This window comes from Nicotiana tabacum, chromosome 23 (assembly GCF_000715075.1).
Source record: "Nicotiana tabacum cultivar K326 chromosome 23, ASM71507v2, whole genome shotgun sequence".
Lineage (NCBI taxonomy): Eukaryota > Viridiplantae > Streptophyta > Magnoliopsida > Solanales > Solanaceae > Nicotiana > Nicotiana tabacum.
Window position 1 is genome coordinate 110,634,538 of NC_134102.1, and position 144,179 is coordinate 110,778,716.

General features: G+C 37.2%; 6 protein-coding genes across 11 annotated transcripts; 3 read left to right on the forward strand and 3 right to left on the reverse strand.

Moving 5' to 3' along the window:
• The first annotated feature begins 403 nt into the window (after positions 1-403).
• On the forward strand, positions 404-12,782 carry LOC107812430 (ubiquitin-like domain-containing protein CIP73). Of its 2 annotated transcripts, XM_016637527.2 has the most exons (16): positions 404-680; positions 1,314-1,457; positions 1,809-1,926; positions 2,039-2,110; positions 2,573-2,691; positions 2,789-2,854; positions 7,208-7,351; positions 7,506-7,575; positions 7,672-7,847; positions 8,850-9,014; positions 9,127-9,198; positions 9,283-9,415; positions 9,543-9,950; positions 10,626-10,963; positions 11,145-11,225; positions 12,188-12,782. In XM_016637527.2, the coding sequence occupies exons 2-16, from the start codon at positions 1,329-1,331 to the stop codon at positions 12,194-12,196; spliced, it is 2,100 nt and encodes a 699-aa protein (XP_016493013.2). In that variant the 5' UTR covers positions 404-680; positions 1,314-1,328; the 3' UTR covers positions 12,197-12,782. The 2 variants fall into 2 exon arrangements, with proteins under 2 accessions (XP_016493013.2, XP_016493014.2); XM_016637528.2 differs by lacking the exons at positions 10,626-10,963; positions 11,145-11,225; positions 12,188-12,782 and adding an exon at positions 10,065-10,274 and having other exon boundaries at positions 410-680.
• A 1,042-nt stretch (positions 12,783-13,824) lies between these two features.
• LOC107812432 (small ribosomal subunit protein uS17) lies at positions 13,825-16,194 on the forward strand. Its single transcript, XM_016637532.2, has 6 exons — positions 13,825-13,970; positions 14,074-14,114; positions 14,213-14,313; positions 15,528-15,672; positions 15,751-15,840; positions 15,919-16,194. Exons 1-6 carry the CDS (start codon positions 13,959-13,961, stop codon positions 16,007-16,009), a joined length of 480 nt encoding a protein of 159 aa, XP_016493018.1. The 5' UTR covers positions 13,825-13,958; the 3' UTR covers positions 16,010-16,194.
• A 20,159-nt stretch (positions 16,195-36,353) lies between these two features.
• On the forward strand, positions 36,354-47,824 carry LOC107812426 (uncharacterized). Of its 3 annotated transcripts, none has more exons than XM_075246960.1 (14): positions 36,354-36,703; positions 38,049-38,664; positions 38,747-38,835; positions 38,993-39,091; positions 40,036-40,549; positions 40,625-41,674; positions 41,762-41,882; positions 44,343-46,165; positions 46,236-46,279; positions 46,358-46,537; positions 46,702-46,815; positions 46,897-47,079; positions 47,301-47,345; positions 47,491-47,824. In XM_075246960.1, exons 1-14 carry the CDS (start codon positions 36,611-36,613, stop codon positions 47,623-47,625), a joined length of 5,106 nt encoding a protein of 1,701 aa, XP_075103061.1. In that variant the 5' UTR covers positions 36,354-36,610; the 3' UTR covers positions 47,626-47,824. The 3 variants fall into 3 exon arrangements, with proteins under 3 accessions (XP_075103061.1, XP_075103062.1, XP_016493009.2); XM_075246961.1 differs by having other exon boundaries at positions 36,355-36,703; positions 40,628-41,674; XM_016637523.2 differs by lacking the exon at positions 47,301-47,345 and having other exon boundaries at positions 36,355-36,703.
• Positions 47,825-48,405: 581 nt separating this feature from the next.
• On the reverse strand, positions 48,406-53,621 carry LOC107812428 (hydroxyproline O-arabinosyltransferase 1-like). The gene is made up of 8 exons (XM_016637526.2): positions 52,966-53,621; positions 51,459-51,526; positions 51,163-51,364; positions 50,968-51,065; positions 50,818-50,887; positions 49,705-49,776; positions 49,515-49,628; positions 48,406-48,811 (listed from the first exon to the last, which is right to left on the reverse strand). Exons 1-8 carry the CDS (start codon positions 53,368-53,370, stop codon positions 48,752-48,754), a joined length of 1,089 nt encoding a protein of 362 aa, XP_016493012.1. The 5' UTR covers positions 53,371-53,621; the 3' UTR covers positions 48,406-48,751.
• A 1,307-nt stretch (positions 53,622-54,928) lies between these two features.
• LOC107812431 (uncharacterized) lies at positions 54,929-63,250 on the reverse strand. Its single transcript, XM_075246198.1, has 19 exons — positions 63,063-63,250; positions 62,730-62,961; positions 61,997-62,153; positions 61,599-61,735; positions 61,349-61,482; positions 61,128-61,223; positions 60,429-60,522; positions 59,314-59,425; positions 59,003-59,196; positions 58,618-58,721; positions 58,490-58,545; positions 57,815-57,904; positions 57,619-57,718; positions 57,365-57,469; positions 57,214-57,286; positions 56,017-56,180; positions 55,723-55,780; positions 55,491-55,597; positions 54,929-55,369 (listed from the first exon to the last, which is right to left on the reverse strand). Exons 1-18 carry the CDS (start codon positions 63,063-63,065, stop codon positions 55,512-55,514), a joined length of 1,995 nt encoding a protein of 664 aa, XP_075102299.1. The 5' UTR covers positions 63,066-63,250; the 3' UTR covers positions 54,929-55,369; positions 55,491-55,511.
• Positions 63,251-123,997: 60,747 nt separating this feature from the next.
• LOC107787501 (homeobox protein knotted-1-like 3) lies at positions 123,998-130,824 on the reverse strand. 3 transcript variants are annotated; one of them, XM_016609096.2, is made up of 7 exons: positions 130,565-130,709; positions 129,311-130,055; positions 126,775-126,895; positions 125,471-125,658; positions 125,236-125,367; positions 124,680-124,816; positions 124,147-124,592 (listed from the first exon to the last, which is right to left on the reverse strand). In XM_016609096.2, the coding sequence occupies exons 2-7, from the start codon at positions 129,995-129,997 to the stop codon at positions 124,589-124,591; spliced, it is 1,269 nt and encodes a 422-aa protein (XP_016464582.2). In that variant the 5' UTR covers positions 129,998-130,055; positions 130,565-130,709; the 3' UTR covers positions 124,147-124,588.
• Positions 130,825-144,179: the final 13,355 nt, after the last annotated feature.

The window sequence follows — 144,179 nt, forward strand, 5'->3', positions numbered from 1 at the left end:
GTTCTAGCTAATATAGAAGAAAATCTATGAGTGGATCAGTATATAGATAGATATAGATATACATGTAGATATATAGATACGAGTGGTCTCCATGATTTGATATAATGAGTTTACATGTTGGCTATTAGTAAATAGACATGTAGTAATATTGAATTCAATAATAGAGGTGTATGATTTACTAAAGCAATACGATATAATATGTTCAAACAAGTCTGATCACAAATTAAATTTATTAATAAATTTTTAATATTGATCGTGTATCGCGGGTACGACTATTAGTTATATTAAAAATAAAAAGTGACAAATTATAATATTTAAAGGACAAAACAAGCATTTAAGAAATTCAATCGAGATATGAGGAGATAATGTTGGATTGTTCAAATTGAAATCTGGGGTTTGATTTATGTGAAAAACAAAGTTGGAGCGGAAGCATGATTTTTATTTTACCCTCTTATAATTTAAAAAGAAAACTTTTTTTTAAAGAAAGGCAAAGGAAGCGCATCGGACGGCTCTAATCGCTCAATCAGATCTGATATTAACAGGCACTGACTATTTATTATATCTAAGAGAGAGAGAGAGAGAGAGAGAGAGAGAGCGCCACATAAGCTTGACATAACTCTCTGCTGATTGCTCACAGTAGAATCATCTTCGTGACCACTTTCGATCGAGCTATCCGTCAGGTTCTATCTCCGATTATTCTTTGTGAAAGTCGTTTTATTTTATGATCGTTTTGGTTTGTTCACTTTAATTTAGGGTTTTTGATGATTGATTCTGATTGATCAAACCAGAAAAAATTATGGAGATTTAGTTCTATTTAGCTGTGAAAGGTTGGAATTATGACTGTTATGTTTGCTATGCCTTGGGGTTTTAGGCTGGTGATAACAGCTGCAACGATTGAACACCGAGTTTTTTCTATCTGTATTTGATTTTTTAAATCTTTTAGGTACTCTTGTGTGTGTGTCTCTCTCTGTGTCTGTGTCTGTGTGTGTGGTGAGGTGGTAATAGCAGTTGTCAAGACTGAACTTTTACTATTCTGGGTTTGAGATTTTTTTGTTTAGGCACTCTTCTGTGGGCGCCTGTGTTTTGTGGTGAGGTGGTAATAGCAGTTGTCAAGACATGAAGTTGTCAAGACTGAATATTTACTGTTTAGGGTCTGAGAATTTAGGGTTGTTTAGGCATTTGGGTTATGATGGCTTTTGTTAGACGTAATTAACTTGTTGGATGAAAGTTGGGTTATCTCTTGAGCAACGTGAGAAGTTCTTATTTTTCTTTTTTCTTTTTTTATCATCTGAATGTTACTTTCTTTGTTTCAGGGGGCAATAAGTGAGATGGGTAACAACGGTGCTGAAGACATGAAAATTTGTGGGTTTGATGATGCTATATCTCCTGAGACCACTGTTGAAATAAAGATAAAGACATTGGACTCGCAGACATATACATTACGAGTGGATAAATGTGTAAACATCTTTTGCCTTTTGTATTCTGTGCCTTAAGGAAGAAGGCTCTTTTACCTGTCAAAGGGGAGAAACAGGGAAAGAAACAAATACGGAAGGGCTATCCTTCCATTAGTAATTTGTTTATATAGTTCGTTAGGAAATAGAACCTTTTAAGCAAGCATTTCCAGTGCATATGAGCTTGTAATATCTATGAGAACTCCAGTTCCATTTTCATGTCTGATTTGAAGCAGAATCACGTGTACACTAATCATTCTATTAAGTTGACATTGGTAACTCTTTTCTCTCTTTCAAACATGCTTCAATACTCATGATAATGCTTTTTCTCTTTTTTCTTTTTTGCTTTGAATGCAGGTTCCAGTTCCAGCACTGAAGGAACAAATTGCCACAGTTACTGGTGTCTTGTCAGAACAACAACGGCTCATATGCCGGGGGAAAGTGTTGAAGGATGATCAGCTCCTTTCAGCTTACCGTATCCTTCTTGTTATTGATTCTTCTTCAAGGGTACCACTACTTGTATCCAATCCTAGGATTCCGGGACTTCAATTTAGATACTTGAATTCCTTCATTGATTTACATAATAGATGTAGAAGATGGACACACTTTGCATTTGGTTGTGAGGCAACCTTCATCAGAAAGCACCCCTGATCCTCAAGGTTTGTTATGGTTTGAGCCGTACTGTGTTTCATTTGGAAGTAGACACGAAGTGCTAGAGCAAGTCGAACTTCCCTTGTTGTTTAGGTTATGCTCTTGTGATCTCACTTTGTTGTTATAATGTTTAATTGTTGGATATTTGGAAACTCAGTATTATTGAGGAAAGTAATCGCAGATAAAACAAATCAAAGACATTTCGACTAAACTAGTTGTTTGCAACCTAGGTGGTTGAGTTGACCAAAAAACAGCCGTGGTGGTTGAAAAAAGGGTAGAAGAAACAATACACACATTGATGAATGCTTTATATAGATCCTATCATGTTTGCGAGTTCTTTCTAGTCTTCAAAATTTATGGAAACTTGTAGGAACTGCTAGAAGAAAAAAATAAAAAATTTGATGGATGTTTTATGTAGATCCGGCCATGTTTATGTGTTTCATAACCTTCAAGATTTATGAAAACTGTAGGGACTGCTTCTGCATCAAGTTCTGGGCATATTCAAGGAAACCGAGTGGGTCCTGGTGTAGTTGTTGGAACGTACAACTTATCCGAACATGGAGATGGAACTTTTCCTGACCTGAATCGGGTAGGCATGCTTCTTATTTTTTCCTTGTGACAGTGTATGTAGACCATTTGCCTTATGTTTCAGGAAACAAATTAATTTCTACTTTCATATTTATAAGATTATCTCAGCTGTGCTTGGGTCGTTTGGAGTTGCAAGCGTTGGCAACGAGGGGATTGATCTCAATGTAAGTTTCATCAGGCCTCACTTTTGATCCTATGCTGATTTTTGAAATTTCCCCTGTTCTGTGGAGGACTGCTGGAGGTGGTTCAATAACTTTCACATTTATTTCATGTTTACTAATTTTCTTTGTCAAAGGTTGACGAATTGCATGTGGACCCACTCATCTCTTCTTGGGTGTGTGGTTTATTAAGATGCCAGGCACACCCACTTTGTGCTCTTTTTGAGGGTTTTTTGACTTAAAAATTGTTAAAAGTAATTTATCCAAAATTTGACATAAATATATTTGCCATTGCTATGAATTGTATTACTCAGGCTTTCCCGTTTTACATGAGGTAGTTTTGTCGTGAAGAACCTTCTAAAGATAAGTATAACTTGCATATTATGCTAGTGAGAGTAAAAATATATTAAAGTGAAAGAAATTTGTGTGGTAAGGGAGACATCATATATTAAAGTTGAATTACTCATAAATGAACCAGAATTTTCAGAGGAAGTAAGTTTTGTATTAAACAACACCAAAAACCAAAAAAAGGAAAAAAAAATCATCTCAAACATTTTAGGACATCCCAAATTGAGAAAATGTGTCATATAAAATTTGATGGAGGGAGGTGATGTATTGAAATTTTCAGTTCATCTTGATGAACAGAGAAGTTGGTATTGGTAAATGGAAATGTTAATCAGTGAAGGTGATTCGCATGACAATAAAAGGAAAATACCACATGTTGGAGCAATTAATGAGCATGCTGCAGTACTATTATACTTGGAGATTAGGTCAATACTTGACGACGCCTTTATGCTCTTGTGATATTTAAGTTGTAGTTATGTGGAATGTTTGTACTTTAATGGACAATTATAGATTTTTTTTAAAGAAAGTTCATTTTCACATCAAATACATTTGTACTCTCCATGTATATTATACATGTAATAGAATCACCTCTATTAACAATAAATTCTTCTTGCTTAAGCGCAGGAGGAAGGACCTTCCTTCCCTCTAGTTTCAAATCCATAGAGCAATTCTATAATTTACCCTTCATTGAAGAAAAAACCCTTTAATGAAAGAAATCGAATGTGACTGTTATAGTTTGAGTTTTCTTTTATTTCAAGTGCTAACTAACACGATTGATTTCTATGATTTACAACACTAATTGTGGTAATCTTGGAATGCCATATAACATTAATATCAGATCGTTAAAACTTTAATAACCATAAGAAGGGAAGTTAGTTATTCACTTTTCTTTAAAAAATGTGGTGTGCAATGTAATCTTGTAAACTGGAATGGAAGTGTGAATGATTTCTGTTGATGGAATGGGAGGTTAGTGGTTTACGCTGGTGTAGTCCTGTGCATGGATTGTGGTATTCAAAAACGGCATATGATATCCATGTTTTTTATGTTTGTTCCAAACTTTGGGAACTTCTTGGAAATTGACATTTTCCCTCAAAAGCCTTGCTCAACACAAACTAAGAACCCATCATATTTCCAAGGAGATCCTGCATTTTAACCCCACTTTACCTTTCATGTGCTCTAAAAGGCTGCACTCATTTTTCTTCTGAACAAGCCCCATTTCTAAATTTTGAAGACATACATGCATTTTGTTTCAGAAGGCATGATTTTCCAAAAGGTGCCAATTTAGCCCGTGAAAATATAACTCGCAAAAGTTTTCCAAACTTGGGAGGGTTGAGTCGGGTATATATTCGTTGACAGGTCAATTCAGGCATAACCCAAACAGGTCCATCTACAAGTTTGGGTCAATTTGAACTACCTATAGCGCAAATTGACCCGTGACAAAACTTGTCAAATAAAGCAGAAATAATTTAAGGTTTGGTTTGTAGGTGGAAAAAACTTTTTTTTTTTTTGAATTTGGCGTGTTAATTAAGAGTATATATTGCATTTGTTTTCAGTTGGGCGGGTTTGGTTATAACCCATTATTTAGCCATATTTACCACCTATTCTTTTTTCACGTAAGTTGTGTGTGTGTTTTGTGTTATTTATTACTAAATCAAAGAAGATAACATAATGAAAGATATATACAGCATTTTTAAGGAGAATGTTTTTTAATTAAAAAGGACAAATAATGAACACACGGAAGTAATAATTTTTTTTAAATTGGTAGTAACTTTTTGAAAAATCTGATTCAAGAACAGTACATGCATCTTTTGTGCATATGGCTCTACAAGAAAATTGACCTTCCTTTCTTCCTATTGGAGAAAGAGAAAAATAGAATGTATCAAACTCAGATGGGTAAATGGTCAAATTGTCATTCATTTTTTTCGGAGTTAAATTGCAGCTACAAAGCTCCCCCCCCCCCCCCCAAAACCAACGGAACAAAATGAAGATAGAGGTTGCATTTGATATGGATCTATAGATCATTCTTCCAATTTTATCTTGATATATGTGACATACCCTCGACATACCATCTATTCCATTTATTTGCTATGTCTGTTTGCTCTGACAGTTTGAATTACTCCTATGTCTTATAGTTTGAATTACTAGATCTTTTATTTCCAATCTGAATCTCGGTATCTAGTGAAAGAATCAAATCATTGAAGGAAAAGCGAGAGATATAGGCATATTCAAAAAATCTCGGAGTAATCTTTCTTTAACATTCCGAAGAAGTAATTGAGTAAACCATTGACATTAGTTCAAGGGGCGGCAAAAAGGAAGAGTAAACCTCACACCTTTTTACGCATGATCCTTGATATGAAATAAGTCGATGAAGATAAATTCATTTTCAAAAATTTGAAAGTGATAAATGTGCAATATGCCTAGTATCTCATTATACAACCACTATGTTTTCCTTTCTTTCTCATACAACGTGCGTATACATACAAAGTTTGAAGGAGGAGGCTTGGACCGGCAGGAGGATTTATTCAATTACATAGTTTGGGCTCATAATGAAATTGGTTCTCGAGTGTATCTTATCAATCTTTTTTGGCCAGAAGCTCTTGAATTATTGTTCTATTTCTATAAGAAGATTCATTTAATTATTGTAGGAATGCATAAAAAAAGATGGCAGTTCTCGAAAACTGCAAAAAGGAGATTTACTTTGTTTGTAATGTCACCGTTCGAGGAAATAATGTTCTTTAACTAATTGAAAAAGTCAAATAATAAATACAGGGAAGTAATGAAGTATTAAAATTAATTTTAACTATTTGACAAATATGGTGGTTTCCGAAAACTTAGAAAGTAGATATTATGCATTTCTGATGTCACCATTCAAGGAAATAATGAAAGTTTTATTACTTTATATAGTCAAATAATGAATACAAGGAAATAATAAAGTTAAAAATATTAATTGTAAGCACAATTGTACCCTACATCTTTATTAAAAAAATATTTTAACCCTACTTGGAACGCACTTACGAAGAGTAAATAAAGTTCACCGATACTTTGTGTTGGGGTTTCTGCTTGAATAGTAGAATAGATAAGTAAATTTACCTGCCCATCTTGACCAAGTAAACATAGGCCATGTTATGACCCAACCCGTTTACTGACTAAACCTATTCAATCTGTCCAAATTTAGCACAAGTTTGACACAGCTAGTTTAGTACATTTCCGGGCCTCGAGGAATATATCAAGTTACCTAAATGGATAGCTTGGCAAAACAAAGTTTATTGGCTGAGGCTGAGATTTAGTTTTATGAAAAGCCATTGCTTCATTGCTTGAAGCGATGCAAAGCGAAGGGGTTATTGTTTCATGGGTGAAACCATGCGCTTTAGAGAAGTTTGCGCTTAAAAAAATGGTGCACAAAGTGATCCCAATGAGAATTGATTGCTTCTTTGAATCTTAACTTTGAGGAGTGGATTAATATTAGCAATTATATATCGGATGCTGAAATTAGGTAGTTTAATTGTAATTTTCAAAAACGTTGGTAGCAATTTGACTTTAATTGTACTGAATTTATAGATGTTTGGTATTTTTTTAATTTCCCATAAATTGTGGACTTCACTTTAAAGAAGGTGTGATTGACTTCTCGCTTTTTGCTTCAAGCTTCATGGACCTTGTCGTTTTTCTTTTTCCGGCCTTATGCCTTTAAAAACACAGTGCTGACTGCTGAGTGATATTAGTGACTGCATATGACATGTCTGGTTCTCTAGGAACTTCAACTTATTGTAGTAGCTCTGTTTACTATTTACAGTTAGGTGCTGTTTCAATATGTTCTTTATTTAGGGCTTTCTAGTGTTAACTTGCACCTGCATACACATGCACGCTCATTTCATTGTGGGCTTTCTAGTGTTAACTTGCACCTGCATACACATGCACGCTCATTTCATTGTGGTTTGGGAGGGGGAGGGGGAGTTGATTGCAGGACTTGATTAGTTGTTTTGTAACTTGTGGACATCCATGCTGTATCATCTGTAGGGTCTTGGTGCAGCTAGTATGGGAAATATGAGAAATTCTGACCAACTGCAGACTGAACAAGCTAGTACAACCAATCAATCTGGTTCCGGTATTGGCGCTTCTGCACGTGCAACAGGTTTCCCAGTGGAAGCTCTGCAACCACCGGTAACTTTTCCATCAAATGTTTTCAGGCATCTCTTTGTCTGATGTACAAAGCAACATGTTCTCCATCTCCAGTATCATTTCAGTGGTAGAACATTGTTGTCACTTATTCCAGCTTTTCTCCTTTACGGCTCATTTATCTGTGTTTTTCTTGCAGGTTATTCCCGATTCTCTGACAACTTTAACACAGTATTTGACTAATTTGACTGAAGAGTTCAGAGCAAATGGTAAAAGTCCCTTTGTCTTCTTTGCCACTGACAGCCCTCCTTGGAGAGGGATGAGAGGTAAAAATTGTTCTCATATGTGAAGTCTACTGTTGTCAGCAAGGAGACAAAGTGAGATTGCATTAACTGTTGGGATCTGTGGAGCTGATAGACCAGATTCTAATGCACCCTCACATACCACTAGACAGAGAGGCCTTCCAACGCCTGCATCCTTGGGAGAGGTGATGCTCTCGATGCAACAATTACTCACTGAGCAAGCTGCAGAGTGCTTGTTGGTATGTGCTTTAACTTTTAGCAAATTCTGTTTAAGCCTTCCATTATTTTAAAAAAAGTTTCTGGTTGATTTGTTCTGCTTATTATCCTCTTGAAACTAATCCGCAGTTCGAGGATAGACTTCTTGAAACCAGTTGAGGGAGAGTTACTTTCCTATTATACAGGAGAGTGATAAGTAATGAAGCTTCCTATATCTGGAGCTACTTAACATAACTAGCTTTTTGGGAATGATGATAATGAGCTAGCAGTAAGTGATTGAAGAAGTAGCGTTGTAGAAACCTTGGAGCCAAATGCATTCTACTAGTTTTGCGTGAATCACATGAATTCAAAATTAACTTTATTGTTACTAAACTTTGATAGGACTCAAAGTTTATGGTTGTTTTATGATTACCTATTTAGTTTCTTTAAGAGTACTAATATTCTGCTTACTTCTAAAAAGAAGTTATTGAAAAAAAAAAGATTTATCCATCAAACCAAAAAAGAAAACTGAAAAAGAGAAGTTCTGGATTTTGCTGTCTCTTAAGGGACTACCATCAAGGTTCTGTTTGGCCAATGCTTGTCTTTTCTTTTCTGACACTGTAGCTTTCTCATTCAACTGAAGCAAAATGAAGTATAATATTGTTTTTCCTCCTTTTTACAACTTTCAAAGTCTTATAAAAAAGAACGTAAAATTGGTATTTTGGTTAGTCATATTATGTGGAAGTACCAATTACTGTTAATCTCTTCTTTTATACCCATCAAGCTTCAACTTACGACAATTATTTTACCATGATTTGAATGATCTGTAGAGTTAGATATCTGAATTTGTAACAGAACTGCTCTTATATCATAACTGCGCTTAATGACAATTCTATATGGGTTTGGTCTTCCCGGGATGCTAAGGAAAAGGAATATATTAGTATGTCTATACAGTTGTAGCTGGAGGTACTATTCAGCATGAAGCAGAACGTTGTTCCATGTGACAATTAATTTTCTGGTATTTCCTGCTCTGCACTTGACTGCAGCAATTTTCGAGGCTGCTAGAGAATCAAGCAAATATCACAGAACCAACACAAAGATTGAGAATTCAATCGCATGCTTTAAGAACTGGAGATCTATTCCAAAAATTAGGTGCTTTGCTGCTTGAGCTTGGTCGGACAACAATGACATTGCGAATGGGTCAAACAGCGGTAGGTTTAAATTCAATTTGGATGAGGGTAGTATTAATATTATATCCTAGATTTGCTTGTCTTTATGCTGGCAAGAATGTAAATCGTGCTGACAAAGGAACAATGAACTTAGGATGATGCTGTGGTGAATGCTGGACCTGCTGTTTTTGTGTCTACTGCTGGCCCTAATCCTATTATGGTTCAGGTGTTTTACTTGTCTGAGATATACGTTATTTATCGAAGCCCATTGATGTGGATGCTCAAGTTCATTATGTTTGATGATGTGCAGCCACTACCTTTCCAGCCGGGTGCAAATTTTGGTGCCATTCCTGTTGGAACTGTACAAAATGACAGTGGACTTTCTGGACCATCTATTGGTTCTGGTTTTACTCCTAGGAATATTGACATCAGAATACGAACAGGTTTTTTCTCATTCTTGTTTGCATTGATGGCACCCTTTAGGATGGACGTGAACCTTTTTAGAGTCGCTAGATCCACATCTTGTTCATGCGTATCTTCTACTTGTTACTCACTCACTTGTACCGTTAGGTTCATTTACGCCTTCAACTCTTAATCGAAGAGAGCCTGCTGGTTCACAGCGTCCAGTTCAAGCTACTCCTGCAGCTTCTAATGGTGGAAATCCTGATCAAGAGACCAATGGAGGCACTGGAAGCTCTGCTGCCATGGAGTCTGGAGTGCGGGTGGTTCCTATCAGGACAGTCGTTACTACAGTTCCAGCTTCTGTTGGGCATTCAGCTTCTGATTCATCTCGAGGTTCCATGGGATTATTTTATCCAGTTTTAGCAAGAGTTCAACATATCAGCTCCAGGAATACTAATAATTCTGCAGCTGCTCAAGAATCTGCCGTAAATAATTCACATGGAGTTGAGGCTGAACAACCGCCTAATCCTGATAATGCTGGGGAACGGCAAACTAGTGGATTTGCTGGTGCTGAAGGTAATTAACTAACCATGCAATAATGTCTTTTTCCTCTCAGCAGGAATTTGGCCCTTTAAGATTTTTTCTGTCAGGTTTCTAAACATTAGGCTGAAAATGGTTGAGTCGTTACAGGGTTTATGGAGTACTATTTGAGTGATCTCTTACTATTTGACAGCACATTACATCCACCATTTTTTTTATGATAAAGTGGCGGTAAGTATGTCCAGTAAAGAAGTAGATCTTTTATCTTTGTTGCTTTCCACTGTCACTGGCATTTGATTTGAGTACATGTCCTGTCTCTTCCACTATATCTCAAATCAAATTTCATAAAACCTGTATCGATGAGTAGTTATGCTTGCATCAATATTGTTCTTAGCTGCTATACACTCCCATTTAAGTTGTCAGGCAGATGATCTTTTATGTATGGAAGGTTGATTCTGGTCAGGGTGTTAGTTTGTTTCTGTAGTTTATGAATAGAGGAAGGCATAAATGCCATGTGGGTATTATGGCTTTTGGTTTTCTGATTGCTTGGTCTGGTATAATTTCTGAGGTTGCTGTTGATATGTTTTGAGTATTCATATTCATGCAAAAAAAACCAAAACACACACGCACGCACACACACAAAAACAGACTCATTTTTGTTCTTTCTAAAAAAAAAACAGACTCATTTTTGTTTGGGATAACGGGTTTCAGGTAATTTTGGCTCACTTAGTGAACTATCAAGCAGTGAAGAGTTCTCCACACAGTTCCAAAGTAGAATTGACCAAATTTATAGGTCATTTTTCACTGGAGAAAATCTACATCCTGAGAATGTCAGTGGGGGTAACAATTCTGCCACTGGAGGTAGTGTGGCTGCTGAAGACATTGGTAATTCTCAGGCTACGGCCATGGTAGCAGGCGAGGAAGGAGTTATTTTGTCAAATATACTTCGTCATATCATGCCGATTATCTCTGAATCTGTAGGAACTGATAATTCATCTAGTGATAGACCAAATCTTGATGAGGATAGAAGTGACCATGATTCAATGCAGGTATTTTCAGCCCCTAGACATCTTGTTTAGTAGACTAATTTGTGGTCATAGTAGGTTTGAAAGAGACAGAACAGCTTAATTTTTTGAGAAAGAAGACTCGATAGATTCTTGAAGGCCATCACTTGTGAAACAGAAATACTTACCAGAACTCTCTATCTAAAAATGTTTTGCCTTGTCTCAGGGTCAAGAAAACACGGAGCAAGCAAGTTCTTCAGATAGGTGCCACAATCCTTCATTGCCACCAAGTTCAAAGCGTCAAAAGGTAAGTGCCCTTTTCTCCATATCGTATACTTCGAATAACTGCCAAAGAGAAAGTTAAGCTGCAAAGCTATGCCGCACACCTCCTGCTGGGCAGATAATATACAAAAAAGGAAAAAGTAGAGGGATGAAGGGTTGGGGCAGGATAGAGTGAGAGTAGGAGCAGATATGGTATGTTGTGATTGAGAGGATTTTTATTTTTTAGGTTCAAAATTATAAGGCTGATTGCTGATATCAATGTCACATGAACTACCTAAGTATACAACGTTGGTGACCCAAAACTTTGCTAAAGGTTAAAGTCATTTGCCTGATTGTCTTTTGGGGAATGGGAAGGTACTAATATGCCGACTCTTCTTCACTAGAAGTCAAGAAGAATGAAATGTGTTTTTTTGGTCGAATCTGTATATTAGAAAATTTGGTTTCAGAATAAATTGACAGGTTCTGGACACAAGCTTAATGCGTGTAATTTTATGAGCCTGTTTGAAATAGAGCTGAAAGTAGTATCAGGTTTCTTTCTATTTGACCAACAAGTGTTAGTTTAAGATATTTCTAACTAGATTAACTGTTCTTTTGGATTGCAAAACCTTCTGGATGTAATCCAACTTTGGCTCTACATTAATGTGTACGTAGTAATGATGGGTGATGAGATGGTGATTTATCGCCAAGGCAAGTGAAGTTGCTCTAGAGCAAAGTGGGATAGGACACTCCCTGATTGGAGGGGTTTTTTTAGAAGGGGGTGGGGGGTTGATTAATGGTTAACTTAGTAGATCTGAATATTTTTATTATACAAGTGTTTTTTGGCTTGGTCATTCCATGAATACTTGTTGGGGTTACAGTGAACAACATGAACAAAATCTTTTGTTGGTTTGAAATGTGTTGTAACTCCTTTAGTGTTACAGGCTCACTAGTTATTTCACATTGCATGTTCACCTGTCCAGAAAATAATGTTACTGATTTATGATGCAGCGGGAATGATTTCAAGGTCCCAAGTTCATGCAACGTTTCCAGCCATGATAATGCGTTGCAGCCTTCTTTTTGATGTTTCGATCTGTATAACGAGATCTGAGCGCTGCTTTGGCAGCACAGCTGTAGTAGTGAACACTTTCCAGATTCTATAGTATTGCCTTGTTGGTCCTCCATTTAAGTTCTGCATTTTTGGCTCTTCATTCTGGATATCAAGGAAGTGTATAATCATATAGCAAGTCAGAAGGTCCTTGCATGGACAACTAAGTTATCGTTCTCATTTTTAAAGCTCTATTATGATATTCTTCAAACAAATGTAGAAGAGGTTGAAGAAGGGGCAATGATCCTGAATTTGTGAGGCAACGGAGAGTTGGGGTGAGGGTGGGTGGGCGGGCGGGCGCTATTGGCAGCTGTGATGATCACCTTTACCCCAGTTATTTATATACAACAATATTTAAACAAAAACTCATGCTTGTGACGAAGATGGAGATTTTTTCTAGTATATCTTTTGTTTCTACTCTATAATTTGTTCAATGAGGCTTACGTTTGTCATGCGAAATTAAATGTATGTTCGTTTGATGTTTTCCTAAACAGAAAATCGAAGCTCTTATTATTTCTTTTTTCCTTTTGGATCTATTTTCTGTATCTTATATGGGATTTATTAGGTATTTCTGTTTTTTCACGTAGTATAGAACTGAGAGTGTTGCATGAAGTCATGAACGATTAATGAGAGTTGAGAGGTGAGACGTATGTAAAATTCATAGAAAGAGACTATTAGAAGCTTTAAGATTATAGGCGACAAGGCAAATTCAGTATTACTAAAGGAGCTAATCATGTTCTGATAATACTTTAAATGAGTTATCTAGATAAGGAAAAGAAAGAAAGAGGACATTGTAAATTTCTTATTTGGTCAGATTGGAGCGATGTTACGATTTTAGACTACTCCATTTATTACGGGAATTTTTAGATCTAAAGTTATTAATAAGCTATTCTTATTTCTCCAATGCTGGACTGCTTTATTTGTTTTCATTAGTTAATTTTTCTATCCCCATCCATTTATTGTCTATTCTGCCCCAGTAGAACCAGACATTGACCCTATTGAGGATTTCCGTCGAGTTTTAAACCCAGAAAGATTGTTGGACTTGAAAAAAAAAAAAAAAAAGAATCGGTGGCTTTGAATTTAAAAACAATTTGGCGTTATTATTTTAAAATTTTAAATTGGAAAACAATTAAATGCGTATGTTTTTTGCTCCTTTTCGGACACTTAACTCCCGTTTAGCCATAGATTTTGGCTTCATTTTTTCAATTGTTTTTTCAAAAAACGTTGCTTGTATATGAAAGATGATCATGTTTTGGAAAAAAAACTTCAAAAATTTTTAAATGCCTTATTCCACTCACAAAATTTCAACTTTTCTTCAAATAAAATGCATGTACAAATACAACTTCAATTTTTAAAAATTATTTTTCAATTAAATTTATGTCCAAACGCTAACTTAATAAAAAATTTAAAAACAAAAGAAGCGTGTTTTTGATGATTAAAAAAAAGGATAGAGCGGGTTTGGGCCAGGCTATATATTAAGTTGGGCTAGGCCTGTCAATAAACAGGCCTAAATCAATATCACGGGCTAAGTGAATGTCATGGCTAGGGTATCAGTAGTATAAACTATAAAGTCTTCAGTAGCTCACAATTCAATTCAATCTCCGCCTAGGGTTTTTGCTGCCGTGCCACTCCCCTCGTTTCAGTTCAGCTTTCAGCTCTTTCAACTCCACAGCCATGGCCGAACAGGTACATCTCTTTCACAACCACTTTATATAAATAAGTTAGTAACTTAATCACTTTATGACTTAGGAATCTGAATGATTTGCTTCTTTTTTTTGTATTGTTGTAGACGGAGAAGGCGTTCTTGAAGCAGCCAGGTGTTTTTCTTAGGTGAGATTTTTGTCTGATAAATCTTCTTTTTTATGTTTTGTGTTCGGTTTTAGAAATTGTTTTAGGCTAAGGTTTGTTTTATTTGTGTGATTATGCAGCTCGAAGAAGACAGGGAAGGGGAAGAGACCAGGGAAGGGAGGTAACCGCTACTTCAAGAGCATTGGTCTAGGGTTCAAGACTCCTCGTGAGGCTACTGAAGGTCCGTATACTTTTTATTTCGTTTAATTGCAGATCTAATTCTTTTTTATGTGAACAAGTACAAAATTAAGCAGTTGATCTTAAAGTTGCTATGCAAATTAGAGGTGTCCATTTTCGGTTATTGAATCCGTTTGGCTTTAACTTTTGCTATGGAAATGCTTCTGATGCATCTTTCTTTTGCTTGTTTTTAAAATGTCCCCAGTTACTTGCAATGTAGTTGGGAATGTTGTGATCTGTATTTTCAGAAATGATATTCATTACGAATGGCTGCTCAGATAAGGGTATATATAGTGCAATAGATGATGCAATGTGAGGAGGACGGATAGATTCTGGTGAATGAGTACAATTTAGTGCATAAGAAGGAATATTATTCTGTATAATGAAAATTGTGAGGGACTGTATGTTAGGGTACTTATTGCTGGTAAGCAGGAAAAGTTAGTTGTGCCTTTGTATATTGTTGGCTCAATGGTTCTTCTGGCCTTGATAATCTATTTGCAAATTTATTATAAAGTAACCAGTAGGATAATATAAGCTAATGTGCCTATATCATGAGGGGCTTGGATCACAGTCCAAAAAAGATCTTGTATTTTACTTGGTTCTCTGAGGGTGTCAGCAATGACTTTAAACCCAGCTATCCTTGTGAAAGTCATCAATGAAAATTGCTGCTTCCATTGCATCACTGTACGTTTCTTCAATGATTATGTGGATATCTTACCTTAATGTCCATTTATGTTCGTAAATTAAGGAAAAGGGAAGTTATTTCTAGGTTTTTAGTCTAGTTATTTGCTTTGTTTTCTACTACAACATGTTGTGATGCTGGTCTATTACTGAGCTCCGTGACAGCTTCAGTTAGTAAATTTATTTTTACTCAATTCGGGATCCATCATTTTTTTACATGGAAAAGTTCTTAGGAGCTCTTATGCAGAGTATGAGATAGCTGCAATTAAAAGAATAACATCCTTCCAATTCCAATTTTTTGTTTCTGTTGTACTTGGGCAAGTTTATGATTTATGATTTGATGAAATAGCACACTGGACAACAGCATTCTACTTTGTGTATCACTCCTTATTTATAATGCTCGCGTTTAGGTACTGAAGTAATTGATAATTTCAACCTTTATTTGAGCTGCAGACTTGTGAATTTATACCTGGTTATTGATTTTGCTTGCAACTTCTGATTTGATCTAATTTAGTTGTTGCATCTCTTGTATTTTAGGTACGTACATTGACAAGAAATGTCCATTTACGGGAAATGTTTCAATCAGAGGTCGTATCCTTGCTGGTACATGCCATAGTGCCAAGATGAACAGAACCATCATTGTTCGTCGGAACTACCTGCATTACGTCAAGAAGTACCAGAGGCAAGTCCTTGTCACTTCTAAGTTAATGGCTGCTCCACTTGTTTTATGAATTTTAATTTAACATGAAATACTATACAGATATGAGAAGAGGCATTCAAATATCCCAGCTCACATATCACCTTGCTTCCGTGTGAAAGAGGGAGATCATGTTATCATTGGACAGTGCAGGTCAAGACATAGTTGCCTTTTCCTTTAGACATTGTACTGTTTATCTGCTATTCCTAATTATATCTTTCAACTTGATAGGCCTTTGTCCAAGACTGTGAGGTTTAATGTGTTAAAGGTGATTCCAGCTGGTTCTGCTGGTGGCGGCAAGAAAGCATTTACAGGAATGTGAGCAGGTGTTTCTTCAGTTGTCACTTCTAGAGTATGAAAGTAATTATGTTTAAGACTGAGAAGAGGAGTGACGTTAAGACTTATCTACTAAAAGCTGTTTGCGTTTGCCTTTGAAGGCTTAAATTTTGTATGGATACTTGCTACTTATCATTAGTAGGAGTTCAGATTTCAGTTTTCTTGTTACCATTCTTATTTCCAATCAAATGTTCTTCCTGATTGCCCCACGAGAGAAATGTCTATTGTTGAGATCTTTAGGTACTGTTAGGAGGTTATCCCGTTTTAGCGTCTCTGTGGTTGCTATACTGTGGTGAGCTACTTAGTAGATTTTGTGCCATATAGTAACTTCTTGGGAAAATTGATATTGCGCCAGCCAGTTGATCCAATAACTTGGCGTCTATAAACTCTTCATCTGGTTTGATTTCCCACTTTTGCGCACTTGATAGTTGACCCTTAGCACACTCGGATGGAAATTGATTTGGTTGATTTGTACCGATTTGGTATTAAATTTAAAAGCCGGCAATGCCAGGCTTTGCCTTGATATTGTCGAAAATTTTGAACTAAAATTAACCAAGCTAGCTTGTTAACATCTCTGTTTGAAATTCTTTAAGTATTATCATGCATTTTTATAGTTTCTGTTCATATGTGACTTTGGGTATAAGTTCGAAGAAATTAATATAATTTGTTTGGACCAAGGATGCTAATTGCCCCATACCATTGGTAGTGATTGTTAATTGTCCAGTTAATACTCTCTGGACATAAAGTGAGGAGATTAGTAGTGATTGTTTACGTTTTTTATATGATTTGATAATATTTTTCATCATAATGAAATCAAGTCGACGAGTTTATAGTCTTTCTGTTAGTAAGCATGTAAGACTTGCGCATAATTTTACCTCGACTTATCTTTTGAGTATCTATGAACTCAAATAAATTTTCTTTTCTAGTATAAGTTCTTGAAACGAAACCAATTAAATAAAAGCAAGACGGGATGAAATTCGAAGCGATAACTGCGCGTTATGTTAATTTATTTTGGTTTGTAAACTTAGCAAATAATGTAATTGGTTGGTCCCCACCCCCACCCCTCACCCCACCCCACCCCACAAAAAAAAAAGACTTAACTTAAGAGCTTGTTTGGACATAAGAAATTTTTCCTTTTTTCCTAAAAAAAAATCAAAATAATGTTTGGTTATGAAAATTTTATATTTTTTCAAATCCAATTTGAAAATGTATTTTCGTTTCGAATTTGAAAAACTGCTGAGAATTGAAAAATTGAAAAGTTGGTATTTTTAAGTTTTACAAATTTATCCTTGTTATAAGAAAAATCAAATTATGGTGGATGTCTACTCTTCCTCCATGATCTTCTCAAATGTTTAATGACATATTCAATGACATATTTCTATGCTTAATGACATATTCAATGACACATTTTTCTTCACTTTTCATGCCTATATAAAGGCCTTGTAATAGATAAGAAAATACACACAATGGAAGAAGAAAATCTCTTCCTTCTTTCTATCTCCATTTCTTGTTCATGTTTTACTAAATTGCTTGTATTTCATAACAACATTTCTTATTCATGTTTTACTAAATTACTTTTATTTTATAACACGTTATCAGCACGAATTGCCCATTTCATGATCTTCTACTTCAAGACTATGTAAATTATAAGCAGACAATGAGATCAAGTTCAATGAAAAATGTCTTGGATGATAATACAAAGATAAGTTTTACATCCATCTAAACTCATTCATACTTTCATATCTTTGCATTAACTTTATGTGCAGTGTTTAGTTAAAATAGTTTTTTTCAATTGTATCTAGTGAAATAAAGAACCGGAAAGGTATGTCTTTATTTGCTACATCTCTTATAGGACAAAATTAATATTCCAACATATATATATGTTCTGACCGTTTACATACTATGTTAGATAATTATTAAGATAATTTAGTAATAATATTTTTACCATCACATGATGTATTTCATTGAAAGCAAAATTATCAAATATGTAGTCGATTTTACGGTACCTTGCAAATTTGACATTCGAATATACAATCAATATAAACTCATTATAGTTATAATTTATAATAGTCACGGTTATGCATTAAGCCTTAAATATTTTTGCTGGAAACATAAGGCTCATTCCTCCGTATTGAATTTTTTTGGTGAAGTTCTTATAGTCTTTGAAATATAAGTGGTTATAGGTTATCTGCACCTTTTCTCTAATTAATTTATTAAAATGTAAAAATGATTGTATCATTTTTTTTTAAAAATGGCATATATCCTAACTAACATTTTTGTTACAGAGGAACTCTTTCAAGGTTGAAATAGTTATATAAGTCTTCTTGAAAGTTAATTTACTTATGCCTATAATTACGAAGTAATAATATTTTAAAGGCTCGAGTGCAAGTCCTAGTGAATTTTGGCATATTATGCCAAAGATTGAGGGTAAGACGATGTGTTCAAGTCCCAACGCACTATGTTGATGAAAAGACGTTGGATTCAAGTTCCAACGCATTATGGCCTAGCATGCCTTTATATGGGTAAGGCATTGGGTTTGAGTCCTAATGCACCATATTGATAATAATAATAACTAAAGAAAAATAATGTATTTTTCAATAAAAAAGCATGAAGCTTGTCCCACTTGATTTGCTCAATTCTTGAAGTGAATGTGATATCAGTGCATGATAAGTCTAAATAAAGAAAAGTGGTTGACCAATGAATGTGAGCGAGCGAAAGGCCAAAATAATAATAGTTATCACTATGGTAATTATAAAAAGGGAGAAATTCATTGAAGAGAATGTGACTTGTGATAAACATTGAGATTGCATACTCATTCCTGAAAGTGAATATGAAAATATATATGTGATAAAGATTATGCATAATAATATACTTGTACATGGTTGGATAAATACTACAACTCACCTCTAAGTGAGGTTTGAGACAAAGAAAGATAATGAATATTACTGTGTAATTACATGAATATATCATTGGTCGCATACGTGTGATACGCCAAAAATATTTTGTCAAGCCTTATGAAAGTTATTAAAAGCAAAATTGAAGTAAGAAATTATTTTGCTTATGATGATTTTGAACATGACAATTATTATGATATGATTCTCTTTGTGAAGGAAACATTCATTATTTGGATGGTGTGACAAAAGATTTTGTAGTACAAAAGCAGTTAAGAGCTCTGAGAGAACTAATTTGTTACTACCCGCATGAATGAAATTATTCATGACATTAATATTTTAGTAAGTCTCAAAAGAAACATTCTGATTTACAAATATATTAGCCAAAGTGGTTGGCATATTTAGACTATAAATAAAAAGAAGATTGAATATCTTTATATTACTATAATCATACCGGGTAAATATGAAAGGTTACCTGACTTTTATTCTATTTGTACTACACAAGTATAAGCATGATGATGCAATCACAAGCCACAAGTAAACTAGAGGTTTACTTAAATAAATATTAGTTGGCATGACCGGTTGACCATCTCGGTTCAATTATGATACAAAAAAATTAATTGAGAATTACATTGGCATATATTGAAGAAATATAAGATTCTTCAAGAATTCTCTTGTGCCGCTTATTCTCATGATATACCAGTTAAAGTTGGGATTGAATCCCTTGATTTCTGGAATGAATAAAAGGTGATAAATATATGGGCCCAGTCACCTTCCATGTGGACCGTTTACTATTATATGATTTTAATAGATGCATCTATTCTATGGTCACATGTGCATTTGTTATCAACTTGCAGTTTGGCTTTTGCAAGATTGATTGCTCAACTTATTAGAGCACAGTTCCAGAATATAAATTATGATGATTTATCTTGATGATACTGGTTTAAATCCAAGTTGGTTTAGCAAAAATTGTATGCCTCCAATTATATCTAAACCATTGGTTATGAGAAAAAAATTGCCAAAATAAAATTTGGTATGTGATGTATTATTTAATATACAACAGCACTTGTACGCATCTAGCCAAGTTATGATAAGTTCTCCCTATCACAATCGGTTCGGGGTCAAGAACCAAATAATTTTCATCTAGAAATATGAATGTGCTATATGATTTAATTGTTCCACCACAATGCACAAAGATGGATCCCCAAATAAGGCTAGGGATATGATATGTCTTGGTGATCCCAACAATAGGGAGAGAAAATGGGCAGCTGAAAAAGTAATGCATGTAATGAATTATTATGAGTACATCTAAATCCTCATACGAGAAAACGTGAACTTAAAGTTCAAGTGATAATTCATTTGCAAAATATTGCCAGGCATATTTGCTGACCCAAAGCTAAATGTCATATTCAACTGCTAATGCTCCAAATAAAATAAAGTTTATAATAAATAGAGTCTATGGCATGCATGAAGTATAATAGACTAATCGGTTCCAAAGATAAAACTCCTCGAAGAAAGAGATGAGCAAATGTTCAAGATGGTCATAATAAGGAGGCAAGTGCTCTAAAAGAACACCACGACATAACACTTCATAAGACCTCATGGGAGAGGTTCAGGTACCTGAAAATAATAAGATAAAGAGATCTCAATAAGTTATGTCTTTATTGGGTAATAGTAGAACCGATTTAAATGATCTTAATCGTCGACAATATTGTTAATATAATGTAGAGCTCAATATTATTAATATTGACGAGGATCTTGAGCTCAAATCTATCATGAAATTTGGACAGATAAATGATTGGTCAAATGAAAAATATGCAATGAAATTTGATTTCACCTGAAAAATATAAAGTTGGACGGATAGTCCCAACACCTGAAAGTATAAAGCCAGTGGAGGTATAAATGTGTTCTTGTGCAAAAAAAAAAAGGTCAAGTCGATAGACATAAAGACGACTTGTGTCACAAGAAGATTTGTAAATATCCTGGCATTGATTATATAGAGACATGTTATCCTGTGGTGGATGTCGCCATTTCAGGTTTTAATCTGGCAATACAAGAAAAATGTGATATGCGTATAATAGAAATCATTGAAGAATTTAAATTGTTCTGAAGCATATTAAGGTTTCCAATAAATTTATTAAATAAAGCTTCAAAAATCCTTATACGGATTGAAACAAGCAGGGCGCATGTGGTATAATTGCGTGAGTGAGTACCTATTGAAAGAAGGGTACAAGAATGATTCAATTTGACCTTGTGTCTTTATAAAAAGATCTGAATCTAAATTTGTTATAATCACCGTGTATGTTGATGATTTAAATATCATTGGAACTCCTAGAGAGCTTCCTAAAGAAGTAAACTATTTAAAGAAAAATTTTGAAATGAATGATTTTGGAAAGACAAAATTTTGTGTTGGTCTACAAATTGAGTATATGAAAAATAGATTTTTTGTCCATCAATCAGCATACACTAAAATATTTTTAAAGCGATTCTATATGGATAAAGCACATCCATTCCGACCTCATGAAAATAATGAAGAGCTTTTTGGTCTCGAAGTACCATATCTTAGTGTCATTGGTGCACTAATGTATCTTTCTAACATTACAAGGTCTGACATAACTTTTTTAGTTAATGTCTTAACAAGATATAGCTCTACTCCTATAAGGAGACATTGGAATGGAATCAAACACATATTGCGCTATCTAAAAGGGACTACCGATATGGGATTATTTTATGGCAATGATTGCAGTCCCGATCTTGTTGGTTATGCCAATGCTGGGTATTTATATGACCCACACAAGGCTCGATCTCAAACAGGCTATTTGTTTACATATGGAGGCACTGTCATATCTTGGCGATCGACTAATCAATCAATCGTGGCTACTTCATCTAATCATGTTGAGATAATTGCTATTCATGAAGCAAGTCGAGAATGTGTATGGTTGAGGTCTATAATACACCTTATTCGAGACAAATATGGTTTGAAGTGTGACAAACTACCAACAACTTTGTATGAAGACAATGCAGCATGCATAGCCCAGTTGAAGGGAGGATTTATAAATGGGATAGGACAAAGCAAATTTTACCAAAGTTATTTTTCACACATGATCTTCAAAAGAATGGTGATATCAATGTGCAACAGATCCGTTCAAGTGATAATATGGCTGATCTATTCACCAAATTTCTACCGACGTCAACCTTTAAGAAACTAGTGTACAAGATTGGGATGCGAAGGCTAAAGGATGTGAATTGATGCTCTCATCAGGGGGAGTTAATATGCGTTGTACTCTTTTTTTCTTACAATATTTTGTCCCACTGGGTTTTCCTTGCAAGGTTTTTAACGAGGCAACCAAAAGGCGTATTTCTAAACATGTGTACTCTTTTTCCTTCACTAGAATTTATTTTCCCACAGAGTTTTTTCCTAATAAGGTTTTAACGAGGCACATTATCTATGGACATCTAAGGGTGAGTGTTATAAGAAAAATCAAATTATGGTGGATGTCTACTCTTCCTCCATGGTCTTCTCAAATGCTTAATGACATATTCAATGACATATTTCTATGCTTAATGACATATTCAATGACATATTTTTCTTCACTTTTCATGCCTATATAAAGGCCTTGTAATAGATAAGAAAATACACACAATGGAAGAAGAAAATCTCTTCCTTCTCTCTATCTCCATTTCTTGTTCATGTTTTACTAAATTACTTTTATTTCATAACAATATTTCTTATTCATGTTTTACTAAATTACTTTTATTTTATAATAATTCTATATTTTTTAAATTTATAAAATGACCCAAATCAGTTATTAAATCCAGGTAACACCTACAATTACCCACCATCTGATTGAGTGGCCTAGGACTATATTTTGATATTCACTGTTGAGATCTACAATTTATACTTACCTGAAGGAGCTACTACAACTTCTATTAGGGATTGTTCGTACAATTAAACAATCAGCATGTGTTGATTGTTTGTTTCAAGTAGCATAATCAAGTCGGGGTGGTTTTGATATTTTTTATAAATTGTGGGGTATAAATCATGTTTTGTAATATGGCCAAATTTTCATGACATTTGTCATGACATAATATCCATTATAACAAATTTGTGGTTCATGACATTTGCCATGACATAATATCCATTATAACAAATTTGTGGATCATGACATTTGCCATGACATAATATCCATTATTAGGCCAATGATTTCTTGCTATAAATAGAGGAGTTTCTCCTCATTTGAAAACTCACCAATCCAAGAGCTTTTCACTCTTGTCTTTCTTTCTCCTCCTTTATTTCATTATAGAGTATTTTGTAAGAGAGTGAGTGTTGGGAAACACTTGTGTGAACCCTTTCTTTGGAGTGATCTTGTGAGGTTATTCTTTTGGGGTATTTGGGATTAATTAGAGTATTTACTCTAATTTTGTACTCTTGTTGGTATAGTAAAATTGCTTCTCTCCGCTTGTGGACGTAGGTCACCTTGACCGAACCATGTTAAATTTGTGTCTTCTTCATCTTCTTTAATTGTCGTTATTATCAACTTGCATTGTCTTTGTTATTATCATTATAACGTTGTTTGGCTAAAATTCGCACTACCCGATTTCCCGATCCTAACAAATTGGTATCAAAGCCAGATCTAACCGGGTTAGTTTAAATTGCCAAAATGACTCTAACAAAGTCTTATGTTGAGAATTTTGACCGAAGTGCAAACTTCGGAATGTGGCAATTAAAGATGGAAGCTATCCCAATTCAGGATGGCTTAGATTTGGCATTGCAATTGTCACGACCCCAAATTTCTCTTCGTAGGTTGTCGTGATGGCACCTAGTCTCTAAGACTAGGTAAGCCTATCAATGCGGAATAATCATAAATATCTGAAAATAAATAATCTACAATTCAAATGATTACAACTCCCAAAACCCAGTACTAATAAGTCACAAGCATCTAAGAATTTATTCTCAATGTCTCTATAAGTCAAGGTCTAAATAAAATATAAGAAAGCAACATAAAATGATAGAAGGGGACTCCGGAGTGTGCGGACGCTGGTAGATATACCTCGAAGTCTCCATGTACAGGTAACTCACAGATGTCGGGGCTGGTAAAGAGTACCTGGATCTGCACAAAAAGATGTACAAAAGCGTAGTATGAGTACACAAACAGCGGTACCCAGTAAGTGCCAAGCCTAACCTCGGTAGAGTAGTGACGAGGTCAGATCAGGCCCTACTAGAAAATAATAATTGCATGGTAAAATGTTTAACAATATAATAAAATAAAATAAAAATGAAAATAAATCAAGTAGCATGTCACTATTTAATTACAAAAAAATAATGGCAAATAATATCTCATGGCTGGTAAAATGTACCTGAATCTGCACAAAAAGATGTGCAGAAGCGTAGTATGAGTACACCACGGCGGTACCCAGTAAGTGCCAAGCCTAACCTCGGTAGAGTAGTAACGGGGTCAGGTGAGGCCCTACTGGAATATAATAATGGCATGGTAAAATATTTATCAATATAGTAAAATAAAATGGCATTGGAAGTGAATCAAATAGTATGTCACGTTTAATGACACCAAATAATTGCAAATAATATCTCGTGGAATCAAAACAGAATTTTCTTCAACTTTATGAAAATCACAACAATTAATCGAAAGCAACTATGGCCATAAATCAATATCAACAAGGGCAATATCGAGGTACCGCCTCGTAGTCCCAAATTATAAATAAATTCACAATATCTCATTTCTTTATATCACCGCGGGAGCCTTCACAATTTATTTAAAGAAAATATTTTTCCCGAAATAGCATCCCTCATTTTAGCCACCCTTATCACACCGCATGACTTCTAGTAGTTACCCCTATTAGCCACGCGTATCAAGCCACCCTTATCTCACCGCATGCGTTTTAACACCCAGACCTTATACCACCTCATGCGTATCAATATCTCAATATATCACAATTTGCACCTCAAGTGCTCAAATAATTTAACTTGCCAAAATAATTCAACAACAATATTTTTCCACAATAAAGAGCTCACTGCTCCATCACAATCAGTACGGAGATCTTACAAAAATATTCAGGAGTAAATAATTCAGGAAAATAATATTTCAAAATCTTTAACACGTTGCTTCAATATCAAGTTTAAAAATGCTGAATACTTCAAATTAATAATGTTTAATTTAAAGAAAATCAACCTTCAAATAATGCACAGAATAAAAGAAACCAAGTTCTAACTAAACAGATAAAACAATTAGCAGGAGAAGATCAAACAAATTTAAAATATAAATATTTAATCAATGATGAAGAATATAACAAGATAGAATATTTTAATAAATGCACCACAATGATCTACACAATTTAAAAATATAATTCTTCACATTTAGCCCGTGTACACACTCGTCACCTCGTGTACACGACTTTCAACACATTTCAATAATCACATTAATATCAATTCTAGGGAAAATTTTTCCCACACAAGGTTAGACAAGTCACTTACCTCGACTTGCTCCAATTTAATCAAGTATTATGCTTTATCCTTGATTTTCCGACTCCGATCGACTCGTATCTAGTCATAATCAATTCGATACAGTCAACAAAAATTATAGCAATCAATTTCATAAGAAAATATTATATTTTTCAATAAAATCCGAAATTAGCTTAAAATTTCCCCGTATGGCCCACATCATGGAATCCGGCAAAAGTTATAAAATATGAAAGCTCATTCAACCACGAGTCTAACCAGATAAAAATGACTAAATTCCAACAACGATTCGACCCTCAAATCCACAAATCTATCCAAGAGGGTTTTCAAATTTTTCCAACTTAAATCACCAATTAAATGTTAAAAATATTGATGGATTCGGGTAATCTAACCAAGATTGAGTTAAGAACACTTACCCTCAATACTTTTCCTTGAAGATATATCAAAAATCGCCTCTGCTCAAGCTTCAAGTTGTTAAAAATGGCGAATGGGACGAACCCCCCTGTGTTTTATAACTTACGGATCTGTTCAGGATGACTTCGATCATGGGGTCCGATCCTGGACCTCGATTATGGGAGTCCGATCATGGGGAGTCCGATCATGGGGAGTCCGATTAAGGGGAGTCCGATCATGGTCCTCGATCATGGACCTCGGTCATGGCCTTCGATCATGGCCCTCGGTCATGGGGCTCGATCACAGCCATCAATCATGGCTTTGATCTTATTGGCCTTCGATCAGTGGCCTTGGTCATAGCCCTCGATCCTGGGCCTTCGATCAGTGGCCTTCAATCATGGATCTCGAGACTGCCTTCGATGCTCAGCTCGATTTCTAGGCAGAAACACATTTCCAACAAAAGGAAATTGCAGCAGCTGTTCTAGTTCAATTCTTGATCCGTTAACCATCCGAAACTCACCAGAGGCCCTCGGGACCTTAACCAAATATACCAACAAGTCCTAAAACATCATACGAACTTAGTCGAATCCTTAAATCACCTCAAACAACGCTAAAACCATGAACTACACTCCATTTCAAGCCTAATGAACTTTGAATTTTCTAATTTCTACAAACAACACCAGAACCTATCAAATCAAGTCCGATTGATCTCAAATTTTGTACGCAAGTCATAAATGACATAACAGAGCTATAAAAATTTTCAGAATCGGATTTTGACCCCGATATCAGAAAGTCAACCCCTCGGTCAAACTTCCAAAAAATTCAACTTTCGGCATTTCAAGATTAATTCCACCACGGACTTCCAAATAAAATTTCGATCATGATCCTAAGTCCAAAATCACCATACGGAACTATTGGAATCATCAAAATTCTATTTCGGGGTCATTTGCACATAATTCGACATCCGGTCACTATTTGAACTTAAACTTTAAAATTTTCATCAAAATTCCATATCTCGAACTAGGGACCTCGGAAATTGATCTCGGGCATAAGCCCAAGTCCCAATTCACGATACGGACCTATCGAAACTGTCAAAATACTGATCCGAGTCCGTTTGCTCAAAATGTTGACCAAAGTCAACTCAGTTATGTTTTGAACATCTAATTCACATTTTAATCCATTTTCACCTGAAAACTTTCCGAAAAAATTTTACGGACTGAACACGCAAGTCGAGTAATGGTAAATGGTGCTTAGATCACATAATTAATCATTAAATTTAAAGATGATATTTTGGGTCATCACATTCTCCACCTCTAAAACAAACCTTCGTCCTCGAACGGAGTTAGAAAAAGTACCTGAGCTGGTGAATAAGTGTGGATAACAGCTACGTATATCATGCTCGACCTCCCAAGTCGCCTCCTCGACCGGATGACCCTCCACTGAACCTTCACAGAAGCAATGTTCTTTGACCTCAGCTTTCAAACCTGCCTATCTAAAATAGCCACTGGTTCCTCAACATAAGATAGATCCTTGTCCAACTGAACCGAACTGAAGTCTAACACATGAGACAGATCGCCGTGATATTTCTGAAGCATAGAAACATGGAATACCGGATGAACCGCAGAAAAACTAGGTGGTAGTGCAAGTCTGTAAGCCACCTCTCCAACTCTCTCAAGAATCTCAAAAGGCCCAATATACCTAGGGCTCAACTTGCCCTTCTTCCTGAACCTCATCAAACCTTTCATAGGCGAAACCCGGAGCAATACCCGCTCACCAACCATGAATGCAACATCACGAACTTTCCGATACGTATAACTCTTCTGTCTAGATTGGGCTGTACGAAGTTGATCCTGAATCAACTTAACTTTCTCCAGGGCATCCTGAACCAAGTATGTACCCAAAAGTCTAGCCTCACCTGGTTCGAACCAACCCACTGGAGACCGGCACCGCCTACCATACAAGGCCTCATACGGAGCCATCTGAATGCTTGACTGGTAACTGTTATTGTAAGCAAACTCCGCAAGTGGTAAGAACTGATCCCAAGCACCCCCAAAATCTATTACACACGCACGAAGCATATCCTCCAGTATCTGAATAGTGCGTTCGGACTGCCCGTCCGTCTGAGGGTGAAATGTTGTACTCAACTCTACCCGAGTACCCAACTCATGCTGTACTGCCCTCCAAAACCGTAAGGTAAACTGTGTACCCCGGTCAGAGATGATAGATACTGGTACACCGTGAAGTCTGACAATCTCGCGAATATATACTTGAGTCAGCTACTCTGAAGAGTAAGTAGTAATCACAAGAATGAAATGAGTTGATTTGGTCAGCCTATCCACAATCACCCAAACTGCATCACACTTCCGCTGAGTCCGTGGGAGCCTAACAACGAAATCCATAGTGATCCGCTCCCATTTCCATTCTAGAATCTCTAATTTCTGAAGTAATCCACCCGGTTGCTGATGCTCATATTTCACCTGTTGACAATTTAGACACCGAGATACATACCCCACTATGTCTTTCTTTATCCGCCTCCACCAATAGTGTTGTCTCAAGTCCTGATACATCTTTGCAGCACCCGGATGAATGGAGTACCGCGAACTGTGAGCCTCCTGGAGAATCAACTCACGCAAGCCATCCACATTAGGCACACATAGCCTGCCCTGCATACGTAATACATCGTCATCTCCAATAGTGACTTCCTTGGCATCACCGTACTGAACTGTATCCTTAAGGACAAGCAGATGGGGGTCATCATACTGGCGTTCCCTGATACGATCATAAATAGAAGATTGCGAAACCATGCAAGCTAAAACTCGACTCGGCTCGGAAACATCCAATCTAACAAACTGGTTGGCCAAGGCCTGAACATCCAAGGCCAAAGATCTCTCTGCTACCGGTAAATATACTAAGCTGCCCAAACTCTCCGCCTTACGACTCAAGGCATCGACCACCACATTGGCCTTCCTAGGATGATAGAGAATAGTGATATCATAATCCTTAATCAACTCCAACCACCTTCGTTGCCGCAAGTTAAGATCCTTCTATTTAAAAAGATGTTGTAGACTCCGGTGATCGGTGTAGATATCACAATGGACACCATATAAATAATGCCGCCAAAATTTTAAGGCATGAACAATAGCTGCTAACTCCAGGTCATGTACAAGATAATTCTTCTCATGTACTTTTAACTGTCTGGACGCATAGGCAATCACCCTACCGTCTTGCATCAACACTGCGCCGAGATCAATACACGACGTGTCACAATACACAGTATAAGATCCTGTACCTGTAGGTAATACCAATACTGGGGCTGTAGTCAAAGCTGTCTTGAGCTTTTGGAAGCTCTCCTCACATTCCTCGGTCCACCTGAACGGAACACCCTTCTGGGTCAATTTGGTCATAGATGCAACAATAGATGAGAAACTACTTAAAATCGGCGATAATACCCATCCAAACCAAGGAAACTCCGGATTTTCGTAACTGAGGACGGTCTGGACCAACTCTGCACTGCTTCAATCTTCTTTGGATCTACCTTGAGTCCCTCACACGAAACTATATGACCCAAAAATCCCACTAAATCAAGCCAGAATTCACACTTTGAAAATTTTGCATATAATTTCCTTTCTCTCAAAATCTGAAGCACAGTCCTCAGGTGTTGTTCATGATCTTCCCGACTCCGGGAATACACCAGAATGTTGTCAATAAACACAATGACGAAGGAATCAAGATAGGGTTGAAATACACTATTTATTAAGTGCATAAATACTACTGGGGCATTGGTCAGCCAAAAAGACATCACAAGGAACTCGTAATGACCGTACCGAGTCCTGAAAGCCGTCTTCGGAATATCTGGCTCCCGAATCTTCAACTGATGATAGCATGAACGCAAGTCAATTTTAGAGAATACCCTGGCACCCTGAAGTTGATCAAATAAGTCATCAATACCTGGCAATGGATACCTGTTCTTCACTGTAACCTTGTTCAACTTGCACATCCGCATAGAACCATCCTTCTTCTTTACAAATAAAACAAGAGCACCCCACGGCGATACACTAGGCCGAATGAAACCCTTATCAAGCAATTCCTGTAACTGTTCTTTTAATTCTTTCAACTCTGCCGGGGCCATACGGTATGGTGGAATAGAAATGGGCTGAGTACCCGGTAATAAATCAATACCAAAATCAATATTCCTGTCAGGTGGCATACCTCGAAGATCTGCTGGAAATACATCAAGAAAATCCCTGACTATAGGAACTGACTCTACAGTAGGAGTATCAATACTAACATCTCTCACATAGGCCAGATATGTATCACATCCCTTCTCAACCATTCGTTGAGCTTTAAGAAATGAAACAACCTTTCTAGGAATATGATCCGAGGTACCTCTCCACTCTAGCTGCGGTAGACCCAGCATAGCTAATGTCACCGTCTTGGCGTAACAATCAAGAATATCATGATAGGGCGACAACCAGTCCATGCCCAAAATAATATCGAAATCCACCATACTGAGCAATAATAAATCAGCTCTGGTCTCAAAACCACTGATAACAATTAAACACGACCGATACACACGGTCCACAATAATGAATTCACCCACGGGTGTAGATACATAAATAGAAGAACTCAAGTAATCACGTGATACGCCCAAATACGGGGCAAAATAAGATGACACATAAGAATAAGTGGAGCCTGGATCAAATAAAACTGATGCATCTCTATGACATACCGGAATAATACCTTTGATAACAGAATCGGATGCAACGACATCTGTCCTAGCAGGAAGGGCATAATATCTGGCCTGACCTCCTCCTCTAGGGCGACCTCTACCTGCTCGACCTCCACCTCTAGCTGGCTGTGCAGGTGGAGTGGCAACTAGTGCAGTAATCATGGCTTGAGAAGCCTGAGGACCCTGTGGAATAGGTGGGGCTTGAGAAATTTGTGGGGGTGCACCCCTCCTAAATCTGGGGCAATCTCTCATAATATGACAAGTGTCACCACACTCAAAATAAGCCCTCGGAGGATGTGGCTGTTGGGACTGGCTCGGGCCTGATCGACTAGACTGTCCGCTGAAAGCACCCCGTACAGGAGGTACAGAAGACACTGGTGGTGCATAATATGGAACATGAACTCTAGGAGTGGTCGGAATACCACTGGAAGCTGGAAGTGCTGAATGAATAGGATGACTCACATAACCTCTACCATGACGGGCTGCAGCTGGGGCACGAGAATTATTATATGTTCCAGAATCTCGGGGTCTCTTAGCTTCCCTTTCTTCCCTCTCCCGAGTCTGCATACCTTCCAATCTTCTAGCAATTGACACCACCTGTTGGTATGTGATGTCCATCTCTAGCTCTCGGGCCATACTGTATCTGATACTAGGATGAAGACCCTAAATAAATCTGTGAACCCGCTCTCGAACAGTAGCAACTAAGGCTGGTGCATGCCTAGCCAAATCACTGAATCGGACCGCATACTCTGACATAGTCATAGAGCCCTGGCGCAACTGCTCAAACTCTGCACGCCATGCATCCCTAAGACTCTGAGGAACATACTCCCTTAAGAACATATCCGAAAATTGAGTCTAAGTGAGTGAAGATGCCTCAGCGGGACTATCCAACTCATATGCCCGCCACCACTGGTAGGCTGCTCCTCTAAACTGGAATGCAGTGAAAGAAACCCCACTGGAATCCACAATACCCATAGTACGAAGGATACGGTGACATTCCTCCAGGAAAACTTAAGCATCCTCTGAAGCTAAGCCGCCGAAAGTGGGAGGGTGGTACTTCTTATACCTCTCGAGCCTGAGCTGCTCCCCCTCTGAAACTGCTGTTCTAATATCAGGTCGAACTGGGACAACTGGTTGCACCGGTATAACCTCTGGGGCATGGTCAACTTGGGCACGTGGCTCTAGAGTATGGGCGGCGAGAATCTGCGCTCCTCCCCCAGCCTGAGATGTGGCAGGAGCAAGTGGAATTAATCATGCTTGAGCTAAAGTGCCAAACATGCTCAAAAACTGGGCAAGAGTCTCCTGAAGTGCAGGAGTAGTAACAGACGTCTCAGGTGCCTGCTCTCCAACTGGAGCTACTGGTGGCTCTGGTGCAGCAGTTCGTGCAGGTGCTCTGGCTGTACCACGTGGTCTTCCTCGGCCTCTGTCTCGGCCTCTGCCTCGACCCCGGCCTCTTGCGGCTCCAACAGGGGGCGCGGGTGTCTGATCATCAGATCCAGTTGTGCGTGTCCTCATCATCTGCGGTAGAATAGAAAGACAATTGTTTAGAACTTTGAAATCAACAAAGGCGCACGATAAGGAATCAAAGAAGTGAATATTTCTTAACAGTTCCATAGCCTCTCAAAGATAAGTATAGACGTCTCCGTACCGATCCGCAAGACTCTACTAAAGTTGTTTGTGACTCATAACACCTGTGAACCTAGTGCTCTGATACCAACTTGTCACGACCCCAAATTTTCCTCCGTAGGGGTGTCGTGATGACACCTAGTCTCTAAGACTAGGTAAGCCTATCAATGCGGAATAATCATAAATATCTGAAAATAAATAATCTACAATTCAAATGATTACAACTTCCAAAACCAGGTAGAAATAAGTCACAAGCATCTAAGAATTCATTCTCAATGTCTCTATAAGTCAAGGTCTAAATAAAATATAAGGAAGCAACATAAAATGATAGAAGGGGACTCCGGAGTCTGCGGACGCTGGCAGATATACCTCGAAGTCTCCGTACGCAGGTAACTCAGTGACGTCTAGGCTGGTAAAATGTACCTGGATCTGCACAAAAAGATGTGCAGAAGCGTAGTATGAGTACACCACAGCGGTACCCAATAAGTGCCAAGCCTAACCTCGGTAGAGTAGTGACGAGGTCAGGTGAGGCCCTACTGGAATATAATAATGGCATGGTAAAATATTTATCAATATAGTAAAATAAAATGGCATTGGAAGTGAATCAAATAGTATGTCACGTTTAATGACACCAAATAATTGCAAATAATATCTCGTGGAATCAAAACAGAATTTTCTTCAACTTTATGAAAATCACAACAATTAATCGAAAGCAACTATGGCCATAAATCAATATCAACAAGGGTAATACCGAGGTACCGCCTCGTAGTCCCAAATTATAAATAAATTCACAATATCTCATTTTCTTATATCACCGCGGGAGCCTTCACAATTTATTTAAAGAAAATATTTTTCTCGAAATAGCATCCCGCGTTTTAGCCACCCTTATCACACCGCATGACTTCTAGTAGTTACCCCTACTAGCCACGCGTATCAAGCCACATTTATCTCACCGCATGCATTTTAACACCCAGACCTTATACCACCGCATGCGTATCAATATCTCAATATATCACAATTTGTACCTCAAGTGCCCAAATAATTTAACTTGCCAAAATAATTCAACAATAATATTTTTCCACAATAAAGAGCTCACTGCTCCATCACAATCAGTACGGAGATCTTACAAAAATATTCAGGAGTAAATAATTCAGGAAAATAATATTTCAAAATCTTTAATACGTTGCTTCAATATCAAGTTTAAAAATGCCGAATACTTCAAATTAATAATGTTTAATTTAAAGAAAATCAACCTTCAAATAATGCACAGAATAAAAAAAACCAAGTTCCAACTAAACAGATAAAACAATTAGCAGGAGAAGATCAAACAAATTTAAAATATAAATATTTAATCAACGATGAAGAATATAACAAGATAGAATATTTTAATAAATGCACCACAATGATCTACACAATTTAAAAATATAATTCTTCACATTTAGCCCGTGTACACACTCGTCACCTCGTGTACATGACTTTCAACATATTTCAATAATCACATTAATATCAATTATAGGGAAATTTTCCCCCACATAAGGTTAGACAAGTCACTTACCTCGACTTGCTCCAATTTAATCAAGTATTATGATTTATCCTCAATTTTCCGATTCCGATCGACTCGTATCTAGTCATAATCAATTCGATACAGTCAACAAAAATTATAGCAATCAATTTCACAAGAAAATATTATATTTTTCAATAAAATTCGAAATTAGCTCAAAATTTTTCCATATGGCCCACATCACAGAATTCGGCGAAAGTTACGAAATATGAACGCACATTCAACCACGAGTCTAACCATACCAAAATGACTAAATTCCAATAACGATTCAACCCTCAAATCCACAAATCTATCCAAGAGGGTTTTTCAAATTTTTCCAACTTAAATCACCAATTAAATATTAAAAACAGTGATAGATTCGGGTAATCTAACCAAGATTGAGTTAAGAACACTTACTCCAATATTTTTCCTTGAAGATATATCAAAAATCGCCCCTGCTCAAGCTCCAAGTTGTTAAAAATGGCGAATGGGACGAAACCCCCCTGTTTTTATAACTTACGGATATGTTCAGGGTGACCTCGATCATGGGGTCCGATCCTGGACCTCGATCATGGGAGTCCGATCACGGGGAGTCTGATTAAGGGGAGTCCGATCATGGTCCTCGATCATGGACCTTGGTCATGGCCTTCGATCATAGCCCTCAACCTTGGGGCTCGATCACAGCCATCAATCCTGGCTATCGATCATGGCTTTGATCTTTATGACCTTCGATCACTGGCCTTGGTCATAGCCCTCGATCCTGGGCCTTCGATCAGTGGCCTTCAATCATGGATCTCGAGACTGCCTTCGATTCTCAGCTCGATTTCTGGGCAGAAACACATTTCCAAGAGAAGGAAATTGCAGCAGCTGTTCTAGTTCAATTCTTGATCCGTTAACCATTCGAAACTCACCCGAGGCCCTCGGGACCTCAACCAAATATACCAATAAGTACTAAAACATCATACAAACTTAGTCGAATCCTTAAATCACCTCAAACAATGCTAAAACCATGAATTACACCCCAATTCAAGCCTAATGAACTTTGAAATTTTTAATTTCTACAAACAACACGAGAACCTATCAAATCAAGTCCAATTGACCTCAAATTTTGCACGCAAGTCATAAATGACATAACTGATCTATGAAAATTTTCAGAATTGGATTTCGACCCCGATATCAAAAAGTCGACCCCTCGGTCAAACTTTCAAAAAATTCAACTTTCAGCATTTCAAGTCTAATTCCACCACAGACTTCCAAATAAAATTTCGATCACGCTTCTAAGTCCAAAATCATCATACGGAGCTGTTGGAATCATCAAAATTCTATTCCGGGGTCATTTGCACATAATTCGATATCTGGTCACTATTTGAACTTAAACTTTAAATTTTTCATCAAAATTCCATATCTAGGGTTAGGGATCTCGGAATTTGATTTCGGGCATACGCCCAAGTTTCAATTCACGATACGGACCTATCGGAACTGTCAAAACACTAATCCGAGTCTGTTTGCTCAAAATATTGACCAAAGTCAACTCAGTTATGTTTTAAACATCTAATTCATATTTTAATCTATTTTTCACCTGAAAACTTTTCGGAAATTTTTTACGGACTGCACACTCAAGTCGAAAAATGGTAAATAGTGCTTAGATCACATAATTAATCATTAAATTTAAAGATGACATTTTGGGTTATCACATAACCGCAGGAAATATCATGTTTTAACTTTCATATTCTGGCACACAAGTGCCTTAACTGTAAAACCTATAATATAAGGCAAATAAGAGTTGGTCCCAGTTCATGCTCATCTAGAATATAAGAGATGTCCTGATGAGAATCTTATTTGAGACATAGACGTGGAGTATCTTATTTTTTGTTTATCCCAAATGTTTATCGTCGGGGAAGCGGCAAAGTACCTCCTCGTTGTAATTTGCAACAAGGAAAAACACGCCAACATAAGAATTGAAAGAGACTTGGATAGCCATACCATTTGATTATGTTTTGTGGAGCTTACAGAAGAGGAGAGAGGTCATCAAATGTCCTAAGCCATAATTGATGTCACTAAATTAGACTATTCTATTTTAGTAAATCTTTCAAACCTTATACATTATTTATGAATAATTTGTATATTTTTATTTTGCAATGTTGTTTATATCTCATTTTATTATTTGCAATGTTGTTTATATCTCATTTGATACTAACCTGATAAAAAATAATTAGTTTTAAGTTTCACACTATTGGGCCCGTGCTGGTGCGGGCCATCTTCGCCTAGTTTAGAATAAAGTATTGGACCATTATCAACACCTGATGGCCTGGTCCAGTATAACCCCGATAAGCCCAACATAAAGTTTTGGTAGGGCCCAATTGAAGACACAACATGGGCCCCATTCAAGCCATGACAGGTGCTGACTCATCAGTTTCAGTCTTCAGTCTTCTACCAATAATAATGAATACGTCACGTGACCCAACTGAGCCAAGTAGGTCCCATCCCTTTACACTTTTTCCCGCCAACTGTTACCTTACAAGGGTTCAGTCACTTGACTCCTCGTGCACTTTTTTTTCCCAACAGCTGGAAATCCAATCAACGGTTCAGGGCCCACTAAAACCTCTATCCAACGGCCCATATCCGTCCAATCAATTTCCCAATCGCATTATTATCAGTGCTTAATGTTATTGTCGCTACCCCTCTCTTGAAATTCCCCCATCATTAGTGCCCTTTCTTTATACACAGATAATACTACTATTTCTGCGTTGTGAATTTTTAATATTTTCTACACATTTACTGGGTTGAATTTGATTTTTTTAAATTCCTGAGAAGTGTGGTTTTTTGTTTGGATTTGGTTTTGATTAGAACATGGGTTTAATTTGTTGAACTATTTTTTTTTTTTATGAGAAGTTTTTGATGGAGAAAGGATAGGGTTTTAAAAGGTTAAAGAGATGGATAATTGTTGGCAGAGGAAATGTGGGTCAATGTGGCAGTCAACGTCTCCACCACTTGTTTCTTCATCACTCCCGGATTCCCATTCTCAGGTTTTTCTTTTTTCTTTTTTATTTTTTGGTTGATAATTATAATTTCTTTGCGTTTTTCTTGCTTGCATGTTAATTTTAGCTTATTCTGTGAAATGCATGTACTTTTGGAGGAAAATGTGGTGAACATGATGGGTAAGCGCACACATTATTTTTCATAAGCGGTGTCACAATTTGAAGAAATGAACAAATAAATAACTTATTGTAGTTGTAAGCGGTGTCATTTTCTATATTTATCCCTAATATTTTTATTTTTCTTATACATAATTAGTAAAAAAATTCGGGTAAGCTGTGTCTCGTTGCACCGCATAAGACAAGGTGTATACGCCCCTGGTTAATTAGCTTTTTGTAATTTGTATTTATTGTTTATGAATCTTACCATTTCATGTAGAATGCATGTAACTAGACGAGTAGAGTACATAGGGGGTGTAGTCCAGATTGAGCAAATTAGATTTCATTTTATGGTGCAAATCTTTGGAAGATATGAAGAAAGCCTCCTTTAATTACCAAAAGTAAAAAAGCCCTCGTTTTTACTCCTTGAATTACATGACGAGTTTAGAAAAAAGACCTTGTAACAAATCTAGCTTTTTTGTCTAGAGTTGACATGAGCATTGAGAGATATCTACATCTTTTAGAGTTAATAGGAAACAAGTGTGTGCCACATATTACGTTTTCATTTTATTGAAATAGAAAATGGAAAGAATTGTATTGCTATTGCATCAAAGGAAGAGTGTCTTTGGATGAGTTAAAGCAGACTGGAGGTTGTAAATTGTATTTCGTTTAGTATCTTCATGTTTATGATTAGGCACTAGGTTTGTAGTTTGGGTCACCGATTCTTACATAGTTAAATAGCTGGCACCTCTTTTGCATCATAATGAAGTGGCTTTTCTAAGTGGAGAAACTAGACTGAGAAAAGTTTTCTATGGAAAATGAATGTTCCGAAAACTCCAGAAAGCATTGGGAATGTATTTGTGTAATGTAGATTAATTAGATGAAATTCTTCAGAGGCTTATTTTGGTTTTTTGATCAATGAAAGCAAACTATGCTATGAATGATGCTCAGATAGTCAATGTCACTAAAGAGTTTCTTTCTGGGTGCTGTAATTAGATGTCGTGTGAGCCACTGTTTTGTAGCAAAAAGTTTCCATCAGCTGTAGGTGCACAAAATATACATGCCTATCAAACATTGTTTTTCCTTGTTGCTTGAGGCTTTCCCTTTCCAAGTAACTTCTATCTTTGTTATACTGGACAATTATTACCATAATCTTTTTTGTTAGACTGGGTCTTGTAGATTCTTCTCATTTTTCTTTATTTAATTTGTCCTTCTCACTGCCTACCCCCTACTGTAGTTTCCTAATGCAGGTCAAAATTTTTACTCGAGCATTCCTCAAGATTCAGTGTCACTGGGAAATGGAATAGTACAGCAGTCTACTCTTCCACGGACTTCAAATTCAATTGCGGATAACTCTAGTCCCGCTGAGTTCAGTGGTTCATTCATATCTTTTCTTTCTGGTCCACTGCCCTCTTTACAAGGGAAGTTTCAGCAATCATCAAATTTAAAATCAGTCTTCACGCTGAATGAAAAGCCAATATATCGTAACAATGCCAATGGATCTGCTTCTACGAATGGACCAGTGCTTGTTCCTGCTGTTGAATTGTCACAATATTTTAGCAGCCACAAGTTAAAAGCTGGAGATACTCTTAAATCAACTGCTGTAATAAACCATCCAAGACATGAAATGGCTAAGCCAACTGCTCCATCCCATTATGTTGGCAATGAGAAACTAAAGCATTTTTCTTTTCCTAGAGGGGCTTCCGATGCAGAATCAATCCCAAATAGTGCCATGAAGTTTAATGACATACCTGATATTCTGACATCTAGAAAGGTTTTTCTGGAAACAGGATCTTCTGGGCAGTTGTCTCCAGCTCTGAGCAGCTATCCCCGTGTGTTCTGTTTGGGCTTAAGTGAGTAACCCACTAGTTAGTTTGACTTTTCATCAATACTATGTTTATATGTTCTAATTAGTATTTTGGTCGTTGAATGTAGGTGGATATCTGGTTCTCAGGAATACTGGTCTTCTTGGAGTTATTTGCTTGTGCCATGGTTCACATATGTCTGTTTCTAGGTTCTGTGAGGTACTAGTTATTTCTGAAATCTCCTTTTTTTTTTTGCAGTCTTTGGAAGGAAAGGCACTTCTGTTGGAGTACTTGATATTTCCATATCTTTCTTTTGTTTATTACTTAAGTTAAAGACTTTTTTTGATAACTGTTTGAAGTTTTATCTTTTGTGCAGCATTCTGGTTTATCTGATGTTAATCCTGGGAATGCTGTTTGTATGGACAGTGGTGTAACCATAGCTCATTGGCGGAAGGTCTTCTTCCAAGAACTAGGGGTAAGGAATATGTGAGGTATCTAACATCTATTTCTTCTATGCCTCAAAATCCGTGCTATTATTTATTTTTTGGTAGCTACATTCTTTGAAATGTTTTTGTATTTGTGTAATCAATTTAGGTTATGTTCATGATATAACTGTGGGAGGGGGTCCATTTCAATGTTACCTGGTATGTAGATCAATTTTGTGGTTCATGGAATGGTCAGGATTTTGCGTTCGCTATTTAATAGGAAACATAGTCTGCTCAGGTTGTCATCTTTTGATCAGATCTTCAATTGCTTTAGGAACCTTGATAGAAACTTTTCTAAGGAGATCTAGGAGCTAATTGGCATTGAGGCATAATTGATTGATTGATTGAAGGAGAATTTGGAAACAGAAAGTTGCTGCAAAGTTGTGAAGGAGAAGGATAATAATTTGGATCACTAAATTTAGCGTTCCAAATTTCTTTCTTATCATCTCTGGGAAGGTAGAAGGGCAATTTGCAATTCATTAGCATCACTCTATGTGGTGACCTTGGTACAGTCAACTTAGAAAACCTTCCACTTATTTCTTTGCTTGATTATATGCTGTCCACTTAAATTATATGTTAGTAGCTATCTATATATTTTGATGAAAAAAGCTACAAGAATATCTTTTTATGAACTACTGGATTTCAGATCCTGATAAAATGTGCTCTGCCTGCTATGATGGTCTGACTATGGTGCACCTACTTTTGAAAGCTTATATAGCATTATAGCATACATACGCGGTACAGATGCAAGCTAGACCACTATGTCTAGGGTTGCATGCACTAAATTGTTTGACTTTGTTCTGTTTAGTTTATTTACAGCAGACTTTAAGAACCTAGTTTTTCTATTTTATTATGTCTATTGATAAAGTACTTGTTAATGGCATCCATTGGAAGCACAAGAGCCATGAATGGTGATCTTTCTATCGTAATTTAGATTAGGGCTCCTGACGATCATGGTGGATGGGACTGGCCTGAAGTATTTCCAGTGAGTACTGGTTTGAGAGAGTTTTATCCATCCCTTCCCAATTTATCTCCAAATGCTGAGCAGTCTCGTGCATTTGGAGCTTCAAGTGGAGCTGGACAGTCATCGAACAATATGTTTATTTCAAAGGACCCTCAGCGTCCGACATTGTCAAACTTAGATGGGATACGAGACCCACAGAATGGTTCTTCATTCATTTCAGCTTATATTGGTTCAAACTCTAAGGACACAAATACCTTCAACTCTCTTCCAGATCTCAAATTTTCAAAATCTCTTGGTATCAACAGTTCACTAATGCAAATGGATGGGAGTAGTATCTCCTCAAGTATTGAGTTGAGACTTGGGCATCCATCCCAGCAAAGCAAAAAGTTTGGAACTTCAGCTCAACAATCTTTTGAGTATCATCCCACTGTCAAACCAATGGAGTATCAACAATCATTGTTTCCAGAGACCCTTATGCATAAAGGTCTGTTTTTATTTGTGAATTTATTCCTCTAGTTCTTGATATCCCTTTAAGTTTATACCTGTCAGTGTCATGCAGCAGTTGAATCACGTCCAGTGGAAGAAAGCAGGTCAAATTTTCATATGTTGAATTTGAGTCCAAGAAGTGGAAAGGGCCAGCTGGACCTTGTCAACTCTGCCTATGGACTCCACAATGCAACAGGTGAATCCAGAACAAGAGATTCGGTATTTCCTATGCTTCAAGCACGCTTCAAGGGTACAGAAGGAATACTGTACTCTGAAGCTGCCAAAAATATGGTTAATATAAGTCATATTCCACCTGGAGAACCTCAGTGTAAATCCCTTAATCTAAAGTGCGACCAAACTGATTTTCATTGTGCTAGAGGTAATATGACTAATAAGGAATTTAAAGTTGACACTTCATGTGCTCTTGGACATGGGAACAGTGATAAAGGTGTGGCCAACAATATTGCTAATTTCCATGGTGCCACTGAATTAAACTTTGGACTCTACTCCAAGTATTATGAAAATAAAACGACTGTTAAGAGAGTTGTAGAAGGGATTGGTCATAGCAATTGCTTGGCCTTACATGAGAAGAACCTTTACTCGTGCAAGCCCTATGGTATGATGATGGATATTCCTGGTGCTCAGAACACCCTTAATTTGTATGGAAAGACATCCTTAATTTCCCATAATGGAACCTTTGATAATGGTAGTATCAGATCTGTCTGTAAATCAATGGACTCTAGAGCAGCTCCACCATCTCAGGCAGTCACGTTGGGGTTTCCATTATCAAGTTCAACATTAATTGGAAATCGAACTCTACAATCATCTAGCAAAGAGAGCTTGAATGGAAGGCCGATTGAACACACTGAGAATCCAAGAATGCAAACCTTGCATCAGGGGTTGGAATTTCCTACTCCGGTGCTTGTCAGTTCCTCTACCACAGCCACCAAAGAGCATGTGCTATGCAGGAATCCCTTTGGCAAAGCGCCAACATCCATAAACCAGTTATATGAACCCTATGTCGCAAATACGCCACTTGCGTCTAAGACTGCAGCAGTATCTGCCTTCCCTGGGGTTAGTGATTACATGGGAAAACATAGTCAACTTTTAGCTCCTAATACTGGTAAAGCACTGCTGTTTCTGTTTCAGTTATTCTCTGTATCTTGTTTGATTTATTATTGTAATGAAGAGGAAGTTTATGTCTATACAGATCTGCTTGAAGGTTGCAATTTTTCAGCTCTCTCACATGGAGGATCTCTGCATGCTCAAGACAAAGAATTGCACTGTCAGCTTTCCACTGCTTATACTGCAGTTCACTGGCCTTACCTTAGGTAACTCTCTTGAAACGTTTTCTGTAACCTTGCTTTTCCATGGTTTGTAATCAATTCTCTCCGTTAGTGTTGATGTTAGGTTATAACTTTGCTCTTGGCCTGAGTCACCCTGGAAGATATTTAATTTGTTGTATACAGAGATTCAGTATGTACTACTCCCTCTCTCCCAAATAACTTCCTTTTCCTTTTGGGTTGTCCCCAGATTATAACTTAAGTAAATATGAAAGTGTTTCAATACTTCTTCCAATAATATTGAACAGAAAAAATACTATGGGACCACTTGGATTTTAGGAAAGTTTCTAACTTTTCATAAATAACATTGTCTCCAGTATCCACTTCTCTCTTTACTGCAATACTCTGATGTCATCTTAATAAGCATGTTTAAACCAATAAGGTCACCTAAGTTGGGTAGAGGTAGTATAGAGTATTTTCTGAAGTAGTTCCAGATATACTAATTTGTCTTAATGCAGTATCAGGTTATTTCCTTTTAAAAGATGACGAAGATAAGATGCAAAAAGCATCCAAGGGTTTGGTCTAGTGGTCAATGAAGTGGGGTGCAAACCTTGGAGACTAGGGTTCAAATTCCAACAAAGACAAAAAACGCTAGGTGATTTCTTCCCATCCGCCTAAGCCTTAGTTGACAAAGTCACCTAGTACCTGTGTTGGTGGGAGGTGCACTCAAGCTGGCTGGGATGCCACTGTTTAAAAAAAATGCAAAGTGTTGTTTTCCCAAATAGTTTGTTGGTAATGTATCTTTAAAATTGTACGGAACAAGGGTAATTGACTAGTGTTTATGACTTTAACTTTGGAAAGCACACGTTAAAAGAATCTTGAAGTTAATGAAGTTTGAGGACTACAAGTAATAAATATGGATCTTCCTTTCTCTATCTCGAGAGGTCATGATATTCCAATTGGAAATCTTTGTTGAGAACCAGCAAGCAAAATGCTATCAGGTGGCACCAAATTCATTTATGTCAAAAAAATAAAAAAAGAATTGATATGGGCCTTCTGGGAGCACATTAGTTACATTCTCCAAAATGAAATCTAAAAGAATATGATTATCTAACCAAAAATCATAAAGCGATGATATTGCTTGTCCAAAAAAAATAATCATTAAGCACTGGGATCTTATGTGAACTTTATATAAATCAACAACCAGCACGTGTAATCCAACTCTGGAGTTTACATGTAAACTTTAATGTGGACATATGAATGTGATAATAAGCTTGCTAAAATTTAGCTCCGATACCCTGTTGAATTATGTAAACCAACTCATCTTAAAAATCGAAATGTCGAAGAGGAGACTTTGATTAATCTTATTAGGTCTGTAGCATGCCCTCCTCCGCTTATGTGTGACCCTGACCTTTTTCTTCTCGCTCCAAGCACATGGAAATACTCTTGTTGATGCACTACAGTGAGACTTGAACTGTAGAACTCTATCAGTTCTTAAATCATATGAAAGAACTTGAGCACATCCAATCCAAAACCTTAAGGTAGTGGTTGGAGTGATGCAAATTATTTATGAACCCGTTGTCTATTGGAAATATTTCTACTTTTACTTCAAAGTAGAAAGGAGGATCCTTGAATGACGCAATCTAGTTTTATGGAAGGAAGGGAATGCCAGATGCTTCGAAGGGAAGATTGATAGCATACAAGAGCTTAAATACAAATGTGTATGGCTTTTGGCTTTTTGGTGTAATCTACAGGATGTAAAGGATGTTGATGATAGCATGATAGATTTCATTGAATCTTTACAAGGATCCTACCCCAGGGTAGGGGTAAGGTCTGCGTACACACTACCCTCCCCAGACCCCACTTGTGGGATTATACTGGGTTGTTGTTTACAAGGATAGGACTTCACAGTATGAATCATTCTTTTTGGTTTTGTACAGAGGGGTTTCTGATATTTGTACTGTGTTAGCACCATCTTGGTGCCAAGCTGTTCCTCTTTTTAATATATAACTTACCTTTTCAAAAAAATGATGCAATCTAGAGAGAGGCCCATATAATATATCCTTCAATTTATTTGAGAACCATATACAAGGGAAAGCTTTATCGGAAACAAATTCTCTATCTCTATGAGGTAGGGGTAAGGTTTGCGTACACACTACCCTCCCCAGACCCTATTTATGGGATCAAACTGGGTTTGTTGTTGTTGTTGTATACAAGGGAAAGCTTATTGGTAAAGACCCTCCATTTTTAACCATAAAGTTGGGTTTTGAGTCACTTAGGGAACAGAATGGGAAAGGACTACTGTTGGATTCCTAGGTAGGGGGGTTCGGGAAATTGAGTTTATTGTATCAAATAAAAGTTATTTGAGAACTATAACTGTAACAATGAGAATCAGTATCTGTTCGTTCAATGCTCATGTCTGTTTTCATGCATTTGAGTTGATCTTATTCTTATCTTCATCCTTCAAGTTTTCGTGCTGATTGATTTCTTGATTTTACACGAGCTTAGACATGGAGATTCTGAAAGCAATAATACTCCATCAGTTGAGCAAGCAAAATGCTTTCAGGTGGTACCAAATTCGTTTATGTCTTACTGCTGTAGCTGTGCTGTTCAGCCAGACACTTCCCTTGAAAAACATCAATTCATTGGTGAACCTCCGCATACTACTCGGATAGAACAGAGAGGAATTTCTGGCTGCATTAAGAAGAATTTATTTGCTTGTAAGTTGAATGACAGTCAGAAGTTTCCCTTGGAGAATGTGGCCTCTTTGGAACAAAATAGTAATTTAATGGGGCATAAGATAAACAAAATGGAGTGTCACTCTTCTCAATGGAGAGATGTTCCCAAAAAGGTGACAGGAGCAGCTAGTCTGACATGTAAGGAACAGACAACAAGTTTCCTGAACGTGAATGAAAAAATGAGGGGACAAAGTGCAGATGCTGGTGGAAAAATACCCAATTGTGATTTAGCTGTTCAAAATGTTGAATGTCTAAAGGAGCCAGAAATGTCCAATGTTTCATCTGGAGGATCTACGCCTGTTGTTACTGAGGTATCTGCTATGATTCATGACAAATATTTCTCTACTGCTGATGGTCAAAATACTGTGGCAAGTAATGCTGTGGTAGATGAAGGATCAGGAATCGACAGATGCTGGTCATCTAATGATGTGCAGTGCAGTGAACAAAGTGCAGAGTTCTTCGGTGTTGCTTGCGAATTCAATCCCATAGATGCAGGGCCATCCAAAAGGTTTGCTGATAATTCTTCTCGTAGTCTGATTGACGAACTTAGACTAAGAGATTCCTTAAGATTGAACAAAATGCAGAACCATTCTAGTTTCAGCATTCAGGAAAAGAGCCGTAGTATTCAGAAAGTGGCTGATATATCCAATAAAGTGATTAGAAAAAGAACCAAGTGGAGAAAGTTGGATACAACATTTCCTGCCGTCTACTCTGCTTGTGGCTATCCAGAGGGCACTTGTGGTGCTGGGCTACAATGTCATTCGTGCAAGTATAAAAAAAGTGCCCCCCCATCTGATGATGGCAGTGCAGAAGAATGTGCATATTCCATAGAACCAAGTTTCAGAGAGAGGAGGTTCAGAATGCGTTCATTGAATACTCTTTCTTGCAATAGCAAAGTTAAATGCCATGAAGCAAAAACTATTGGTACTCAGTCAGATCTTTTGAAGGTTGGCGATGATGATACCTTTGTAACTTGTGAATTACCAAGAAGAAAGAGGCCGAAGTTGGATATTGCAACACCTGTTAGGCAGATAGACGAGGAAGTTAATCTAGGTGATGAAGCAGTAGCTAAGTGCAGTTTGGTAGATACCTCTATGTCTTCTGAGATGCATGAGAAGGTTTCTAGAAGGGAAGTAAGACCTATAGTGTGTGGGAAATATGGTGTAATTTCTAACGGGAATCCATCAAAACCAGTTAAATTTGTTTCTCTGAGAGAAATTTGTGATTCATTGGCTAAGTGTAGCTTCTCTGGAAACTACACTGCGAAAGTGACTTCTGTAAAATTCAGGAAGGCAAGTGCAAAAGGAAAACATCAATGCATGAACAAATCTTGGAATCTCAAGAAAGTTGGGAGCTGCAATGCTCATCGTGTTGTAACTGCCAAAAAATCTAAAAGTCATCTCTTGACATCTAGTGAATTGGATCATTGCCATGGAGGTGAACTAGGGGCTGGCTTATTCTACTCTCTAGAGAAGAGAAGGTATGATTGCCTTGTAAATACTGGTAATATTGCAGATGATTCTCTGCCAACTCAACAGAAGCCAAAGTCCAAGGAGATTCACAAACGAGGCCTTTATGAGTCGAAACTTGAAGGTATGATTTTCAGAACCAGGTTAAATGCTCAAGGGACATATATCTAACAAAAATCTGGTTGGTACTGTAGGCATTCATCCGGGAGAAGGAGGTTCTACTTGTGCTCGAACTGAGGTTTGTTGTTTCTTAATAATAGTTTAGATGTACTGAACTCCTGAATTAAAGATTTTCTAAGACTTGTTCTACATTCAGGGATACAAGGGTCGCAAAAAGGAAGGAGTGCGGTATAATTTTCCTCATTATTCTGAGTCTGGTGGTGGATGCCTCGTTGCCCAGGAGCAGCTAAATGCCTGGATTCACATAACTGGACAAAAGCGATCTAGAAAAGAGGTTTCAAGGCTTCCACCTAAAGATGCTGAATATGATTATCGGGTATGTCTGAGTAACAGTTGGTTGCTTGACAAGGCACATTGTGCTGAATCGTTAAACCCTATAGTGGTCCAACTGACAAGTCAAGCGTGTAGCTTTTAAGTTCTTGTGCGCTTTGAATTCAGTTACTGATGTTCTTACTTTTTTGTTACACTTTATGTTTCCAGAAGGAATATGCTAGCTATAAATACTCCAAAGGGTGGAAGAGTTTGGTTGTATACAAATCTGGCATTCACGCGCTTGGTCTTTACACATCTAGGTTTATTTCACAAGGCGAAATGGTCTCATCTGCGTCTACACTCTTCCTCTGAATTTATATGTTTCTCATCAGCAAATTAACTTTCTTTTTTTTCCCCCTCTAGGTTGTTGAATATGTGGGTGAGATAGTGGGGCTCCGTGTGGCTGACAAAAGAGAAGTAGATTACCTGTCAGGAAAGAAACTGCAGTATAAGAGTGCTTGTTATTTCTTTAGGATTGATCAAGAGCATATAGTCGATGCAACCCAAAAGGGAGGTATTGCTCGATTCGTGAACCATTCATGCATGGTAAGTGTCTTCTACAACAATGTTGTCCTGTTGCTCTCCTGTCCAATTGTGTTACAGTGCCAACTCTTTCGCAAACCAATTTTGATTATTATTTCGTCTCTGCTTTAATACTTCTCATGTAATTTATGCTTTATTTCAAGAGAAAGAAATAAAAGATTGATGTCAGTTTATCGTTCCACGATGGACTGAGCTTTCCTTCTTTTCCCAATTTCTTTTACCAGCCAAACTGCGTTGCCAGAATCATTTCTGTGAGGAATGAGAAGAAGGTAGACACATCTCATTTTACTTTTTTTTCACTTATATTTTGTTACATTGCATAGTTATGCTTCCCACTTTTCAATTTAAACATATAATTAGTATGTTGGTAACTAAAACTAAAATTTAAAATACTAAACCTTGATCAATATGCAGGTAGTATTTTTTGCTGAGAGAGACATCTATCCTGGAGAAGAGATTACATATGATTACAATTTTAACCATGAAGATGAAGGCAAGAAAATCCCCTGCTACTGTAATTCGAAGAATTGCCGGCAGTACTTAAACTGACAGCTTGATACGTGTTCGAATATGTAATTTCGGAACCAATTGAAGTAAGTGGACGTAATTCCTTGGCCTCTGCAGTAATACTAATAATATCCTCGTGAAAGGCCAGCACCAATGTCCTCGCGAATATCATATCTTGTAAATTTGTATGTAAATATATATACTTCATTCTTGCGTTAACATCTCGATCTGCAGTTTCTCACCCCGTCTTTTGGTTTCTTGTGATTTAAGTTATAGCACTAAACAAGTCCTACTTGCAACACTGCTCGGTAATATAAATCTTCACTGAACATATGTATGAGTTCATCTCCAGTAAATATAATACAAAATAGAAATAAAATTACATCAGGAATTGAGCTTACAAATGCAATGTTTACTGCCTAATAATGAAGGCACATATCAAACGACCAACCAGATTAGACAAAATCAGGTGATCAATCAATGCTGTAAGTTGGATAAGACAAGTCTTATTTAACTGACCATTTTCACTGCCCGGCAAATTCTGGCAAAGTTTGTTTTGGACTAACAGGGAAGCTCCACCTAAGTGAGTTTTGCAAGGAATGTTGATATATATTGATGGTCAGCAAAAAGACAGTTTAAATTTGATGAGGTCTGACTTGAATAGAACATAATGAATGCAGAGGAATCGTATAGCTCACTTCAACTAATTGTATTTTGCAGTGCAGTAAATTGATAATAACAAGGAAAACCTTTTAAGTTATCCAGATTGTTGCTCTACGCGTAAGATCCTGTTTAGACTGAAAGTAACAAATAACAGCAAACTTTAAGATATCCCATCATTGTCATTAGGTTACTAGTTTATTTAGCAATGAGAAGAGCTGCAACTAGTAAACTCAAGAACTACATACATTGTTTCTACATAGCAAACTACTGCATATGGATCAGATTTGCAACTATACACTGTGGTACGTAAACCTACTGGATAGAGAGAGTTGGAACTGCAGCCATAATAGAAGAAGTTTCGGATACTCTGACAACAGTGATAGGGGATATGCAATTTACCACCAGAAGTGAGGAAATAAAATTTTCTTGTATGCTATAGAAAGTACAAATTACGAACTCATCATACATCTTGCGTGTGTGAAACAGCTTCAATCACAATACCATTCTAAGAACCCCAATTTGGAATGTTAGCGGTGGCTTCATTCACCATTTTTACCAGGGTAACCTGACAAAAACCAAATACATAATTAGTTGAAATAGGATGAAAGATCCAACGTGATTTTCATTCATTAACCACTGGCACTTCATGCAAGATATCATCCATGCAACATCAAAATAGATCTCTCAACACTCAACAGATATGCATACTAGAAATTAGGTTAGCAATTAAATGCATATTGTAAGGCACCATTATGGAAAAGAGAAAAGAATACGTCATCAAATGCTCATTCATAGATCAAAAGAAAAATTATAAGGGACATTGTGTGTGTGTGGTGGGGGATATGCCAGAGGAGGCAGCTGCTCCTACTCACCTTTCAGCCAATATGGCAATACCCCCTCCTCCCTCCCCATCATCTTTAAAATTAAGAAATGAAACCAAAGCTTTAGTAGGTTATCTTTTGAGGGACTATGTTCATTGATAATTTCTTTTGAAGCTTTAAAACCTTTTGCGAATATCTCATCAGAGTTAAGAATTTGGTAATATGCATGTGTTACTTGTAAAAATTTGTACTTCTTCCCTTCAACTATTATTTATCCAAAGTAAATCATCCATACAGCAAAAGGTTAGCAATGCTAGTGCTAAGAGCAGCAGAGAAAGTTCGCAATAACATACAACTTCTTATTTTAATTATTAGATCTATAATTTTGGTAAAACAAAATCCTAGAACCATTCCTGTTATGGGGATTACAAAGACAGATAACCATACCACACTCTCTGGGACACCAGGTGGAGGCAGAGAAAGGTTCCTTGGAGGCCACTTATTATCATATGATCTTTTGTCGAATCTCCACTCTCCAATTTTTCCATAGGTCATCTTTCCCTGAAAAGCATGTTGTTCCCATCATTAAGTTTATCACAACTTGGCATATTCATAGTCAAAAGGAAGTGGTAGCTACCTTCATATCGTAATCACATCCATATGTGTAATGAATTATGTATGCCTTGCCAATTTCCGTATCCCAAGGAGGCTGGAATAATTAAACAACATATGAAGGATTAGGTTTCAGGTTATGTTCATAAGGAAGATATATTGCAATGAATTTTCAACTCACAACCAAAATCACTACAAGCTCGTGATGCTGCTACGAGCACCGACAAAAGGAGGAGAAAGGAATGATATCAGGTCTATGTGGGATAAATCTTATTGCAACAGCAGATGCACATGTGGAACAGAAGAAGGAATTAGAAAGTAAAGGAGAGCTGCGCTACTTGAATAGGCTCAAAGCAGTGAAATTTTTTAAAGATAGTAGGAAAATTGGGAGGAGGAAAAGGCAAAAGCACCAGGAAATTGTTACTCCGCACAAGATTTACAGCATCTTTCAAATTACAACTCTTTGTCCCTTTATACACATTTCAGACGTGGAATCAAATTATACAGACAATAAGAGTTTTCCAGTTTTCCCGTTAAGAAACAAATAAAAATGGTTAAGCCCGGATCTGTAAAAGGTATAGTGTTTTACCAACCTTTATAATTATGCATATAATATGTCACTCTATTTTTAAAGGGAGATAAAGCATCACAAGGGAGAGATTCTAACACCCACAACAGCATAAAAATGCAAACATCAAATCTTTGCTTTCGCTGTATATTCTTTTGAGTAAACTAATGGTTTATTCTAGACCGGGATGCTTTGATAGACTTTTCTCAGATCGCATTGGCCTATCTTTATATCCAAAAAAATTGGGTGCTATAAGCAAGCCCTTAACACATGATATACAAAGAAAAATCTTAGGCAGGCACCCCAAATAACATGGAACTGGTGTATACTGATCAATGAAGCCAGAGCCCATTCAGTTGATTTTTCATTAGCAAGTATCCCACACACCACATGATCAGAATAATTAGTGTGGGTATTGAGCATTTCTAACACAAGAAGTTCCCTCATTGAAACATTTTTTTTTCAAATGGGCAACAACAAATCTTCTTTATCTCTGCTTTGCCTTGGAAAGAAAGAAGGAACAAGTAAAATATCAACCTTTCAAATAAATAGGAAAGCAAATGATCATACCTGAATCATGAATTCCTTGTGCAATATGTTACCAACATTATGCAAAGCAGACGAAACTGCATAGGCATACCTGCATATGGATTTTTCAGTAACTAGGGCATTTGTGTTGTATTGATAAAACATAACAGTAATTAGAGGCGGGCTGGTTACATTTCAAGCACCCAACCAAATGCTTTGTCTGCTTCAGGATCCTTTTTCATCGCCAGAGAAACATTCATCCATGTCGGAGCTATCTTCTTCAAAGCTTCCTATTATCATCCCGTGGAAAAAGGAAAAAAGGAAATTCCCGTTTAGAAAATCAAAACCGAGAACTAATTACTATAACTTATATAAACAATCTAGTACCTTCCCAACAATGACAGGGGAATTTCCAATGGGATCAATGTCAGTTATAGGTCCCCGTTCTTCAGGGTAGAACTTTCTCAGTACAGACTCATACTTTTTGGGTTCTATATAAAAGAAAGGGAACGCCGCTCCAAGGCCATCCATAGATAGGTTGGGAATGGGCTTGACGATAACATGATCTGGTTCCGCCATCAATATGTAGCTGCACAAAAGAGTTACTTTTGAGTAAATACTCCAAGGAACTAACAAGAAACTTGCGCTGTTTTGAGTTAATTTTTATGAGTGTGTTCCCGTACTCTTCTTCAATTTGTGCTTGTTGAAGCCACTGAACAAAAGCCCATGGCCTATTGAGGACAATATAACCCTGAAATTGACAAACGAGATGAGAAGTGAGATATCACTTACCAGTTTGTTCAAAGGAAGAATCATCCAGAAAAGAAATAAGAAGATAAAACATAACAGTCTCTCACGTAACATGAGAAAAGTGAAGGAGAGACTGGAAAAAGCATCATTGCAACCACTCGTGTATGTCCTCAATTCAAAAAGTTCTTTACTGCAGTAGTGTGAGAAATGATTCATAAGATGTTTATACCTGAGGTTTAACCTTTAATTTTTATGCATTCATTGGTCTCAATTCTATGCATTTGCAGCAAGAACAGTATTTAACGATGAAGTTGCTATTTTCAAAGCTTTTTATTTTCCGTTTCTTCTGTTGCGCACTGATTCTTCTTCTTCTTCTTCTTCTTCTTCTTCTTCTTCTTCTACAATATGTTACCATTCACCATAAAAAGCAAGGACAACCATACATCTATTGCATTGTTAACATTCTCCTTTTTACATGTAAAACCTAAGCCAACCTCTCAGGAGTGCTCTTACCATCGCAGTAACCTCACTTGTCTCACTCAAACTGAAACACTCTCTTCATTAGTCTTAACATGAATAGACTATAACATCTTTTTGTATTTCAGAACTCACTATCCAAATCCATGTTACATAGAGAGCATAGCCAAATTTTCATACCCATCCTAATAGAGCTTTCCAATTCTCAATCCATGCTTAAAAAATTAAAAGAAAAATAAGGGTGATCAAAAGAAGCGAAATCTTGGTAACCACATCCAATTTAACTGGCGAAGCTGCAGTCCAAGTTCAACATACTTTGAACATAATTAAGTAACCAAGTGTGTCATCTCTGTCAACTTAAGCTTTTAGACGAGGCAGTTCACCCTATTCAACATGATATGACAAGAAGTGGAGTTCAAATTTCATTGTCACCCTTCAGTAAAATTATTCCACTTACTTGGCCTCTTGAAAATAATAAGGTAGTACATGAAGGGTGTGCTGAAAACGTAATTAAGTAAACAAAAGAGTGCCTTCTCTAATACTCCCTCCGTCCCAAATTAACAGGCACTTTAGCTAAAAAAGATTTGTCCCAAAATAATTGTCACTTTAGGAATTTAAGACTAAATATGTTAATTGTTTTCAATTATACCCTTAATAATAAAGAAGTAGTAGTTATTTTTAATACTGCTCAATTCTCAAAAAGCATTTGAAAAGAGTAACTTAGTAAACTATACCTTGTATTTTTACTGTTTTCTTAATAGGTGTGAAAAGAGCTAAAGCGACAATTACGATGAGGGAGTAGTAGCTTAACTTTCAAAGATGAGGTGGATCACACAATTCAATAAAAGCAACCAAATTCCAATAAATGCACCAAAAAATTCAATGTCAAATTTGGAAGAAAAAGAGAAACTAAAATATTACCCATTACTAAGCAATTAAAAAAAATTCCAAATAAATAAATACCTGATCCATTCCAGAGGGAAGTGGCTGAGCAACAAAAGTAGGGATCTCATCCATAAACCTATCTGGTTTACCATTATGCAAGATCCTTGTAAACCCACCCATCTCTGAATTTTCCTCATCCTTAAACTTCTTGAACCAGTAATACATAATCCTACACTGCCACGTGTTATATACTGAATCAGAAGATGTTACAGCTGTGTGAAACAACCTCTTCTTGCTCTTTGATTTGTCCAATGGCATCTGTATAATTGGGTCTTGACTAAAAATCCCACCTTTCCTAAAATTATTTGAAGGGCCTGGGAATTCTTGTTTGAAAGAAGCATTAGCTGAGATGAGGATATTGTATGTGATCAATGCTGCTGAAAGTGTAATCACCACTGTGAAGAACAATTTCCCCCAACCCATCTTCTTGTTTTTTTTTTTAGAAACTTCGCTGTAGCAAGTGTAACTGCCACTTTTACATGATATATATATATATATATATATATATGATATATATAATATATATATAAGTGTAATATTTATATATAGGAAAATTGGGAGGTGGTAGCAAAGTGGCAAGAACTTCCCACAAAAAAGTCTTGGATTTGGAATCTGTTTGCTGTTTGTCAGCTGGTGGCGAGTTGGTGTGAGAGGGGAGTGGTTAGAGAAAATGGTTGACTTGACTATTCCTAATTGTGATTTAATGAAAGTATTAATTACAGTTGTTATAGTCTACTCTAAATGCAAGTGAAAGTTGAGTTAGGGGTTAATGTGGGGTTTGGAATATATTGTAATTTCTATTTAAAAGCCGCCCTTGTAATTTGATAAAAATGGTTGACTATTCCTCAGTCACATATTTTGATGTATTGAGAACAAATTATCTGCGCATGTGAGCTACAATAACGTATAGTTGGGTTTAAGTTCTGATATAATATAGCATTACATAATTATTGAAACCAAATTATCTTCAACAACTCGTTTCACGAGAACAACATATAATCGGGTTTAAATTCTAATATTTTCTTACTTTAATTTTTAACTGCTAAAAGTAATTTATTTAGTTTGTTATAAACACCAATTGCATATAAATATCTAATGTGTTTTCGATGTGTATGTTAAGATGCTCTTCCTTTAAACTATCTAGGGGATCAAAGATATAGACTGCACTGAGGAATAATTGCTCTGTAAGTGTGTAAACCAACCATTTTCAGGGAAAATTTGTTGATTAATATAACACAATTAGAATAGATCCGTTTGGCAAATTTCCACATTTTACGATGCATTTTTAGTATTCTTGTTCTGTTTCCTATTTTAGCAGCTTTGACACTAGAATCTCATACGTAACAACATTGTTTTTCGTATCAAAATACATTCCCATAAACGAGGAACTCATACCAAAATGGACTTTCCCCTCTTCCTTTTTTTTCTTTTTTTTAATAGATTGGAAAATCTGGATATAGTGGGAGTTAGAGCATGAAGATGATTCTTCGGCAAAAATTAAATTTAAAAAAAAGCTCGTTCCACTTTTTTATTTCATCAAGCAATTTTTTTGTTTGCTAAACCCAGTTGCTAATGCCTAATTGTTTAGAGGCGGCATGCCATGTTATTTTGACATTAACTTGAAATGGAGAAGGATAACACAAAATTATGAATCTTCGATACTAATTACCAACTTATACCTTAAAAAAAGTTTCAACATTCAGTAAAAAGTTGAAATTTTTTGAGGTGGGACCAACAGTAAAAAACGTACTTGCATCTAAAGAAGCAAATACTAACGACCACATGGGGCAAATCAGCAAATAGTTCACTTTTCTTTTTCTAATAATATTGACTATTGATTGAAGGTGAATTAATTTTGAAAGGAAAATTAGACTGACACACTAACTTTGCAAGAATCTTCCTTTTGGCACATGGCTTGTAGTGTCTCACCTTACCTTCTCTAATATGCTTACCAATAACAAGGTAAGAAGAGATACCAAAATATGACCAAAGAGATCTAATTAAAACATACATTTTGTACAAGGAGATTAACCAAATAACACACTAATTTACAGAACTAAGTTCCAATTCTATGTGATGAGCCATGTTCAGCAACTCTCTTAGGAAAAATGGTACAACAAGTGCAAAGACGTGCAAGAGGCTGATACATATGCACAAATTTGGAAAAACGGAAAAGGCTTGTAATGAGGCAAGTTTGTGCATGTTAGAACATCATTTGACTTTTCATCCTAAGAACTTTGATCCAACAGCTGATAGGAAAAGGTTGAATTCACTGCTCATCAGTCGGTCCAAAGATCAAAATGTCAACTGCATTCCCCCCTCAGAAGATTTACTCACTAGGCAATATACGGAAACACTAACGTCTTTTGGCCAGTGCAAAAGCTCCATTGAAAGCTATAGGTAGCGTCACATATCCAGAATCCTGGGCATTAGAAAGTCCAGAATACATGAATGAAATGTTCATGACTGCAGAAAGACATCACCCTTCACAGAAGGTAAATCAATTGAGCTTTACCAGAATTTTACAGTCAAGTCAAACATACCTCATCAAGTGAACAAGATTTCTATGAAACATGTCGAAATGGAAAAGGCCTTGAGCTCTCGACAGCTTGTCTAATGCGAGGGAATCGATCAGCCCATGATGAATATGCTATACCAAATTTAGATAGCACAAGTAGAATAAGCAACTGTTTCTCAAACTTTTTCAAAGCTAGGAAGAAAGAGAATATACGAAATAGAACAACTAAACATTCTTAATATAAGAGAACTACAAACCTGAGCTAATTATCTGGAATAGATCAACTTCAGCTTTAGCATCATCGGACATCAACTCCTGAATTAAGCCAGAAAAATAATTTGTCAACTGGAGTATCAGAAACCACAACTAACAGATCATTTCTATGGCATGTTTCTTTTCTCATGTCCATTTTAAATGGGAGGAAGAGGAAGGGTGGGGAGGATCGGTTGCTGAGATTGCTTATGAGTAATCCCAACATATCAAAAAGCTATTATTGATGTACAGTCAAATTAGGTATAACAGAAGGGTTGAAGCATAAGCCAGTGAATTACCTGACCACACATAGCAAAGCTTCGTCCAATGAGCTTCGACAGACTAGTAATATTGCCAGCAGCGAAGTCAGGATGATTTAGAAGAGCTTCCTCTGACTTCAAATCAAGTATAAGTGAACAGATGCTTGATGCCATCATGACAATAGATGCATCATCCGTACCCTCTGGAATGCAAATATAGAAATTTCAGCAACTTTGTGAAAGCAACCAAAAACAAACTAGGTGAAAAATGGTCGAGACAATACGTCGGTCTCGGTAGAGAGAAACTGGGCATCTACCATCTCCAGGCAATTTGTTAGGAGGAGCCTTCATAATTTATAGATACGGTATATATGATATTTACTCTTGGTGGTCACAAATAGCTGAAAATTCAATGACAACATGGAAGAACAATTTGTTACTGAAGTACAGCTCTTCTTTTATTTTGACATAAATTTCAGATCGACAATCATCCGCGCTCTGGTTTTATTGGTAAATGATGTCAGAAATCCATCCAGGAGATTATGAAGGCAGAATTCTGTTAAGGTTTCTCTGACATCCTTAATAAAGAGACATTATCCCTAGTAACTGCAGTATCTGACATCCTTAATAAAGAGACATTATCCCTAGTAACTGCAGTATCTCAGCTTGAAGCACCTACAACCCCCAGCAATGTCGAACAGGTATGCATGCACAACAAAAACAACGAAAAAAGAAAATAAAATTGAACAAGCTCTCCCTCCCTTGCCTTTGGTATTTACTTTTTGCGCTCATGTGCGAGCAACAGAAAAGAGCTTCACAATCTCACATATTGGAGGGATAGCCAGATAGCAGAGATATAAGATTTCTAGGTGGTGCATTTTGAAGCATCAGAAGTTCCTTGAACGGAAGCAGCAATGACCCGCCACTAAACAGAAACCTTTTCCTAGTTTAATTATAGTAAATTCTCGCTTCCCTTTCTGTGTCCCTTAAACTGTGGAAGCAAGAGGTTAGGAGTACGCAACTATGATGCCCCGGGGGCCTCCTTGATACTAGATACTGGTCAGTTAAAAGTTACACCTCTTCGCAAAAAGTGGATGGGCATTAATTTTCAACTTTTTGGATATGCTACAGACGGGAGACATGAACAATGAATGCAGAGGAAACCAAGAAAATTCAACAGTTGAAACAAAGAGATCAGGCTTGGCAAGTGCAAAAAGCTTCAGTTAAAGATGTTACCTGCCCAATGTAACAATGCAACTAAAAGTCTGATAAAACTGGGATCATCTGAGGGAAATTTGATTTGTTCGCGCTGAGAAGGCAACATTGTCAGTAACATCATACAAACATAACTAATTCATCAAATAAGATGCTGTTGCGCGGGAACTACCTTTAGAAGAAGATTCAAGACTGTGTCGCACGCCAAGAATATAGAACCATTATCCTCAGATGTATAATTGTTTTGTTCAATCAACGCAATGAGGCAACCAGCAACCTGCAGATTAAATACATTCCTTTGGAAGATCAAGATACGAAGAGGAGGACATATAGATGGAGTGCCAGCTGCCATACAAAAATGTTGGTTCATAGAGATCGTGAATATGCTGTATTAATCATAGAAATCAGAATGAAAGTGAGACTCACTTCTCTGAATGCACCTGAGGAAGCTAAAATTTTACAGCCTCCAGTCTTGAGAGTTATTTGACACAGCATTGGAAGCAAAAAACAGATGGAATAAAAAGGACTGCCATTTGAAACCATGTCAAGTTCCACGTCAGCCGCACGTTCAAGAAATTGAGAGAAATGTTAGCTAATCAAAACAGTAATAGAAATGTCAAACCTCAATTCATCTTCCCCTTCAATTGAAAGCATATAACCTAGGAGTGCTGTGACCTTATCTTTACATGCATGAGGTGCTTCTGCAAGATAGCTGAAAGAACAAAAGACATTCACTACTTAAAAATTTCTCTAATGGAATCCAGTTCAAACTCCAATCACCAACAAATATGGCAAGAAGTCTTTGTTGGAACAAATTCAACTCCAACTTCAACTAGCAGATGAACCAGGAAGTTGTAGACTTCAAGTCACCCATATGTGCAATTGCATCCATTTACAACAGGAAGCTGAATCAGAAGTAAAAGAAATTTCCTATGTGAATGAGCAATGAAATTGGGAATAAAGCTTGTCAACAGATGAATTTATGACCCAATACATCCAAAGAAAAGAGAAACAAGTCAATAATTTAGCTCACAATGGCGAAAAGCATATAAGAGAACAACATGGCGATAAAACTCAAGCACAAGCAGAAGAAGCAATTGATCCCAATTTGAAGAACGAAAAACTAGAAACTTAAACTAGCAAGGATTTTGCTAAATCTGCTCATTGGAAAGGCTTGCTTCTTTCTCTAAGAATATCACCTGCAAAGAGAGGTACGGTTGAGGACTATTTTTTATGCAGCCACAGTTTTTTCTACTTTTTTTTGACATCCACACAGAAGGAAAGGTGGGATTCATACCTTCCAATTACTCGCACTGCTGCTAGAAGATCATCCCCTTTCATCTGCCCATGCTCCTGCCAAAACATCATTGTTGCGTGAGCATACTTGCTATACTTTTTCTCCTAGGCACTGATGGATAATAGTACCTTAGCATCTCGTAGATAGTCCAAAACAACACCAATTGTCTCATTGAGCCCAGAAATGATTTTTGTGAAAGTGCTCTCACTGATAACAGCATTAGCAGTTGACTCTGCAAACAGTTATCGTTAAATGAACAGCTCATAAGTCACCTCCTAACATCTCTCTCTACTCTTGGATCAAGAGATAACAGCAAGCATAACATGCAAATGAAATACACCCTCTGTCCCAGAATCAAGCTTCCTATTTGACGAAAATTGACTGTAAAGGGTAGTACAAGTGGAGATGACCTTAGTATTAAAAATTTTAGCACTAATCGGGTTCCGTATTAATGTCTTCAGTAATATAATATTGATAAATCTCAGAGAATATAAGAAATATATAGGCACATACCTTCGCCACCAAAACTTGAAATAAGTTTAATTATTTTTTCAACCAAAGAGAAGGCTACGCCAAGATTCCTCTGCTTCACAAGAATATTCTCTCTATTTGAGGACTCCTTGGAGGCTTCATATTTTAAGTATGCTAGGTCATTTAAAAGCACAGCAATTTCAACCCTGGATGACTCCAAAACAAGCAGAATACACCTGAAGAGATGAAGAGACACTTAATGCTTTCTATGTCCCAAGTCAGAGATAAGCCAATGGAGGAGGCAAGTTAAAGCAAGAGGAACACAACTTCAACACCATGAATTTCTGCTTTACCTGTCAGCAGGCATGGAATCAGTTAAGTTCATCTCCCCAATTAACCACCCTTCACCGACAATTGATATGACAGACTCAGCCAGAATAAGAGCCTGAAGCTTATGCGAAGGTGCTGCGATAGAAATGAGGAGAAGGAGAATTAAAATAATAGATATATGTATATAAAAAAGGACCTCAAAACAACTTAATATGCAACAATTCCATGTACAATTTGCACTGGACAGGGAAAATGTTCCACTTAGAAAAAATAAGAGTCAATATTGAAGCGATTAAGCTGGAATACCCTTTATGTGGCGACTTGAGAGCTCGGCTTCCCTGGTTTTTTGGCTTACACTCAATAGAGTACTAATAACAAAATTTGGAACCAAATCAGAGTTCTCTCAATCAATCAATCAACTACACCTCAATCTCAAAATGAATCCTTCAAATCCATTTGGCTCTACTTGGTCCCATTTAACTCGACACCGATAAATAATTTGTGCTTTAAGGCAAATAAGATTTTCTAAAGCTCACATTTACCCAAAAAAAAAAAAAAATCACATTTATTCCTACACCGAAATACGAGTCTATAACTATAGTTAAGAAACTTTTGGCAAACACAGAACCTAAAGTACGTGTAACAACAACAACTAAACCTTTGTCGTTAAGCCTTAATTCTAACTAGTTACTATGACCTATATGGATCATTTACTTCATGTGTTCTGCTAGTACCTAAATCCATATTGATTCCAAGAGAGTGTAGGTTTTTTTAGGAAATTTCAATCCACATGATTTTCAATCTAACTCGTCCCATTTTAGCACCTATAATCATCACACTGTTACACCTACAGAAATGCACTATGTAAGACATGGCCAAACCATCTCATGTGACCGACTCTCATTTGTTCTCTATGTTACTATTGACCCTCTATCTGTAATGATTATTATAATCTTCACCAATCTTGTACAATTAAGAATTCATCTTAGCATCCGCATTTCTATGGCACTCATTGTATAGATATGTTAGGCCTCCACATTCAATCCCATATTCTCTTAAGTAACAAAAATTACTTTCACAAGGTCAAGGATATGCAATATGGATAAAGAAATATATTTATACATAAATGTTAACATACCGACTCGATTCTGTAAGATAGCTACAATACCAATGCGCATGTTTGTTGACCAAACATCATTTTTCATTAAGCGAAGAGCATCATATACAAGCACCTGCAAGTTGTGTATAAAAAGTCACAGCCGGATTCCAAACTATAGAGGCATGATGAAAGGAGCATATATGGAGTTCAAGGAGCAAAAAAAAAGAACTCATGTCTGAATGCAAGATAAAATGTGTCTAGCCTTCTTCAAACGGTAAACTGTATATTCTAAAAGATCACTACGAGCAAATCCCGATAAGCAGGACTACGCTCTATCAATTTTCACTATATACAAACCATAAACTTTGATTGGTTATTCTGATGTATTCATTTTCAATTCTATTCCTCTAGTTCTACATAAAGGATATATCAGTAATTCTAATAGATTCATTTTAAAGCTTTCTTTTAATATGTATGAAGGATACAAAGATAATGAATATCTCTATATATAAAGAATAAAGATAGAGAAGTTGCTTGATGGAGCAATGACTGCTGGCAAGTATGGTAACTGATAACTACAAACAAATCAATCGATTGGTTATCCGAAACATGGAAAATCATATAACAGAAGATCATGAAATTTTTAATATAGTTGATCACGTATTAGCAAGAATATATGACCATGTAACACCAAAAGAAACGATAGTACACGTGTTTAATATAAAGTAACTAACATACAAAATAACTGTTGGACAGGATAGTCGATAGCAGGTGAAGCGCTTCAAACTTCAGTGCATTCTGCAGTACAGCAAACTGCTTTGCCACTGCAGCCAACTACCATAAAGAAAAAAACACACGCAAATTTAGTGCAAGTGAAAACGCAATGTGTGCCGTAAATTGAGTCTCCAATAACTGCACCAAAAAACTCTATCAGAGGGACTCAGTGCTTGTAGACTCACCACCATTGATAGATCAGCTGGATGCTCAGAATAAACATTTTCTGAGGGTAGCTTAATAACAATGATTTGCACAAGTCTCATAGCAAGTTCAATCATATGCACAAGTCTCATAGCAAGTTCAATCATATGAGAACCTGAAAACAATTTAAAAAGGCAAAAGGGCTGTAGAGACAATGGAAAGCGTGGAGTGATAAGGTGACACCATGATCCTTAGAAAAAGTAACATGTTTCAGATGATCAAACTAAATACCATCTGGTAGAATTGACATTTGTGAAGCTACCACATGCAAGCCACCAGAATCGTACAAGGTTTTAACCCCTTCTTCATTGGCCGCTGAGACCAAAAACAAAAATTCGTAGCATTCTTCAATGATAGGTGACCCTGCTCTGGAAATGCAAACAAAGTGCCAAATGTTACACATTTGGAAGAAGAAATGGAGAAGGCAAATGTACTTGTAATTAGAAAAAAAAAGCACCACACAGTAACAAACTAGATGCTCTCAGACACAATAAAATTAACTACTTCAGAAACAACAGAATAACTCTAACTAACTCTGCATTTACTAAAGGAATTTCTCACCAATTAATAACAGCAACATAAACTACAAAACTGAAATTGCCAATGAAATGATTCACCAGAGAACATACTTTGCAGACATTATCTCTACAATGAGAGGAATCTTAGTAACCATATCTTCAGAAGCCGCAATCTCGGGAACTCTACAAAATGCTGCAAGAACAGTGATTGACAACTGCAAGTAGGCGTCACGGTTATCGCCTGGTCGATCACTTCCTTTCCCCGTTCCTATTAAGAACCAATTTTCAGATTAAAACTTCAATCAATCAATCAGTCAACTACAACTCAAAGTCAAACTAACTGAAGTCTGCAATATGAATCCTCTATATAATCCCCTCCAGTTGGGCCCATTTCGTATTCTGATAAGTAATTTATCTTTTAAGGCAAATTAGGAAATCAAACCTTAGATACAAATTTGAGGATCGAGTGGGGGCAACCTTGCATTCTAAAAGTGCAAACTTGCCAGCTTGGCTCCAAAAGGGAAAAAGAGAGACAAGTTGACTACAATTTTTTCCTCTTCCTTGAAAAATTATACTGTGCATATAGGGTAAAAATGTTTTTTGGTTACGTATATACAGTTGAATCCCCTTGACAAAAGGTAAAATTCTTTCCTAGTGGTAAAGGGGGTTCGAAATTTGCTTTAAGACAAGCTCAAATCTCAAGTATGGCATTCTAGTATTTTTTTGAATCCCCGTATATAAATTCGTGGCTCCGCCACTGAACTAAGTATCCCTTGACACACTTAACTACCAATTCAAATGCTAAAAATTCGATGAACAAAAAAAAAAAAAAAAGGCCCTTTACCAGTACGGAGAAGGCGGTGGAGGAATTGAGGTCCAACGGCGTCGTAAACCATGCGAATGGCGGCGTGGTCATCTTTATTGCAAAACTTTGTAACTAGAAGTAAACCCGCTAATCGCTGCTCATCTCTTTCTCCTCTCAGTAGCTTCAAACAATCATCTAACGAAGGTTGTGAGTGAGGCTGCGGTTGAGATGATGATGATGATGATGCTCCACTACTTGAAGCTTGCTCTTCCTGCAATTTAAACAAAACGAAGTCAACAAAATGGAGGAATACATTGATAAATTCAGTGGTGAAAGGACTAAAGTAGAAGGCGTTGGGAAGCATTTAGCAACCATTGAAGTGGCTGGAGAAGAAGCAGCAGATTATGGAAAATCAAAAGGGGATTTCCAAAAAGTTCAAGTCTTTGTGCTGTGGAGGGAATGTTCTCAATGTCGGTGAAAACGACGCCGTTAAGAGTACCTTGGAGATGTTTCTTGAATTTTCAGAATGATTTTATAGAGGCTCATGCTGAGCATGGCCCAAGATATTTCACACGTGAGAATTTCTTTATATTCATAGTGGTGAGGATGCTAGCGTTATCTGGACGGCAACGGCGGAATATATAAGGGAGGCGGCGAGGGAGGTGTTAGGAATCTCGAAGGGCTACTCTGGCGGACACCGACGCGACTGGTGGTGGAATGACGTAGTTCAGGGTAAAGTGGAAGTAAAGAAAGCGGCATACCTTAAGTTAGTGGAGAGCACCGATGAGGAGCAGATGAGAGCGAATTGAGAAAGATATAAGGAATCTAAGAGGGAGGCAAAATTAGCGGTCACGGAAGCTAAAACTGTTGCGTTTGGTCAGTTGTAGAAGGAACTGGGAGGCAAAGGCAGGGACAAGAAGTTATTTCGGTTAGCAGAGCGAGAGAGAGGAAGGCTCGTGACCTGGATCAAGTTAGGTGCATCAAAGATGAAGAAGGTCGTGTATTGATGGAAGATGCCCAAAATAAGTAAAGATGGCAATCGTACTTTCATAAACTACTGAACGAAAAGGGGGACAGAAACATCGTGTTAGGGGGATTGGGGCACTCTGAGAGTCACCGAGACTTTAGGTATTGTAGGCGTATTAGGGTTGAGGAGGTCATGGGAGCGATGCGTAAGATGAGTCGGGGCAAAGCGACCGGACCAGACGAGATCTCAGTAGAATTTTGGAGGTATGTGGGTAAAGCAGACTTGGAGTGGCTGACTGGGCTGTTTAATGTTATTCTCAGGATGAAGAGGATGCCAGATGAGTGGATATGGAGTACAATGATTCCGATGTACAAGAACAAAGGTGATATCCAGAATTGTAACAACTATAGGGGTATCAAGTTACTGAGTCATACCATGAAAGTTTGGGAGAGGGTGGTGGAAGGGAGGGTAAGGAGGGCGGTGTCTATATCAGAGAACCAGTTCGGGTTCATGCCGGGTCGTTCTACTACGGAAGCTATCCATCTTATTAGGAGGTTGGTGGAACAGTACAGAGATAGGAAGAGGGATTTGCACATGGTGTTTATTGACCTAGAGAAGGCGTATGACAAGGTCCCTAGGGACGTTCTTTAGAGATGCCTGGAGGTGAAAGGTGTATCGGTAGCTTATATTAGGGCGATAAAAGATATGTATAATGGAGCTAAGACTCGGGTTAGGACAGTGGGAGGTAACTTAGAGCCTTTTCCGGTGGTTATGGGGTTACACCAAGGATCTGCGCTCAGCCCGTTCTTATTTTCCCTGGCGATGGACGCACTGACACACCATATTCAAGGGTAGGTGCCTTGGTGTATGCTGTTCGCTGATGATATAGTTCTGATTGATGAGACATGATGCGCGTTAACGAGAGACTGAAAGAATGGAGGCATGTCCTAGAGTCTAAAGGTTTCAAGTTGAATAGGACCAAGACGGAATATTTGGAGTGCAAGTTCAGTAACGTGTCGGGGGAAATGGATGTGGAAGTGAGGCTTGACTCACAAGTCATCCCTAAGAGAGAGAGTTTCAAGTACCTAGGGTCTATTATCCAGGGAGATGGGGAGATCGACCGGGGATGTCACGTACTGTATCGGGGTGGGGTGGATGAAATGGAGGTTAGCGTCTGGAGTCCTGTGTGACAAGACTGTACCACCAAAACTTAAAGGTAAGTTCTACAGAGCAGTGGTTAGACCGGTCATGTTGTATGGGGTTGAGTGTTAGGATCAATCAAGATTTCACATATGCAGAAGATAAAAGTAGCAGAAATGAGGATGTTGAGATGGATGTGCGGGCACACTAGGATGGATAAGATTAGGAATGAGGATATTCGGGAGAGGGTGGGCGTGGATCCCATGGATGACAAGATGCGAGAAGCGAGGTTTAGGTAGTTCGGGCACGTGTGGAGGAGGAGCCTAGATGCTCCGGTTAGGAGGTGCGAGTGTTTGGCTCTGGCAGTTACGAGAAGAGGCATAGGGCGGCCTAAGAAGTACTGGGGCGAGGTGATCAGATAGGACATGGCGCAGCTTCAGGGTTGATAGGAACCTATGTAGGTCGAGCATTAGGGTTGTAGGTTAGGGGTAGTCGAGCATTTCTCCTCGCTGCGCCGGCTAGTGTGATAGTGTTTCGTCTAGGACTGTTAGCGGTTTTTGTTGTGTGTTCACTTTTTTTTTCTTCTTTTTTTTGCTGTCTTTCACATTTTGGCGTTTTCATTTATTTATTTTATTTTACGATACTGATACTATTTTTCTGGTTTCTATTGGGGTTACGGATCTATTGTCTCTAAGCCGAGGGTCTCCCGGAAATAATCTTTTTATTCCTTCGGGGTAGGGGTAAGGTTTGCGTACATTCTACCCTCCCTAGACCCCACCACTAATGGGATTCTAGTGGGTTGTTGTTGTTGTTGTTGTTGTTTGCCTTTGTGTTAAATAGTTAATTTATTGAGAGATCATTACTTATATCATTTAATTTGTTTCTCGTGAGATATTAGAGTGCACAGTAGATCGATGTTCGATGTGAGCTTTTGTTTTCTTGTTGTTTCTTTTTTTTTTCTACTTGTCTTTATTTTATATTATTGATTCATCTAGCGATTATTTATGATTTGTGCGATCGCAATTTGTTGCTCGTCTAATATTAAAGTTTTTCAATATTTAAAAAGATGCACTTAAGGTTCAAATGTGTTATGAAATAATACAAGACATTTCATTTGGATGTCCTTCTTATGGACATTCGTTAGAACTTGCTCCTCTCCTTAGTTATCTTTCTTCCCTTTCTTATTTGTGATTGATTTGAATTGGTTTAGTTAAAATTGAAAAAGTATCGTTAATAAGTTTTGAGATTGATTGTTGAAAAGCAAAGTGAGTTTATCAATAGCCTGTTTGGCCAAGCCTCTCAATTTCTAGAACTACTTTTTTTTTATTTAAAAAAAGTGTTTTTTTCAAAGTTAAAGTATTTGGCCAAGCTTTTGGAAGAAAAAAAATAGTTTTGAGGAGAATCAGAAATAGTTTTGGAGAAGCAAAAAAAGTAGCTTTTCTCCAAAAATATTTTTTTGAAACGCACTTTTGAGAAAAATATACTTAGAAGCAATTTTTAAAAGCTTGGCCAAACACTAATTGCTACTCAGAAATACTTTTCAAATTATTTAGCAAAACACAAATTGTTTCTCACCAAAAGTACTGTTGAGAAAAACACTTATGAGAAAAAGCACTTTCCAAAATAAGCTGATTTTTACAGCTTGGCCAAACAGGATATAAGTCTATTGATGTTAGAATATTGGGTATAAAATTTGAAGTTATTTCACTACTAAAAAATAACAAATTTGCGACCGTCAAATCAGTCAAAAATCGGTCAGAAATTGTATTTTTCCAACGAATTTTTGACTGATAAGGGTCAGTCGGAAAACACGTGGTCGCAAAATATTTGCGACAAAATTAATCAAAAATTACAAACTGAAAAATACAGGGACATTTGAATTTAAACCATTTGCGACCGAATTGATCGCTAAATTTGCGACTAATTCAGTCGCTGACCAGAATAAAAAAAATACAAATTAAAAGTTCCGACTGATTCCGTTGTAAAATTAAATAATAAATTAATTTTTAATTAAATATTCCAACTGAAACAGTCGTACATATTTAGTATTAATTAATTTTAAAAAATCAAAAATTCTCAATTTGCGACCGAATCAGTCGCAAATCTTAATTAATTTTTTTTAGAAATTCTCAATTTGCGACTGAATCAGTCGCAAATCTGGGTAATTTCTGGTGAAATTTGCGACTGGTTCAATCGCAAATCTGGGAAATTTTTGGCAGAATTCTGCTATATTTTAAATTACACCACCTGCCAAATAAAACAGCCAACCAAACACCTAACAACCAACCAAATACCTAGTATAACAATCCAAATCCAATATTTACTACAAAATGAATAATAATATTTATAACAATTCAACCAACTAATCAAATAACCAACTATCAAACAACATAAATTAAACATGTCTCTAACTTCAACTCTAAAACATTCAAATAGCGAATCCTAGTGAGACTCAGACTCCATTGCAGCTTGACTGCCTTTTTTTGCTTTTCTTTTTTAATAATTTTTGGATTAAAGCTTGAGTTGCTTGAAATTCTTGCGATATTTGATCCACTTTTTGACACATAGCTTCCATACCTTCTTGGGAAACTGATGCCCCAGTGAATAATGCTGCTGGTGGACGACTATAGGATGGCTGTAATCCAATCCTGTAGGCTCGACATTTATTTATTTCACGAGAAATAAATAAAAGAAAGTAAAAGAAGTAAAAAAAAAACAAACATGCAACTTTCAAGCTAATACCAAAATAGATAATTACATAATATTTATACCTTTATTCATGCCACTAGCCGCTTGTGTCCAAATTGCAGTCATATCTTCTGGGGCCGGCTGAGTTCCCTCCGGCTGAGTTTGTCGTCATACATCAAGATCAATATGATACTTATCCTGAAATAAAAATAATACACGTTATATAAATAAAATAAATCAAGAGGGAAAAATAATATAGTGTTGGAGTTTGGATCATACAAATGTCTCTGAAGCACGCGCATCGACCCATCCTTCTCTTGTGCCGTCCTCCTCCTCCTCCTTCTTCTTCTTCTTCTTCTTCTTCTTCTTCTTCTTCTTGTGGGTCTCTGCTGTCACGACCCAAAATCCACTAAAGGTCGTGATGGCGACTAACACTACCGCCAGGCAAGCCAACAGTGAATGATTAACTTAATTACTCATTTTACTATTTTTAAAATCGTGATTTTCATCAATTAAATAGTAAGAAATATGATTTATAGGGTAAATGATAATGTTTTCATGATTACAATAAAGAACAACCCGGTGTCACAAGTGCATGAGCATCAACTAGGAAATATAATACAATACAACCTCTGTCTGGAATACAAATTAGACAGGAGAATATAAATAACTCTGATGGAGACTCTGCAGACTGCAGAGCGTAACATGAAATACAGCTCACAGTAAATCCCCGCAATACCCGAAAGACCACCCGACATATATGTACCTGCACAAAATGTGCGGTAAGTGTAGCATGAGTATGTAAATCAACACGTACTTAGTAAGTATCTAGCCTAACCCCAGAGAAGTAGTGACGAGGGGTCGACATCGACACTTACTAGTGGTCCAATATGACATACACAGTAAGAAGTAAAACAGATATGGGGCAGAGTAAAAAAACGAAATAAACAAGTGTAAATACGAGGTAGAATCCTCCTCTCTATGATAAACTCAATCTCTCAATTAGAAATTTCCTCCTTGTGTGTGTGTGTGTGTATATATATATATATATATATATATATATATATATATATATATATATATATATATATATATATATATATATAATGGATCTCACCAGATAGGTCGTCATAATCCAAATCAAGAAGACTCATAGATACACTGACTTCTTGTCAAATATTACGCACGTTTCCATGAGAGTATTTTATAGAAATATCGAGGCGTACGACCCGATCCCATCATAATCTGTGCATTGTTGAGGGTCGAACGACACGAACCATAGATGCATCTATTATACTGTCGAGGCGAACGGCCTGTTCCCATGAGAGTGTGGTACATAATCATGCCGAGGTGAACAACCTGATCCCATTAGAATAAGAAGCTTAAACGGGTCCTTGATCCCACTCACAAATAAACGTGTGAGTTACAATTTTAAGGAAAACCTTTCGACGAAAACGCATATTGCGCCGAGAAATCCGTAAGAGGAAACACAATTATTCTGCGGCTAATCATGAAACTCATCAAATCTCTACAATAGCAAATCTATCACTCTACGCATGTCTAGTCTCAAGTCGTAATGTGAAGTAAAAGAATTTAATAGGCAAGAGATAACTCGAATAGTACAGTTATAGCATGATGTGAACCTGAGTCTACCCGTACAATAACATGAATGTAGCTACATACGGACTCTCGTCACCTCGTGGGTACCTAGCCCCCGCAACAAGTAGCACATATAAATTACAACACCTAGGGGTAGTTTTCCCCTCACAGAGTTAGACAAGAGACTTACCTCGCTCCGAAGTTCCATAACCAGCTCCAACGCCACTCTAACACCTCAAACCGGTGCCTGTCGCTCCAAAACTAGTCAATCAATGTGCAAATCCATAAATATATACTCTAATAGTTATTATAAATCAAATTATAACAATTTCCAACTCCGCTCGAAAAAAATCGATAAATCCAACCCTCGGTCCCACGTGCCCGATTCCGAAATTTTTTCGAAGATAAACATTACCCACAACATTAATAACTCAAATATATAATTTATTCCCAATTCCATGTCCAAATTCATGGTCAAAATCCCAAAATACCAATTTTTAGGCTTTTCTTCAAAATCCCAAATTTTCATGTTAGAATCCATATATATATATATATATATATATATATATATATATATATATATATATATATATATATATATATATATATATATATATATACACACACTTTGAAATAGGTGGAAATCACTTACCTTGTGATTGATGCTGAAAATGGTGCTCTAAAATCGCTCCAAGGTCGGCTCCCAAGGAGTAAATGAGGTGAAAATGGCCAAATTCCCGTTTTAAAACTTCACTGCCCAGGTCCGTCCTTCTTCGCGTTTGTGGAAAGACCATCGCGATCGCGAATGCCAAAAATGCACTGCCTCCAATTTCCTCTTCGCGTTCGCGTCATCTAGGCCGCGTCCGCAATGCCTTCAAGCCCTATTGCTTCGCGTTCACGGTTGAAGCTCCACGTTCGCGAATATTAATGGCTCCAGGTCCCCCAGTCCTCTTCCTTCTTCGCGTTCGCGACCCTTGTGTCGTGTTCGCGATGGTTTTCCTAGCTTCTGCCTCGCGTTCACGTCCACTACCTCGCGTTCGCGAAGGCCAAATCCCAGCAACCCCAAAATTCCTCTTCGCGAACGCATGAGATCCTTCGCGTTCGCGAAGGAGGAAGCCAAACACTAGCACATCAGCTCCAAAGCATCCCAACTTGGTCCGAAACTACCCTGAAACATACCCGAGGCCTCCGGGACCCTGTCTAATCACATCAACCTGTCCCAAAACATGACACGAACTCACTCGAGGCCTCAAATCACATTATACAACATCAAAATCATGAATCTCACCCCAATTCGAGCTTAATGAACTCTAGAACTTCAAACTTCTACATTCGATGCCGAAACCTATTAAATCACGTTCGATTGACCTTAAATTTTGCACACAAGTCACATTTTATATTACTGACCTATTCCAACTTTCAGAATCAGAATCCAAACCCGATATCAAAAGGTCCACTCCTGGTCAAACTTTCCCAAAACCTTCAAATTTATAACTTTCGCCAAATGACCCCGAAATGACCTACGAACCTCCAAATCAACATTCAGATGCGCTCCTAAGACCATAATTGCCATACGGAGCAATTACCAGGATCGGAATTCCAAACGAACATCGATAACATTAAAATACACTTCAATCCAAATTTATGAAATCCTTCCAAAATGCCAACTTTCTACAATAGGCGCTGAAACACTCCTGGGTCATCCAAAACCCGATCCGGACATACGTCTAAGTCCAAAATCATCATACGAACCTGTTGGAACCTTCAAATTCTGATTCCAAGGTCGTTTACTCAAAAGTCATACCTTAGTCAATTCTTCCAACTTAAAGCTTCCAAAATTAGAGATTTCTTTTCAAATCAACTCCGAACTTCCTGAAATTAAATTCCGACCATGCGTGTAAGTCATAATACCTGAAGTGAAGCTACTCAAGGCCTCAAACCGCCGAACGTCGTGCTAGAGCTCAAAACGATCGATCGGGTCGTTACATTTTCTCTCACTTAAACATACGTTCGTTCTCGAACATGCTAAGAACTACTCCAGAGTTGTCCAAATTCACTGTTTAACACCTCGTGCACCTACCTGTGCCACCACCACCCAGTTGAGCACACTAGCTCGAGCCATACATATATAAGTCATGTTCCAACTCTCGCAATACTGCCACGGCGGAAGAGATGTATGGAAACTCATAATCACCTACTGAATCACAATTTATGGAGTCTCTCCTCCTGACAAGAACCATTATCTCATTCTGAACGGAATAACGATATTTGCTCTTTAATATGCCTTATATAAATCTGATCGCACTGATCCCAGGTCCAATAATCTCGTCTCACCCAGTATAAGTTACTCCGACAATAATCCACTGCAACCACTGTCTAAGATTTCATATGTCGCCACCAATGCGCCAACAAGCTACAACTTGAATGTGACACATAAGGGGAAGAACGAACTCTGGAAAAGAACTATCCAGTCTGCGTAACGAATAAAATGACCATACTATGAGCCTTTTTCAGAGGCAAGAAACAGGACACACAAAAATAAATATAAGGAACCGTGCTCAACATCTCACTGTTGCGGCGTGCAACCCGATCCACACATGATACCATTGCAGCGTGCAACCCGATCCACACATGATACCGTTGCGGCATGCAACCCGATCCAAACAATATACCCGTAGTGACGTGTCACTGGATCCAACAATATACCCGTGGCGGCGTGCCACCCGATCCACACATGACAATAAATAAGGAGGTACCTATCAAACCATAATGCTTATACCTACGAAATACCCGAATATCGACCACGAGCACACCAAGTGCAAAAATACAAATCCTTGGGAGACGGATAGTGCCATCTGCTACGAAACTCAAGCACAGCTAAGGTGCGATATATGATCTGCATCTCGAGAGCCATCCTGCTCACATAACACTACAGCTACGCGGGACCTCAACACATGTGTGAATAATCAAGTTGTATCATAACCCACATGGCACAATAGAGTATTACCTGAAATAGCTGACGATGAAATAACATCGAAATCCTGAAGACTCTCCGTAAGCAACGCTATGCTGAAATGAACACATCCAGCCCGATATAGAGCACATATTCACATCTAGATCCATCCACGAACCTCAGGCTGATTCTGATCGTACCGTACTGGGTTAATAACCTTTCAAGGATCCGCAATAACCCTTTCCCATGACACAAGAACAACCGTCAAATCTGGACGATCAAATGAATAGAGCGCCCTTCAGGCCTAGACTCTCTCACATTAGGGATAGTACCATAATCCCCATACTTGGTTTAAATCTTTAATCAGTCAAGTGACTACACGTCACACTTATACAATCCTCCCGTGGGATACGTCCCCACGACCTTCCGCACCAGGTAGCAAAGTCTGCCCATCCATACCACCGGCCATACAATGCTATAAAGAGAATCGAGAATCCGCAAATTAGTACACAAAGCCTTTTATACATGACACTAATCTCAGGTGAGGCTAAATACAATACCGGCTTACTCTAAACATCTGAATACTTTCCTGCTCCTCCGAGCTCGTGACGATCTTGTCAACACCGAACTGCAACCTTGATCCCCAGCTTCCAATTCCCATGCCGCTTACTGCACCTAACATGCCAATACGCGAGAATACAAGAGTTTCATCATAACTCCTGAACCGCTAATAGAATAAACACTTCATCATAATCAAACCTCTCACTTAACGCATTTCTAGAGAACCATTGCAACAAGCGACTGAATTCTCATAACCACAAAAAATACCAACCTCAAGTTGCGGTCTAAACCACCATAATCCTCCCAAGATCCATCTACACATAACATGCCATTATAATCAAATACCTCCAAATAAATCAAATTACGACGGCCGTCAAGCCTCGCATGTGCCGCCACAAATCACTTGCATAACTTAACACGCTGAAGGAACTGATCGTTGCCACCATCATGCCGATTTAACCATTGCTAACTGATCCAACCTCTTCTAACTCACGCTTGACTTGCCTTAGAAATAATAATAATAATAGCTTAATTCAAAACATGACGAACTTAATTCGCACTCATTCTGAGTGACCCAATTTACGAGACCACTTCGTCTCAAAACCCACGAACCATCTCATACTCTCCTTGTGCGCACGATAGCATCTTCAACTGGTACACCCATTTTGAAAATTCCTCTATAAATCCAAAGTTATTTTCTCTCATTCCTCCAATGCTGCACCGCAGACCGATGATAACATAGAACACTTCAGGTCCCTTTCATAATACACTGTAAAAGCTCAATACTCAACCATACCACGGACTCGAAATCCCCAGGCACTGTAATTAAATTATTTTGAACCCCCTAGGACTGTTGTTGAGAGTCACCCACTCTGACTTGGTCCCGAATATAATCAATTCCAAGGCTCTGCTAGCACATGAACACCCTCTTAAAGAACCCGGCTGAATTACTTTCCTTGGACATCACATCTATACGAAGCATAAACTCTGAGTCTTCCTAAAACTTGAACATGTACCGGTAAGGCCAAATATAACACACATTCCTCAAATTCTTTGCTCGAATTACCATTGATGTTTTTCTTTCCTTGGTCGGAATAACCCACCAATACGCTGATAACCAAAAACCTCACAAGTAGACAACCACACAATCCAAATCGTTGAACCGGGAGAGGCTCGGTTGTTGGGTATCGATTTGGTATAGGATGCCATAGATAAGGTCAAGATTATTCAGGATCAACTTCGCGCAGCTCAGTCTAGGAAAAAGAGTTATGCCGACCGTAAAGTTCATGATATTGCATTCGTGGTTGGAGAAAGAGTATTGCTCCGGATTTCACCTATTAAAGGTGTAATGAGATTCAGAAAGAAGGGCAAGTTGAGCCCTAGGTATATTTGAACCTTTGAAATTCTTGAAAAGGTGGGTGAAGTAGCCTATAGGCTTGCATTGCCACCTAGTTTATCAGCAGTTCATCCGGTGTTCTATGTCTCTATGCTCCAAAAATATCATGGTGATCCGTCCCATGTGTTAGATTTCAGCTCAGTCCAATTGGACAAGGATTTGACTTATGAGGAGGAGCTGATAGCTATTCTAGCCTGGCATGTCCGACAATTGAGGTCTAAGAGTTATCCTTCAGTTCGGGTGCAATGGATATGTCAGTCGATTGAGGCAGCTACTTGGAAGTCCGAGTCATACATGCGGAGTAGATATCCACACCTTTTCACCAGCCCATGTACTTTTTTAATTCCATTTGAGGACGAACGTTTGTTTAGAGGTTGAGAATGTGATGACCCAATAGGTCATCTTTAAATTTAATAATTATTTTTTTGTTATATAACATCAAATATTACCTTTCAATATTCCTCCACTTGCGTGCATAGTCCATAAATTTTTTCAAAAAGTTTTTATATGAAAAATTGGTTAAAATATGAAATGGGGACTTAAAACTCAACTAAGTTGACTTTGGTCAACGTTTTGGGAAAACAGATCCAGATTGGTGTTTTGACAGTTCTAGTAGGTCTGTATCATTATTTGGGACATGGGCGTATGCTCGGAATCGAATTCGGAGGTCCCTAACTCAAATTATCGCCATTTAACGGAAACTAGAAATCTAAAGGCTATATATTTCCAAAGTTTGACCGTGAATTTGACTTTATTGATATCGGACTCGGATTGAGATTTTGAGAGTTGTAATAGCTCTGTTATGTCATTTGGGACTTATCTGCAAAATTTGAGATTATTCCGGATTGAATTGACATGTTTCGGCGTGAGTTATAGAATTGAAAATTTCATAAACTCATAAGTCAGAATCTAGGTGCGAATTATAGTTTCGACGTTGTTTGACGTGATTTGAGATCTCTAGTAGGTTCGCATTATATTACGGGACTGGTTGGTATATTTAAACGGGGTCCCGAGTGGCTTGGGCGAGTTTCAGGGTGAGTTTTGAACGAGTTTAGGCATTTCTGCACTCTGATGATGTTTTGGGACAATTGAAGTGTGGAGGGCATATTCTGTAGTGCGGATGTGTGGCCGCAAACTCCCAAAGTGCGGAGGCAATGGTAATTGTGCGGACCGTAGTTGAAATTGTGCTGTCTGTAGTTGAAATTGTGCGGTCCGCAGAATTTCTCTCGCGGCCGCAGAAAGGAGATTTTCAGGTTCGATATTCCGACTTCGGAAGCTTATATCTTTTAATATATAAGGAATTAGGAGATGATTCAAAAACAAAAGTTGTAACACTTTGAGTCTAGTTTCCATAAAGGTATACTATTAATCATATAGACATTTGTATAGAAAGTTATGGTCAATTTACTAAAGCCTAGCAGTGCAGTCACACTGAAGTGCGGCCACACAATTTGGACCGCGGCCGCGGAACTTGGAAATGTGCGGACCGCAATAAAAATGTGCGGTCAACCCACACAATGCGGATCAGATTTTGTACCATATAAATGAGGGTTTCATCTCATTTTTTATTTTTGGACCTAGAGAGCTCGATTTGTGGCGATTGTTCGTGGATTGTTCAAGAAATTCATCGGGGTAAGTGATTCTAACTCGGGTTTGGTTAATGTACATGAATATATCATTGATTTCATCATTCAATTAGCATTTTGAGATGAAAATTTAGGAAAAATTACAGAAACTTCGTAAACTATAATTTTAGGATTCGAAGGGCAATCCGATGTCGAAATTGGATAATTTTTGTATGGTTGAAATCGTATCGGAACGGGTGTCCGAATTCTGTGATATTTCATCAGGTTTCGAAAAGTGGGCCCCATATTGATTTTTCCGAAAATGATTTAAATTAAGTCTCTTTTGAATTATGAATAATTTCTACAGCTCAAATTGAATTGTTGGTACATAATTTGTTAGGTTTGATTGGTTTGGAAAATAATTCAAAAGGAAAGGTTGTGGTCGAGTGATCACTTGAAATTGCAGAACAAGGTAAGCGTCGTGGTTAACCTTGACTTGAGGGAATAGAATCCTTGAATTATTTGTTACGTGAATTTCATGTGTAATGACGTATAGGCGAGGTGATGAGTGCCTATACGTCGTCAAATTGAATGTTTGTATATTTATCTGTAAAACATAAATTATTATAAATTATGAATTAATTATTATATTAATTATTTCTCTCATATTCCTTGTCCAATATTATGTCTTGAATTCATGTTATAATTGCTACATACTTATTTGACTTATGTGTCTTAATTGCTACTTGACATTTAGAATATTAAATATTAAATTGCCTATTTTCTCCCTGATTTCCACAATTAGTTACTACTTGTCATTACTTGTTTCCTAAATAAATCATAATTTTTATATGTCTTGTTGCCTAATAATTTCTTATTAAATATAGTATTTATTGGAGTATTTTTACATTTAAGAATTGTTAAATTATATTGTTGGAGCGGGTTGCACGCCCCAACGGATTTATGTTAAGTTTATATTGTTGGAGCGGGTTGCACGCTGCAACGGATTTATTGAAAGTTTATGTTGTTGGAGCGGGTTGCACGCCACAACGGAATTAAATTGAAAGATTATATTGTTGGATCGAGTTGCACGCCGTAACGGATTTTATTCTAAGTTTATATTGTTAGAGCGGGTTGCACGCCGCAACAAAAATTAATTGAGGGATTATGACTGTTGAATTGACTTCAGTTATTGATATGATTTACCGGTCTTACTTCTATTCCTGTTATTATTATTATTATTGCGTACAAGTTAATGTTAGCGACCTGCCTTAGCCTCGTCACTACTTCATCGAGGTTAGGCTCGGCACTTACAGAGTACATGGGGTCGGTTGTACTCATACTATACTCTAAACTTCTTGTGCAGATACCGGAGTTGGTCCCGACGACGTACTTTAGATTTTGCTCGGATTCAGCTATCAGAGGAGACTTGAGGTATAGCTGCACACCGTTCGTAGCTCTGAAGTCCCCTTCTACTTTATTTTAGTTGTATGCTTTCTTTCAGACATCTTTATTTTATTCAGACCCTTATTTGTTTTATTCTAGAAGCTTGTGCACTTGTTACTAGAGTTCTGGGATGGTATTTAAACATCGTATTTACTTTGGTTTGTTCACCTAAATTCAGATATTATTCCAGTCGTTGGTTTCTTTACTATTTAATTAAAAATGAATTGTTAAAAATGGTTTAAATTATTCTAACGTTGGCTTGCTTAGCAAGTGAAATGTTAGGCGCCATCATGGCCCCGAAGGTGGGAATTCTGGGTCGTGACAAATTGGTATCAGAGCACTAGGTTACTTAGGTCTCACGAGTCATGAGCAAGCTTAGTAGAGTCCGAAGGATCGCTACAGAGATAGCTGTACTTATCTTCTAGAGGCTATGAAGTTTAGGAACAATATCACTTCTTTCTTATTCTGTCGTACGATTTTATTCTATCATTGATGATTGAACCGTTCTATTCTTATTCTCTTGCAAATGACGAGAACACATAATACATCTACCGACGGATAGGGGCCAGAGCCCCAGGTGGCAACTATGACCAGGGGTAGAGGTCGAGACCGAGGTCGTGCCAGAGGCCGAGGCAGATGCAGAGGTAGAGCTCAAGCTAGAGCTCGAGCAGCAGCACCCGTAGTAGAGCCTCAGGTGGATCTTCAAGAGGAGGTTCCAACTCAGACTGTGCTTGTTGGACCAGTTCAGGTCCCGGAAGGATTCATAGCTACTCCGGTCCTTCAGGACGCTCTAGTCCGTTTGGTGAGTCTTATGGAGGGTGTGGCCCAGAATGATACATTTCTAGTGGAACCAGCCATCTCACATGCTGGGGAAGGAGCACAAACTCCCACTACTCCCGTTCCGGAGTAGATGGCTCCCCAGAATCAGGTTCCAGCAGTCCCGCCAGTTGGGATAGTTCAACCAGTTATTGCGGCACAGGACGGTGATAGACATGCCATGTCTTCTGAGGCCTTATTGAGATTAGACAAGTTTACTAAGCTCTTTCTTGGTCACTTCAGTGGTAAACCTACTGAGGACCCATAATATTATATTGACCGTTTCCATGAGGTGCTGCGGAACATAGGAATAGTTGAAAGCAAAGGAGTCGATTTTGTTGTATTTCAGATGACTGGTTCTGCCAAGAGGTGGTATAAAGATTATGTATTTACTAGACTTGTTGATTCTCCTGCACTTACCTGGGAGCAATTCTCACAACTATTTCTGGAGAAGTTTGTTCCTATTACAGTAAGAGAGGAATACCGCAGGCAGTTTGAGTGTCTCCAGCAGGGTAGTATGACTGTTACCCAGTATGAGACTCGATTTGTGGACTTAGCACGTCATGCCATCGTCTTGCTTCCTACTGAAAATAAGAGAGTAAGGAGATTCATTGATGGACTCACTTATACTATCAGGCTTTAGATGGCCAAAGAGACAGGGAGTGATATTTCCTTCCAGACAATTGTGAATATTTCTAGGCGGATCGAGTTAGTTCGTGCTCAAGAGAGATGGCCAATGTCAGACAAGAGGCCCCATCATTCTGGTAATTTCAGAGGTACCACATCTGGAGGCGGGGTTAGTTATAGTAGGGGTCATCCTCCCAAGCCATTTTATTCAGCACTTCAGACATCTCACGGTGCTTCAGGGAGTCATGGTCCTATTATGCCTTACCCTGGGCAGCCAACATTTAGTGCACATTCAGCTCCTATCAGTGCACCACCACTCCAGAGTCACTATAGCGGTTGTCCGGCCTGTTCGGGTTAGCTGCAGCTTCAGCAGCCACAACAACATGATGTGTGTTATGAGTGTGGCAACATTGGTCACATCAGGAGGTATTGCCCTAGGTTGTCGAGCAACAGATCTTAGCACGATTCTCGTGCCATTATACCAGCATCTGTTGCTCCACCGCTCGCCCGGCCAGCTAGAGGCAGGAGTCAGGCAGTTAGAGGTGGAGGTCAGGTTGTTAGAGGTGGATGCCAGCCAGTTAGAGGCCGTCCTAGAGATATAGCTTCGAGCGGTAGGGCCCAGCCCCGATTTTATGTTTTTCCAACTAGGTGTGAGGCCGAATCATCTGATGCCATGATCACAGGTATTGTTCCAGTTTGCCATAGAGATGCTGCAGTTTTATTTGATCCAGGATCTACTTATTCCTATATGTCTTACTACTTTGCTTCATATTTGGTTATGCCTCGTGATTCTCTGAGTGCTTATGTGTGTGTGTGTCCATACCGGTGGGAGATTCTATTGTCATAAATCATGTCTATCGTTCGTGTGTGATTACTATCGGGAGTCTTGAGACTAACATAGATCTTCTACTTCTTGATATGGTAGATTTTGATGTCATCTTGGGTATGGATTGGCTGTCACATTATCATGCTATATTGGATTGTCATGCCAAAATGGTGACCTTAGCCATGTCGGGGTTACCTCGAATAGAGTGTAAATGGACTCTTGGCCATTTCACCAGTAAGGTTATCTCTTACGTGAAAGCTTAGCGTATGGTCGAGAAGGGGTGTCTAGCTTATTTGGCTCATATCCACGATTCTAGTGTGAATATTCCTTCTATGGATGTAGTTCTAGTTGTCTGTGAGTTTCCAGATGTATTTCCTGCAGATTTGCCGGGGATGCCACCCAACAGAGATATTGACTTCTGTATTGATTTGGCTTCGGGCACCCAGCCCATTTCTATTCCACCATACCGTATGGCCCCACCAGAGTTGAAGGAATTAAAAGAACAATTACAAGAATTGCTAGATAAGGGCTTCGTTAGACCTAATGTCTCGCCCTGGGGTGCGCCCATGTTATTCGTGAAGAAGAAAGATGGGTCGATGAGAATGTGTATAGATTATCGACAGTTTAACAAGGTCACTATCAAGAACAAGTATCCATTGCCGAGAATTGATGACTTATTCGATCACCTTCAGGATGCCAAGGTGTTTTCAAAGATCTATTTGAGGTCTGGTTACCATTAGTTGAAGATTAGGGCATCCGATGTCCTTAAGATAGCTTTTCGGACTCGGTATGGGCATTACAAATTCCTAGTGATGTCATTTGAGCTGACCAATGCCCCAACAACATTTATGGATTTGATTAATCGGGTATTCAAGCCCTATTTGGATTCTTTTGTGGTTGTATTTATTGATGATAACTTGATTTACTCCAACAGTCGAGAGGAGCATGAGCAGCATCTTTGGATTATGCTTTAGACTTTAAAAAATAATCAGTTATATGCCAAATTTTCAAAATGTAAGTTTTGGTTAGACTCAGTTGCCATTTTGGGGCGTGTATTATCGGCTGAAGGCATAAAAGTGAATCCCAAGAAGATTGAGACAGTTCAGAATTGGCCTAGACCTACTTCAGCTACAGAGATACGGAGTTTCCTGGGTTTGGCAGGTTATTATCGCCGATTTGTGGAGGGGGTTTTCATCTATGGCATTTCCATTGACCAAATTGACCCAGAAGGGTGCCCCATTCAGATGGTCAGACGAGTGTGAGTTGAGCTTTCAGAAGCTCAAGACTGCTTTGACTACGGCGCCGGTGTTGGTACTACCCATAAGTTCAGGATCTTATATGGTATATTGTGATGCATCTCGCATTGGGCTTGGTGCAGTATTAATGCAAGATGGCTGGGTGATTGCATACGCACCGTGACAATTGAAAGTTCACGAGAAGAATTATCCTGTTCATGACTTAGAATTGGCAGGCATTGTTCATGCGCTGAGGATTTGGAGGCATTACTTTTACGGTGTCTCGTGTGAGGTATTTACTGATCATCGTAGCTTACAGTATCTGTTCAAACAAAAAGATCTAAATTTGAGGCAGAGAATATGGTTGGAGCTGTTGAAAGACTATGATATCACTATTTTGTATCACCCCAGAAATGCCAATGTGGTGGTCGATGCTTTGAGTAGAAAGGCTATGAGTATGGGTAGCATAGCGTATATTCCAGTTGGTGAGAGGCAGCTAGATGCAAATGTTCATAATTTGGCCAATTAGTTCGTGAGGTTGGATGCTTCAGAGCCCGGTCGGGTTCTAGCTTGCACGGTCACTCAATCATCTTTATATGAGCGCATCAGAGAGCGATAGTATGATGATCCTCATTTGCTTGTCCTTAAAGACACGACTCGGCACGGTGGTGCCAAGCAAGTAGTTGTGGGGGAAGATGGAGTTCCACGGATGCAGGGTCGTATTTGTGTGCCTAATGTTGATGGGCTTCGTAAATTAATTCTTGAAAAAGCCCATAGTTCTCGGTATTATATTCATCTAGGTGTCGCCAAAATGTATCAAGATTTGTGGCAACATTATTGGTGGAGGAGAATGAAAAAGGATATAGCTGCATATGTAGCTCAGTGCCTAAATTGTCAGCAAGTCAAGTACGAGCATCAGAGACCTGGTGATTTGCTTCAGAAGTTAGAAATTCCAGAGTGGAAGTGGGAGCGTATCACTATGAATTTTATTGTTGGGCTCCCACGGACTCAGAGAAAGTTCGACGCATTATGGGTCATTGTGGACAGGTTGACCAAATCGGCACATTTCATTCCGATAGCAGTTACCTATTCTTTAGAGCGGTTAGCAGAGATTTACATCCACGAGATTATCTGCCTTCACGGTGTGCCCGTGTCTATCATTTCAGATCGAGATACGCAGTTCACTTCGCACTTCTGGAGGACTGTACAACGTGATTTAGGCACGCGGGTTGAGTATTTCATCCACAGACAGACGGACAGTCAGAGCGCACTATTAGATATTGGAAGATATGCTTCGCGCTTGTGTTATAGACTTTGGATGTTATTGGGATCAGTTCTTGCCACTTGCGGAGTTTGCCTATAATAACAGCTACCAGTCGAGCATTCAGATGGCTCCATATGAAGCATTATACGGGAGGCGATGTCGTTCGCCAGTTGGCTAGCTTGAACCAGGAGAGGCTCGGTTGTTGGGTACCGATTCGGTACATGATGCCTTGGATAAGGTCAAGATTATTCAGGATCGATTTCGCACAGCTCAGTCTAGACAAAAGAGTTATGCCGACCGTAAAGTTCGTGATATTGCATTCATGGTTAGAGAAAGAGTATTGCTCCGGGTTTCACCTATCAAAGGTGTAATGAGATTTGGAAAGAAGGGCAAGTTGAGCCCTAGGTATATTGGACCCTTTGAAATTCTTGAAAAGGTGGGTGAAGTAGCCTACAAACTTGCATTGCCACCTAGTTTATCAGCAGTTCATCCGGTGTTCCATGTTTCTATACTCCAAAAATATCACGGTGATCCGTCCTATGTGTTAGATTTCAGCTCAGTCCAATTGGACAAGGATTTGACTTATGAGGAGGAGCCTGTAGCTATTCTAGCCCGGCAGGTCCGACAATTGAGGCCTAAGAGTTATCCTTCAGTTCGGGTGCAATGGAGAGGTCAGTCAATTGAGGCAGCTACCTGGGAGTCCGAGTCATACATGCAGAGTAGATATCCAAACCTTTTCATCAGCCCAGGTACTTTTCTAATTTCGTTCGAGGACGAACGTTTGTTTTAGAGGTGGAGAATGTGATGACCCGATAGGTCATCTTTAAATTTAATAATTATTTATTTGTTCTAAAACCTCAAATAGCACCTTTCATTATTCCTCGACTTGCGTGCATAGTCCATAAATTTTTCTAGAAAGTTTTTATGTAAAAATTGATTAAAATGTGAAATAGAGCTTTAAAACTCAACTATGTTGACTTTGGTCAATATTTTGGACAAACGGACCCGGATCGGTATTTCGACAGTTCTTGTAGGTCCGTATCATTATTTAGGACTTGGGCGTATGCCCGGAATCGAATTCGGAGGTCCCTAGCTCAAATTATCTCCATTTAACGAAAACTAGAAATCTAAAGGCTAAAGATTTCTAAAGTTTGACCGTGAATTTGACTTTATCGATATCATACTCGGATTGAGATTCAGAGAGTTGTAATAGCTTAGTTATGTCATTTGGGACTTACCTGCAAAATTTGAGATTATTGACATGTTTCGGCGTGAGTTATAGAATTAAAAATTTCATAAACTCATAAGTCTGAATCGAGGTGCGAATTGTAGTTTCGACGTTGATTGACGTGGTTTGAGACCTCTAGTAGATCCGCATTATGTTGCGGGACTGATTGGTATATTTAAACGGGGTCTCGAGTGGCTTGGGCGAGTTTCGGGGTGAGTTTTGAACGTGTTTGGGCATTTCGGCACTCTGATGATGTTTTGGGACAGTTGAAGTGCGGAGGACACATTTTGGAGTGCGGATGTGCGGCTGCAAACTCCCAAAGTGCGGAGGCAGTGGTAGTTTTGCGGACCGTAGTTGAAATTGTGCGGTCTGCATAATTTCTCTTGCGGCCGCAGAAAGGAGATTTTCAAGTTTGATGGTCGGATTTTGGAAGCTTATATCTTTTAATTTACAAGGAATTAGGAGATGATTCAAAAACAAAAGTTGTAAACCTTTGAGTCTAGTTTCCAGAAAGGTATACCATTAATCATCTAGACATTTGTACATAAAGTTATGGTCAATTTACCAATTTGGACCGCGACCGCGAAACTTGGAAATGTGCGGACCGCAATAAAAATGTGCGGTCAACCCACAATGGGGATCAGATTTTGTACCATATAAATGAGGGTTTCATCTCATTTTTCATTTTTAGACCTAGAGAGCTCGATTTGTGGCGATGTTTCGTGAATTTTTCAAGAAATTCATCGGGGTAAGTGATTCTAACTCGGATTTGGTTAATATACATGAATATATCATTGATTTCATCATTCAATTAGCATTTTGAGATGGAAATTTGGGGAAAATTACAGAAACTTCGTAAACTATAATTTTAGGATTCGGAGGGCAATCCGATGTCGAAATTCGATAAATTTTGTATGGTTGAACTAGTATTGGAATGGGTGTCCGGATTCCGTGATGTTTCATCGGGTTTCGAAAAGTGGGCCCCACATTGACTTTTTCGAAAATGACTTAAATTAAGTTTCTTTTGAATTGTGAATAATTTCTACAACTCAAATTGAATTGTTGGTACATAATTTGTTAGGTTTGATTGGTTTGGAGAATAATTCAAAAGGAAAGGTTGTGGTCGAATGATCACTTGAAATTGCAAAACAAGGTAAGTATCGTGGTTAACCTTGACTAGAGGGAGTAGAACCCTTGAATTATTTGTTACGTGAATTTCATATGTAATGATGTATAGGCGAGGTGACGAGTGCCTATACGTCTTCAAATTGATTGTTTGCATATTTATATGAAAATCATAAATTATTTTAAATCATGAATTAATTATTATATTAATTATTCCTCTCATATTCCTTGTCCAATATTATGTCTTGAATTCATGCTATAATTGTTACATGCTTATTTGACTTATGTGTCTTAATTGCTACGCGACATTTAGCATATTAAATATTAAATTGCCTATTTTCTCCTTGATTTCCACAATTAATTACTACTTGTCATTACTTGTTTCCTAAATAAATCATAATTTTTGTATGCCTTGTTGCCTAATAATTTTGTATTAAATGTGGTATTTATTGGATTATTTTACATTTAAAAATTGTTAAATTATATTGTTGGAGTGGGTTGCACGCCACAACGGATTTATGTTAAGTTTATATTGTTGGAGCGGGTTGCACGCTGCAACGGATTTATTGAAAGTTTATATTGTTGGAGCGGGTAGCACGCCGCAACAAAATTAAATTGAAAGATTATATTGTTGGAGCGGGTTGCACGCCGAAACAAAAATTAATTGAGGGATTATGACTGCTGAATTGATTTCAGTTATTGATATGATTTACCGGTCTTACTTCTATTCCTGTTATTATTATTATTATTATTATTATTATTATTATTATTATTATTATTATTATTATTATTATTATTACTTATTATTATTATTATTATTATTATTATTATTATTATTATTATTATTATTATTATTATTATTATTACTATTACTACTACTACTTTAAGAATTGCTTGTTGTGCTTTGTACATATTCCTCAATAATAATCACTTTATGAAACTGGATGTTATGTATTGTATAAATTGTAACGCAAGACATATTCGTGCAAAGCACGAACATAGAGACTAGTTATTATAAAAGCACGAAAGTTGCACGCTAAATATTGAACGACTAAATTAAAATAACCCTGAAATATTAATTTATTATTATTATTATTATTATTATTATTATTATTATTATTATTATTATTATTACTATTACTACTACTACTTTAAGAATTGCTTGTTGTGCTTTGTACATATTCCTCAATAATAATCACTTTATGAAACTGGATGTTATGTATTGTATAAATTGTAACGCAAGACATATTCGTGCAAAGCACGAACATAGAGACTAGTTATTATAAAAGCACGAAAGTTGCACGCTAAATATTGAACGACTAAATTAAAATAACCCTGAAATATTAATTAACTTTTATACTCTTCAAAAATTAAATTATTCGCTCAAAATATATATCAACGTTGGATAAATTTATAATATCTAGATTTTGCCTCATAGCCGAATTTGACTTTAACTACAATTATTATTATTATTATTATTATTTATACCATTTTAACAGGATCAAGTGGCGGGCGGTAATCCGTACGGCCTTCTCAACTAAGCTAAAACAGAAATCACCGTTTGACCGGGAACTGGAATTGTTTCGCACCTTTGCTGACTTTTATATGTCCACCGAGGTTTCCACCAGTTAAAGATTTCTATTTTAACATACTTGAGAATTCTTAATCTAGCTAATTCAGTACCCTTATATTTAAAGACTGGCGGTAATCCGCACAATCAGTAAGGATATAAGAATTGAAATATACTTGAATTTTATATATAGTTTAATGACTGTATGGAAGGTTAAAAACCTTTACTCAAGCAAGGGGTCTGTCGTAATATAATACATACTTTTATTGAGCCCATGTGTCTAGCAGTTCTAACCGTGAAAGAAGATGCCCTTTTAAACTCCTTTATCGGGATGAGGTTCACGGCTGGCTAGACGAAGCCACTAAGGCAAAGCCAATAAGAGCAGTATTATATTAGACTATACCAACCATCCTGACATCAAGTCAAAACTCTATATATAAAGTTCATTTATATTAAAATAGATGCCGTCTCTTTCATGGTTTATATAGGAGAGAAGTTAGATACTCAACATAGATATGAAGTCTCTTAGCCGGACATCGTCACGGCCAGAGAGGAGAGACTAGAAGAAAAACTAACTAAGAAAGAAATCAGTACCTTTTGGCGGGGATGCAAGGCCTGAAGATGAAGAACTGAAAACTTTATTTATTTGTTCTTCTGTTACAAAAACTTCAAACTACAAACTCTTAATTACACTTGAAGACAGAGAGAGAGAGAATTCTAGAGAGAGAGGGTCTCGCTTCCTTCTTCTTCTTCTGAACGAATCAAACGTATAAATAGAAAATAAAAGAATCTATGAACAGTAAAAAGTGGGTCCCGTGGGTCCCTGTTACAGTATTTTTACTATACAAAACAGTATTTCTACTGTTTATGAACAATGTATCTACTGTTGATGAACAATGTATCTACTGTTTGAGTGGGGTCCGACGGCTTCACTGTGCTGTAGGTCCGGCGACTTCACTGTGTTTGTGGGGTCTAGCTGTTTCATTGTGCTAGTCTTTTGTCTGATTCTTTCATTTTGCGGAGGAATTCTTCCGCATTCTGCAAATCTTCATCAGATAGTATTTTCTCTGATTCAAAGGGTTGAGAATCTTCAGCGATATCATCGTTGCTGGTTTCACTCTGCATAGAAGTGTCTGATTTTTCATATTGATTAATGGAACGAAGTAAATTTCTTCTGACTTCTTCCAAGTAGTTGTTAATCATTTCTTCTTTATCTCCTTCCTGAAAGGAGATCTTTCTGGCAATATGCCTTACTGAGCTGTCATCAATCACCTCTTTCTGAGGTCTGCTGGAATATTCCTGGATTTTCGTTTTGATGGAATCCAAGAGTTCTTGACCATATAATATCTTTGTTTTGGGATCTTTTTTCATTAGTTTATCCCAAAAGTTGTTGTAAAAGGTCTTGTATAAGCATGGGACTTGTTCTTCGGTGAATCCGACTTCTGGAGTCCATTTATGAATCCAGGGAATAGAGAATTCCAGAAAGAAATAAATTTGGTCAATTTTTTCTGGGTAACAGATATGATCTGTGTGATATAAATTATTTATAAAAGGGGGAATTTTTATCCATTCTTTGTATAACATGAGAAATGGATCAGGTAAAATTTTTACTGTCGGACCGTGGTATGACCACCAATTTAGAAACCAATTAGGAATAGCCTCTACAAATATCTTTACACATACTTTAATAAACCAAGTATATTTGTGTCGATTATTATTGTAGTAGAACACTTTATCAAATGCCTGGATATAATCCCAATAGGTGAAATTCATTCGAGATTTGTTAAGGCTTATTTGCCTTTCTTTCATTGTGGATATACCCCAGTCTTCAACAGATATAATCTGTTTAATTATGATCTTCGAGAAGTTATAAACGTTCTCATCTGTGCTATAACCAGAAAAGTGCTGAAACTCTGCACTGCCAGTACTGGTGAGTATTGTTTCATAATAAGAGCGGGTTTTGTATGACTCACCCGGGTAATATAATCCATTTATTAAATATCTTTGAAATATCTTTCAAGGCTCTTCTTTTCTCTGAATATCAGAATTTTCTAAAAGAAATATCATTTCTTTTTTAGACACTTTCTCATATGACTTGATATCATCATTGTCATCTTTTGTAATGGAAGCAAAAATATCACTTTGCTTAGCAGAAGTATCTTTCTGTTTTTGAGCAGTCAAATATGCCTGCAAATATGCGTATAACGGACTATCTTCTGGAATATCTTCCAAATGGACGGATGGTCCGATTGATGCTTCTTCTCTGAGAGATATCCTCTCATTGGTTAAACTCTTTCTTCCCATTTGTATAACTGGGGAGTTTGATGTGGATCCGTATGACGATCCTAAAGGTGATGATCTTCCTCTGGACTGTGGGGATGATCTTCCCCAACCTTTACCTCTTCCCCTACCCCAGGGGGGGTTCCATCCTGTAAATATTCACGAGATAAGAAATCTGGCAGAGAAATATCAATTCCCTTTTTATATTGTATTTCAAAATCAAAAGGGGCTAATTGAGCCTGCCATCTTGCAAATATCATTTTCGAGACATCATGTTTAAAGTCTTTGTTAAACATATATTTAACAGATTGTGCGTCAGTTTTTATCAAAAACTTTTGATTGTATAAATCGTCTTGAAATTTTAAAACACATTTTACTATGGTTAACATTTCATGTGCCACAGTAGCATATTTTCTCTGGCCTTCAGACCATTTACCAGAGTAGAATCTAATCAGGTATTCATGCTTATTATTGGGATTTATCTGTTTCAAAATCCCTCCGTAACCAATATTAGACGCATCTGTCTCGATAATCTTTTGCCAAGCAGGATTAGCAAGGGTCAAGCAAGGTAAAGATCTAACACGTTGCTTAATATTTTTAACTAAAGCAGTATGACTATCAGTCCAAGGGTTTTTATAATCCCTTTTTAGCCTATCATATAAGGGAGCTAAATCACGCGACAAATCTTTATAAAAAGGCGATATATAATTTAAACTTCCCAAAAATCTTTGTAACTGGGTTCTATCAGTAATAACATCGGAAAATTTTGAAGCAAAATCGATCAATCTTTGAATAGGAGTAATCTTTCCTTGACAAATATAATGTCCTAAAAATCGAACGTTAGTTTGGAATAAACTCATTTTTTTGTTTTGAGATAACCAAACCATTTTGTATAACAATTCTTTTAAAAATATCTAAATGCTTAATATGCATTTCAAGTGTTTTGAAAAATACCAAAATATCATCGATATAAACAATGATAAAGTCTAGATAGGGGTTGAAAATATTATTCATAATTTTTTGGAATTCAGAAGGGGCATTCTTCAAACCAAAAGGCATAACATTCCATTCATATTGCCCAAATGGAACATTAAAAGCAGTTCTATAAGTATGCTCTTTGAATATTTGAATCTGCCAATATCCAGATTTTAAATCGAATTTTGAAAATATATTGGCATCATATAATCTAGATAATAAATCTCTTTTATTGGGAATAGGATACCTAATCCACTTCAAATATTTATTCAAAAGTTTATAATTAATGACCAATCTAGGAATACCACGTTCCTTTTCAGCTGCGTTATTAACATAAAAAGTTGTGCAAGACCAAGGAGACTTTGAGGGTTTTATCAAACCCTTTTGTAACAAGCTATCAATCTCTTGCTTGCAGAATTCTACCAATTCTGCGTTCATTTGACAAGGTCATGATTTAGTAGGAATATCATCCTCAGAAAAATTATCTTCATAAGACAAAGTGACAATATGCTTTTTTCTATTCCAAAAAGCACTAGGATGCTCAGCACAAATATCAATAGCAATCTGTTCGGAAATCAATTTGATTTTTTCCTATACTTTATTATTATTATTATTATTATTATTATTATTATTATTATTATTATTATTATTATTATTATTATTATTATTATTATTATTATTATTATTATTATTATTATTATTATTATTATTATTATTATTATTATTATTATTATTATTATTATTATTATTATTATTATTATTATTATTATTATTATTATTATTATTATTATTATTATTATTATTATTATTATTATTATTATTATTATTATTATTGCGTACAGGTTAATGTAAGCGACCTGCCTTAGCCTCGTCACTACTTCGTCGAGGTTAGGCTCGGCACTTACAGAGTACATGGGGTCGGTTGTACTCATACTACACTCTACACTTCTTGTGCAGATACCGGAGTTGGTCCCAACGGCGTACTGTAGATTTTACTCGGATTCAGCTATCAGAAAAGACTTGAGGTATAGTTGCACACCGTTCGCAGCTCTGAAGTCCCCTTCTACTTTAGCTTAACTGTATGCTTTCTTTCAGACAACTTTATTTTATTCTGACCCTTGTTTGTATTATTCTAGAAGCTCGTGCACTTGTGTCTAGAGTTTTGGGATGGTATTTAGACATTGTATTTATTTTGGTTTGTTCATCTAAATTTAGATATTATTCCGGTCATTTGTTTCTTTGCTATTTAATCAAAAATGAATTGTGAAAAATGGTTTAAATTATTCTAACGTTGGCTTGCATAGCAAGTAAAATGTTAGGCGCCATCACGGTCCCGAAGGTGGGAATTTCAGGTTATGACACGAACGACCCAATCCCATTAGAATAAGAAACTTAAACGGGTCCTTGACCCTTACCTTAAATTGTTGCCACATATTCATTCTGATCTGGTGCGGTATCTGTTTTCAGGAATTTCACGGCTTATGAAAAAATAGCTTCATAGATTCCATCACCATATGCGCGGCCTGATAGGATGGAAAAAACCTGCATTAAATTTAACATATAAAATACATTCATTAAATTCATTATATGCAAAATTTTATTGAAAGATTTTAAAAGAAAATTAAAGGAAAACTCACTTGTCGCCATGGGGAACGATAATTAGCCGATGAAGATGATCGTACTGTACAGTCCCTTCAGTACACTGGCTCACGGTACCAGTAACTGTAGAAGTACTGGTAGATGGGGATGCAACTCCGTGAGAGCCTCCAATATCCAAGTTAGATATACTTGGAGTGGATGATCATGGAGATAATAATTGAGTGGGCGATGTATGAGGCACAAAAGATGAACCACCATGTTGGCTACTATGATGGCTCAGGCATGCAATCGGTGGTGAGCCACCGAACTGACTAGTAGGATCATGCGGGGAAGAAGCTGGGAAATGAGGCGTAGGTATAAAATTAATGGTGGTCGAAGATGAGCCACCATGAGAAGGCATATGGGGTAATACTGAAGCGAGCTAGATGGGGGAGGGACTTTGAAAAAGTTAGATGACTGTGAAGAAGACATGGAAGGATGAGGAGGCATAGGAGGATGGGCTTATATTTGGTATAGGTGGAGAAAGCTGACTTGGTCTAGGTAAAGTGTGTTTTTTCTTCTTAAATTTTTTTATTTCTTTACCGCGAGAATCCATCTGTGTAATGAATATAAATATTTACATGTAAAAAATTTTAACATAACAAATATAAACATAAAGTATACATAATAAATATAACAATATAAACATAAAAAAATGAAGATGTCATTAAAAATATAAAGTAATTTTATTACAGATTATAATGAAGCACACCATAACATATAAATACTGAGCAAGTCATAAAACACACAAATAGCTTAATCCTCATCACTTGTTTCATTTTAATTTTCATTTTCTTCATCATTTAATTTTTCATCACTTGTTTCATTTTCATCATATAATCCTTCATCCTCGCTTGTTTCATGTTCATCAATTGAATCTTCGTCCTTATTTTCCATTGATGTTCCCTCACCATGCTCAGTTAAGATTGATCGTAGGACTGAAGGATCGAATTCTTCGTATAGGTCGTTGCTATCCTGCAATTCATCTGCTAATTCATCATCCACTACTGTTTCAACACTTGAAATATCATTTTGGTATGCTGCATCCTCGGCTTAACTATACCCACTGGCTTAGATTTTATCACTACCCGCCATGCAGACTTATTTTTGCACAAAGGATGAGGTACATAATACACTTGTTTCACATTTTGTGCAATAATAATTGGGTCATAGAGTCTATACCTCCATGTGTGCTTTATTTCAATAATTTTGTATTGAGGATGCACCTTCGTACCTCTATTTGGTGTTGGATCATACTACTTACACAGAAAAGGTACCAATTTTTTCTTCGGCCGACCCACTTTATACTCAAGTTCTATGATCTCTTGAAGTACACCATAATAATCAATATCCCCACTGGCTTTCGCACACACACACCACTATTATTTATTTTCTTACCCTTAGACCATTATTCTGTATGAAACTTGTACCCATTGATACAATACTTAGACATCTTTCTGACTCTAAGATCAGGTCCTCAAGCTATATCTTGCAAAAATTGGTCATTTACGCCATCAACTGGATTATGAACCTATAAAGGGTAAAATAATTTAGAATTATTTAAATACATATAACTTATTATAATTTACCGTTAATAAGACCATGTTACATATTAAGTAACACTTATAAATTCTTTAAACCATTCTGAAAACTTTGGATAAACAAGCTCTTGCCCATATGTACTCACAAACCAACCGTCCGACAAAATAAAAAATGTCATTAGTTAAAACGATGATGAATCTTTAATATATGTAATATAAATGTATACTTACTTATAGTAAGGTTGGACCTCTGGGCAATTCAAAAGCACATGTGTTGTAGCTGACTTTCGTTCCATCTCACTCAAAAGTCGTTTTGAACTACGTTTTGGACCACCTTTATGTCACGACCCAAAATCTAACCATGGTCGTGATTGCGCCTATCGTGTTACAAGGCAAGCCTACTTCCCAAAATATTACTACTAAACCGATTATAAGAATTTAATAAAATATTTCAACATTTAAAATTTTCATAAACTAAATTAACTCTAAATATAATATAGAAAAATACGAAAATGAGCCCCAAACATCGGGGTGTCACTAAGTCATGAGCGTCTAAATCTATGAACTAAGAAATAAAATTGCCTAACTATCAATGCAGTCCAAAAGAAGAAATGATAAAAGGAGTAACAAGGTCCTGCGGACGCTATCAGCTACCTTACAGTCTCCAACGATAGCCGACCCGAACTCAACGATCGCCGTACTCTAACTCACGTGGATCTGCACATAAAGTACAGGGTGTAGTATGAGTACAACCGACCAAGTAGTAACAGAAATAACTAAGGAACTGAGCAGTAGTGACGAGCTAAGTAAAACAATCCAATTATTTATTTTCACAATTTAAAAATAAACAAAAATAAGCAGGTAAATTCCATAACTCAGTAAATGCCACAAAGAAGTTTAACAGATAAATGCAGCAACAACACAAATAAATACAACCTCACAGCAGTGTCACTCCATCACTCATCACTCGCACTCACCACTCAACACTCAAAACACTCAATACTCTGCGCACATTGGGGGTGTGTACAAACTCCGGAGGGGCTCCCAAAGCCCAAGCGCTAAGCACGGACAGCTCACGTGCCATAATATCAATACCTAGATTCGCACGGTCAGCTCACGTGCTATGCGGACAACTCACACGCTATGGTATCAATACCTGGACTCGCACGGTCAGCTCACGTGCTACGCGGACAGCTCACGCGCTATGGTATTAATATCCTCACAACCATCCACTCGGCCTCACTCAGTCATGTACCTTTCCAGCCTCATAATGCACCACAAATAAGGGGACACAGCCCACATCAAGCATCACAATATATCAGCAAAATAATAGAGACTGAGGTAAACATGTACAATAATTTCTATGACTGAGTACAAATAACGTGAGCATGAATGAAGCCTAAACATGATCTCTAACATGAAGGCAGACAAGTTCACCAACAAGTAAATGCATAAACAGAGATAGTGGTTATTAGGCCTCACAGCCTCACGGGACAGACCAAGTCTCAATCCCTCGAGGTATACACCCATACGCCCGTCACCTAGCGTGGGTATCACCTCCAAACAATTACGTGATATCAAATTCTCCGGGTTTATACCCTCAAGGCCAGAGTTAAAACTGTTACTTACCTCAACAACGTAAAATCCTACTCCGGGATGCCCTCGTCTCTGGACTCGGTCTCCAAAAGCTCCGAATCTAACCAAAATCAGAATACTACTATTAACATGTACTAAAGAATTGAATTCCACAATAAAAATTATAAAATATGCCAAAAATCCGAAATCGGCCAAAACCCGGCCCCCGGGTCCACATCTCAGAACCAGTCAAAAATGGCAGAATTAGAACCCTCGTCCTCTCCCGAGTCTAACCATATAAAATTTATCAAAATCGGACTCCGTTTGGTCCCTCAAATCCCTACCTAAAACTCTCCAAAACTCAAGCCCTAACTTCCTCAATTTCACTTTGAAATCATCAATCAAATCCCAAAAACGAAGATGGATTCATGAAATATAACCAAAACCGAATAGAGAACACTTACCCCAATCCTTATGGTGAAAATCTCCTCCAAAATCGCCCAAATTCGAGCTCCCCAACTCAAAATATGACCGAATGAACAAACCCTTGTTTTATATATTTTTCTGCCAGCTATTCTGCCTTGCTTTTTATGCCTCCAATGGATTCTTTGTGAAATTCTAGTCAATTTAAGCTTTTGAATCACTCAATTTAACCTTATAATGAAGGAGATATGTAGGTTTTAATATTTGCAATATAGTGCTGATTTTTAAATACACTATCAGTGGCAATTTTGCAATTAATCTGAAAAATCTGGCAACCTAATTCTTAGTAAAATGACCATAAACTCCTCATACGATGTCCAAATTCGACGATTCTTTTTGCTACGGGTCCGTAATTACGATACGGATCTAATGCTTCAATCAAAAAGGAAATCGGAGCTCGTTGTTTCAATATGATATTATTTTTGCTTGAAGAAACGGCGTCGAAACGTAAGAAAAAGGAGCGCAACACAACCCAAACCTATCCGAAACTCACCCGAGTCCCTCGGAACCTCAACCAATAATTCCAACAAGTCATATATCACTACCTGAACTTAGTCGAACCTCTGAAACACCCAAAATAACACCAAAACACCAAATCAACCTCGAATTCAAGCCTACGAACTTCTAAACTTCCAAAATTCGCCAACGACGCCGAAACCTATCAAACCACGTCCAAATGACCTCAAATTTTGCACACACGTCACAAATGACACTACGAACCTACTCCAACTTCCGAAATTCCATTCCGACCCCGATACCTAATTTTCCACCGCCGACCAAAATTGTCAAATTTTTAACTTTCGCTAATTCAAGGCTAATTCTACCACGGACCTCCAAATTACATTCCGGACTCACTCCTAAGTCTAAAATCACCCAATGAGTTCATTTATTCATAAGTCAACTTTCGGTTGACTTTTCTAACTTAGCTTTTGTAACTAAGGGACTAAGTGTCTCATTTCACTCCAAAAGTACTTCGGACCCAAACCTACCAACTCGATACAACTCAACACCACTGAACAATACATAAAAAAGCAGGAATGGGGAAAACTGGCCTATAACTCTCGGAACGACTGGCCGGGTCGTTACACTTTACCTGGTTGATTGAAATACGAAGGATCGGTGCCTCCATCGTCATGCCGATCAGGTCTATTTCTCAAATATGGCACATCATGTTTAAAATAATATGAACAAAAATAAGAAGTTTCTCTAGCCACATATGCCTCACAAATCGATCCTTCAATCCTAGATCTATTTTTGACAGTTCACTTACATTTGCCAATAATCCCGCATATTAGCATTATTTTTAGATGGAATAATGTTAAAATGAAACACATAAGGATTAATGTTACTCTCCATGTAAGTTAGGTTCTCCACCCTCAAGGTGCTAGAATACAACTCCTTGATAAATAAGCTTACCTTTGTGATGGGCTTCCATATTCTATCAGGCAATGCATTAAACGCAACAAGCATCAAAGATTCCATGAAAATGTGACAATTGTGGCTTTTCATAGATGTCAACTTTCCTTCTTTCATGTTAACACACCTAGACAGGTTTAATGCATACCCATCAGGTATACTCAAATTATTAACTCACAAATCTCTCCTTTCCTCCAAGGTGAAGGTAAAACTGGCCTTGGGTTTCACAATCTTGTTGTTCAAATATGTCAGGTACATCTCACTTCGCCTATAATATTCCTTTAAGTCCATCTTGGCCTTCTAGTTATCCTTTGTCTTGCTGTTGACATCCATCACAGTATTAAATAAGTTGTCAAAAAAGTTCTTCTCGATATGCATGACATTAAGATTATGCTGAAGAAGATTGTGCTTCCAATAAGGTAACTCCCAGAATATGCTCGGTTTAGTCCAGTTGTGTATAACACCATAACCATGTATCTTATTAGCCAAGGGATACTCTGTTACCTTAGGTAGATCCTTAACTCTGTTTAAATTTCTTCTATAGACAAGACGGATGGTGGCTCCTCATAATCAATTTTGTTCTTCATAAATGCACTAGTATTTCTCCTAAACTCGTGATCCATTGGCACTAGTATCATTTACGCTATCAAGATTCTCCCCATGAGCAGTCCACACATAATAATTTTTCATAAATCTCTTTTTAAAAATATGACATGTAATAACATCTTCTCCCAATAACTTAATACACTTGCATTTCACACAAGGGCACCTAATCATTCCTTAAATACGAAAATAATCAAGTGTCCTTGCCTTAGCAATAAATCCAGCAACCCCTTCTTTAAATTTACCCTTTAACCCCACACGATTAGGATGATTCCTATTATACATATATCTAGGATGCGCAAATGCCATCTACAAAAACAAAAAAAAAAACTAGAAGTTGATATATTTATTTTATTTATACTACTTACTAAGTTATATTCTCCCAAAGGTTATCTAAATAGTTTAATTATATATTTTACTATAATACTTGAGTGGTTTCAATATTTGATGGTAGGCTAGAAACATGTGTTTTAGCCGTAATATTGCACTCTAATTATTGCATTTTATGTGTGTTTGAGCTTAAATGATAGTGGATTATACTTATTACGTGTTTTATGTCTTATAGGAAATGCTTCTGAGCTATTTAGGTAATTTGGAGCGAAATCGAACAAGTTGGCGCTTTGACGTCTGAGTAGAAGCCCAATAAATTAAGCCGAGATCACATTCGGGGGTCGAGGACCAAGTCGAGATATCAAAAAGTGAACACATGAATTTATTCTGAGAAAATGCCACTACCGCGCCACATGGGGCACCGCAAGACGCGGCGCGGTAGTGCAAAAGTAGTCTGACAAGCAAAATGCGAGCTCTCTGGATTTCCTCACTAGTGTGCCGCATGGGGCGGCACGATGCGGCTGTGCAAAATTGTCAGAGTGATCTCCAAGTTCGGCTAGGAAAGGGTAGTTTTGTCCGGACTTATTTCTACACAGTATAAATACACCAAAATACGATTTTGAAGGGACTTTTGACTTAAGAAAGATTGGAGAACCAACCAAGGCAAGAAGACTCAAGAATTCATCAATATTACAACCTGCAATCGGTGCAATACAGGAGTTTGTATCGAAATCATTAGCTTTGATGTTTTCTTTGTTCTTAAACTTATTTGAGATGTATTACTCCATTGTTATGGAGTAATTTTCATTAGGATGTTGATAGATACAATGTTTTGATAACGTGATTAGGGATTCGATTCTTGATAATTGTTAGAATTAATTGATGGAGCTTTAATTTGTATTGTGAGTTATTTGTTGTTTTGCTTAATCGAAATAGGAGTTTGATATTGAATTTCTTCACATCTTATGCTCTAGTTTAAATTCGTGATTCAAATAGGTAATCGAAAGAGCCTCTTGAATTGGTAATCAAACTAGAAAATAGGAAAATATTCGTGAGAAGTTACCCTTTAGATCATAACCGTCATTTGATTATTGCAATTATTTACCGTGCTTCAATTGGATTAATTATTGAATTAACGTTTAATCGAAAGAGGAACATTAACTTCAAGTGCAATCTGATTATCGGTTGAATTCGTGAGAATCAACCGTATTATAGAGTGAATTAACTCTAGAATTGGATCCTGAGTCGGTTATCTTTCACCTATCTAGTCAAATACCCTTACCCCTCTCATTGATATTTCTTTGTTGCTCATCTGCTGTCTTTTGTGATAAATTATTATTTGCTTAATTTTTAGTAGTTCATTGTAGTAACAGTTATCAAATCAAGTGTTAATTTTCCTGGATAGTAATCAACTGGAGATTATTCGAACACTGTTTAAATTCAATCCCTATGGATACGATAATAAATCTATACTATCTTTAACTAGCGAGCAATAATTTTGTGTTGTATTTTGCGCTCGTCAAATTTTGGCGCCGTTGTCGGGGATTGGCAATCAATAGTGTTTAAAATAATTTTTAGTACTAATCCAGGAACCAATTTTTATTTTAGTTATTAACATTTCTTACTTGTGTGCAGGATACATGTTTGATTTCTCTGGTGTATGACTCGATCATCTTCAAAGGAAGTGATACCCTACGAACCAGAGTTGGAGAAACACCTGCGACAACTGAGAAAAGAAAGAGACTTAATAGAAAAATTCTTAGATCAAACTTCGACTCAAGATACCAGGTCAAACAAAAAGAATGATGGAGTAGACTTAGCTGCAAGAGAGTCAGCACAAGTAGAAGTTGCACTGAGAATTGCTGATGAGACCGTCAACGATGATGGGTGTCGAAGATTCAATCTAAATCGACCCTTGGTTGAAGACCAATTCGAGAATGCAGCACCCATGCCTGGAAGATCATTTGGTGACTATGCTAGGCCAATCTATAATCAAGGACTGTCAAGTGTCAGACCCCCACCCATAGCAGCAAACAGCTTTGAATTGAAATAAGGCTTGCTTCAAACCATCCAAAACACTGCACTTTCAGAGAGAAGGTGAACGAAGATCCTAATACTCACTTGATGGACTTTGAAGATATCATGAACACCTTCCAATACAATGGAGTATCAAAGGATGCAATCTACTTAAGGGCATTCCTCTTTTCATTGAAAGATAATGCGAAGCAATGGCTTCGTAGCTTACCCGCAGGTTCTATCAAGACATGGGAAGATATGACCAAGAAGTTTCTTGACAAGTACTTCTCAGCTGCAAAAACAGGGAAGTTCATAAGGGAAATCCACAATTTCTGTCAGAAGGAGACAAAAATAGTTTTTTAAGCTTAGGAACGATTCAAGGAGATAGTTAGAAAGTGTTAGCATAATGGAATCGATTTGTGGATGCAACTCCAGGATATTTGGGATGGACTGACACCGTCCTCGCGACGAACTCTGAATACTGCATGTGGAGGTCTACTAATGAAGAAAACACCGGAGGAGGTTGTCTTAATCCTTGATGAATTATCTGAGGATGATAATCAGTGGCCGGCTGAAAGTAATGACAGAAGAAAATCAGTTGGGGTTCACCAAGTAGACTCTAACACATCCATGCAAGTCCAACTAGACACCATTGCCAAGGAGATAAAAAAGCTGACATTGGCCAAGGTACAGAATGAGCCGAAAACAACATGTGACTTTTATGGATTGGGACATCCTACACATGAGTGTCAAGCATCAGGTGAGGAAGTCAACGCAGTGGGGAATTTTAATAGAGAAAACTACCAAGGTGGGAACAACTATAATGCTATGTGTCATATACATCCAGGTTTTTCGTGGAGTTCACCTAGTGGGAGCTTGAATTCATGGCAGCAAAATAATCGTCAAGGACCACCAGATTTTCAGAACCAGTAGAGGCAGCAATACCAGCCACAACAGTCAAATCAGTCTAGTATGGAAGACCTCATGAAGGCATTCATCAACAAATCAATGAAAAATTTGAGACTCAGGGCATAACCATCAGAGAGAAGGCATGGCCATCCAGAATTTAGAAAGACAATTGGGACAGATTGCAAATTTGTTATCTCAGAGGGCTCCTGGAACTTTGCCCTCTGACACTGAAAAGAACCCAAAGTAAACAATCAAAGTTGTATCTTTGAGAAGTGGCAAAACATTGGCTGATCCAATGATAAAAGCTAGACCCGAGGTAGTGAACAAGCAGACAGAGACACCAGCAGAGAAAAAAGGTAAAAAGCAAAAAGGCCAAAATAGTGGGGTACAAAAGGAGATTGAAGAAAGTAGACATATGCCAGCTCTACCATTCCCTCAAAAGATGAAGAGGGAGAAACTTGACAAATGTTTTGTGTGATTCTTGGAGATGCTCAAGCAACTTTATGTGAACATTCCCTTCACAGAGGTACTCACTTAGATGTCGGCCTATGCAAAGTTCTTGAAGGAAATCCTGTCTAGCAAGAGAAAATTAGAGGACACAACAGTGGTCAAGCTAAATGCCATTGCAGTGCTATTTGCAAAATAAAATTTCCCAAAAGTGTGGGGACCCAGGTAGCTTCACCATACCATGCTCGTTGGGGAGTGAAAAATTCGACAAGGCCTTCCGTGATTATGGTGCGTCAATAAATCTAATGCCTTTGTCTATATTCAGGAAACTGGAAGGTGAGCTCGGAGTGATCAAATCAATACCAATGTCCCTACAACTGGCTGACCAAATCACCTATCACGCCCCGACCTCGGGGTGCTCAACCGACACTCAATCGAGATACCCCGGTCAAGCAAGCCTTTACAATACCTTCTACCCAACTCACCCATGAATAAAGAGAAGAATACATTTCATTAATAAGTCAGTAAGAAATCATGTGAACAACACTAGTCCGTTTTCCATTAGCCATGTCATTAACAAGTCTTCAAAACAGTACGTTGTGCAATCATAGCTAAAGTGGAACAGGTGATACGATTACAACATTTTTAGTTTAACCTTCCCAAAAATAGATACAACCCACACTATGTCTACGGAGCCTCTAACAGGAACAAAAGAGTGCTATGACAGTACTGGCAGTAAGGCCCCGGCTATACCTCAAAACGCTATGTACAAAGGATAGAAATACAGGACCCCGAAAGGAAGTGAGGCTCACCATGTCAGCTAAGGAGAGGGTGCGTTGCTATCACTGATCGATACCACCTGCTATGGGACCACCTGCATCCATTAAAGATGCAACGCCCCCGGCAAAAGGGACGTTAGTATATATGGAATAGTACTAGTATGTAAAACTAAACACCCTCTCAATAGAATGAGCAACAGTAAACGGAGAATAAAACATAAAATCAATAAGAGACTCAAACAGTATCAAGGTGTCAAGTTAGGGGAAAGGTAAATTTCAAATAGTTTCCAGTAATTTAAGTTGGGAGATCTTTAGCAATGATACACCACCGTGTTTTAGCATGGAGTCCGATTTCAGACCGACCGGATAAGTCGTCTCACCCCGAGACATATACTCACAATACCACCATGTGCGCGGCATGGCGTCCGATCTCAGCCTGATCGGCTAAGCCGCCTCACCACAATGTCGTGTGGGTCGACATCACATTACATCTCGCTAGCAATAATCTCATCCCATTTAAGGGAAAACATCTTAACACACCAATCTCATCCCATATAAGGGAAACAGTCTCATCACATTAACACGGGGATTTATCCCTCAATCACTCCTATACCAGCACGTGTAGTTTCGGGGTTAGGTTGTTCCGACCTACCCTTCTCGGTGGCTAAACGATACTCCCAAGGCATTTATTATTAAAAGTACTTACCACTCAATTCGTATTCTTTTACATGTCATTCATTTTATTTGCATCATTGGCCATAACGCAATAGCATTCTTGGCACATTAGTTGTACTTCACAATTCATGCTCACTATTTCACCTTTAAACATCGTCATGGATAATCAAAAACAAAGCCGTTCAAATTATGATTTTTAAATACATACATGAGTAAATTTGGGTCTTAGGCACATATAATTTCTTATATAATTTGATGTGATCGCTTTCATTTGGACTTGACTTGAAGTCACAATATTTTACTACATACTCATACTTCAAATACTCTCCCGAAGACTAGCACAATATGATAGGAATATTCTGGAGCACATTTTGAAGATATTTATATATATACATCATCTGACACCAAACTTATTCAGAAAAGTCAATTCATAATGGACAACTCGGGGCTTACAAAATCATCATGGGAATTCAATTCTAAGAGAGAGGTTTAGCTAACATACCTTGCCTCGAGCTTTTTAATTTACTATAATATTCCAAAAATCCTAGCCACTTCGATATATTTAAAGATATAGCAAAATTGAACACAAATTAGGAGGTAGTTCATAGTTCCAGCTCACTTGAGGATTTTATCAAACACTAGGTGTGCATTAAGGTTTCAAGGTCCTCCTATGGTAGATTCTTTCACCCCACTACCCAAAGTTCACCCAAAAGAGCTCAACAATCTTTCCACTACCCTAGATGGTACATGCATGTAAAATAAATAACTCTCACACCAAAGAATTGCTTGGCTTATTAACTATTTACAATTAAAATCATGAAATTGATGGCTATGGAGTAGAACCTTACCTCTAGGATGGAGACCTAGTGAATTCTCCTTGCAAATTCTTCAACTTGAGCAATAATTGATGGATGATGAGATTGGAAACTTCCTCTCTCACTCTATGTTACTCCCTCTCTCTAGAAATATAAGTTTGAACCTTCTAAATGACCATTAACCCTGTTTTATAAGAATGGGGTCGGGTTTATAAAATCAAAAAAATGAAGCTCCGAAACACAATCTGCGGTCACAGAGTGACCGCAGAATGGATATGAGGTCTGCAAATCGGTCGCACAATTAGTGCCCCTGAACTAGGACATTCAGGTTGGGTCTGCGATAGGTCTGCGGGTCTGTGGTCGCATAATGCACCGCAGACCTGTTCTGCGGTCGCATAATACATCGTAGACCTGTTCTGCGGTTGCATAATGCACCGCAGAACTTCCCTCAGGAAAATCCCATGCTGATTCCACGGTCGATGTGTGGCCTGTGAAACGGTTTTTGCGATCGCATAGTTGACAGTAAAATATTATCCAAACTTGCCCAGTTTTCTGCTTCACTTTGCGGCCATTCTACGGCTGCATAGTGGGCCGCAAAAATGTCTTTTTATGCCAAAAAATTTCCTTTATTCCCCGTGCACTGTTCAACCCAAAAAGTCTGTATCTCTACAATCATCAACATATAAGCCTGCTTCGACACCACGAAACCCCTGGTTTTTAGGCAAAGTTTTTACGGGGCCTTACACCGCCATTCTACCTGAGGGAATCATTGAGGATATTCTAGTGCGTGTGGACAAGTTTGTGTTCTCCGTAGACTTTATTGTGGTGGATATGGAGGTGAACAAGGAGGTTCCTCTAATTCTAGGGAGACTATTCTTATGTACAGGCAGAGCTATCCTTGATATCTATAAAGGGCAGCTTATGCTTAGAGTGGGCAACAAAAAAGTGATGTTCCAGATGAAGAGGATGATGAAATACCCCAGTGATGAGGCGTCCGCCTACTCGTGTTTCAAGCTGGATGTTGTTGGAGAATTGGCTAAAAAATACAAGTTTTACAAGCTTGTGGGGATACTCTAGAGAGGTGTATTACTCAGTCTAGCATAGTGGAAGATGAAGATCCTGAAATAAAGAAAGAGGTTGAAGCTCTTGAAACTGAGGATCAAGTGGTTGATGAGGATGAACTAAAAGAGGAGACTTCTAAGCCTAATGTGGAATTGAAAGTCCTCCACACTCATTTAAAATATGTTATTCTTGAAACTAATAATTTTCCTGTGATTATTTCTGCTGACTTGACAGGTACACAGGAGCGAAAGCTGGTGGATAACTGATATTCAAGGAATCAGTCCAGCCATGTGCATGCACAAAATTCTATTGGAAAAAAATAGCAAGCCAGTGGTGCAACCCCAATGCAAGCTGAAATTTTTTTTGGAGGAGGTATATGGAAGAAAATAGCAAGCCAGTCGATGCAATAATAATACCCAACAAGAGTCGGGGTCGAATTCCGAAGGGAGCTATATGTATAGGAGTTAGTAGTATATATCTTAGCGTGTGAGTTTGTATATCTAAATTTGCTCTTCCGCAAAAATTGGTTGTTTTAAAGTTTAATCTAAACTACAATTGCAATTTAAGAAATAAAACTCGAAGATTGTTTGTGTTGTTTTTCAAACGTTGTAAAAAACCTAGGGCTATGACCTTCGCCTAGGTGTTTGCCTAATGGGTTGTAAGCTTTAAAGCTTGTTTTATTGGTCGGGTTGTATTATAGCTATCAACACTCGGTTATCCACTCAATACCTCTCGGTCAGAGAGTGATTTTGCCCAATTTGGCTTTCTCAAGTCCAAATGGGTATTGAAAAAAATGGTTGATAAAAAGCTCAAGTCGGGTTTTACTATCTCTAGGTTCAACCCTTTAATTGGGCTTATCAATCTCTCGATTGACCCAATTTCTTGCTAGCCAAGTTTTCCTAGACTAAGTCTCTCTTTTTCAAGTAGAGACCAAGTTAAATAGGTATGAACTAATGTTTGCAACCATTAGTTCTTCAAATAAAAGCAAGAACAAGGCTAAATAATAAACACCCAACCATAAACAAGCAATAAATCAAACACCCATTAAGTTTACACACTAGGGTTGGGTCACAACCATAGTGAAAATCTAGCTACCCATACTTAAAATGGAAGAAATAGGAGAAGAAATGATAATTAAACCCATATTGCTAATTAAATTGATAAACTCTATGTTCAAAAAGCTCAAAATAGCAAAAGCTACTAAAAAGGGTAAAAGAAAGTCTACTATAGCAACTGAAAATTTCGGACAAAAATGCCCTTTCGGAGGTTCTGCGTCCGCACAATTCCATGTGCGGTTCGCACTTTTCTTCAGCTTGATAGGATTGGAAAACTACGGCCGCATAATTCTAAACCGCGGCCGCAATGCATTCATTCTGCGGTCCGTAGAATTGTAACTGCGGCCGCACCTTGCTCCTCTGCGGTCCGCACAATTGTATTTGCGGCCGCATGGCTCTTATTTTGCGGCCGCATAATAATTTTGCGGTCCGCACTTTAGGTGGACTTGAAATGCAGGTTCTCTAAACTTTGCTCCTGACCCAGCTACTGCGGCTGCACAATTCATGTGCGGACCGCACTTTGCACCCGTATCTGATGGATTTTCCTTTACAACCTGCTGCCGCAGATGATATTTTGTCGACCGCACTTCTGTGATTTTGGGCCTTTTTTTTGTCCTTGAGTTCAGATTACTCCTTCTTGAGTTGGCTTTCATCTCGGAAGTTCATCTTCCAATATTCCTGCAATTAAGCACATTTTATCAGTTTTCAGGAACACAATTAAACGATTTTGGACTAAAACGAAAGATAAAAGGAGCTAATAAGTAGTCGAAATCCCTACTTATCAGAAGGCCATGTGAAATTCTATTAGGAAGATAACAATAGAGTGCCATTGTTCGATATGAAATTTTAAATGGGTCCCACCATGATAATGACAAGTTAAATAGTGATGCAGAGCAGTTTACCAAAGATGTGTAATGACCCGATCGGTCATTTTGAGAATTAGCATCTCGTTTGGTGGCTTAAGGTCTCGAGCAACTTCGTATCATGTATTATGACTTGCGTGTATGGCCAAGTTCGGTTTCCAGATGATTCAGGATTGATTTGGAAGGATGCTTCTTGCTTAAGGAGCTTAAGAGGTAAGAGTTGACTGGAGTTTGACTTTGATGTAGACAACTCTGGAATGGTGTTTTGATGATTCTAATAGTTTTATATGGTGATTTTGGACTTAGGCGTGTGTCCGAATTTGGATTTGGAGGTCCGTAGGTTGACTTAATGTATTTTGGCAAAAATTAGAAAGTTGAAGATTTAGAAAGTTGAGAAGTTTGACTCGGAGTTGACTTTGTTAATATCGGGTTCAGATTTTGATTGCGGGAGTTGGTATAGCTCGGTTATATCATTTGGAACTTGCATGCTAAATTTGACGTCATTCCGGGTTGATTTGATATGATTCGGCGTGAGTTGTAGAAGTTGAAATTTCATAAGTTCATTAAGTTCGATTTGAGGTGCGATTCATAGTTTTGATGTTGTTTGATGTTCTTTGAGGCCTCGAGTAGGTTCACGTTATGTTATGGAACTTGTTGGTATCTTCAGACGGGGTCCCGGGGGGCTCAGGTGAGTTTCAGATGGGTTTCAGACTATTTTGGACCATGTTAGTTATGCTGATTTCTGGTGCTTCATTTCTTCTTCGCGTTCACGTCCCTGTCTCCGCATTCGCGCAGTGTAAGTGGTGGTCTTCTTCGCGTTCGTGTCCTGGCATTCGCGTTCGAGTAATGTTTGAGCTGGGCCGGGCGGACTTGTGGAGTTCTTCTTTGCGTTCACGAAGTAATGACCGCGTTCGCGAAGGCCTGGTGGAGTTGTTCATCGCGTTCGCGAGTGAAGTTCCGCAAACGTGTAGCTTTATTTTGTGGCAGAGTTAATTGTGCATCGTGAACGCGAGTGTTCTTCCGCATTCGCGAAGGGCATCACTGTGCAGTGTTATAAAGAACTCTATTCCGAGGGCTTTTGATATTTTATCACTTTTTAAGTTAGAGAACTCGGACTTGGGCGATTTTGGAGGGGATTTTCACGTGTTGGTTTGGGTAAGTGTTCTTTATCCGGATTTAATTATATTTCATGATTCCATAATTATTTTATCATTAAATTGGTGAATTGAATGAGAGAAAATGGGAATTTTTGTAAAACCCTTTCAAAAATATAAAATGAGGATTTGAAGGCCGATTTGATGCCGGAAATTGATAATTTTGGTATGGTTGGACTCGTATCGGAATGGGTGTTCGAATTTTGTGAATATTTTTAGGTACCGAGGTGCGAGCCCAAGGTTGACTTTTTGGGTTAACTTTTTAGTTTTCTTTAAAGATCTAAGCTTTATTATTCGAAATTATTTTCTATGGTTTTTATTTATGATATGAAGTTGTTTTGGCTAGATTTGAGCCGTCCGGAGGTTATTTAACATGAGAAGGTCATTTTAGAATATCATTTTAGCTTCTTTGAGATAAGTATCTTGCCTAACTTTGTATGAGGGAACTACCCCTTAGGATTTGGTTAATTATGCTATTCTTGTTATGTGAAAGCCGTGTACCAAGGTGACGAGTGAGTACACGGCCTATATGTGGTATTTGACCGGTTTAGATTATCTAGACTCTTTTCATGCCTTTAATTGAATTGTCATAACATGTGATATCTCTCATTGTTAATCTACTCTTACATGCTCTATTTGACATTGCTGGCACTTGTTCTACCTCTTACTTGTTTGCTCTTATATGCTTTAGTTGAAGTTATTGCCTTCCTTAATGTCTTGTTACCTTTCCTTGTTGAGTATTCTCGTTCATTTTGTTATTGTAAAAATTCTTTTACACATTGTGGTTGAGCCATTGTCACGACCCCAATTTCCCTCCGTAGGATGTCGTGATGGCACCTAGTCTCTAAGACTAGGTAAGCCTAACAATTTGCGGAATAACTGAATATAAAACTGAACTCAAATCTCAACACATGAAATATAAATAGAAAACCGCGACTCAAATAATTACAATTCCCAAAATTCGGTAGAAATAAGTCACAAGCTTCTAAGAGAAAATACTAAGTTGTCTCCACAAACCAAAGTCTAAAGAGAATAAGGAAAATAACATAATAAGGATATAGGGGGACCCCGAGGTCTGCGGGCGCTGGAAGATATACCTTGAAGTCTCCACTTACGGTCCAACTCACTGATATCTGGCCTGGTAGGAAGAACCTGGATCTGTACAAAAGATGTGCAGAAGTGTAGTATGAATATACCACAACAGTACCCAGTAAGTGCCAAGCCTAGCCTCGGTAGAGTAGTGACGAGGTCAGATCAGGACCCTACTGGAATAAAAGGAAATGAGACAGAAAATATAATAATACATTGAAGTGACTGAGAAATAAACAACGAGAAATTACAGAAAGGTAACATCACAACAAATAGAGGAAAACAACAGGGGCGCTCCCGAGGTATCGCCTCGTAGTCCCAAATGTAAATACACAACAGGGAGATCTCCCGAGGTCCCGCCTCGTAGTCCTAAAAGTAAATATGCAATGGGGGATCTCCCGAGGTACTACCTCGTAGTCCCAAAAGTAAATATGCAATAGGGGATCTCACGAGGTACCGCCTCGTAATCCCAAAAGTAAATACACGACAGGGGGAGCTCTCGAGATACCGCCTCGTAGTCCCAAAAGTAAATACACAACTCATAACCTATGGAACAACAAATTTACAATAAGGAATGATACAGTTAAAGACTGAATATAAGATCACGGAGGCAAGTAATTCAACTAAGCATGTTGCAAAAATTTCAAATAAAAGTTAAGACACGTAGACATGCGATACAAGGCTAAGCATGACATCTACACATGCTAAGGCAACTCAGTTAAGGAATTTAAAAGAAGACTACTCAGCAAGAGCCGAAATTTCTACATTTAGCGTATGTACGCACTCGTCACCTCGCGTACACGGCGCTCAGATATCACGAATTGTTATAACAGTACCAAATCCTAAGTGGATTTCCCCCACACAAGGTTAGACAAGTCATTTACCTCAAATCTCGCTCAATCAATCGATATGAAGGCCTTTCCCACGACTTTCCGACTCCGAACGGCCCAAATCTAGCCAAAAGCAATTACATATTATAAATACGACTACAAGAAACTAATTTAAATAATGAAACAACAACTTTAGCAAAGAATTGAAAAATCACCCCAAAAAGTCGATTTGGGCCACGTCTCGGAATCGGGTGAAAGTCACAAAATACGAACACCCATTCGATATCGAGTTCACCCATACCCAAAATTACTCAAATCCGACCTCAAGTTGCCTTTAAATTCCCAAAATTTCGGTCTAAGAACTTCCACCATTTCCCCCCAAATTTCTCAACCCAAATCACTAATTAAATAATAAAATTAAGGACATAATCGTGGAAATTAACTAAAACTAGGTAAGAATCACTTACCCCAATCACCCGCGTGAAAATCTCTCCAAGAATCGCCTTTCCCCGAGCTCCCAAAATCAAGTTTGTGTTATGAACTCAAACCCTTATTTTTCGAATATAATATGCCCAGGCTTTTCGTTTCTGCGGCACTGCGTTTGTGGTCCTCCCTTCGTATCCGCGGAGGCCACTAAGCCACCGAACCGCTTCCTGAGCCAGCTGCTCTGAACAATAAGCAGTAACCACAAGAAGGAAATGAGCTAACTTGGTCAATATATCCACAATCACTCAAACTACATCGAACTCCCTCTGAGTCTGTTGTAGCCCAATAACAAAATCCATAGTGATCCGCTCCCATTTCCACTCTGGAATCTCTAACTTCTGAAGCAATCCACCCGGTCGCTGATGCTCATACTTCACCTGCTGACAATTTAGACACCAAGCGACATATTCCACTGTGTCCTTCTTTCATCCTCCTCCACCAATAATGTTGCCCTAGGTATTGATACATCTTCGCGGCACCTGGGTGAATGGAATATCGCGAACTGTGAGCCTCCTGGAGAATCACCTCACGCAACCCATCTACATTGGGCACACATAGACCGCCCTACATCCGTAATACACCGTCATCTCCAATAGTGACCTCCTTGGCATCGCCGTGCTGAACCGTGCCCTTAAGAACAAGCAGATGTGGGTCATCATACTGACGCTCTCTGATATGATCATAAAGAGAAGACTGAGAAACCACACAAGCCAGAACTCTTCTCGGCTCGGAAACATCCAATCTGAAGAACTGGTTGGCGAAGGCCTGAACATCCAAGGCTAAAGGCCTCTCAACTACTGGTAGATATGCTAAACTTCCCAAACTCTCCGCCTTGTGACTCAAGGCATCAGCCACCATATTGGCCTTCCCGGGATGATAGAGGATGGTGATATCATAGTCGTTAAGCAGCTTCAACCATCATCGTTGCCGCAAGTTAAGATCTTTCTGTTTAAACAGATGCCGTAGACTCCGGTGATCGGTGAAAACCTCACAAGGGACACCATACAAATAGTGCCGCCAGATCTTCAAGGCATGAGCAATAGCTGCTAACTCGAGGTCGTGGACAAGATAGTTCTTCTCATGCACCTTCAGCTGTCTAGTCGCATAGGCAATCACCCTACCGTCCTGCATCAACACCATGCCGAGACCAATGCGCGACGAATCATAATATATCGTATATGACCTCGAACCAGTAGGCAACACTAACACTAACACTAACACTAGGGCTGTAGTCAAAGCAGTCTTGATCTTTTGAAAGCTCTCCTCACAATCTTCGGTACACCTAAACGGAGCACTCTTCTGGGTCAATCTGGTCATAGGTGTTGCAATAGACGAGAAACCCTCTACAAATCGACAGAAATACCCCGCCAAGCCAAGAAAACTCTGGATCTTCGTAGCTGAGGATGGTCTGGGCCAACTTTGTACTGCTTCAATCTTCTTCGGGTCTACCTTGATCCCCTCACTCGATACCACATGACCCAAAAATGCCACTGAATCTAGCCAGAACTCACACTTCGAAAATTTTGCATACAACTTCTTTTCTCTCAAGGTCTGAAGCATACTCCTCAGGTGCTGCTCATGATCCTCCCAACTACGAGAGTACACCAGAATGTCGTCAATAAATACAATGATAAAGGAGTCAAGATAGGGATGAAATACACTGTTCATCAAGTGCATGAATGGTGCTAGGGCGTTGGTCAGCCCAAAAAACATCACAAAGAACTCGTAATGACCATACCGAGTCCTGAAAGCAGTCTTCGGGATATCTGGCTCCTGAATCTTCAACTGATGATAGCCTGAACGCAAATCGATCTTAGAGAATACTCTGGCACCCTGAAGCTGATCAAATAGGTCATCAATACGTAGCAATGGATACATATTCTTCAATGTAACCTTTTTCAACTGGCGATAATCAATACACATTCGCATAGAACCATTCTTCTTCTTTACAAACAAGACAAGGGCACCCCAAGGCGACACACTAGGCCGAATGAAGCCCTTATCAAGCAACTCTTGCAATTGTTCCTTTAATTCTTTCAACTCTGTTGGGGCTATACGATAAGGTGGAATAGAAATGGGCTAAGTGCACGGTAACAAATCAATGCCAAAGACAATATCTCTGTCGGGCGACATGCCCGGAAGATCTGCCGGAAATACGTCTGAATAATCCCTCACTATCGGAACTGACTCGGCGGTAGGAGTATCAATACTAACATCCCTCACATAGGCCAGACATGCATCACACCCCTTCTTAACTATTTGCTAAGCCTTAAGAAATGAGATAACCCTGCTAGTAACATGATCTAAGCTACCTCTCCACTCTAGCCATAGTAGACCTGGTATAGCCAACGTCACCGTCTTGGCGTGATAATCAAGGATAGCGTGATTGGGCGACAACCAGTCCATGCCCAAAATAACATCGAAATCCACCATACTAAGCAATAATAAATCGGCTCTGGTCTTAAAACCACTAAGAACAATCAAACACGACTGATACACATGATCAACAACAAGAGAATTACCCACGGGTGTAGACACATAGACAAGTGAACTCAAGGAATCAGGGGATACACTTAAATACGATGAAAAATAAGATGACACACAAGAATAAGTGGAGTCTGGATCAAATAAGACTGATGCATCTCTATGACAGACCGGGATAATACATGTGATGACAGAATCGGATGCAACTGCCTCCGTCCTACCAGGAAGGGCATAATATCTGGCTTGGCCTCCCCCTCTAGGGTGGCCTCTACCTGTCCGACCTCCACCTCTTGCTGGCTGTGCAGGTGGGGTGGTAGATAGTGTTGTAACCATAGCCTGAGGACCCGGTAGAGCATGCGGTGCCTGAAAAATCTGTGGAGGTGTACCCCTCCTAAGCCTGGGGCAATCTCTCACCATATGGCGAGTGTCGCCACACTCAAAATAAGCTCTCGACGGACGTGGTTGTTACGACTGAATCGGGCCTGATCGACTGGACTGACCACTAAAAGCACCCCGTACAGGAGGTACGCTATACACTGGTGGTGCATAATAGGGATCCTGGGGCCTAGGAATGGCCGGAGTACCGCTGGCTGCTGGAAGTGCTGAATGAACAGGGCGACCCATATAACCCTTGCCCTAACGAGATGCAGCTGGGGAACGAGTACCACTATAAGTGCTAGACTCTTGAGACCTATTGGCCTCTCTCTCCTCTCTATCCCGAGTCAGCATTCCCTCCAACCTCTTAGCAATCCCCACTACCTACTGGTACGTAATATCCATTTCCAGCTCTCGGACCATGCTAAATCTGATATTGGGGTTGAGCCCCTTAATAAACCGATGAACCCGCTCTCGAATAGTAGTAACCAAGCCTGGTGCATGCCTAGCCAAATCACTGAATCGGGCCGCATACTCTGACACCGTCATAGAAACCCTGGTGCAACTGCTCAAACTCTACACGCCATGCATCTCTGAGACTCTGAGGGACATACTCCCTCAAGAACATATCTAAGAACTGAGTCTAAGTGAGTGAAACTGCCTCGGCCGGACTACCAAACTCATAAGTTTGCCACCACTAATAAGTCGCTCCTCTAAGTTGGAACGTAGTAAAAGAAACCCCATTAGTCTCCGCAACACCCATAGTATGGAGGATACGATGGCATTCCTCAAGAAAACCCTGGGCATCCTCTGATGCCAAGCCACTGAAAGTAGGAGGGTGGTACTTTTTGTACCTCTCGAGCATGAGCTGCTTCTCCGCAGAAACTACTGCCCTAACCTCGGGCTGAACTGGAGCTACCGGCTGCATCGGTATGATCTCTGGAACCTGGTCGACCTGAACTCGCTGCTCTGGGTATGGGCGGCGGGAGATTGTGCTCCTCCCCCGGCCTGAAATGTGGTAGGAGCAAGTGGTATCAATCGTTCCTAAGCCAAGGTGTTGAACATGCTCAGAAACTGGGCTAGAGTCTCCTGAAGGGCTGGTGCAGTAACATGCATCTCAGGTGCCTGCCCTCCAGCTAGGGCTACTGGTGGCTCCTCTGTAGCAGCTCGTGCGGGTGCTCTGGCTGCACCACGTGGACGTCCTCGGCCTCTACCCCGACCCCGGCCTCTCGCGGCTCTAGCAGGGGGCGCGAGTGTCTGGTCATCTGATCCAGCTATACGTGTCCTCACCATATGTGAGAGAATAGAAAGACAAAAGTTTAGAATCCCGAAGTCAACAAGTTCGCACGACAAAGAGTCAAAGAAGTGAAATTTTTCTAACAATACCATAGCCCCCCGAAGATAAGTACAGACGTCTCCATACCGATCCGCGAGACTCTACTAAATCTGCTTGTGACTCATAACACCTATGAACCTAGTGCTCTAATACCAACTTATCATGACACCAATTTCCCTCTGTAGGATGTCGTGATGGCACCTAGTCTCTAATACTAGGTATGCATAACAATTTGCGAAATAACTAAAAATAAAACTGAACTCAAATCTCAACACATGAAATATAAATAGAAAATTGCGATTCAAATAATTACAATTCCCAAAATCCGGTAGAAATAAGTCACAAGCTTCTAAGAAAAAATACTAAGTGTCTTTATACATAAGAGTCTAAAGAGAATAAAAAAACAACATAATAAGGATAGAGGGGGACTCCGAGGTCTGCGGGCACTGGCTCTTGAAGTCTCCACATACGGTCCAGCTCACTGGTATATGGCCTAGTAGGAAGAACCTGGATCTTCACAAAAGATGTGCAGAAGTATAGTATGAGTACACCACAATGGTACCCCGTAAGTGCCAAACCTAACCTCAGTAGAGTAGTGATGAGGTCAGGTCAGGGCCCTACTGGAATAAAAGGAAATGAGGCAGAAAATATAATAATACAATGAAGTGACTAAGAAATGAACAACGAGATATCGCCTCGTAGTCCCAAATGTAAATACACAACAGGGGGATCTCCCGAGGTACCGCCTCGTAGTCCTAAAAGTAAATATGCAACAGGGGATCTCCGAGGTACCGCCTCGTAGTCCCAAAAGTAAATATGCAACAGGGGATCTCCCAAGGTACCGCCTCGTAGTGCCAAAAGTAAATACACAACAGGAGGAGCGCCCGAGGTACCGCCTCGTAGTCCTAAAAATAAATACACAACTCATAACCCATGGAACAACGAATTTATAACAAGGAATCATACAGTTAGAGACTGAATACAAGATCACGAAGGCAAGTAATTCAACTAAGCATGTTGCATAAATTTCAAGTAAACGTTAAGACACATAGATATGCGATACTAGGCTAAACATGACAACTACACATGCTAAGGCAACTCAGTTAAGGAATTTAAAAGAAGACTACTCAGCAAGAACCAGAATTTTCACATTTAGCCTGTGTACGCACTCGTCACCTCGCGTACACAGTGCTCACATATCACGAATTTTTACAACAATACCAAATCCTAAGGGGATTTCCCCCACACTAGGTTAGACAAGTCACTTACCTCAAATCTCGCTCAATCAATTGATAGGATTTCCTTTCACTCAACTTTTCAACTCCGAACGGCCCAAATTTAGCCAAAAGCAATTACATACTATAAATACGACTACAAAAAACTAATTTAAATAATGAAACTATGACTTTAGCAAGGAATTGAAAAATCACCCCAAAAATTCGACCCGAGCCCACGTATCGGAATCAGATACAAGTCACAAAATACTAACACCCATTCGATATCGAGTTCACCCATACCCAAAATTACTCAAATCCGACCTCAATTCGCCTTTAAATTCCCAAAATTTTGGTCTAAGTACTTCCACCATTTTGCCCCAAATTTCTCAACCCAAATCACTAATTAAATGATGAAATTAAAGACATAATCGTGGAAATTAGCCAAAACTAGGTAAGAATCACTTACCCCAATCATCCGCGTGAAAATATCTCCAAGAATCACCTCCCACCGAGCTCCCAAAAATAATTTTGTGTTATGAACTCAAACCCTCATTTTTGAAATATAATCTGCCCAAGCTTTTCGCTTCTGCGGCCACATTAGCCGCTTCAGCGGCACCACATTTGCGGTCCTCCCTTCGCATCTGCGGAGGCCACTAAGCCGCCCAACCGCTTTTGCGATCAAGTCCCCGGTTCTGCCGGCGCGCATCTGCACAAACAAACCCGCTTTTGCGGACCAGCCTCATCACCCATGCTTACACTTCTGCGACCCTCTAAGCGCAGGTGCGAGTCCGCACCTGCAGAATTCCTGCCGCATCTGCGCTCCCTAGTCCCCAGTCTATTCCTCCGCATTTGCCCAACACATCCCGCACCTGCGAGCTCACACCTGCAATCAAAGCTCCCGCAGGTGCGGTTACACCAGCAGAGCTCAGTCTTCAGCAATCTCACAACTTCTACTTTTGATCCATTAACCATCCAGAATCAATCCGAGGCTCCAGGGACCTCAACCAAATATACCAACCAGTCCTAAAATATCATACAGACTTAGTCGAGTCTTTAAATCACATCAAACAATGCTAACAAGACCAATTACACATTGATTCAAGTCTAATGAACTTTTAAACTTCAAACTTCTACACCCGATGCCGAAACCTATCAAATCAAGTACGATTGGCCTCAAATTTGGCACACAAGTCATAATTGACATTACGGACCTACTCCAACTTTCAAAATTGAAATCTGACCCCGATATCAAAAAGTCCACTCCCGGTCAAGCTTTCCAAAAAATCATCCAATTTTTCAACTTTCGCCAATTGACGCTAAAATGACCTATGGACCTCTAATTCAATATCCGAACATGCTTCTAAGACCAAAATATCCCTACGGAGCTATTAGAACCGTCGAAACTCCATTCTGGAGTCGTCTTCACACAATTCGAACTACGGTCAATTCCTACGACTTAGACTTCTATTTTTAGGGATTATGTGTCCCATTTCACTCCGAAATAAAAAATAAATCCTCCCGGTAGTTATGTAACCACAAAATGAAATAGAGGGATCAATAATTAGGGGTTCGAGGCTAATACTCTCAAAACGACATGCCGGGTCGTTACAACCATGAGCTATTTGTTGTGAAAATATTGAATTGTTCGTCCCTTCCGTCACTTCGTGCCTATTTTTTACTTGTCTTAATTGTTTTACTTGCACCCCTTAGTTGTCACATGCTTTACTTGCTCTGTTATTTTTGTAATATTTATTGTATTTCTTTGATTATTACGTGGTTCCTTTATTGTCGTGTACTCGTACCCTTAGATTGTAGAAATTCTTGTAAATTAAGTTATTGGATTGTTGTTGTTAATTTAAATTGCTTGTAGATCGGATTGCACGCCGCAACGGGTGAAATAAGGGAGGATTGTGATATTGATAAATGATGATACGATGGGATCGGGTTACGCGCCACAACGGTTTGTATACGTGATACTTGATCTTGCTTATTGATACAATGGTGGAATAAGGGAGGATTATAATATTGATAAATGATGATAATGTGGGATCGGGTTGCGCGCCGCAACGGATTGTGTGTGTTATACTTGTTGTTGTTGTTATGTCTTGCGTGAGTCATGCATCCTACGTGAATGTTGTATTACTTCAAGGTGTCAATCTATGCTTCCGTAGTTACTTGGTGAATTGATTTTTTAGATGAATTTACTGTGCAAAGTTATTATCTCATACCCTGCCGAGTTTTTGGTAATATAGCAGTTTTAAATAAAAGAATTATTAACATGCTTCCCTTATGTGACTCTTAAGTTCAAACTCGTCGTTTCATTCGGTACTTTACTATTCTTAATAGCTGTCATATTTCACTTTAATTGATTTCTAAACTTAAACTACTTATCCTATCTGATGTTTTTACTTTACTTAAAAATGGATATTAAGTTTTAATTTAACAAATTCTATATTTAATTCAGTAGTTTATCCGATGCTTTATTGTATTTTAAAATATTATTTTCTTTACCCAAATGATTTCTAAAATAAACTCATTTTCTCATTTGATTTCCTACTTTATTCAAGGTTATTATTATGCCTTATCGTATATAAATAAATCTCTTGAACATTTTAATTAGCATTTGACATAGATACAATATACATGGGGCGTATGGGTTTTTGTCGTGCGAAAGTGATTTGAAAAAATGTGGGCACGAGATGCCATACGTGTAAGATTTGAAAGTTGTGACTTATGATTTGAGATTTTGAGGAGTGGTACCTCGAATAATTCTTATTGTAAATTATGCATAGGGAACGATTTGATTGATTGAGTTGTCACCTATTTCTTTATTATTCGTTTATTTCTTGTTGCTATTCGTGCTTCTATTATTTTCACTGTTGATTGTAAATTTGTGATCCTTCTGTTGTTGGTCTTACATTTGACGTTCTTTCCATTGTTAGCTTTAAGTTATATCCCGCACAGGTTTACATGTCTGGTAGGTGTCTTGACCTAGCCTTATCACTATTCTACCAAGATTAGGCTTGATACTTACTGGGTACAGCTGTGGTGTACTTATGCTACGCTTCTGAACACTTTTTGTGCATATCCAGGTACTTATGATCGAGTTGGTTTGAGACTTATGTCTGCGTAGCTAGAGACTTCAAGGTATACATGCTTGACATTCGCATGCTCCGAAGACACCTTCTGTTGTATTTTATTTCCAATGTTTCCTATTATTCCGGGACAATGATGTATTATTATTTTTAGTGACTCTTAGAAAAGCTTATGACTTGTACTATCGGTTTTGGGGTTGTATGATTGACGTTGGCTCAACTATGTTGTATCAGATATTACTTAATATATTGCAGTTAAGTTAGTTAAATTTCATTAATAATCAGCACGTGTTAGGCTTATCTAGTCTTAAAGACTAGGTGTCATCACGACGTCCTAAGGTAGGAAATTGGGGTCGTGACAAGAGGGCTCAAAAGTACCTAGGATTTATGGAAAACTAAAGAAAAAAGGTAAGTAATAAGTAGATAGTGTAAGGGCAAATGGTTGCTCTAGTGGTGAGCACCCTCCACTTCCAACCAAGAGGTTGTGAGTTCGAGTCACCCCAAGAGCAAGGTGGGGAGTTCTTGGAGGGAGGGAGCCGAGGGTCTATCGAAAACAGCCTCTCTACCTCAGGATAGGGATAAAGTCTGCGTATACACTACCCTCCCCAGACCTCACTAGTGGAATTATTGTTGTTGTTGTTGTTGTTGCTGCAGGGGGCAAAACAACTCTTTGTAAACGCTAATTCTACCAAGCAGGCGGAACCTGACATTTTTGTCCATATAATACAAATTGTGCTAGAATATGCACCTCCAATGCGAGAAGGACAAAATGATTAAAGCAGGAATAATGCTAATGACTAAATTAACCTCGGGGTGGCCAGGCACATATGGTGACCATGATCTGGTTATTCTCATTTATAGTATAGGAATAAATTATAAACTTTGGTATTATCAACTTATTATATATCCACCTATTAGGTATGAAAACTTTACTATTAACAGAGGAACTTTCATCGTAAAAGCTATGTGTGCTTTATAACATATTGCAATTTCTCTCTATTCATAGTCTAATGTACATTATTCATAAGTTAGTCTCCAGTACTGTATTAAAAAACTATCTCAGATGATATCTTGGGTAATTAGTACTCCTCCATTTCAATTTATATGAACTACTTTGACTCAATATCGAAGTTTAAAAGAATCTTTAACGTGTAAAGGTTAAAAACTTTGTGAGACCATAATACTTGTGTAATTATAAAAAGTTTATTATTAAGGATAAAATAAAAGTTTAAAGTTATTTTTTAATACATAAATGTGTCACTTTGAGAATACACTACAAAGGAAAGTGTGACATAAAAATTAAAATAGATAGAGTATATATTAAAACTCATGTGGACACATAAAAAAAAGTGAAAAAGATTAAATATATATGTCATACTCAAATCAAATTTGCAGCTTTCTAACGAGATTACGTTACCAATTTTGATCGGCATGGGACTTATCTATATGCCATCGTCCTCGCCATTTTTTTTTCTTGATTTACGTATTACCAGCCAATGTTTGAGTATCAGTCTACTATTAGTCCAGCATTGTCTACTTTTTTTCTCTTCAAATTCTTACTAGTTAGATTATTTAAAATCGCTCAGTAATATTTTTATTGGGAATATAACACCTTCTTGCTATTTCATTTTACTTTGGTTGGAAAATTTAGCAAATAAAATATGTTAAGAGTAATTTTCTCATTTCTCACCCTTTTTACCCTTAATTTACGTGTAACCAGCCAAATGTTGAGTATGTTTTTTCAACCAATTAAAACTTCAACCAAGTTTGCATGCAATATTCTTTTTCAATCTTTCCCATCACCTTCTTCTTCTTTCAACTTCTAAGCTTTTTCCCCTTCATCTTTGCTTGAAATTAGAGTTGCATTTTCCCTTTTCCTTAGGAAGGTCACACAACAATTTTTTTCATGTCAATGGAGAATGAACATGATACCTCATCTTTAAGGACAAGACGGGGTAAAACATCCTCGAGTTTATCATGTTGTTTTAATGGTCATCGTCGTTCAGATCTTTTTGAATCTTTATCAAGTCCAAGCAAGTTATCGTCATGTTGGTTTCGTAACAAAACAACACATGATCATAATAATTTGCCAGAGATTAGAAGAAAATGTAAGAGTTTCATTCATCGTATGGGTAGACATCGTCGCCACGTGTCAGCAGATCTTAGCTATGATCCCCTTAGTTATGCTATGAATTTTGAAGATGATGAGACATCATTTGATGATTATGAGGATTTTCCTGCAAGGAATTTTGCAGCAAGATTGCCATTATCTCCTCCTTCCAAAGGGAAAATGCCAAAAAGCAATATATTAAGACAAGATAATAATAATAATAATATGGATGAGTTGACATTGCCAAAAGTTACAACGTCAAGGCCAGAGATGAAGAGTAAAAGCTTTAAATTGCCATCAAATGAAAGGACACGAGCCATAGAAGAGGTGAGGAGAAGTCTTGAAATGCCAATGTCTGAAGTAAACAACGGCATTATAACAGAGGCCAGAAGATACAATTAAGAAGACACTAACTAGACGCAAATCCAACATATATAGAAACAGTGGGTGCACGTAAAATTACGGCATTGGACGCAAAGTATATATATGCATATAAAATTTATTAAAGGTTATCCAATGGTTTGCTCATTGTTTTAAATTCTGAATCCATCTCTAAACGTCTCGCACAACAAGGTAAAAGGAGTTTAGAAGAGGCAACAACATTAATGGTACGTTCACGCTCGTCGGGTCCAATTTATGCGAGGTTAGAATTTTGATGATTACATTTCAGTTGCTATATATACTAGAAATTAAACCTTATTACTCCATGGTTATGTATGTAACTAATTAATAAATTTTATCTTTCGTTAGCGATTCTCAAAATTACTGTTCAAACACGGCACAATCATTTTTTACCTTTGTTTTTACCCGGGAGCAGTGGACAAACGGTAGTTTGGTTCGCACATAAAATGATGTTGGGATTATAATGCAGACCGAAATTGTTATATTTCGATTAGTAACCCCTAGATTATTTAGTACTTGTGATTTGTTTGGTTCATTGCAAAGGTATATATGATGTATATCTAAAACGTGTGTTTGATTTTAAAATCAATAAACAGCACGGATAATTTTTGCTTATAGTCAATTTTAACCTTGACCTCCTTGTTTTTTCTCACTAATAATAAAATAATTCTGAATTTTATACCAAGATCATCTTCATATTATTGATAAACCAATGTGCCCAAAAAATTTGCGGCGTGGTTGAATATGGAAATTAAGGTAATTGATTTGACTTGCAACTATATATTATAGAAAGATATTAAGGTAATAATTTAAACAAGTTGCTTAATATTCACTCCGTTCATTTTTAGTTGACCACTTTTGAGTTTGTACTCCCTTTAAGAAAAAATAAATAAAGTATGTATTTTACAATTTTACCCATATTAATGATAGCATTTCAAAAAATATTGAAAAATAATTTGGGGAATTAGTAGGTATATATAATAAGGGTAAAACAAGAAAAAAAAATTTATCTTTCTCTTGATTTGTTAAAATGAACAAGTAAAAGTGAAAATTTATTTTTAGTATATTGGACAAGTAAAAGTGAACGAAGAGAGTAATAAATACGTCCCACCGCATACAAGCCAAAATTCATACGTACAATAGAAGAACAAAAAAGGCAACAAAGGGAGCATAATTATCTGCAGTTTTTACCATGCAAGAAGATGGATGTTTTACATTAATACGGCAGCTTAGTTTCAGAAGTAGAGGAAAAAAGGATGTATTGAGTACGTGCTTGCTAGTGCTAGAGGAAGAAGCAGAAAAGGAGGTAAAAGGGATTAAAGAAAACATGCTAAAGTCGAAGGTATTAGTAGCGGCTAAGAAGCAGGGGCGACCTAGAGCATTGGCTATGGGTTCCCGAGAACTCAGTAACTTTTGCGTAGATCATGTATTTATATTAAAAAATTTACTAAATATTTGTAAATATCTAACTGTGAACCCAGATATTATTGCATATTAATTTGAAATTACGGTAAGAACCCATAAGTTTCAAATCCTGGATCCGCCTCTACTAAGAAGAGGATTTTCATGATTACACGTTCGAATAATATTAGTGGCAAACAAAAAAGGAGGGTTACCCTTAATTAATTATGATGCAAAAAGCTATATATGCAGATAATTTTGATAATGGTGATTATATTAGAGAAACCGATGGTCCAAATTATCCTGATTTTGCTTCTCGTTTTGCAGCTCCACATCGTCAAACCATTCTCTGATGATGATGTACTATTTCACTATTCCAAATTACCAAATATAAGTTTTCTTTGTGGCGGATGTTGTTGACGCACTCGCCGCATTCAATTGTATATATATTTATATACGCATAATTAAATTTTCTTTGTTTCTGCTTGAGTCGAGAGTTTATCTGAATCAATCTCTCTACCTTCGTAAGGTAGGGTTAAGGTATAGGTACATTTCACTCCTTATTTTGTGGGATTACACTGAGTTTGTTGTTGTTGCATAATTGAATTTTCTTAAAGAATAAATATCTAGACTAATTTTTAACCTATAAATTGCAACAAATATAATTAGAGTTATTGACGCAATTATACTTGGCAATTAATCAATCACTAGTTTAACATTATGAACACGTCTCAACTAATGTATTTACATGAATGAGCATTGCTAGGGTTCATGAGCCGATAGATTAATAAGTTTATCTCATCCGTTGTAGTCTATGAAGCTCCAAATATTCGTAACAAAACGAGTGAAAGATTTGTAGTTCCATAACTCATAGGCTCATAGTCAACGTGAGATACTCAATATTCAATTTGGAATGGGATAACATATAGTATTTCAAAGCAACAAAAGAAAGCTGAGAAATAAGAATGACAAGGCTTTGCTATAATGACAACAATAAGGTGATAAGGTCCTAAAAAATTCTGAAAAAACGGTATTCATTTTTGTTTTATATGGATAATTATTCTACTGTTAGATAAAGGAAAAGTTAAGAAATGAAGAGAAAGCGTTGATATATCAGATCACTTGTTTTTAGATTCCCTTTTTTCAAACATCACGAGTCTGAAAGTAATATTTTATTTATTTAACCATCTCGCATTTAAAATTCACTAACTTGACTTTTCACGTATGACTCATCCAAGATGAAAATACTTCCTACCGAAAAATTTCGTCCGTCCAAGGTTTGAACCCGAGATATCTAGTTAAGTGTGTATCCATCTATCCCACCTTATAACACGTTACTTATAGTGGTATTTACTCTCCATATATGTGGATTTTATCTTCGTTAATGATGTATGGGCAGATTGTATATATGCTAACTTTTGTTTTTGTCTGCAATAATAAACATTGCATTTGCTCGAACTCGAGGAACATTTTTCTAGTATGGCCATGTTTTCAGGGGCGGCCCAACTCTAAAGCAAGTGAAATACTTGTTTTAGACCCCAAATATTTAAGGGCCCCAAAATTACTAGTATTTTCTATACATAGTAGTATATTATTTATATAATTATCTTTTATTATTGATAAATTTATTTCTTTATTGTGATATTAATTTTTAATAACTTAATTTGTTCCTCTAATTAATATAACTAAAATAGTTTTCTGTCAATCTTATTTTACTTTTTTTACTTAATTATATTTCTCTATTCATTAGTTGGTCACGTAACTATATCTAATAATCTAACTTATTATTTATTTTTCTTACATAAATTATATTCTCTCCGTCCCAATTTACATGAAAGTGTTTGACTGGACATGGATTTTATGAAATAAAGGAAGGCTTTTGAAACTTATAATCTTAAATAAATCATAGAAGTTTTTGGGCTAGAAATCATCTCATTAATGGTAAAAAGAAAAATCTAAAGTTGAATTGTTACCAAATATAGAAAGGGACTTGCTAAAAAAAAAAGGAGTCACTTATGTTTTCTGGGTTCTCCTATTTCAGTTGTGATGCAATCAACGTTAAATTCATTTAATTTTCTGTATTTCATAAAACTAAGGTCTCATTTTTTTTAATTTCACATCCTCACTTGTCTATTTTTTTTAAAAACGATGTTCATTAAATTATATATATATTAAGACCTCTTATTAAGATTTTGCTTAGCCCTCCGATGATGTTGGGCCGCCCCTGCATGTTTTTGTGTTCAACAAGAAGAAAGTAAAAGGTTGTGACATATGGCTTACTCTCCATATGACATGTTCGATGTATGTATGGATTTTCATCTTCTTTAAAGAATGTTTTTTCTTTATCATTCAGAAATGACAGTCTTATGTAGTTGCCCAAAACAAAAAGATTTTGAATCTCACTAAGACACTCTATTTTTCATTGCTAGTTACAATTTTAATATGTTTTTTAAAGAACCAGTTTATGTTTATTTAGAAAAAGGAAAATACAAAAACTAGAGGGAAACTAGATCAATACCTCTACAAATCAAAGTTCAGAAAAGATAGCATATTTTCGATTCTTTTTACATTTAAACATATTAAATAAGCAAATATAAACGTGTGATTCTTTATTAATATTTGGTTGTTTGCAAAAACTATTGAAAATTTAAAACTTATCAATTTCGGTTGATAAGTTACCTTTCTTTTATTTGTCTTACCACTTTCCATCTTAAACTTTACCAAAACAGTTCAGGAAAATATCATTTCTGAACCTAAGCGAATTCCGTCAGCATATATAAACTTCCATGCACATATTTGTATCCATAATATAATATTAACACCACCATAATATTCTTTTTTTCTTTTTTTTCCACATTGTAAACAAAAACATGATATGAGCCAACTATAGAGATAAGAAAGCGTACACATTTTGTCAATCTTACATGGCTACAAGAAAAGTTATTGATGAAACCGAGCTTATTCAACTGTGCACCCCCACATCTAACCCATACAAAAATATTGTAAATAGTGTAGTAACAAAAATGTTGTAATATCAGTCAGCAATGAGTTATGAGTCACTGACTTTTCCGCCCATTCAATCCACGCAGAATGAATACAGACGATTCATATCAATCCCAACTAATTTGTGATTAAAGCGGAGCTGATTGATATATATTAATCATCATCCCTCCCCATCTGATCACTATACGAAAACCACTAGCGCGTAATGTAAGCAGTACTAGCACCTGTTTTTAACAGTTCTTCTGCAGTTGAGAAATAACTGACCTGTTGCTTTAAGTGAATGAGTCCTTGGATCCAGCCACATCAAGGATCATCTTTCTATATACTATATAGTACTGTGTTACTAATATCACATATGCTAATTGAGCTGGACGCACGAGCAAAAATATCCAAGGAAGCTTGTTAATAAGTTGATTATACCTTCCCTTGTATGACAGTGTTTGCAGTTTCACCTGGATAAGTTTCGAATTAAGTTAGCAGAAATCACTTTCAGTTTATTAAGAAAAAAGAAACTTTTACATATGCTTAACTTTCATTACCTTTTGCGTTTGCTCTTCGAAGTAGTAGAAGAGGAAGCATTGCTGTGCCAGTTCCTTTTTCTTTGGTTGATGAACCAATTATTTATCTGCTTGAGTTGAAGGCCTGTTTCTTGTACCAGTTTAGCTTTATCTTCCTCCTGCAAGTGTACAAATTAACCACAAAAGAAAGTAGATGGTTATAAGTGCAGCAAGAGCATAATTGTAATAACCAGAGCAAAGATACGGCTATAGACTAATTTTTCAAACTTATCGCACCAAGTTAATGTCATCAACTCATTTTCCTTTTGGATCTACCATGTAAAAGCCACTAGATGCATTACAGATAACTGTAAATTCACGAAGATTGATACGAGTTAGCAGCTAAATTTCTCTTGAAAGATGACACCACAAAAAAAATGTATTTCCAGACTTTACCTAATAAGCTAAAGGTGCAGTTTTGGTGAATTAAACTTTCCGGTGATTTGTGTGCTTTTACAAGTGCAAAATGCACAAAAGGATGCCATTTAGTCTATAGGTCAAGAAAATCAGAATGGAAGATTGATAATTAAGAACTTACAGTGGGGTATGGCCACTTGGCATGTGATTGCCACCACGCTTTCAAGACAGAGGTAGTATCGCCAGGGAGTTTTCCTGCCCTTCTCTTTCGCAGAATTTCCTCCCTAATATCCACAAGTTTTTCCTTGTAACCCTATTTATTAAGAGAGGAGGAGGAGGAGGCTGATGAGTTAAACACAGTCTGATAAAACAATAGGGGCCAGAATAGCTCAAAACAAATCATAGCAAAACTCTACCTGTTTCAGCTCGTGCTTTAGCTCCTGCCTCACACGCTCCATCAATGACCTCTCACTCTCTGTTGGAAGACCAAAGCCCATGCCGTCATGACCGTCTAAACTTCCATCGAACAAATTGGCTTCACTATCCACCTGGTCATCTTCATCATCCGACATTGTAGCACCTGTACCTTCTCCTGGAGAAACTCCTGCATAAGCAGCATGTAGAAACAATATTAACTTCAGTATGTGGCTAAAAAATATACAGTTCATTGTCTAAAACTCAAACATTCTTTATCAAGGTATCAAAATCTGGCCACCCCGAAAAGCCTAGGGAAAAGATAAAAAGAAAAGAGATACCAGTTAGCGCAAGGAAGATTCACAAAGACCTCTCTTCTATTAGATAATACAAAAGAAAAATAAAACAAGAAACATGTGAAATATTAAATTGCGTGAAATGTTAAATTGGTTAGAAGCCATGCAGAAGTCCTAAGGTTAAGAATTGTTTATGGTCATTGAGAAAAAAGGAAGTGCATTCTACCATACTGAATAGCGAAGTACACACATTAAGGTCATATTTTCTGCCAGTTATGAGTTTTTATCAGCCTCAAACGGAAAAGAAGTATCAACAAATTGGAGGAAAAGATATTATCTTTGAAAGAGACAAGTCCAATTTACTATAGATAATAAATTACTTTCCTTTTTTCTTCCTCAACTGTGTGACTGGCATGAGAAGATTTACATATTAAGTAGTCTAATTTGAAGCTTAAAACATCAAATAAGAAATTCTTTCAAATTGTACGTGATGATATTCAGAGAGAAAACTCGAACTCAATAGTTTACCTCAACGTGATGATCATTGCTACAATGTTTTCATGCTTGCAATTTCCGAAACCAACCACAGACGTTAGAACTGTCTAGTTTGATACTTCTAGCAGAGTAGACACATATATGTCAAAGAACTTACCCAACTTAATGAATAAAGAGTGGCAAAAGTTTCTGCCACTGAAAATCAAATGTTAAAATTTGAACAAATGACATGAAATTATTATCCTACAGTTTTTCTGTTCTAGAAAGGCACCTAAAAAAAATGATAATCAAGAATGCCAGATCAAAAATATGAAGTAGGTTCACATACTGCTTTTACTTCCCCCCAAGCCTTCTCAACTTCTAACAGAGGTAAAAGGCAGACTGAACTTACATGCAATATATGTTCACTCTCCAAACACACACTGAGCAAATATTAAATCGACAACAGTAAACCACAATAGGCATATGTAAATAGTAACCATGAAAATGCCCCAAAATGAATATTGGATGCCTACCAGTTAAGCTTTGCAATGACTGCTCGATCTCCCAGCAAGCCATAACTGCTTCCATTGCATGAACACGGACATGTTGTTGTAGTTGTTCTTTAAAAGAACAAAGCAACAGCACGTAATGTGTCTACAAAACAAAATGAGAGCAAAAGTAAGCTCTAGCATTAAGCTATTTTCAGATTTGGTTTATGAATAAAAGATATTGCCCTGAGAGCAAGATGCAGTTAGTGTAAACATCAAGGGAATATTCGCCTGAAAGTTATTATTTTGTTTCTTTTTATTTCAATCATGTAAAAAATAACTCAAGCTCCAGACACTCAGGCTGCACTCTTTACTCCATATAAAAAGGTGTTGCTTGGCCAGAAAGATTATAAACTTCCTTTGTTAATTGATTCTGCTCTGCCTAAGTGATTTCCACACTTAGACTAAGATATAGAAACCTAGGATATGCTGATTTCTCAGAGACCCTAAATGTAAAGAACTAAATTTCCTAATATGCAACCAAACCACATCTAGACTTCCACAAGCTTATAGTTTTAGGTATTGAAGACCACCATGAAAATTAAGTCCTGACCTGGCCAAAAAGAATAGGCTACTCTACTAGGTGATAAATTGCATTGTTTTCTTAAACAAGGAAGGCTGTCATCTTCTGGACATCACAGAGTGATGACCAGAAGGCAAATGGGGGTTCTGATTACTAACCATGTGTCCCGAGTCATTAATCGTGTGTTGCAAAATAAATTATTTGCTGTTAAACATATATATCAACACGTAAGAGGATGCAGTACAAGGATCCACAATGCAGGTTTTGTTAGTTACATAAACAGTGCCAATAATAAAATGTTAGACTTATTTATAAAAATTAGTAGTAGATATAAATGAAAACCCAAATTAGTCTGCATTACCAGATTTCCTCATTTAAGTTAACAAAGAGACTGCAACACAAGGTTCCAGAAAACAAATACATCTATATAGATAAGCAGAAATAAATCATAAGATACTAATTTATCCACTTTCCTGATCAGGAAAAACAGAAGAACATATGTTCAGCTTTGGCCTTATGTTTCATATCAATATGACAATATCAATATTGCGTAGTCTTGTCAAATAATTATTACGTTAGTTTCTCATATGACTACATCAGCGCTTTTTGTGCTAGCAGAAAGCAGTGAATGAAGAGCAATAGTATCTTATTATTCTTGAAAACTGAGATGCTGCAGTCAATGGTCTGAATCCACTGATTAAGTAGGTTATAATTCTCAGATGGAGCATTGAAGGAAACTTTTCAGGCTGAAACTTAACATCTGATCTTGGTTTGATCAACCTTCGGACGAGTTAAAGAAATTACCTTATCAGAAGCCTCTTAATGAGATAAAAGTGCAAATAAAAAACTTACTTCTTCCATTAGAATTAGGGCATGAGTATCAAAAGCTCTACAAGTAGCAGCCTGCCATAATTAGTGACTATATCCACCTAATATGAATTAAGTTCTCTCAAAATTTTTGCTTATATACATGATCGAATTGTTAACGTATTAATTGAGATTCCTGCAGTTGGATGAAGCTGGTGCCTCATTTATTTTCTGTTTCTTGAAAACTGGACACCTACTTTTATCGCTAGTAATTCCAAAAAGAAATTCCAACCTGTTCTAAAAAGAAAACTAGGAGCCACAGAAAATGATCCCATGCCATTGTCTTTAATTATGTAAATACAAAAAACAGGTGACAAGTCTTTTAAGACTTGACATTTTATTCAGTCAGTCTTACTATTTAGAGGACATATGAGCTAAGACTTTGTTATAGTATTTACTACTATTACATCTGCAACCAACCAGTGATTGAAAATAATGAAGCAGTTGCAAGGACAGCAAAGATAATTACTACTAGTACTATTTTACCTTTGAATTTGGAACTATTTCCCTCTGATATCAAACCCAGCCTATATGTTCATCAAAATAGCTCCTCATTTCAAAATTTTAAAATATCAACTCACAATTACACAGCAGCAGATTTCTTGACTTGGGTCATTTGGTACAAAGGTGTGATTAGTTATCCCCTTCTATAGTTATCCCGGAATTAGCTAACACCGCAAACTAAAAATGGGATAAAGTTAAACTTTATCCTAGGATTATTATTGTTATCCGTGCCGAACGACCCTTAAGTTAGAACTTAGAACTAGTGTTTTATTTCATTTTCCAGAACTTACCGCTGAGATAAAAAAAAAAAAACTTTAGCTAACAAATTCTGAAAAACCAACTAGGAGATGGGGTAAAAACATTAAATTTAGACAGAGGAGATCTGAGTCTCAGAATATCTGGACCATCCTAATTCAATAAAATACAAGAAGCAAGAAGAAACAAATCTGAAAGAGCAATAAAACACAAAGAAACAAACTTTTCAGATTCAATTGTGAAGAGTTATTCAGAAAAAAGTAAAATTTCAAACCTAATTCTTTTTAAAAAAACAAGAGTCTATCACTGCAAATACAAATAAAAGATTCTACTGCAATTGCATGTGTTAAAATAGAAGAAAGAAGAGCTTACCAAAAACTGATCAAGTTCCTTATCATCACCAATATTTTGTCCAAGGCTGGAATATTTCGCTACTACTTGCTGTGATTGTGCCAGCTGTGCATCAATTCTCGGCAACTGATCCACAGGCGTCGCTATTCGCAAGCACGCCACGTGTGCTGATAACAACTGCTCAAACAATGGATGTGCTAAAATTTCAGCTTTATACCCAGCATTTTGCCAATTCAGAATTCCATCGGTGCCGCCGCCACCGACGACTTCACTATCAGTTAACTGACCGCCGGCGTTGTTGTTCCCGTTATCGTTGTTATTATTCCCGTCGTCGTTCTTCAAATCGGCGGCGGCGATTACGGCTGATGAATTATTGGATGTTTGAACATCGCTTACGTTTCTCTGTAAAATCGACCTCGATAGCCACTGATTTGAGGCTTGTGACGCTGCCGCCGACGACTCCGAGTTTGAGTGCAAATTGAGGAAATTCTCACCGACACCACGACCACCGGTACCGGTATAATGACTTTCCTGTCGGAGGATTGCGCTGTTGAGCCACGTTGGCGGCTGCTGGTGGTCAAGCGGTTTGACGTCCGGCGAGGACTGAGCTAGCTGTTCCGGTAATATACTCCTTAAAACTGCTGAATTTTCATCAGAGAAATGGTGCATATCCATTTCTTGTGACATATGATTCGGATTATACGCCATTATCAACTTTTATCGAAACCAAACCTCTACTCACACCATTTCACAACGATGTTGACATCTGTATATATAAACAAATAAACCAACCCTACTATCAAATTGTTCACCGTATGGTTTCAGAAATTGATCTAACTAATCCTATTCCACAAATATATAATTGAAACTTGAGGTCTTGTACAGGTCTGCAATTTTAGAAAGTGCAACGACTAAATAGGTTATAGGTACCACTATTTATTTCGAGACGAAAATAAACAGAATACGAATTGGACTACACGTGAAGTAGAATAAACAGAAACCTAAGTACAGGATTCAGGAAAAAAGATATACTGATTATCAGGATCATATAAAGTCTGCTGGTCGAGAAAGAAAAGGCAGAAGAAGAAGAAGAAGAAGAAAACAATTCAATATTGAAGAAAGCAAGTATTTATAATGTGTAAATGGAGTTTTTTGAGCAATGGGCAGAAGAAAGAGGAAAAGAGAAAGAGAGAGAGAGAGAAAGATGGAGATAAAAAAGGAAGCTTCGGTGTGAATATATGTCCGTGGTTATGTATATTATGTATTGTTATATACCTGTGCACATATGGGGGACCAGAACAGATGAATGTACTGTTAACAGGAAGGAGGTGGGGTTCACCGGAAAAGATGTCGGAGGTTGATTTCCGGTGGACGGAAAAAAATTCGGAAAATTGGTGATGGGAATTCAGTATTGGTGCCTAAATCTTGGGAAGGAGGTTTGTGATTTTGAGGGTGGACTAAAAGTGGTTGGTTTAGTCGTTGGATGAATAGAATACACGGCTCTTGATTTGTTTACGTGGCATGTTGTCGTTTAGGAGGATGGCCCTCTCATTTGATTTTAATTATATTTTATTACTTGATTGTTGCATAAAGGCGTGCTTCGCACGTGTGCTTTATTTATTTTCCCCCTTTTTTGGGCGTTAGATAGAGAACATTTCTAGTACTAATTATTAAGAATAATAATTGGAAATAGAATCATTAATTATTAAAACATATTAATAGGTAATAATTTTTTATTGAGTAAGTAGTTTATTTGATAAAAGTTTTATTAATTAAGCATGAAGAGGTGGTGAAAAATCATATTCTTTTATTGAAGTAATTCACTGTTTAATTTCACTTAAATATAAGAAAATGGACTGGATCATTATAATTGATTTTTTAAGTCGATAATTTAAAAAATGTTAGACTAATAATGTAATTTATATCTATTACACCAAATGAGTTGTCCGACTTTTTTGTGTAATAACGCACTTACTATGCACTTACCATATATATATATTAAATTGATATTAATTTTAGATAATTTGACGGGGTAAAATCTTACCCGTGCCAAATGACATTTCATCAAGGATAATATTGGCCAAAAGTTTTTTTTCTTATCCGATCATCTACTCAAAATTACTTCCTTGTCCAAGCGCGATGATCCAAGATTTAGTAATATATTTTTACTTCGATTTTTTATTCATCAAATTGTCATTCATCGTCAAATCCAACTGAACTAAGCCAAATTCAAACAAATCTGATAGTATTACTCATTATACTAATGGTGATAAATTTGCTAAATCGTCAGCGTAACCTATTATCATTTAATTAAAGGTTTCTTATTGGTATAGGTGTCAACTATGTTCAGAATATTCTCATTATTCAGTAAGCTGTTTATATTTTATTTAATTTATAAATTGTTTGTAATTTATTGGAAGCAAGTTATTGCCGTCTTTTACTTATAATAATTTTTCAGCTGACTTTTACCTAATCTACGTAGACTTTTCTTATTAATTTATTAATAAATTGTTTGTAATTTTCCTCGCTAGCTAGCTAAGTATATATAACTAGGGACTAGTTTATCTATAACTACAAAATGATTACTAATAATAATAAGATACTTAGGTCTCAGAATCAATGAAATCTTAATTTACAAAGGTTCACCCCACTTTTAATTACAACAACAAATTCACTCACACTTAATTAGTTATACCTTCAATGGCAAATAACACGTTTAATTAACTCATAAATTTCTCATTTATTCGTCATATATAAGCCACTCGAGTCTGAATATATAGTTTTGTTCTCTTCTTCTTTCCCATTTAGTTTCCGTTGCTTCAGATATTCAAATATCCTCGTTGGTTAAAACACATATAAAGCTTACTATATTACCTTTAAGGTAATTAACTTGCTTTAGCTTCAAGATAAGTTATTCTCAAAGTAAGAGTTCAAATGTTATTATATATATAGTTTAAAATAACAGCTGGAGTTAAAAGACACTTATCATCTCAAGAGAAAAGAAAAAAAAACTCTTGAAATTTGTAAACGAAAATCTTCGGCACCACTACTATTTACATCTATATAAACTTAGATCACTCAAATCTCAAGAACTCCTTCCAGTTAAACATGTGACAATAATTTTTAGACAAGTGTCAATAAGATGTGAACGTAATACGTGAAATTATTCAGAAAATCTAAATCAATTATGTGACTATTTTATCTAAAATTAAGCTATTATTTATGTTGGTTTTTTAAGCTTAAATGTAGCTTAAAAGAGGGTGAATGGGAAATTGAGGGAAATTGAAAATATTTGAGTTTCCCTCCTTGACAAAGGGACATTGTCCCATATTGGAAGAGGAAAAGGTTTTGATGGGTATATATATATAATTGCACTTCTTCTAGCTCTTAAAGAGTTAAGAAGAAGGCAAGCCTCGCGCTGTCGTCGTCATCGCTCCTTCGGCTTCGGCTTTGGCTTTGGTCAAATGATTGATTGATTAATTTTTTGGACCAAATTTATTTGTTAATAGTAAATATTAACAGAAACGTTATTAAATATCCGATTTTTTGTAAACAGAATATTAATATTAAATCCAACGGAATAGTATATACCCTTCGCTTTTTGTAAAAGACATTTACAATATGGCCGAAATAGTTTGCACATCTTCGGAATTGAAGAACAATTTGCACCTCTTCAGATTTGAAGAAATACTTTGCACCTCTTCGGATTTGAAGAGTTGCACCTCTTAAGTTTTGAAGAGTTGCACCTCTTCAGTTTGAGCTCAACATTGGCTATAAATACCAGTCCATTCTCTCAGATTTTCCATACGAATTTCTGACTTCTCCTCCTTTCTTCTGCATTGTTTTAACTACAAACAAAGCAACAGTAAGTGTGATTTGCTACCGATCTTTATGTTCGCTGAAACACTAGTGTTTGAAGTATCGCTACACCAGTGTGTAATTCGTTCTATCTTAGGAGGAAATAATCCACAACCTTAGGTACTAGGAGGGGATTAAATTCCTTAAGGAAACATTGTGAATTCAGTGAGTTCGGATTAAATTCTGTTTCTTTTACCTTTCTGTTTATATGTTATTTTATCTTCTCTAGAATTATTTTACAAATACAGTTAAATAACAATTTACTTATAAGGCATATCATTTTATATTCTCATCATTGTTATTCTTTCTAATAATATGAAATTTAGCTTATGTTAGTTTTTTATTCTTTCAGAGTTTATTAGGATCTTCTATATATCTTCATAATAACAATGTTTTGACAATCTAATTACTCGAAGAATAGCTTTTCTTTTATATGACTACTCGACTTAGACTTATTAACGCCATTAGGTGATCACCTCGCATAATATTAAATATCTCAACAAACATTCAACTTTTTTCCAAATGGCTATTCAATGATTGTCGTAATCGTTTAAGACCTTTTTGTCTACTATTTAATGTCTAATCGTTTTTTCTTAATAAGAAACTAAATTTAAATGACCATTAACGAGTGTAAACATGCTCCCCAAAACCTCCAAACAGAGAGAGAGAGAGAGAGAGAGAGAGAGAAAACCACAAAATAGTGAAGCTTGCTTTTCATGTTCATTATTGTGCTGGTGGTAGTTAACAGTATCAAATTAATAGCAACGTATAAGACAACCATTTATGATAAAAGCCTCTCTTTTTACATTTTACTGTTTGGTAGTCGTTCTAAACAGCCGTTTAGCCGTTTGGTAGCCTCTCTTTTGGAGTGATTCAGCTGCAACCTATTGTCTACCTATTTACTTATCTTTATATTTTAGCTTAATCAATTAATTACCCTTATGACAGTCTTGAGAAGGGATACTGATTTGTCTAAAACTAACTAATAGAATTCCTTGAAGATGAATTTCCTTTTTTCAGATTAGAAATTGGAAGATTGAACTTGATCGTCTATTAGATATATCTATCTATCTATCTATCTATCTATCTATCTATATATATATATATATATATATATATATATATATATATATATATATATATATATATATATTCGGGATGTCTATTAGTGGTTTGGCACTTTTATATAAGAGGATTAAAAAAATACTAGAATATTATGGTTCGGATTTGTGTTTATGATTTAGAGTAGTTTTTGAACCGTCTTTATTATTTTACTACAATATTTTCTTATTTTAAAGGGATTTAACGTTGTGTATAATTAAATTTTTTTTTATCATATATAACATTCAATGGAACACCTTACTTATACCTGGCTCATCCCAATTTGGTTTTCATTTTAAGAAGTTATCCGTGAAATAATGTCTATTTATATGGCCAAATAGGTAAACAACATATTAAAAGTAAAAAGGAGAATATAATTTTGAAAAGTGGACTCTTACGGCAGTTTGATTTGAATGTGTTTACTTAAAATATGTAATCTAGATCAGTTTAATTTTTACGTTGTGTCAAGTAAGAAATCAAGTTTTCAACCGGAAATTCACACTAGAGAAGAATTTAGATGGATTGTGAATAATATGTATTTTTTTTTTACCACAAAAATAGCTTTGTAAATAAAAGCAATCCTGGGATACATAGATTAGTACTCCCTTCGTCCTAATTTACGTGAAAGTGTTCGAATTTCGAAAGTTAAACGAATCCTTGTTTGACCGCATATTTTTATGTGTCTTTTAAATATTTTGAATTATTAATTATTATGACTTATATTACTTTTAATGTTGTTTTTAGATTTGTAAATTTTATGTCATAAAATTTAAAATTTTATATTTACATTTACGATTAAAATTAAGAAGTTTGAATTTCGATAAGCGAAGTGTTAGACATAAGGAGAAAGCTTTTACGATTAGTATTAACATTCATCTACAATTAGTATTAACTAGGAGTGTACATGGACCGGGTTGGTTCGGATTTTATCAAAACCAAACCAAATCAATTATATCGGTTTGGATTGATTCGGTTGTCGAATTTTTCGGATTTTTCGGCTTTTCTTTTGTTACATGAATATTATTTCAATCTTGGATTATTAAAGTTATAGATAAAATTTTGATAAGTGAATATATGTTTACTAAATATTAAAAAAAAAATAACAAACTTATGATCTATTAAAGTGATCTTATGGGAGAATTTTATTTTAGTAACACATAATAGTTTATTTTCTTAGTAGTCTACCAATAATTTTTGGTTGATGTACGCTTTTAGGGTTAACCAAATTTAATAATTAAACATAAAAATCAATATGATACCTAAATAATGATATGTTCTATGTAATTTTAAATTATCGAAATACCACTTCAAATTCGAAAAATATATAATAAATCTTGACATATGAATATTAAAGAACAAAGAGATGATTAACGCATTTAAATAACACATAATAAGACAGTCATACAATCTATTATTTAAAGTAAATAAAAATAAATGTACTTTATAATTCTATTAAATATTATATCTCATTAGAGGATCTCAAATATTTTTAGATATTTTTTAAATAAAATTCTATATAAAAATTATATTTTTATATGTCGATTTGATTCGTTTTTTTTACTCAATATCAAACCAAATCAAACCAAACTTAGTCGAATTTTTTAATCGATTTAGTTTGACTTTTCGATTTAGTGTAGTTTTCCGATTCTGTTCGTGTCTCATAGTATTAACTATTAACATTCATTTACTCATGAAAATAAAAGAATGAAAAAAATGTTTACTCGTATCAATTAGCAGGACTTAGGAGTATCAAAAAATTATTACATAATTTATAGTTTGCAGAAGCAAAAAAAAGGTGAGACGCGGGACCACAGTCCGGCAAGGACCACAGCCAGCACGCGCACCACAGTTGAACCAATCGACTCCAACCACATTGCAATTAGGGACCACAAGCGAACGACTTGCCTGACTTTGTGGTCCGCCGCCGGCTCAATAAATAAATGGGACCCAATAATGGGCCTGTATTTTTCTAGGGACTTGCTCACTGTAGGGACTATGCACTGTTTTTGCATACAGATACGGCAGACAACATACGGACGTGGGCTCGTACATAGCCGTATTCAGAATTTTGAGAACATGAATACATTATTGATTTTACATTTAGTTTGACGATATAAAATTTTGCTGTCAAAACAACTTATGAACAAAAAATAGTTAATTTTATTATCACAAAAATATATCATGAATTTAGTTTTGAAACTGATCCTTAATAGCATCATTAAGAAAAGAGGACGCGTTGACTCAAAGAAAGAAGAAAAAGAAAAAGAAGACTTAAATAAAATAAAAGAGGACGTATAAGTAAAACGGCAAAGGGCCAAATATATTTCTATATTTTTAAAAATTATCTAAAAATACCTCTCGTTATACTATTGGGCTATATATACCCTTTCCGTCATACTTTGGAACAAATATACCCTTATTTTGGATGGAGTGTCACGTGTCAACACCATATGAAAACGACCCATTTCTTTTTTTACCCGATCCGTTTTAAAAATTCCACCACCCGACCCGTTTTAAAATTCAGTTTTTTTAAAGCATATATTTTGTAAAAACATTTTTTTTGTAAAAACTGAAAAAAAAAAAAAGAAATTTACAAAATAAATATTTTTAAGTCGTTTCAGTTTTTTTAAAGTATGTTTTTTTGTAAAAACTGAAAAAAAAAAATTTTAAAAAAATACTTTAAAAACTGAAAAATATATATTTTGTAAAAACTGGAAAAAAGGAATTTTTAAAATATACATTTTTCAGTTTTTTTAGTTTTTTAAAGTATTTATTTTGTAAAAACTAGAAAAAAAATATTTTTTTTAAAAAACTGAAAAAAAGACTCTCCTAAAGCAGTGGACTACATATGCATTAGTTTTAAAAAAATAAAAATATTTTGCAATATCTTTTTTTTTCAGTTTTTACAAAAAAATACTTTAAAAAACTGAAAAATATATATTTTGAAAATTCCTTTTTTTTTTTCCAGTTTTTACAGAATATATATTTTTTAGTTTTTAAAGCATTTTTTAAAAAAAATAATTTTTTTTCAGTTTTTACAAAAAAACATACTTTAAAAAACCTGAAAAGACTTAAAACTATATATTTTGCAAAGTACTTTTTTTTTCCTTCAGTTTTTACAAAAAAAAAATAAATTAGTTTTTACAAAATATATACTTTAAAAAAACTGAATTTTAAAACGGGTCGGTGATGGGTTTTTTAAAATGGATCGGGTAAAAAAATGGGTCGTTTTCATCTGGTGTTGACACGTGGCACTCCATCCAAAATAAGAATATATTTGTTCCAAAGTATGACGGGAAGGGTATATATAGCCCAATAGTATAACGAGAGGTATTTGTAGACCATTTTCGAAAGTACAGAGCTATATTTGGCCCTTTGCCGTAAGTAAAATAAAAGGATGCGCAAAAACTTTGATAGGATTGATGACACTTGGTAAGGAATAAGGGTCCAAAACCAATGAACCACTTTGTCTCTTTTAACCAAAACTTCCATCAAGTAATAATAAGTCATTTTTCGCAAATTATATACATAATATATTTGATATCTTCCGAGGACCACGGGCTCACGTGAACTAAGATTTACATCGTGGATCTGCCCATGGGCTCGGGTTATATCCATTCGGGTCATTTGGTCCCCCACTGGCCTACAGCTACAGATCTATTCGTTTCAATAAGTTAGACCCAATGCAGACTTACTGCAAACTCGAAAATAAAATGTTTAATCATTTGGTAGAAAAATTACCTAAGTACTCCTTTGGTTGGTTAGTATATGGAGAATTAATAACGGTATAAAATTCAATACTATTATTTTGTAGTATTGGACGTGAATATAAGAATACATGTATTAAAATACAGTATATGCATTAAATTTCAACAAACAATAATATTTATATTACTCTTATAATGTCAATGACTTCTCTCTCAATCAAACGACGCGTTGAGTTTAATAATACAATGTAGTGGTAATAGTTTATACAACCTTAAACTATTGGAGGAAGAATACGTTTACTTTTAAGGATGTTATATTTTCTATGAGAATTAACAAGGGGAAGAACAATTTTTATTGTATATTACAAATATTATTTTAGTTATATGATCGTTTTTACAGAAGACAGTAAAATAATAAATGAAATAACTACAAAGAACATAAGACATCTTAATAGGATTATTTTTATTTTGTTTTAATTATAACTGGTCATAAAAAATTACTTCTTCGACGGGAACACATTGCAAATACTAGATGAAAGCTATCAAAACGAATATTATGCACATTAGATAGAAATAAATAAAATGCAGACTTTTTGGCAAATGAAGATCGTAAACATAAAAAAGATCTATTTTTATGGGATGATGTGATCAAAGAAATGAAGTTTCTGCTCATGACTTATGATCTAAGCAATGCCGCTTATGAAAGATTTTAGTATTTTTATTAGGTCTTTTCTGATATTAAAAAAAAAAAAAAAGGGAGCTTGGTGTCCCCTTCCCTCACTGCACCTTCAAAAAGAAAAAGAAAAACAATATACATTTTGTTAAAGGAATCTTGGTAAAAGGTTGAAGTTATTTGTATCTACTTACTCTAGTGCACGGTCAAAGCCATGACCATATTTCGTCGAAAAATTACAATGTGTATATAAGTAAAATATTATATTTTAAAGGTAAATAACATATATTGAACACATTTTGTCGGGAGATTATTTTTACTTCTTTCAAGTTTGAACACCCTTTAAAAATTCTTAGCTTCACCACCGCTAAAGTGAGACTTTAACACTCTCAAGTCTCATCACACTATTACTTATTTCAACTCTTCATGCCTAAAAAGAAAAAAGATGATATAAAAAATTTATTAAGCATCTGCCCAAAGAAGTGTTTTCAGAAAACTTTTCACAATTACTATTTCAGTATACTTTTCTAGAAAGTTTTTTATTAAAAGAGGTTTCGTGGAGCGAACGTCACCTACATATGCTAAGCCAAAGGGGCTACGTCACCGTCAAGCCAATGAGTATCTTCCACGTCGCTATCATATATAGTAATTAAATCTTAATAATTTTCCTCCGTTTCGGTTGGTAACATACCGTAATAGGTTCTTATCATATTTTTTGGTAAATTAATCCACATCTGATATACGGGATTATGCATAGTTATCTAAGTGACCTCACACTGCCAAAAGTTTTTGTCGTTGCCCTTAATAATTAAACTCATCTTAATATTGCTCTAAAAATGTGGAGTTATATCTCAGATAAATAATTACTTAGATATATAGTTGAGTCGTGTAAATTGAAACGAGAGCTCAAGAGTCAGAGTGGCCCAAAAACTAAATTATTTTATAAGACTAATGTGTGACAAATATAAAATAACTAACTCATGTATAAGTTATATATGTGTATTTTGTCAAAATCGGTTTCGACCTTCGTATGATTAGTCAAGATTGGAACATAATGGACTGAAGGTCATCTTCATAATATCGGGATGAGATCTGAAGCCAGGTTACCGAGCTCAAATTTCTAGGACCGATCGAATGCCGAGCCCGAACTCATTACCGAGCTTGAGTCCAAATCGAACTATGATGTGAGGCGGTGTCATCGAGCCTAAGAGCCAGAGACCGACCAATATCGAGCCCGAATCGATATCGAGCCTCGAGTTAATATCGAGCTCTAAATCTGGAAATCGACCAATACCAAATCCAATCAAGATCGAGCCAAGAGACAAAAGCCGTTACGGCCGCACTGAGGGAGAGAATCTCGGCGAGAATTAGGGAAAAGCTAATCTATCATGTTTTTCCCACTATGTATTTTTAATTATATCCAAAGTAGGATCCCTCCACTATAAGAGGGATGGCTATTATTTCTATAAGTGGATGGAAAAAATCAAGGCATTGATAAACTCTCATATTAATGATATTCACAGAGAAAGACATACTGATATTCATATAGAGATTATCCTTTTTTGGATTTTGTATATTTTATCTTGCTTGTTCATAATCCGCTTTCTACTCAGTTTGGTTTGTATTTCATTCTTTAAACAGTCAATATTTTACTACTTACTTTTCGATTTGTGCCAAGTTATACCACGTATCCTTAGAACTACATATAAATTCAACTCTATCCGTTTTTCGGGTAAACAGTTTAGCGTCCACCGTGGGGCTAAGGATAACAGTTGTTATTTGGTACGAATCTCTGCAAAACACACCATTTTACACTTGATCTTGGAAGTAACTTTGATTTCAGGTTGAAAATAACGAATCCTCAATTAATGGCCTACCTATCGACAACGAAGCTGGCCTTCAAGATGAGAACAACAACTTAACCCTCGGGGGTGGAAGGCCACTCGTCAATCCCGTTGGAGCTCGAGTCGAAGAGTCAATAGACATTAATTCACATGCGGCCATCGAGGCGAATCAACGTTCCGACCCTGAAAATAGCATTCATGGTGGAACTCGGTCTGCAGCTCAAAATACCCAAAATGTTGAGGAAAACGTAATCAGCTTGCGTATGATTTTCGACATGCTGCAAGCTCAACAAGTAGCAATAGCTCAGTTGCAGAGCCAAACCCAGGCACCGACCAGACTCGAGCACAGTCCATCCCAAGAAATCATCCACAAAACGGGACCAGCTATAGTAAGGTCAAATGAGCAAGAATAGGGGACTAATCCTGAAATTGTTAAGATGTTCGAAGAACTGACGAAACGAATAGAGTCAGGAGAAAGGAGGATCGAAGCAAACGACAAAAAAGTGGAAACGTATAACTCCGGGGTTGATCAGATCCCAGGGGCACCGCCGATATTGAAGGGCTTAGATTCCAAAAAATTTGTACAAAAGACTTTTCCCCTGAGCGCGGCTCCTAAACCAATCGCAAAGAAGTTTCGCATGCCCGAAATTCCTAAATATAATGGAACAACCGATCCCAACGAACATGTCATCTCTTACACATGTGCCATTAAAGGGAACGATCTAGAGGATGATGAGATCGAATCTGTATTATTGAAAAAATTTGGTGAAAACCTGTCAAAGGGAGCAATGATATGATATCATAATTTACCATCTAACTCTATCGATTCTTTTGCTATGCTTGCAGATTCTTTTGTAAAAGCACACGCCGGAGCCATAAAGGTCGAGACCAAGAAGTCAGACATTTTCAAGGTAAGACAGAAGGACAACGAGATGCTAAGAGAGTTTGTATCTCGTTTCCAAAAGGAACGAATGGATCTACCACTGATCACTAATGATTGGGTTGTACAAGCTTTCACTCAAGGAGTAAACAAGCGGAGCTCGATGGCTTCACGACAGTTGAAGCAGAATTTGATCGAGTACCCGGCTATTACTTGGGCCGATGTACACAATCGATATCAATCGAAGATCATAGTTGAAGACGACCAGTTGGGGTCTAGGTCCGTTATTAAAAGGGATATCAACCGAGAACCAAGGTCAAACAAGGATTGATATCGTTCGTATAACGGAGATAGTAGGGGTAGCGAACCTTCAGGCAACCCCATACGAGGCGAAAGGAGAAATGATCGAGGCCAAGAGTCTCGAGGGATGATGAATAGGAATGGGTTCGACATGCATACCGGACCTAAGGAAGCACCACAGTTATCAGAGTATAACTTCAGCATCGATGCATCTGCCATCGTGTCAGCTATCGGACGCATCAAAGATACTAAATGGCCTCGACCTCTGCAGACCGATCCCGCCCAGAGGAATTCCAATCAAATATGCAAATATCATGGCATTCATGGCCATAGAACGAAAGATTCCAGGCAACTGAGAGAGGAGGTAGCCCGGTTATTCAATAAAGGGCACCTTCGAGAATTTTTAAGTGACAGGGCCAAAAACCATCTCAAGAACAGGGATTTCAATAGACAAAACGAACAAGAAAAGCCACAACATATTATCCACATGATCATGGGTGGGATCGATACCCCCAGGGGGCGGTGCTTAAACACACTAAGATATCGATTGTAAGAGAAAAGCGATCTCGGACTCAGAATTACACCCTTGAAGGAACCTTATCCTTTAATAACGAAGACGTGGAAGGAATCATGCAACCACATAATGATGCACTGGTAATATTTATACTTATAAATAAAACTCAAGTTAAACGTGTGTTAATTGATCCAGGTAGTTCGGCCAACATCATTCGATCGAGGGTCGTAGAGCAACTCGGTCTACAGGACCAGGTCGTACCCGCAACCTTGGTACTAAACAGATTCAATATGGCATATGAAACTACTAAGGGCGAAATAATCCTACTAGTTCACGTGGCCGGGACCATCCAAGAAACGAAGTTCCACGTGATCGAAGGCGATATGAGATACAACGCCCTATTCGGAAGACCATGGATCCATAATATGAGGGTTGTACCCTCGACCCTCCACCAGGTTTTGAAATTCCCAACGTCGGAGGGAATCAAAACGGTTTACGGGGAGCAACCAGCCGCAAAAAAATGTTTGTCGTCAATGAAGTGATTCCGATATCATCATTATCATCAACAAAGGGATCAGATTCGAAGGAGGAACGAAATACAAAATAGCAATCACAAACGTGAGCTTCGACCCAATTAAAGAATCAGAAGACTGACGAAGATGATGAACATGGGGTCCCTCGATCTTTCGTAGTTCCCGATGATTCCGACGCTACCCAATCAACGGTCTAATAACTGGAGCAAGTCATACTAATCGAATATATGTCCGAACGAAAGGTATACCTGGGCATGAGGTTAGATTCCGAGCTCAGGAGAAAGCTTATTCTTTTTTTTATAGCTAACTTAGACTGTTTTGCTTGGTCTCATCTTGACATGACAGGGGTCCCACCAGTAATTACCACTCATAAGCTAATCTTGGACTCAAAGTTCCACCCGGTAAACCAAAAAAGAAGGCCCCAGTCCGAAGTCAAACATGCCTTCATCAAAGACGAGGTAACCAAACTTCTTAAAATAGGGTCTATTCGGGAAGTAAGATATCCTGAATGGCTAGCAAATATGGTGGTAGTCCCTAAAAAGGGGAACAAACTTAGAATGTGTATAGATTATAAAGACATGAATAAAGCGTGCACTAAGGATTCTTTTCCTTTGCCTAATATCGATCGTATGATCGATGCCACGGCCGGCCACGAAACTCTTAGTTTTCTCGATGCCTATTCCGGGTACAACCAAATACAGATGAACCCAGAGGATCAGGAAAAGACCTCGTTTATCACTAAGTACGGGACTTACTATTATAACGTAATGCCATTCGGCCTAAAAACTGCTGGTACAACTTATCAACGCCTAGTAAACAGAATATTAGAAAAGCAAATAGGAAAATCAATGGAGGTTTATATTGATGACATGTTAGTTAAGTCCCTGCAAGTAGAGGACCATTTAAAGCATTTGCAAGAAACTTTCGACATACTAAGGGAGTACAATATGAAGCTCAATCCCGAAAAATATTCTTTCGGGGTTGGCTCGGGCAAGTTTCTCAGTTTCATGGTGTCCAATTGAGGAATTGAGATTAACCCCGATAAAATCAAAGCAATCGAGGACATCACAGTGGTAGATAATGTAAAGGTCGTGCAAAGGCTAACGGGACGGATAGCCGCCCTTGGACGATTCATTTCCAGATCCTCGGATAGAAGCCACCTATTTTTCTCTTTGCTTAAAAAGAAAAGCAATTTTTCATGGACTCCGGAATGTCAGCAGGCTTTGAAAGAGCTAAAACGGTATTTATCGAGCCCTCCGTTGCTTCATACACCGAAGGCAGATGAACAACTTTATCTGTATCTAGCTGTCTCGGAGATAGTGGTAAGTGGAGTCCTAATTCGAGAAGAACGAGGTACGTAATTCCCTATTTATTATGTCAGTCGAACTTTAGGTGAGGCCGAAACTAGATGTCCACACTTAGAAAAATTAGCGCTTACTTTAATAAGTGCGACACTAAAACCATATTTCTAGTGCCATCT

Bases quoted from the DNA above. Each gene is read 5' to 3' on its own strand.
- LOC107812430 (XM_016637527.2), top strand. From the start codon at position 1,329: ATGGGTAACAACGGTGCTGAAGACATGAAAATTTGTGGGTTTGATGAT. The intron at 1,458-1,808 runs GTAAACATCTTT...CTTTGAATGCAG, and splicing joins CATTACGAGTGGATAAATGT to GTTCCAGTTCCAGCACTGAA. The intron at 2,692-2,788 runs GTAGGCATGCTT...CATATTTATAAG, and splicing joins CTTTTCCTGACCTGAATCGG to ATTATCTCAGCTGTGCTTGG.
- LOC107812432 (XM_016637532.2), top strand. The intron at 14,115-14,212 runs GTGAGATTTTTG...GTGATTATGCAG, and splicing joins CAGCCAGGTGTTTTTCTTAG to CTCGAAGAAGACAGGGAAGG. The intron at 15,673-15,750 runs GCAAGTCCTTGT...AATACTATACAG, and splicing joins TACGTCAAGAAGTACCAGAG to ATATGAGAAGAGGCATTCAA.
- LOC107812426 (XM_075246960.1), top strand. From the start codon at position 36,611: ATGGATAATTGTTGGCAGAGGAAATGTGGGTCAATGTGGCAGTCAACG. The intron at 46,280-46,357 runs GTTTGTTGTTTC...TTCTACATTCAG, and splicing joins CTACTTGTGCTCGAACTGAG to GGATACAAGGGTCGCAAAAA. The intron at 47,346-47,490 runs GTAGACACATCT...ATCAATATGCAG, and splicing joins CTGTGAGGAATGAGAAGAAG to GTAGTATTTTTTGCTGAGAG.
- LOC107812428 (XM_016637526.2), bottom strand. From the start codon at position 53,370: ATGGGTTGGGGGAAATTGTTCTTCACAGTGGTGATTACACTTTCAGCA. The intron at 51,527-52,965 runs GTATTTATTTAT...TGTCAATTTCAG, and splicing joins TTCCCTCTGGAATGGATCAG to GGTTATATTGTCCTCAATAG. The intron at 51,066-51,162 runs GTACTAGATTGT...GGATGATAATAG, and splicing joins CCCCTGTCATTGTTGGGAAG to GAAGCTTTGAAGAAGATAGC.
- LOC107812431 (XM_075246198.1), bottom strand. The intron at 62,154-62,729 runs GTAAAGGGCCTT...GGTTCTTAATAG, and splicing joins CCACCGCCTTCTCCGTACTG to GAACGGGGAAAGGAAGTGAT. The intron at 61,483-61,598 runs GTATTTAGTTTG...AATTGTTTTCAG, and splicing joins AATGTCAATTCTACCAGATG to GTTCTCATATGATTGAACTT.
- LOC107787501 (XM_016609096.2), bottom strand. From the start codon at position 129,997: ATGGCGTATAATCCGAATCATATGTCACAAGAAATGGATATGCACCAT. The intron at 126,896-129,310 runs GTAAGCTCTTCT...TTTGTTTTGTAG, and splicing joins AGGAACTTGATCAGTTTTTG to ACACATTACGTGCTGTTGCT. The intron at 124,817-125,235 runs GTAAGTTCTTAA...GTACACTTGCAG, and splicing joins CCAAGTGGCCATACCCCACT to GAGGAAGATAAAGCTAAACT.